At 38.8% G+C, this 144179-nt stretch overlaps 2 protein-coding genes across 2 annotated transcripts in view; one reads left to right on the forward strand and one right to left on the reverse strand.

The window, feature by feature from the left end:
- Positions 1–13231: 13231 nt before the first annotated feature.
- Positions 13232–90114, reverse strand: BBS8 (tetratricopeptide repeat protein 8). The gene is made up of 9 exons (XM_067153534.2): positions 89997–90114; positions 79745–79926; positions 77385–77679; positions 72361–72635; positions 36308–36457; positions 28208–28379; positions 23309–23515; positions 14197–14361; positions 13232–14047 (listed from the first exon to the last, which is right to left on the reverse strand). The coding sequence occupies exons 1-8, from the start codon at positions 90096–90098 to the stop codon at positions 14245–14247; spliced, it is 1500 nt and encodes a 499-aa protein (XP_067009635.1). The 5' UTR covers positions 90099–90114; the 3' UTR covers positions 13232–14047; positions 14197–14244.
- Positions 90115–130464: 40350 nt separating this feature from the next.
- eIF3k (eukaryotic translation initiation factor 3 subunit k) overlaps positions 130465–144179 on the forward strand; it is an 18112-nt gene continuing 4397 nt past the window's right edge. The window contains exons 1-3 of the mRNA XM_067153485.1: positions 130465–130620; positions 130728–130947; positions 137101–137320. Coding sequence (XP_067009586.1) covers positions 130568–130620; positions 130728–130947; positions 137101–137320 — 493 coding nt within the window. The 5' untranslated portion in view covers positions 130465–130567. The remainder of the gene's footprint in view (positions 130621–130727; positions 130948–137100; positions 137321–144179) is intronic.

Below are 144179 nucleotides of genomic sequence, written 5' to 3' on the forward strand. Positions count from 1 at the left end.
TATTCTTGGTTAAACCACGGGAAATTGTTGATAAAACTGAGGTAATTGAAGGAATAGGTGACCATAAGGCTGTAATAATGGATGTAGGACTGGTATCAAAAAGGCTTAATAAGAGGGTCACACAAGACAAGAAATTGTACAGAAAAACTAAAGTTGATGAATTTGGGACTTACCTTAAATCACAATTCAGTTGTTGGATAAGTGAAGGGAGTAATGTGGATACACTTTGGGCTAAATTCAAAGGAATCGTTTGGGAAGGAGAGAAGAGATTTGTACCTGTTAAGAAGGGTAAAATGACCTCAGACCCTGTTTATTATACAAGGGAAATAAGAAAATTAAAAAGAAAATCTAGAATAGTAAACAGGAAAATCAAAGAAGGTAGGGAGAGTAGAGAAAGTAGAAAACAGCTAATGAGGGAACTGAATAGAGTAAAAAAGGAAGCAAAAGAGAATTATATGAATGGGATTCTTCAAGAGCGTAATGACCACAAAGGGAAATGGAAAAAGCTGTATTCATATATCAGGAATCAAAAAGGAAATGGAATCCAAATACCTATAATAGTGGGAGAAGGGGGTGAACACTATTTAACAGATACTGAGAAAGCAAACCTCTTTAGTAGGGAATTTAGAGATTCAGTAGATGATTGTCAGGAGTTGGACACCGAAACAGAAGTTACAGAGGGACAGACACAGAGGGAAACAAGAAGCTTCTCGTTCACAAATGAAGATATTTTCAGAGAAATCCAACTGCTTCAGCAAGGAAAAGCAGCAGGAAGTGATCAAATTACTGGGGAGGTAATAAAGACAATGGGGTGGTACATAGTGCCTTATTTAAAATTTCTCTTTGACTATGTCCTAAATAATAGTGTAATACCAAAGGAATGGAAGGAATCTATAATAATACCAATTTATAAAGGAAAGGGAGATAAAAGGAAACCAGAGAACTACAGACCAATCAGCCTGACCAGTATAGTTTGTAAAATACTGGAGAGTTTAATATCAAAGTACATCAGAGGGATATGTGATGATAAAAATTGGTTCATGAGGAGCCAGTATGGATTTAGAAAGAAATATTCTTGTGAGGCACAACTGGTGGGATTTCAGCAGGACATATCAGATCAATTGGATTCAGGAGGCCAGTTAGATTGCATAGCCATAGATCTTTCCAAAGCCTTTGATAGAGTGGAACATGGAATATTATTAAAGAAATTGGAGGGAATAGGATTGGACGTAAGGGTTACACATTGGGTAAAAACATTTCTAAATTCAAGGGTTCAGAAAGTCAAAGGAGGAATTAACGTATCGCAGGAAGAGAAAGTTTGGAAGGGAATTGCACAGGGTAGTATAATCGGTCCGTTACTTTTCTTAATATACGTAAATGATTTAGGGAACAATATAACATCAAAAATAAGATTGTATGCAGATGACATAATTGTTTACAGGGAAATAAATACCATTGAGGATTGTTCAGAATTACAAAGGGACCTTGAGAGTTTCCAACAATGGATTGAAGAAAATAATATGAAGGTTAATGGAGGCAAATTAACTGTTACAACATTTACATACAGGAGTTTTAAAACTGAATTTGAATATACTTTGGATGGGGTAGTTATCCCAAAAGATGGCAAGTGCAAATACTTAGGTGTAAGATTTGAAAGTAATTTGCATTGGAAGGGTCATGTGGATGACATTGTTGGGAAAGCATACAGATCGTTACATGTCATAATGAGGCTACTTAAAGGATGCAACAAAGAATTAAAAGAGAAAAGTTACCTAAGTATGGTTCTTCCATTACTGGAATATGCAAACAGTGTTTGGGATCCTCACCAAGAATACCTAATAAAAGAAATAGATAGTGTGCAGAGGAAAGCAGCAAGATTTGTAACAGGGGATATCAGGAGAAAGAGTAGTGTATCAGAAATGTTAAAGAAACTAGGGTGGGAAACTTTAAGTAAGAGAAGGGAGAAAACTAGACTTATAGGTTTATATAGAGCCTATACAGGAGAAGCAGCATGGGGAGATATCCGTGAGAGGCTTCAGTTGGAAAATAATTATATCGGCAGGACAGACCACAAATATAAAATTAGAAGGAATTTTAGCAGAAGCAATTGGGGTAAATTTTCATTCATTGGGAAGGATGTGAAGGAGTGGAACAGTTTACCAGGGGTAGTGTTTGATCCTTTTCCAAAATCTGTACAGATATTCAAAAAGAGAATAAACAGCAACAGAGAAAATAAATGAAGTGTTAGAGGGCATTCGACCAGTGCAGGTTATTGTAAATTAAAAATGTGTGTAAATAAATTAATTCCATCCCCTGGTCTAAAGAGTTTGGACAGCCAAAGTAGGGGACTGCCTGTAGGGGTGAAGTACAGTGGGGACTTTGAGGGCCCTGGGACCGCTACGGTAGCTGTGAAGGCCCTTCAGGAACTCTGAAAAGTGGTGGTAAAAGGGGCTCTGGTTAAGACGCAGCAGGTCGTTATGCTACTTAGGTTCCAGAATGGGTAAAGAAAAGAAAAAGTAAATAAATGCAATGTAAATTTTAATCTTATACCAGTTGTACAGTATCATTTGAAGTAATTCCACATACTGTATATCAGATGACTATATTTGTATGTAGTACAGGAGATATTATAATTAGAATTTTGTAAACAATGTAAATTTATTAAGGATGAGCTGTGTGTTTAATAGAAAAAATCGTTAGCATAAATTATATAATATTGTATTATAGGAAAATTTTATTCTCTTGTTAATTTAATATTTAGTGCTTGACAATAATGTATTTTAGTGTACCATTTGCCACCGAGGTAAACACCTCATTTGCAAATAAAGAGATTTTGATTTGATTTGATTTGATTTGAAGTATAACAAGTTTTCTGCTGTAGGCCAGCACATACATGAACTAAAACATAAATTCACAACTATAGAGCAAGACATTGAGATCCTGGAGATTTTAGGTAAGGGAAGTTTGCTTGATGTTACAGAATGTTGCTGTATACACTTAGATCAACAATTCAATCCAAACCTTTACTTAAATGAGATTTCTGAAAAATCAAAAGTTCTATTTGATTTTCATATTGCTTTTTTTTTAAACGTACAAGTTCCAGTCAATAGTTTGGTTTTTTGTGTTATGCGTAATAGGTTCGCTCATTATTCCTTTCTTCCACTACGCCCCCCAGATCCCCCTCACACTGCCGCTCCTCAGTCTCCCCTCCCACTTACCCCTATTCCTCCTCTCCTGTCCCAACCCACTGTGAGCACTTGAACTCAATCATATCACTGCTCATGGTGCTTCATTACGCTTCGCTCAGTCAACGACCTTTTGAGGTGAGTCATCTAAACATTTACGGCATTCGACACAATCTTATATCTTGCCTTCCCTCTGTGACATTATAACTATTACATTTCTTATTATTCACAGTTTCCGCATTTGAACTGGGAAACATAGTTCTTGTTAAGAGCTTAAAGACTTTATGTACGTTCCCACCTCATCAGGCTCGCTTCTCTGAACAATACTGTCAAAAAGGACACTGCATAACTTCATGGAATCTGTTTTTATGATTCCACAATACTCAGAATTACGAAGTGTATTTAATTAAGCACAAATAGTTTTATGAACGGAACTATTTTACTAACTTTGTGTGTGAATTTTAATTTGAATTCACCTTAAAATTACAATAATTATAGCGAACCTGATCGCATGTGGTTTTAATAATTTGGTACAACAGACCTGACTTGTTGAGAAAGGAAGGACAAACACTGTATCTTTTTAAAAAATATATTCATTTTAATTGTAATATTATAAGATTTTAATTTGTGATAATGTTGATGTTGATAATATTTATATGATTACCACTTTTCCAATGCCTCTGTTCAGCTGATGATGACGCAGTATAGCATCGAAACTAGTTCTGAATAAACATAATATGTTGTAATTACATCTACACAACAAATTGTATAGTACTGAATAAAAGCTTTGTAATCTCAGTTCAATACGAATAAAAATGAAATTTATTATTTTAAATAGAAAAATTTGTAATACTTTGAAGGGCTTGTAGCTGCTAACACCACTTGAGGGTAAGCTACATGAGCCGCTATGTGAGGGTGTTGTCTGTGAGTGCAGGTGTAACTGTCCAAGCGAAAGAAAGATACCATCCTGATAATTGCCTGGAGTTGAAATGCAGAAACAAAGGGAAACCATTTCAAGGATGTCAAAAGGGGGATTTGAACTCACCTGTCTCCCAACCTAACTAGCAGCCACAACCGGCCATCCCACAATGCACTGTACTAAATAGTGTGCGATTGGTTCTCTGTCTGGGAGGAATGAGTCAGAGTTGTAAACAAACCAGCTTAACACATTGCTCATTGGTTTGATGTATGCTGCATCCCCTCCCCAGCCCTCAATACTGGTCACACGGACAGTCATTCTCACCACCTATTTCACAAGTTTTGTAACACTTTTACAACCATGTATTTTCTCAAAAGATGACCATCCTGATAAACGTTGTGTTAGATGTAAATAAACAAACAATAAATCTCTCAGATGACTTAAACAGAAGCAGTAAGAAAGAAGCTCAGGAAAAGTAGGTCACAGATGGCTAAGAACATGAGTTATTCAGATCACTTGTCCATACATTTATTAATTTTTCTTGTTGTAACATTTATTTTGCATTACAAAAATCTGAATGAACTGAATCATCACAAAAATGCACTACAGTACAGGCACTTCGTTTAAGATCACTTGCTGGACGGTTTTCAGTTGCGAGCACACAAAATGTTACAAAGTGGTGTATGAATAATTTAAAGTCACATCACAATGACTCCTACAAGATTCACATGAGATGTGCACGCAAGTCATTTAACAAGAAATTTTATTTCACACTAATGTTGAATTTTGTATGTTCTTCAAAATATTGAGGAAAGTAGAACTTTACATTAACGTCTACCACCATCAAAAACAGTTCTACTCCCTGGCACATAAGGGTCTCCCCTGTTAACACTGAAGGTAGTTACTGTCTAACTGTTGGTTTTGATTCAGGGACCCTACTTGCCGATATGATGTCGTACAGTTACTGTTAATCTGGCGCTATACAGTCATGGTTTGTGAGAATTACGTATTGCCACTGCTGTATTGTTAAAATTACTAGTGTTACATTTTCAGGTACCGGTATAATTAAAACACATTTTCTTTATCTGTGGTATTGTAAATCTGTCTGGGTAATACCAGATAAGTAGAATGTTCGAATAATGCATTTAATAATGTAGTTGATGTGAAATGATGATCGCGGCACTTTCTTAATTACGGTCTTATTTTGTCCAATACTTGCGTATAGAATTCAATTACGATGTCTAAGAAGCAAGAAAAATCTGCAGGAACTCCTCCGAAAAAAAAATAAACATTACCTCCTCTATGAAGATCAGTTCAAATGGAAGGAAATTTCGTTATGAAGCTAAACTAATCTAACCTTGTGTTGTCATGACTTTGGTACGGTTTGCACGTTTGGCCTTTGTGTATTCTTATTGACTTACAGCATACGCACATGTAATATATTTGTTTGTGTGTATTATTACAGCGTGGTTTCTGTTCAGTTCGACAAGTAATAGCAAATTTCAAGAAGGGTGATGGGCAAACACAAAAGAATACGGTTATAGTAATGCGGGTATAATATACAACATTAAATTGAGTGAGGCTGAAAGAGTCTGTGTTTGTGTATTCCCGCACTAAGCTTGAAAACTGACTTAATTATGAATATCTTGATGGAGGGAACCTCCATTATTGATGCTTACAATGATGTTATTTTGTTGATGGTTATGTCTTGTGATTTCAGCCAAGTTGGCAGCAGTGAGAACAGGGTGGTGACGAGTACTATAAAATGGCTCGAATGATTCACAGATGGTGTGAACTGTTTGACTAGTGGGCCCTGAACTGAACATCACATCTCAGCTGAAACATAAAACCCTGACTGTCCAAAGAAAAGAAATTTCAATATCAGTTGGAATCACCGGAAGTACCATTTTTTCTGTAACACGTTACAAAAGAAGAGTCTTGCCGAAACAATTTTCTACAATATCTGGGCAGTCCACTCCCAGGTATGCCCCCATTACACCTAATGTAATTACAAGGAGGTAAGTCCCATGTACTGACGAACTGCTGTGTGTCCATTACAATTGAATTATCTACGAAAATTTAAAAAAAAAAAAATAATAATAATAATGGATCAGTTTTTTCGATACCAACTTTTATTCCAGTAAGGCACTGCGGATGTTCACTATCGTCATCATGGGGATCACTGATCAGCTGGAATGTGTCGAGGGTTCTAACAGATGGACAGTCATTGAACGCCGCACTAACACATCTCAGATTTTCACCCTGTGGGTGGGGGTGGTATCCCCTGCCTCTGATAAGAGGCAACTAAAAGGAGCCCCAGAGGCTCTGAATTTGGACCATGAGGCCCTTAGCTGAGTCCTGGAATTGCTTCGACTTAGTTGTGCCAGGCTCCTCACTTTCATCTATCCTATCCAACCTCACTTGGTCAACTCTTGTTGCTTTTGGACCCCAACGGTATTAACTATCGGGGCCTAGGCAGTCTTTCATTTTCATGCCCTTCATGGCCCTTGCCTTCCTTTGGCCGATATCTTTGTTCTTTGAAGCGTTGGATCCCTTCCATTTTTTCTAACTGATTAGTGTCATATAGAGGAAGATTGCCTAGCTGTGCTTTCTCTTAAAACAATAATCACTACCATCACCACCACTGTAAGGTTTTCAACAAAGCAAGGATGGGAAAGAACTGGGATTCGGAACGTAGTGCCCAAGCCTTTAATTAAGGTACAGCCTGAGCATTTGCCAGGTGTGAAAATGGGAAACCAAAGAAAAACACCTTGAGGGCTGCCAACGGTGGGATTGCCAAGCGCAAGCTCACAGCTACTCAACCCTAACGGCACAGCCAACTCGCTTGGTAACATGAACATGTTTTGATTGATAAATTTCATTTTTGTTCTGTATTGATAGTCACCATAAGTCATAAATGAAAGAAAAGTTCCACCTAATCAATACTATTTTATTATCACATGTAGGACCGGTTTCGACCTCTCAGAAGGTCATCTTCAGCTACACTAGAATTGCATTTACATACTATGCCTCATATTGAGAGCTAATGACATACTCTAGAATTGAACAATTTTATAGTGGTTATACCCATGCTAAGGATTCAATGGTTCACATAGTTACAATTACGAAGATTAATTGCTCTTATTACACTCAATGTATATATGTAAGAACTAATATGAGCTCGTCTTTTCTTTAACGTGATGAGTATGTTGGAGTATTTTTAACATAGGCATTTGCCTAGTCAGTTTAATTGATCTCCAATCTCATGAATATTTAGTCCTGTATGAAATGAACTTAGTTAAACAATTGTAAAATAGTCAATATTATAGTTGTTTTAACAATAATTTACACTAAATAGAGAGATACGTGTTGATAGTTCAATAAAACAAATGTCTAGCCAAAATAAAACATTAGTAAACATGGTTTAACGTGCTTGATTGCACTGTTGATTGTCTAAAGCGGTAGGTAACAGTAGTTCTTGTGTTTTTACAGTGCGTATTATGTTAGAATGATGTGAAATAGCTCATAAGCAAAACTCTTAAACACATTAAAACATTAAAATCACTGTAATGTGCGTTGGATGTAAACTACAATAGACAGTCCAAAGTAATAAGTGACAGACATCTTGTTATGTTGTTTGAAAGTTATAGGCTTAAATTATTGTAATCATTGCCAATATGCATTGAATATTACTCAACCACTTTCCAATTTAGTATTTGTAATTTGTGGATAGTCCTATTTGACGTTGACTAATGTTCTAGAAATTGTTCATTTTTTGAATCCAAGGTCATTAATTGTGGCTCTTTCCTTTCTTATGATGGTGAATATCTGCAAGTCGAAATAATTGAATTAGAAATTCTGATTGAAATAGAAGTTGAATACGAGTGTGTGAGTTCTGTGAAAATTTACTTACTGCTGTGGGGTGGTTGAGGTGTTTGCTGCTTGGCTGTCTGTCGCGTATTGTACCTTGTACTTCTGATAATGTTGTCAGCTGTTGTGAACGGGTTGGTAGGGTGTGTGGGGGAAGCCTTGTTGTGTGTATGGGCGGGGCCGGGCATGTCCGCTGTCTGCGCTATGGCTTGCGTATGACGCTGTTTGTTGACTAATCTGATGTAATCATTCTTTACAATTGGGATAATTTTATTAAATAAAATGTTAGTTTTCTCAGTTAGTTCATTGATATTGTAATTGGGATTTGTATATTGATCAAATGTTATGTACAATTCCTCGTATATATTAAGCAAAGGGCCTTTCGGATTTGTATTTAATATTTTCAGATCATTATCTATATCCGTAAAATTATGTTTGTAATCGTGCATGTGCTGTCCTATTGCAGAGAAATGATTATGCTTAATAGCGTTGACATGTTCATTATACCTTATTGCAAAATTTCTTCCAGTACGCCCTATGTAACTTGTTAGGCAGTTGTTACATCTAATTCGATAAACTCCTGATTGAAAATATTTGTTGTTATTGTTGACTGATTTGGTATTATGTATAATATGCTTGCTAGTCATTTGTTTTATTGAACTATCAACACGTATATCTCTATTTAGTGTAAATTATTGTTAAAATAACTATAATATTGACTATTTTACAATTGTTTAACTAAGTTCATTTCATACAGGACTAAATATTCATAAGATTGGAGATCAATTAAACTGACTAGGCAAATGCCTATGTTAAAAATACTCCAACATACTCATCACGTTAAAGAAAAGACAAACTCATATTAGTTCTTACATATGTACATTGAGTGTAATAAGAGCAATTAATCTTCGTAATTGTAACTATGTGAAACATTGAATCCTTAGCATGGGTATAACCACTATAAAATTGTTGAATTCCAGAGTATGTCATTAGCTCTCAATATGAGGCATAGTATGTAAATGCAATTCTAGTGTAGCTGAGGATGACCTTCTGAGAGGTCGAAACCGGTCCTACATGTGATAATAAAATAGTATTGATTAGGTGGAACTTTTCTTTAATTTACGACTTAACATGGACATGTGTTTCTCTGACAACTTTTGAAGCAGGGGGCCAGAGAATGCCCAGGCTAGTGGTAGACAGATTTAAGTGGCTGGTTGGGTTCTGAAATAGCTGATGTTAGGAGTGAGGTAGTTTGCCATTGCTTTCCTCACCGGTTCTTGCAGCACCTTTCAGCTCCTCCCATACCTCAGGAGTTTCCAGAAATCAGTGAGGAAAGAAAGTCGATAACACAAAAACACATTGTAGAATGTCCCAGAAAAAGGAAATGATTGAAACATTTGATCATTAGCATCATGCTACTTCGTTACGGCCCCTGCAGGACCTCGGGCAGCTTTGTCATGGTTTCAGTTTTCTTCTTCTTCTCCCGGAACCTGTTCATCCTCTCTCACGTTCTTCAGCTCATATTTTCACTATCTTCTTCTCTTGTCTCCCCCACTGGTGCTTCTCTGTCCTATTCCTGTGCCTTTGCCTTGCTCAAGTGCACTTTACGTCCATCTTGGCACCTCAGCATGACAGAGAATTTACACAACTAATTTGTTATAACACGAAGTGGCCGCATCAGTTAGAGATGCGTCAGCTGTCTGTTCACTTGCAGGCAAATGCTAGTACAGTTCCTATTCACACAACACAGTCGATTCCTTTCCCAATTTCATTCACCATCATTCATTTCACCTTCAATAGCTCCTCAACTGAGGTTGGCATCCGACCGTAAAAACATGCCGTATAAATTAATCTCGCCTCATCCCCAACCCTCTATCAAGAAACGGTACGAAGGGGTAGACAAACAAACATTACATTATAGACATGATGTTGTATAGGCTTTTGGGCTGAGGACTTAGAGCACAGTTTTCTGTAAAACGTTAAGAATTTCACCTTATTTTCTTGACACGGCACAAGCCCAAAAGCCTATACAATATCATGTCTATAAGTACGGGCCGTGAAAGCATTAATGGCAACAAACATTACGTTACTCAAGACTGTGCAAGCTGGTCAAACTGTGCTTCAGATCTTCAAGCTGGTCCACTGTAGGAGTTCACAACTACACGCAAGTCACCAAGAGACTACACCAGTATATGGCTAGTGCTTCACTGCAAAAGGATCTGGACGAAGTGAACACAGCGAGAACAGCGGTTCCCGCAATACCTCATGTGACACACATCAAATTATTGTCTATAGAATTATTAAACACTGGAGGACATTTAAGCATATCATGGGGCTTTCTGGGAGTAGAACATTGAACAAGTGCATAGCACATAATTACAGTGTCTCACGGTGTTTTGTTTTACCACTTTAACCCTTAGTGCAAGAGTCAATGTGAGCAATCCTCAACAAATGAACGCAACTAGCCAGCGTCGTTCTGAGAGACACTTCGTTTCTTTATTCTTCAAGAGGCTTCTATACTGCAAATGGCACCTAACCCTTGCATTACCATTAAAGAGAGTTCAAGCTGCCATGTTCTAACAACATTCTCTTATTTTCTCGATGATCTTGAGCGATGTTTAAAGTTCCTTGACTTCCTTACACGCGACTCAAAAGTTTGGCATCTAAATGTAAGAAGAGATGTGTACGAAAGAAGCAAATTAAAAGAACTAATGAGTCCAGGAAATGTTGTGGAGCCTGTGCAGAATTTTCCTGGTCAACATTCCTTCCTTCCCAGTCACTGTTAGTATTAACATCATCACCATCACTTGCTTGGTTATGTAAAGTCGGTACTTGATGCGTCACCCAGATCAGATTCACAGTGCATGAACTCCAAGAGGTCACCAATTTACTTGCTAATCATCAGCTATAAGGCTGTTTATTTTGACTGTCGTCATTTAATTGTCTTTACTTGTGTCACTGCCATTGTTGGCGTATTTTTCGATATGCTAGATAGTAGAATTTTGGATTTTTGACACCCCTGCAGGTATTTTTAGAAAAACAAAAACAAAATGTGTTTCTTGTATTATGTATGCGTGCCTTCCAGTGTTCATTTTTACTCCATTTGTAAGTGTGTGGATAACAGGAATTACCAAATTTTACAACTTTTATTTTCCTTAATAAATTATTTTAATTAATGAATTAATTAATGTGAGGAATAAAATTCATAATCTGAAAGTTATCCTGAATTTAGACGACTATGTTTTTCACTCCCTGATTAAGTTTCGCTATCATATCTTGAAAAACAGGGGTTACATTCTTTTCTCCAAAAGCCTACATTTTCCATTAAAGCAGCCTGGCACTTTTAGACCTCACCTTTACATTTTCGTCTGTCATTAAAAGGGTTAACTCTCCAAAATTCCCGATTTAACCCCCATGGACTTTTCATTTGGATACTTGTGACATTAAATGTACCTAACATTGCCTTGAAACAGGTAATGGAAAGCAACAAACAAGTCCAAAACAAGTCATATCCAGAGAGAAAACACGACAGGTCTCTGCAGAAAGAGGGAGAAAAGGAAGAGGACAGTGTCCACACCTTCATACTCTGCTTGGCTCTCTCACAGTTCTCAGCCCCCAGCAAGCTGGTTTCTGCTTTCCAGCTTCATCAACACAAGGGGTCACGTGACTTGTTTGTTCTATTCCATTACTTGTTTTCTCTTTTTGTGTTAGTCACCATCATCATCCGCTGGGTGCACGTCCTGTCCAACCACTGCTACCTGTATTCATCTGTATCTTCTCATCACTCTCTCTTCTTTTACTAATGTTTATGTTGCACCCACACAAACAAGTTCTAGTGATGAGGAAAGCAAGCAACTTTACTTGGTGTGAAAATGGAAAACCATGGAAAACCCTCTTCAGGGTTGCCGAATGCAAGCTGACAGCTGCAGGACCCAGCCACTGACACTTTTGTTTTCTCTGTCTCTTCCTTTTTCTTTGTTTATCTGGCGTTCTTCTTATCCTACACATCACAGAAATAAACTGATCAGGGACTGAGAAGAAATGGAAGTATTAGGTCAGTGCATATGTTTGTAGTGTTTTTGTTTTGAGAGTTGGTACTCCTGTTGAAAAAATGAAATGTCGTATTGTTTTTAGTGCCGGGATATCCCAGGACGGGTTCCGCTCGCCAGGTGCAGGTCTTTCTATTTGACTCCCGTAGGCGACCTGCGCGTCGTGATGAGGATGAAATGATGACGAAGACAACACATACACCCAGCTCCCGTGCCATTGGAATTAACCAATTAAGGTTAAAATCCCCGACCCGGCCGGGAATCGAACCCGGGACCCTCTGAATCGAAGGCCAGTACGCTGACCGTTCAGCCAACGAGTCGGACGGTACTCCTGTTGACACTATGGTATCGACGGTCACTTAGTTCAATGTTTGTATTTCAAGTTTTGTAATTTGCAGCGGAGCTGTGGAGTGTCAAGTGGAGAGATTGGAACATTTCCGACATATTCTTCTCTTGAGTTTAATAGAGGGGCAAAAGCAGCGGAAGCAGCCAGGAACATTTGTGTATGGCAATAATGCCATTGGAGAGAGCACGGCAAGAAAATGGTTTTCTCGCTTTAAGGAGAATCGTTTTGACATTAGCGACATTCAGGAAGACCTTCGGGGGTTCGATGAAGATCATTTAAACGCAATAATCCAAAATGATCCACGTCAGTGTACGTGGGAACTGGCAAATGTGATGAACTATGACCATTCCACAATCGTGGGACATTTGTATTTAATGGGCAAGGTTCAAAAATCCGGTGTATGGGTACGACATGCTCTGAGCCAAAACCACAAAAATCACTGGGTGGACACATGAACAACACCGGCCATTCCTATCCCGTATCGTTACTGCTAACATAAGGAATGGTTGAGCCCAGACAAAGACCTGCGTGCATCCACAAAAGATAATGTTATGCATCTGGTGGAACAGCAACGGTGTGCTGTACTATGAATTGCTTCCCTGAGGTGCAACCATCACTGCTGACAATTATTGCCAACAACTGAGACGTCTTGCAGACACCATCAAAGAAAAACGACCAGCAACACGGGGTGAAGTGATGCTGCTCCAGGATAACGCCCGACAACACTCTGTTAACCTGACAAAAAACAGTATACAGGAGTTGGGTTGGAAAATCATTCCGTATCCATCTTATTCACCTGATCTTGCGCCGTCAGATTTTCACCTTTTCCACTCTCTATCGAACAACCTTCAACAAAGTTCCTTTCCGGATGAAAATGTGCTCCGAACATGGCTTGACGAGTTCTTCGACTGAAGACCACATTATTTCTACAGAGGTGGAATCGAAAAGTTACCCCAGTGTGGTAGACTGTTGTAAATAGTGAAGGAGAGTATATTACTGATGATTAACTTCCCTCTTATGTGTAACTGATATGTTTAATAAACTTATGGGTTACGAACTTATGCACCAACCCAATAGAAGAAATGGGATTGATGAGGAGAGAGCAGTGTATGAAGGTGTGGAAACTATGTTCGTCCTCTCACAGTGACCTGTTACGTGTTCCTGCCTTGTGCCACACAGACACTGTTAATGAAATGTCCAAAAATATTCAAACTTAGTGTGATTTTCTCTTCAGTTTCCTTTGCATACAGATGTGCCAACCACATGCTGTAGAGTAGCAACATCTCTGGCCTTCAATAAAAACTCGCCTGTCTTGCCTCTCAATTGTGCAGCACTCATTTCATAGGCTAATCAAAGTTTTGAACCAGTTCTAAAATACAACAGTTGTTCCTCTCAGCTATAGTCTCAAATGGTTCACCTGTGGAAACAGAAGACAGCACCTTCAAACCCTCGTCACAAATGTGAAGCTGGCTGGGTGTGATACACAGAACTAAATCTAATTCTCTGTGGAAAGGAACAAGGAGAGTGTTCATACAGATAGGCTCTCTCTCCTCGGCCTCTAGAGAGATAGTTTCTGCTTCTCGGCTTCATTGGGGGAGGCTTCGACACTCACTGAGGAGCCATCTTGACAGCCTGACGAGACTCATTACCTTGGATCGAGCAGCAGTGCATCAGTTGCCTGGACAAAGAATACGTATGGTACAACAAGGTTCAAGCCAGAAAAAGAACTTAATAGTTTATATTTCATACCAATACTCATGCATGTTTAGGCATGAGATTTATGTTGTTCATAGACTAAATAATCTGATATTTAATGTTCAGAATTACCTCAAGCAAGTCTGCATCCTTGTGCTATGTGCTTCAACAGTGATTCTACTAAATAAAATCAAAATGTCTTTGTAGACTTTTCAGCAACTCCCTTGAACTAACGTGGGTAGGGTAGGCCTGAAGAGCTTTCTGGATCACGATGTAGCTGGTCTGTAGGTCACCCATCTGAAACACAACATCAGTTTTGAGAAACTTGATAACAAAATGAATTTGAGAAAATCAAAGTTTTAAAAGAAATGTTATTGTCAATATTTCAGTAGTGGAGTGGATACAGCCTCTTTCAGTAACGAGTGAAACATGGCCTTTGTTGGCATTCTGGTTACATTATATTGTAAGATGGTTGGTAATGACAGCACTCAGTCTCTCTAACCTACCTCACAGTACCATGCAGTGAAGAAGAGCCGTTCGTACAGCATATCATTACAGTGGATGAGACACGGGCCAGGTCATACGAGACAAAAATTAAACAAGTGGCATTCTTATTGATTTAAAAAAAAGCAGTAGTTTACCAGAACCGCAGCAATTTGAAGGTGATGTTCATTCTAGTGAACAGAAGTGATGGTGCCCTCCTAGTGCATATTGTACCCCAAGGACAGACCACGGAACAGAATGAGCAACACTTTCTGTGGACTGCTCTCAATCTTTAGCTCGGGTGCAAGTGGCAATGCTCCAAGGGGCTGGAGAGTGCTCTAGACCCCACACTTAAGCCCCTATGATATTGATTTGATTTTGAAGATGAAGGAACCACCTCAAAGCTCCATGTGCACCATCCAGAGAACAGATGATCCACACTCATCTTAAAATGACAAAGCAATATTTAAAATGGCGCTGATGATTCACAAAATAATAGTAAACAAATAGATTATCGCAATTGACAGGAAGAGAAACATCGGTGTTGTTACTGATCCAACAATAAGGTTTGAGAGTAACAGTTCACAGGCCATAGAAGTTGATTCTGAAGAGAGACTATGATCGGGTATTCCTCTTTCGCTTTTAAAATGTATTTGTTTAAATGTTTTATGTAATTCATTGCCAATGGTAAGTCACCATTTATATGATATATGCAATGAAAAATAAAATATTCCACGTTGGGGATAGCTGTTCAAAATTTAAAAATATGTAAGCTCATTTTATCCTAAGATAAATAGTGTGAAAATTGGAATGGCATTAAAGGGACCAGAAAGTGTGAATCAACTGAAAGGCGCTGCTTTCCGTATTACTCAACATATCTCAGAGAGTATCAGAGATATTTAATAGAATTTTTTCTAACTTATTTAGAACAGTTTCATCATTATGTGTGTGGAGTTTGAATGTTCTGTGACAAACATATCTATCAAAACTAAGCTTTTAAAAGAGAGATTATAATTAAAGTTGATCAAGAAATATATACGGTATTCATTTTGTGTACCTTTTCCTGGTAAACTGCTTGTAATACACTAAAGAAGCTTGCTGTGTCTATTTAAGAGATATTCAATGAGCTACATAAGCAAATTAACTATCGTATTTTATTCAGAGGCGAAGAAATTGGGTTTTTCTTCCAAGTCTTATCTTGTTATTTAAATCCTTTTATGAAATTTTCAGAGCCTTCAAAGTTTATTTCCATTAACTAATCAAGATATTTGGATAAATTTACTTCCACGGCTACAAGTGTACATTCTTTAACAGGATGCGAAGTTTCAAGAAGATTGGGTGTACACTTTTTCAGGAAGGTACATTAATTTTCAAAATTTTAACAATAATTTTCTTACAATTTTCATTTTAAAATGTCATTTTTGACAAATACATTTTATATGCAATATTGAGACTGCACACATAATAAGGAAAGTGTTCTAAATATGTTTGAAAAATATTATTACAAGTTGTCTATTTCATGACCGTATCGATGAGTATAATCAAGAAGTAAGTATAAATAACCACCTAATCGATACTTTATTATTGCCTCAGGAAAAATTGAATATAAATTAACACTTACAGAACATGTTTCGACTACTTAGTGGTCCTCTTCAGCTGTATAAAGAAAGAATTGAGAAGAAAAAACATTAGGACAATAAGCACAAATAATAAAAGTTCTTTGGAGACTCTTTTGTTAAAAAATGGAGGTCATCAGCACAGGACATCTTGCCTCTCGTTCTTGTTTGGAAAAGACGTTTATTCTGCGCTGTCTAGAGGGTCTGTCTTTGAGCGCGACCTGGTGAAGTGTGTCAGTCTGACAGTTCATGCAAAGCTCTGGAGAGAAGGGAAGTAGAGTTTTGTCGTCATCTAAAATAACCTGTGAGGGAGGAGGGAGATTGGGCTGTTCTTCTGCGATGTCGTGTTTGATTATATCTCTTGTTCGTCTAGTCTGTTTCATGTCTACCCATTCCAAGTATTTACTAATATTCTCGTATAAGATGTTTTTTTGCTCGTTGTTTTCGTTAAGATTCTCTTCACCGTTTTCTAATTTATCAAGAACGATGTGGATGTTTTCTAGGTTGTTCATTAGATTTCCTTTATTTATCATACAGATAATTTGAAGGTCCTGTCAGATATTGGTGAATTTGTGGTTGGACTCTTTCATATGGGATCCCATGGCAGAGAATCTTTTGTATTTTTCAGCACTGACGTGTTCCAACCACAAATTCACCAATATCAGACAGGACCTTCAAATTACCTGTATGATAAATAAAGGAAATCTAATGAACAACCTAGAAAACATCCACATCGTTCTTGATAAATTAGAAAACGGTGAAGAGAATCTTAACGAAAACAACGAGCAAAAAAACATCTTATACGAGAATATTAGTAAATACTTGGAATGGGTAGACATGAAACAGACTAGACGAACAAGAGATATAATCAAACACGACATCGCAGAAGAACAGCCCAATCTCCCTCCTCCCTCACAGGTTATTTTAGATGACGACAAAACTCTACTTCCCTTCTCTCCAGAGCTTTGCATGAACTGTCAGACTGACACACTTCACCAGGTCGCGCTCAAAGACAGACCCTCTAGACAGCGCAGAATAAACGTCTTTTCCAAACAAGAACGAGAGGCAAGATGTCCTGTGCTGATGACCTCCATTTTTTAACAAAGGAGTCTCCAAAGAACTTTTATTTGTGCTTATTGTCCTAATGTTTTTCATCTCAGTTCTTTCTTTATACAGCTGAAGAGGACCACTAAGTGGTCGAAACATGTCCTGTAAGTGTTAATTTATATTCAATTTTGCTTGAGGCAATAATAAAGTATCGATTAGGTGGTTATTTATACTTACTTCTTGAAAAATATTAGTTAAATATTACCACATTCACAGTCTGTACTTGTCATGATATGGGGTTTTTGGGCTTATGCTGTGTCAAGAAAATAAGGTGAAATTCTTTATGTCTTCCTCGTGAACAGTCGAGAGTTTTTTTCTGAAGAAGTGGAGCAAAGTTCTCTGCGAAACTTGACACGGCATACGCCCAAAAGCCCCATATGATGTCTATCAGTTAAATACTGTGGATACTTTCTGAGATATATTTTGTAATATAGAAACCTGCGTCTTCCAGATGATTCATACTTCCGGACCCCCTTAAGTACATTACTATCTGACACTGTTACCGTATGCTCTAGGGCAACCATCCTTTGTGGATTTTCTCTCAGCACAAATTAAAATTTTATTATAACTGTTTTCAGAAACTAAATTCCATCATCAAAAAATGATTGATATTTACATCTAAAATGTCTGAAACACCCACATGGTGACCAATTCGGTTTAGTCTGTAGAGGAAGAAAGGAAATGTTTCACTGTTACTGTAATCAATGTTGTTGTTGTTCCTTTCAGTTAATTTATGACTGTTAGTCTGTTGAAACTAAATTTGTAAACTATGTGAGAAAGAAAACATATGGTACAAAATAAGAAACAAATAAGTTTTCTTTTTCAGTTTTTAAGTTCTTCTTTATTCAGATGTAATTATGTTATCATCTTTTCTTTTTTCAGGTAATTTATAACTTTATTTAATCATAAATTACCTTTGACAGGCTGAACAACTGAACAGTTATAATGTAATTAATGCTGGCTGATCTTTTCTTCTTCTTCTTTCTTGGCCATATCTGTACCCATAAAACGAACACTCCCTAGCTCACTCAGAGTCGGCTCATCCGATGATGATGATGATGCTTGCTCTTTAAAGGGGCCCCATGGCAAGAGCTTTCTGTACTAAATGGTATTCATTTCTTCTTGTGACATGACCATACCAGCTGAGCTGTTGCTGCTGATGAGCAATCAGTGGTTCTCCAGCAAGGAAGACAGTGTTGTGTGGGTACGTTCGCTTGAGTAACGTATACTCAGTCTTCTTGCGACAATCATAATGCAACATACCTCAAAGTAGTAAGACTGATCGGACATTTGTCAGCGTGAGTCAGCTGTCACACTGGAAGGCGTAGAGCTTTCAGCTCCGTCGCGTGACTCAAATATCACATCAAACGTGTCATTTTCCCAGGGAAGAAATGTTTCCATATTTTTTCAAACATTTACCTTTTTTTCTATGTCTTTTTAATTCCTTTAAAGTTATGTGTTCTGGAAGTATATCTATTTCAAATACTGTCAAGAACAACTTCATTAACAAATGAAGAAATTTTGGTTTGTAAAATGTTGATTTCAAAGAAGACTCAGTAAATTTCAAGCCCTGAAGCGATTCTTGATTTCACAAGCAGTTTCACGGTGAGGACACTGCACTGGTGATACAATTGACTTTCCACTGCCAGCAACTTAAAAATGATGTTCGTCCACCTGGGTTTACTAGTAACTGTGCAGAGACTGGGCAGTACAACTTATATAAAGAAAGAATTGTTGAGTTCTGGGATTGATGAAGCCACACAGCTAAAATCTTCCCCAAATCCACGTGTTTCCCGCAATTTCCTTACCTCCCTTCGCATTCTCCCAATGATGCATTTGTAGCAATTGAACCACGATTCTTTTTTATTTTTCTTAATGTTGACAATATAGATTTCGCTCAGGTGGCACACAGTTATTCACTTAATATTCACCAAGTATTTCCTCTTGAATTCCAACTTTATCTTCATTTTATGATCTTTTACAAACTCCACTCAAACTTTTCTGTCTACTAATGTGATTCCAAGGCATCCCTCCATATTTTGTTAAGTCGACCTGTTCGTCTCCTTCCCAGCCCAGTTTGGATTCATGTAGAGCAGATAATCTTCTTTCAGGGAGCACAAAAGACAGTGGAAGTTCAATGGAGACATATCTGACTGGGACATTTTCTGGAAAATAGTGTAGCCGTCAATGAATGCTTGCGGACTAACTGGAGCTGCATATGACAATTTTCTCAGTTCTTTCTCGACCAGTGAGCTAGAATATAATATAAAGAGTGGCTATAGCAGTTTGATTAGTGCTCCGGGCAGAGGCAAGCAACACTATGGCCCCCACCATATAAATGTACCAGCTAACGACAAGACCTGCATGGAGCTGTCTGAATAATCTCACATATGTATCAAGTTCATCGTTGATAGAAATTATTTATAGTTTGGCTTTATTTATTGTTGCACAATATGTCATTTTGTATTGAACAGGATAATTCATTTAACATTTATATTAGTGTAATTTATTTATTGTAGCATGAATATGCCTACATCCTGTTTTGCATGCTTCTGTTTGAGCAAAACAAACAAATGTATCTCATTTCAGGTAACTTAATTTCTTTTCTATCATAAGAACGCTGCATTTATTTAAAGATCTTAATTTTCATCACTATAAAGCACAAATTCTCATCACAGGTTCTCACTAAAATATGAACAACTGACTAGGCAGTGGGTGAATAACATGAAGAGAGACAAGGTGGTATCCCAAGCAGCTACAGGGTCGGGTGTGACATTGGCTGCCCAAGGCATTACTGACAATTTAGAATTGCTCTTCTCATCCGTACATAATATGGGAGGAAACAGAAATAATCATCACCATACAGGAAGTGTTTATAGGGACAAATTTTCCCATCGACAGGAAGTGATGCCTCTCTTATCTATATACTACCGTTCCTTCTAATGACAGCACCTCTATTGATCATGATTGCTGTGCTACAAATTACGAGTCATTCACCGAGTAATCTGAAAATATTCTTGAGTACATAGCAGGAAACGTCATCCGTGAGGTGGAAAAGAAAATTATTTGCTACGACTGTCTGAAGGTTGTGCTTGCTCAGCATTCTGATGAGAAGAAAAAACTTACTCGCTAGAAAGATATAGTCTCTTTATCCAGCTCATGATGAGTGTGAATTTGTCATGTGGCTGAAAAAGTGTTCACAAAAAAAGTCACTGTCGCAAAGATAACATAAACCTTATATTAAAGATACAGAGTGAAGTTCTCACGTCAGTTGCAGAGCAGTAGTTTTCCAGTAATGATCATTTATTTACAGCTAACGAGTTCAGTAAGGAAACTTCTTGTAAATTAGACTGCATCACAGTTGCGAATTGAGAAGTGTGACTATTAATAGATCAATATAAAATTAAAATTGTTTATTGTAAATTTCACTTCCAGTCTATCTTATAAACATGTTATGTAGAAAGATTGCCTTCGAAATGTGTGATGATTCAGTGTGTTCAATTTTCTTGGCTGTTTCGACACGCATAATCTTGTACCATAGGCCTACACTCTTCCACATGCAGATGTGTGGATATCTTCACTCTTTTTGTTAAAACAATTATTCATTTAATCATTTTCAACCATACATTGCTTCAAGACAAAAACAAACTGTTAGTATTTTGTTTCTATTTCAAGTTACAGTATATTGCGGTTCTGTAGGGGAACCTCTGCTTAAGAAAAACGTATATGCATCGAGTAGTTACGCTTTCCATCCAATATTTTCATCATCAACTCAAATAATCTCAATGTTGTTTCCTAATGAATAAGATCTGTGTGAAAATATCTCGCTTACACAGCACTCTGCCTAGTCAGGTACGTTTAAGACATGGTGATCGCCAGTTCAACTTTCTCAAAGATGGCAGCGTGATAAGCTACTCTATGTATTATGTTCTAGCTCAATGTTCTCCACACCATCTAGAGTTAGGATTTTGTTGCATACATTTCTCAGGGCAAACAGATTTGCAAGGGCTTCAAAAACATCCTTTGAAGGGTCACCTGCCTTCAGTTGACTCCTGTGCTGTTGTCTTTAGCTTTGGCTGAGTGAATGGCTGACAAATCATTGAAGCAAGCATTAACCTTGGGGAAAAACACTTACTTAGTCACCAGATCCAGTATGTTCCAAAATACTTTGAGCTTAGAATGTAGAGTATGAGCTGTAGGGTAGCTATTACCTTCCAACAACATAATTAAATCCACAATCTAGTTACAGTTGTCTGCCACAAACTGAGCCTGAACTCACTGCTACTCATATTATTTAAAAAATGCAACACCATTTTCACTTCACTCACCTTAACCATAAAGTCAACAATGTCATTCAGATGTTCATGAAGGCAGAACGCTCACTCATACCAAGTATTCCACCTTGTCTGCACAGGCTTGGGAAACAATTTGATCCCCCCTGTGTCACCGTCGTATCTCTCGCGACGAAATTCAAGATGCATGTGTTCAGGAAAGCTGCCTTGCTTTTTGCAATAGCCAAGTTAAGTTCATCGAGGTAGAACTACCAGATATGGCCTACAAGATTAACTTTGTGAGCCCAGCATTGCTCATGAACAAGCCTCCTTAAAGTACTCTCACAAGGACCCATATAACAAGATGAATCAGTAACTATGCCCAAAACATTGTCATATTGAACGTCGTACTTGTTCAGGGTCTCAATAACACTTTATGAGAACGTGGCACTCATGACTTTATCAAGCACCATAGTAGAAGCTTAATACACATCCTGGCTGTTCCTTGCTTCCAAAAGGCAAAACAACACATTAAAAACACAGTTCCCCAACTTGTCTGTAGTTTTGTCGTAAAAAACAGAAAGTTGTTTTTTCTTCTTTTAGGAATGCTAATCTTCAGCTCTTGCTGCATTTTATCCCCTACAATAGGAATGTAATGCTCCCGAATACGTTCGTCAGACAGAAAGTCCCCGCTATATTTTATGTACTTGTCTAACTTCTCAACACTAATCCCAGAACTCAAGAATACCTCAGTTGTGTCAATAATAAATTCATTTTTATCTTCTTTTGCCTTCTTCGCCTGTGTAAGTGATTTCCTCACAGGTAACGGCCACTCAATGATCTCTTCTGTTTGCCATGCTTGCGGTTATCACTAGCGATGTGTTTCATCACCGTGTCCCATATTTCAAACTCCAGCCATTTGTTACAAAATTTACACATCAATATTTTTATCATTGACGGAACGAACTGAATTTGCTTGCCCGTAACAATGCACCTTGTTTTCACTTACAATTTAAACACGCCAGTCACTGAACAATGCGGCCGGTGTGGTCTTGGTGATTGTTAGAGAGTGGCATTGCATTGGTATCGGCCAAAACGTCAATTTAGGAGTAAAGCAGTGCGGAGTATAATTGTATTTTTAAGCGACATGTTAGAAATTAGAAAATAAATTACTAGAATCAAATCCATGCATTTTTTATTTATTTGTTAAACTCAAGACCTGCTCACTACCTAAGTGTGAGGGATATAGAGTTTAACAGAAATTGTTTAAAACACATTCAGTCTAGAAACAAAATTCCTCATTGAAAAGCTACAGATCATTTTTAATCAATCCAAATAATATGGATATTGTTGTTATAATTATTATTTCTTACTTCAACAGGAAGTATAAAGTAAGTTGAAAATTAAACTCCAACTCTTTGTGCAATGAGCTTTTAATACTGATACTGAATTATAGAGTGCACCTGTCATCTGCTGGAATGTGATTAAATTTTCAATACATGTTCTGTTTTAACACAAGTGTTTTTATAATACTGTTGTGTGCTTTAGTTTTACTCTCACCATGACAACTAATCAATATGAGACTTCGCTCACAAGGTGCCTGTGAAAAGTTATACCAACAAGTGTTTTAAAAACTAGTTTCACTGTAAACTGAATGATTAAAAATCAGAGAAGAGGCCAGAACCTGGACCTTTATAGGTTGCCAACCCAGCACTTGAGAGGGATGTGGGACCTCGTAGAGCTAAACTAACATTACAATAATGTTACCTTCTCCGACAGTGATGCCTGGTTATAATGAGGCTCGAAGAGATATGGAGCGAGGCTGGCAGCAGCTTGAAAGAAAGCACGAGCTTGTTCTGGTTGCCCTCGTCTCACTTGCAGGACTCCTAGATTGTTGTACGCTGGGGCGTGGTTACTGTCTGCGCTCAATGACAGGCGCAAACACTGTACAGCGAGGTTCAGATCACCCACTCCCTGATGACAGAGAACACATCAGCCATGTAGAGTGTCGGTCGCAGGATCCCAAGATCACATGTACAAACCCAGCAGAGGAGTTGGAGTTTTGAAAGGTGGGAAAAAATGTATTTGATACTGCATGTTGAATGATGTTGCCAAGATGTCTGGTGTTTACCCAACAAAATTAATCAAAATTTACCCACAGATCACCAAGAGAGATCTGGTTAATTCTACCGACTAAAATGGAATGTTACAACTAACATGGCATCACAAGGCAGAATTATTGAGACTTCATGAGTAAAGAACTCGTAAAAATCTCTCGTGAGACCCCAATTAGAGTATGGTTCCAGTGTATGGGACCCACACCAGCACTACAAAGCTGCACGATTTGTTCTGGGTGATTTCCGACAGAAGAGTAGAGTTACAAAACTGTTGGAAATTTTGGGCTCAGAACTCTCATGATACAACATTTTTATCTTCTTAATTAGTGATTTTGGTAGATTCCTTTTCAGTAGGCATTCCTATACATGTTTTCTATTAACTGTAGCATAAGCTTTTTACAAATCCAAAAATACGAAGATGATTTCCTTGTTCCTTTCCAGATGTTTTTCCATTATCGTTCGCACTGTAAATATCAAGTCTATTGCTGATCTATTCGGTCTATAACCATATTGTTCGTCCTCTAACTGTGTTTCTATTATATCCCTCAGTCTTTTGTCTGTGACTTTCTCCATTATTTTTAGCCCATGTGACAATAGGGTTATACCTCTATAGTTTTCACATTTCTTCCTATTTCCTTTTTTGAACTATGTTACAATGCTTCCTTGTTGCCAATCTTCAGGTATTCTTTCATCCTTCCATATGGCATTGAGGGCTCTGTATAGCCACTGTAGTCCAGTGCTTCCTGCTGCCTTAATCATATCAGCATTGAATTCGTCTTTTCCACTTGCTTTATCTTTGGTCATTGCTTTCACTGCTCTTTGAAGTTCCAACCATGTTATCAGGTTCTCTCCTTTTCTCCATCTATTATTTCCATTTTCTTATCTGCTTCTTCCTCCAAGCAGTCATCCTCATTATAAAGTTGCTATTTGCTTTACGTCGCACCTACACAGATAGGTCTAATGGCGACAATAGGACAGGACAGGCCTAGGAATGGGAAGGAAGCGGCCGTGGCCTTAATTAAGGTATAGCCCCAGCATTTGCCTGGTGTGAAAATAAGAAATGACGGAAAACCATCTCCAGGGCTGCCGACACTGGGATTCGAACCCACTATCTCCCGGATGCGAGCTCACAACTGTGCGCCCCTAACCGCATGGTCGACTCGCCCGGTTCGTTATAAAGTCTTTCAAAATATTTTGCCATCACCTTCCGACAATCCTTTTCATCATGTACTATGGATCAAGCTTCTTTCTCTCTAATGCCTTGACTTTTTCTTGATTTATTCTTTTCGATTTTATTACTTTATAGTTCAACAATAATAAAGGTGTTTTAATTTGTTCCACCTATTCAATACTTATATTTTCACTTATAGTGGTTACATAAATAGATTCTTAGTTACGTGGGACATGTTTCGCCCTCAATTAAAGGCATCTTCAGCCTAAATACAATCATCAAAAATACAACTAAATTATAAGTGGAAGTTAAAAGTTTAGTCAGTTATTAATATTCGGAACATAAAAATGTGAAAAGTGATACAATATATAAAGATGCTAATGGAAAACTGTCTTATGATTAAACTATAATCTTGTCGGAGACTAAAACTTCTTCTATTAAAATTCTAATTAAAAACAGTTCATATAAAATATTAGTGGACAACCAAAGTGGTAATAATATAAAGCCAACGACATGAGGGCGTGAACACAAGCATAAACTTGATTGTCATGAATACAATCTTTCCAAGGCCGCTGATGAAATTCGTCAGCAAGTGTTTAATAGTTTAATATTTTCTGATTTCCTCAACTACCTTGCTCAATTTTGTTGGTAAACTCCCCCCAACATTTCTCCTTTTCTTCCTCAATACTCCTCTTTACTTGTAGTTTCAATCTTTTGTATTCCACATGTAAACTTTCTATCTTATTCTCATTCCTCTGATATGTTTTTTTTTTCTTTTCCTTATCCATTTCTTTCTTCACCTTGTTACTTTTTTTATTTTTTAGTTTGTCTGTCCACCACTTTGTCTTCTTTGCCTTAACCTTTGCTTTTGTTTTCCCGCATACCTCAATTGCTGCTTCGACAAATGTCTGTCTTAAATTGTCTTCTTCTCCACTTTGTATTTCCGTGTTAGGCAACTTCCTTTTTATACAATCTTGGAATGCCATTCTTTTATCCTCCTCCTCCTCCTCCGATTCCCAAGTCCTGGTCTTTGGTTTCTTCTTCAATACAATTTTAGGGAATTTTACTTGATTTAATTCTACAATTAGTAATCTATGATGACCTTCCATACTTTCACTGGGGATTATCTTTCGTATTCATGACGTATCTTTCCCATTCTCAGTCTGTTATTATAAAATCGATGAGTGTTCCATACTGTCCATCCCAACTATATCGGCTGATCTTATGGCTATTTATCTTCATAAACCATGTGTTCTTTATTATCAGGTTATTTCTGATACAAAAGTCCAACAGTTTCTCTCCATCTTTATTTCTATCGCCATACCCATGTGGGCCCAGAACATTCACATATCCCATTCTATCAGTTCCCACATGAGCATTCAGGTCTCCCGTTATCATGATTCCATCTCCAACAATGTGTTTCCAGTTCATTGAGGAACTCTTGTTTTTCTTCCACGCTACATCTTGTCTGTGGAGCATACACCTGTACTATCTTCAGTAGTTCCTTGTTTACATGTATGTGCATTATTATAGTTCTTTCATTTACATACTCAACTTCAGCTATTGGTTCAACATTCTGATTCACTACAAATCCCACTCTATTTCTTTTCTCATTACTGTTACCCATCCAGTACAAGGTGTACCCCTTTCTTAGTTTCTTCATTCCTTTCCCTTTCCATTTTACTTCACTTAATCCCAGGATGTCGAGTTTTTGTCTCTCCATTACATCAATCAATTCATTTTCCTTCCCATTCATTGTTAAAATATTTATTGTTCCAAATCGGGTTTTGTTCTCTGATCTAACACTTGCACAAACATCAGCATTGCCATCGTACTGTGCAACTGTAGCCAGAGACTTGTAAATTCCATCCGAAGCTTGTATTATAGTTGAAAGCAGGTACAAATTTACTCATCTGCTGACCTGCTAAGCCTAACCCATCTGAGGATTTTCTTCCAAAGTTTACTCCCTTACCCTTTGAAGATCCCTCTTCTCCACAAGGCAGTGGTTTCCTCTTCAAATCTTCCCCAGAGAGGATGTGTTGCCTCATCCACCATCTTTGCCATTCCGAAGGTCTCCTTCTCTGCCTAAGATACAGGTAAGGTCTTCAACCGTAACCCTGGGCGTGGGTTCCATGTTACACCCCATGAGACTGGATCCCTGCCTGAACTTAGCTCTCCTTCACACCGGGCTACTGATGTGGAGGATATCCACCCCGCAACGTGGATGCGCCACACAAGAATTACTCAAGTGATGGATAGGGAAGGTGACACTATCTCCCTTGAGCCGGGTTAATGGTTGTGTATGATGCCACAGAACTAATGGGAGATAATTCTCAACTGAAGCAGAATGTTAAATGACTGTTGTTTCCGATGCCTTCTCGTTTCCACTTCTTCTTGGCGGAGGTGTACGATTGGCTGTGGGGGCAGGTGTGAAGGCTTGTGCTTTCTCCTAATTATCAGAGTTCTGCACTGCGTTTCTTGGAAAAGACTCGCAAGTGTAAATACTTTCCTTGCCCTTTCTTACTCACCAAGAACTGCTAATCAGTTTGCTTGGTCATGAAAGGTATTTAGCAAACTTAGCCGTAAGAAAATGGATCGATCAAATTAGAAATGTTGTAACTGGGCGAGGTCTGGGTTTGCAGCAGATTATTGAAGAAAACCTCTACATGGACAGAAGTAAATGGAGAGCACTCAATCACTGCACCCAGGAAACTGGAGCTGGTTCAAGATGATGAAGAAGAACCATAAAAAAATACATCATTTTTTATGTTGCCACTTGTAGACCTTTATCAGTCTGACAATAAAGAATACATGCATAACACATTTTAAAATGATCTAAAAATTCTTTAAAATGTTATGTAATGACCTAAAACCTTCTTGAAAGTTGAAATAATGACTGATCATGCAAAATTGGCTGAAAATGCAAAATAAAAACTTATTTGTTATATTGCAGAATTAATTTCTATACCAGTGAGCAATGTCCTAATGCAAAGGGAAAAATGATAACATTTCAACAACATCTGCCGTGTACATCTCACAGACAAGTTATATGGATCATTAAACGTAAGGAACTTCATATTTCTTATCCGTACTGAACTGAGATCACAACTGAATTAAAATTAAAAAAGGTGGAACCTGCTGGATTTTAATTCAATTATATGGATCACTCGCCCAGACAGATGGCAGGGTATAACCGAAGACTTGACTGACTATATCTGATATTTCCTAAAAAAACAAATATATCGGTTATTTCATTCTTTAGTATCAATAGTAGACTAATAGATTTCAAAGTCGCACATATTTTAATAACTTGTCACTGGCAGTATTGAGGGTATCTTAAAAACGCAGGAATATAAACACATCTGTAGAAGTACTTACAATGGCCACATGAGCAATGTTGTACCAGACATCAGCAATGCCTTCATCAGTAGCCAAGCTGAGAGCCTGCTCGAAACAGGTGAGGGTCATATCGTACTGCTGGGCGTAGAAACAACACAGACCAAGATTGTTGAAGAGCTCAGCATTGTAGATACCCATCTGTAGCAAGCGCCTGAAAGGGAGAGAACTTCAATCAGCCTACTTCACTTGGGAAGAGTTAATGTTACACAAGCAGTAAGCAGGCCACAGAGCCATTTCCTGATGGAGGCAATATTTTTAAATCTGTGTCTTCGCTTTCTCTGAAGTTTCAGTCTCATTTCTGATGATGTGAAAGTTACCAAGATATGGGTGCTTTCTTCCCTTTTTTGTATTTACCCAGATTGCTTCTTATCCTTTACTTCGCACATCAAGAGCGAGATGGCTCCTCAATCAGTGCTGATGTGCACCCTCCTGATGAAGCTCAGAAACAGAAACGAGCTCGTCAGACTGAGAAGAGATGAACTGATGAGGGGAGAGCAGTGTATGAACATGAAGATTTACGTCGCACCGACACAGATAGATCTTATGGCTCTCTGACTAAACTGTAATAATAGTACAGCATTAAAAATCCCTCTTTCACCGAATAATCTAAAATATGAATCAGATTTCATAAAAGAAATAACCAGATTCAATGGGTTCAATCCAGATATGATCAACAAATTCAACAAAATCATTAATAAAGTCAGACTAAAATTAACCACAAACCTTTCTCCAATAAAACCCAACAAACCAAAATTCGCAAAATTCGCATTCACCAACCCAAAAATCCATCAAATCACCAATCCTTTAAGAAAACATGAGGTAAAAATCGCTTACACAACGCAGAATCCAAATCGATTTTTTTTTTTAAATGCATAACTCAGTAAATTCAACCAATAATAAATATTCAAGCTCGGGTATATATAGACTCAAATGCTCAGTATCTAATTTTTCTTATGTTGGTCAAACTGGCCGCTGTTTCTCAACTAGATATGCAGAACATTATAACGCCCAAAAACATAATAAGTTCTCTGCGATGAGTAACCACATGAAAGAAACAGGTCACAAATTTACTACAATAGATCAGGACTTACAAATCTTAAAAAGAATTGAAAAGGTAAGCTCATGACAGAATACAAAAACTCATACATCTTCCTAGATCAACAGTTTAACAAAGACAAGAACTTAAATGATGTAGATAACAAAAGTCCTCTTTATGAACAGATTCCAATTCTATTACAAAAACTATTCCTTCTGAATAGTAAGTTTTGTAAAATATTTAGCACCAAATCAGTAAACACGCCCACCAATCCAACAAACACACCCCCCCTCCCCTCGTCAAGCTGCTGACAACTACTCCTCACGCGCAGCGAATGGGCCGTCAGCCACGCCTTCTCAAGCTCAACCCCCTCCACCAAGACTTCACAAATACAACACGCGTAGTAAGAGCTCGGCGACTGCCAATTCCTCTAAAACCCTCAACATAAGCTAACTTCTCAGCAGTCGAAGGGGTAAGTGTCAACACTCTTCATTCAACTTCCACTATTCAGCCCCTTAATTCCAATTATGGTCATTCATTACATTTTCAAATTAACTCTTTAATTACAGAATTTCATCAAACACTTGGCCAACCACCAGATGACAGCAACGTTCCCTTTTAACTAATACGCTCACCGCAACATGCCTAACAGCAAAGAGCCACATCTATCACAAACTCTTACCACATCAAAGAAGATGGCCTAATGACATCGATACAGACTTCAATATAGCCTACGGCACCAACATTTCCAATTAATATTATCTCAGAAAGAACCAGGCCATATGAAAATTCTTCAAAATGTATAAGCATATAAATGAAAATCAATATTTATTACCTTCAAGAACCAACGACCATTACCATTGCTCAATTTTCCACAAGTTTTTAACAACACGCCATCTGACAACTAAATGGAATGTTTTCTGATTTTTATCTTTATTGTAATTTCTTTTAATATGTCATAATCCTCAAATAATTATCATGTTTTAGACTCCAATATTATCACAAATATTGTCAAGTAACAGCATACTACATTTTATATTGTAATAGTTGTTTAACCATCTCTAATACATTTTATACGACATAGTTTTTAACAGCATTCATAAATTATTTCCAATCAGATACTTCATCTATTTCTAAGGTAAAAAAATATGGCTGATGATGCCTACTATTGATAGGTGAAACATGTACCATCTAATATATTAATTTCATGTTAACAATTTTGATAAGGACAATGTCCTAATTTTTAAGATTGTATTGTATTGAATAGGTGGATGAATAATAAAACATACAAGTGTTATTTAATACAAATACTTTCAATATGGACCCAAAAAAAGAATTTTATCACATGTCATCATCATCGGTTTGCCCTTCCAGCGAGCCAGGTAGGGTGTTTGAAAACGAGCATCCTCCAAATTTGCCTATTCAAAAACATTTCGTTGTCCAAGACAGATTCCCAATTCCATCCTCTTCTCTTCACGTCTTCCCTCAGTTGGTCCATCCATCTTCTTCTTGGTCTTCCAGCTGGTCTTCTACCTGTTATTCTCTTTTCCAAATAAGCACATGGTAACCATTTAAGTCTAGATGACCTAAGTCTTTCCTCCATCGATTCATTTAGATCTAGGTTAGATCAGATCTCATCATTTTTCACATGATCAAGTCGGGTCTTTTGGAGGGCAGTTCTCAGAAATTTCATTTCACAGGCTTGAATCCTACTACAATCCTTTGATGTTAATGTGCAGGTTTCCAGAGAATAAGTAAGGATGGGAATGAAATATGACTTGTACAGGGTCATTTTTGTTCTTTGTGGGACTTTCTGATCCCATAGTAGGTGTCTAACGATACTGTAAAAGTTGGAGCCTTTGGTCACTCTGTTTGTTATTTCTATCTCAGCCATTACGCTTCCTAAATAACTGAACTGGTGTACTACTTCAACTTGGTGGTCCTGTATTTTTATGTTGCATTCTGTATTATGTCTGCTGATTTTCAATGTTACTGTTTTTGATGGGTTCAATTTCATTCCATAATCATCAAACTTCTTACACCATGTTCCGAGCTGTCAGCGGAGAAATGCCATGGAATGACATTAGTAGACGAATAAGTTTGAGTGGCATCTTTAAAAGTAGGAAAGTTCACAATATGAAGATAAAGTTGGAGTACAAAAGGACAAATTGGGGAAAATATTCATTTATAGGAAGGGGAGTTAGGGATTGGAATAACTTACCAAGGGAGATGTTCAATAAATTTCCAATGTCATTGAAATCATTTAAGAAAAGGCTAGGAAAACAACAGATAGGGAATCTGCCACCTGGGCGACTGCCCTAAATGCAGATCAGTAGTGACTGACTGAACTGAAATAAAGCACACACAATATAACATTAATAGGCTACAAGACAATACAACCATATTGCACCAAGGCTTTGCAGAATGGAATCTGGCTCAGGAAGTGTATTTACAAAATGATTTTTCAGTCACCGTCCATTAAAATGGCACATCCATATTGTAATCCCTGCCTATGTGTAGCGTCTACTTCCTTATGACTAACAGACGAGTACCCTTTAGAGCCTGCTTAGCAGCTCACATTGCTTCGCACTTATGTTACCTAACAAATTTTACAATTATAGCCACTGTGTCTGCCAATGTCCTATTATAAGCACCAACAATGCTGGCCATCGTCAGTTCTCCCTTATATCCTCATTGGGACACTCACTATGAAGCAGAAGACAATTCCTCCTGCAGTAATGTTCTTCAGCAACCAGTATCTCACACTTATTGTTAGCTCTCAGCTGAAGTGCTGAGAGTTCTTGCTTAATGGATACAAGCTCAGCACTTACAGACATCTGAAAATCACGGAACTCTGAGTACAGAGCGCGGGCCTGCCAGCTTGTTTAATTGTGACCATCACTTTTAATAACTAACCGATAGTTCATGTGTACATATATTTAGTGAAGGAATCAGCGATTTCCCGCAATTATAGGATGTCACAATTGACAAAGTATAGCGTATCAGGATACACAAATGTTTATCTTACAGAAATATAGTGGTGGGCCGATGACCTAGATGTTAGGCCCCTTTAAACAACAAGAAATATAGCTTTATTAAGGTGTTGTTGGGAATGGGATTATTTTGAAGGAAATACTGTGACGCTTCACATGATGAAAATTTTCTTACAAGAGCATTAAAGATCTGAATATTCATGAAAACACACGGCATTCACACCACAAACCGTGGAACAAGGAATACATTAAATACATTTTATTTTATTAGCATCACGGGTCCATACTCAGTCCATCTGATGAGCTCTAACACAGTCATCTGCTTGCACTTCCTTTTCGATTTACACATCTATTTGTTCGTCAGGAGCATTACTCACACTATTACTAATACTACTACTAATTTCACTGAAAAAATTGCATTCCTAAACACCATTACTTTCTAAATGGGATTATATATCAGTAACTTCCAGTCCAGCCGTCTTGTTTCCGAGCGAATCTCAAAGTCTAGAAATAGCCCACTTCAAACTAATATTACCAAGCACATGATATTAGCAAAGGGCATATAACATTGGAGAGGAAGGGTGGGTGGGGGCAGTAGAATAACACCTGTGGTATCTCCTGTCTGTCGTAAGAGGCGACTGAAAGAGGCCCCAGGGGCTCTGTACTTTGACGCGTGGTTTGGCGACCATGGGGCTGAGTCCTGGCATTGCTTCCACTTACGATAACTTCATTTTTCGAAATGTTGGATCCCTTCCATTTTTTCCCTCTGATTAGTGTTATATAGAGGATGGTTGCCTAGTTGTACTTCCTCTTAAAACAATAATCACCACCATCCCTACACAAATCCCATATGCAACTCACTCTGCCATCTCGAGTAAAAGTTGAGTTACATAGTAAACTGAGACAATGGAATAATTCCGTGGTCCGGCATTTGGTCCACCAAGACGAAGCATGGAACTGTTCCGTTGCTCGGGCCTAATGAGTTCATACTGCTGGTGTTATGCGGACCGACTTAGAATATTCATGGCCTCTTCTTTTATCTTATTTGGCCTGAATTGGCTCTTAAGGCCGTACGCTGCTGTGGGCACCAATGGATGTTGGATGTTGTTCACGAGTTGCTTCCATGGCTGTCCTGTTAAAGTTGAGTCTGAAGAACCTCAAGTAATCTATAACTTGTTTGGCTCAGGTTTTCTCTAAATTGTCTACTGAGTGGATCTGTTTTGTAAGGTAGCCTGGTAGTAACCAATCGGCCCAAACCAGCAAAGTCATCGTGTCAGCTCTTCAATGGCTCCTTGCTGTCCACGTCTCCTTCAAATTCCCTTATTTCTGATATGGTCCCAAAGTGAAATTCATATCATTTGGCTCAGATATTGCATTTGGCAGACATCGAATTTCACTAGATCAGATTTAATTATAGTCCAAGTTTCCAAACCTCAGAGTAGATTAGGAAGGATGAGGGGTCACTCTTGATAGAGAAGTTTGCCGTCGTCCACTGACCACTTCAGACCAGCAAATGCAGTGGCAGCTTGACCAATCCGACTAATGATTTCAGCTGAGAATTCCAGTTTGTTTTCTTGAACCAGTGAACCTGCTCTAACTGAATACGTTGAGTCAGTCGATAGATATAGAGATACAGTAGAGTGTCAATAATCTGAACAAACTGATGTTTACAGTATCGACTCGTTCAGAATTTTTAACATAGAGCAAAATCAATGCAGAAACTCATTTTGACTATACAGTATACTGTATTACAAAGAACACAGAGATTTTAAAATGTTTCTGATCTTTTTGAAAAAAATTCTTAATTTTGTTTTTTAGCAGCCAAGTCTCTAATTCATCATAGACTGGCAAGCTGTGTTAATGAATACTCAGGCATTTTATCCAGCCAATTTACAGCCCTCTCTGAAAGCTTTAGCATCACTATCTGTTGGAACAGTGAGAATTTCATCATCATTCAAAATTTGGTAGCCAAAGTCATTTTGGTTAATATTCAACCACTTGTTAGCACCGTCCTCGTCACAATTTTCGAAGCCAGGAATGGCATTAAAAAGAGTTTTAACTTCAGCTTGCACAGATTCCCCATCCTTGTTTTCTCCTGCTCCTATACCTTCAAGCCTCAATTTTTTCAACGATTTTTAACATTTTCACTTGTCAAACTATCGCAAGCATCAGCAACGGCATAAACACAGCCCTTGAAATTAGTTTTATTTTGTACATCTCACAACATTTTCATCACCAGACTCTGCTAGCAACAGACTGTGCAAAAGATTTTTGTAATCATTGTACATTGTTCCACAGGCTGTAGTGGCGGTAAGAACTGAACTCACCAGTGACTTCACCTGTCTTTTGACATTGTGCTTTAACATTTGGTATAAATTTATTTTCGTGCCAATACACTGTCATCCAGGAGCCTTTTTGGGGAGTTGTATGTCACAAGTAACATTTTAGAAACATCTCGGGTGTTTGCTTTCTCCCTCATAATTAACTATGGAAGAGAATGGGTGTCGCTTGCATTACTGCACGGCATTGAGGTCAGTGTGTCCATACTAACTTTGTAGCCTGGGGCTCAATCTCTTAACAGAAAGCTAAGTTTTTTTGTGGTAAAACACGTAAATTTAGGCCTATTTTGTCAGTGTGATAAACATCATCTCATCCATAACCTTGTTCAGACAAAAGCGGCAGACTTAATTTTGTATAACTCTGCAGTGTTCAGACAGCGTTTCTCTTATGCCATGTTGTAATTTATAGCTTTTCAACCACCCTGAACTGGCCTTAAAAACTGGCAATCTACCCAGTATTTCACTGAACTGAAGGGCTTGAGGTCCTGATATTGGTTTGCCCTTGCTTCTTTTTGTATGAACAACACATAAACACCACATTAGAGTTGTTTCCTGTTTGTAATGTTTTACATTTCTTAGACAATTCAGAGGCATATTTTACTAAACTGTGCTTATCTATATATTAAGAGTTTCCTAAAACAGCTTTGGCAAATCCGTCCGTCCGTTCTACTGGACCGATTGGCTTGATTTCTGTTTTATTCTCTCTGGAATTACCTGCCAGTGAATCATGACACATTAATAGGTCTCTAATTTCATTCAAATGATGAAATGATCACTTACCCTAGCCTGCAATACATTCTGTTACTAAGCGACTAACACTTTCATTGTGAGTTTCATCCTTAGTAATATCACTGCATGCAGCCATGGTTCATTACTACCTATCAAGCCACTGCCTCTGCTCATAGAAGAATAGGTCTACTATTCCCTTCTAGATACTCTTTGATTCTCTAACCTCTCCCAGCTTCAACAGATGGCAGAGTGGTCCTAATAACTTACCTGCCGCTAAGAGAAAAATGTCTACTTACAAACAGACCCCATCATGACATACGCTTTAGACATTATCTGGAAACACCTAGCGAAGGATAACCTAGCTACACTAGAAAGAGTGAAGGCCATGTATCTTGTAAAAGTTCTCTGTCCGACAAAAAAACGCTCCTTCGGGTCTTCTAGTTTTTCTTTAAATCACTGACTGTTGCCTTTCCCCCACTGTAAAGTCTTGCTAAAGAACCACCACTTTCATGAATTTACCCAAATTTCTAGTTTTTGTTCCATTGTTAAAAATGTGTGATTCTTTTTAGCCCTTCTAGTTGAAACCATTTCAATAAGATGAACAGAGTAAAAAGCAGTAAACACAACATATTTGACAGCAACAATGTTAATGCAGTAGATAAACTGGAGATGAGTGATGTGTTGTGACAGTCTTGTATTCAGTGATTGGACTGACAGATGGAGAGGTGGAAGGAAATCACGGTCTTTCAACTTTCCTTCGATGCAGATCCAGCCATCCCCACCCCACAAGCAACCAGAGTTGAAAGGGCTGAGAATGAACCATGCCTGAACATCTTCAAATGAACATTTTTTTTAAAACCTGAGGGCTCAGGTTCAGATTTTCAACAGTTCAGCTGATCGATTGCTCTACTGTTGATATTTACCTCATTCCTTGAAGTGTTGATAGAATGAAATACACGACTGAAGTAAGGCTATAACTTACCTGTAGAATCGCAAAGCAACCTCAGGCTGGTCTGTGTAGAAGTGCTGCATTCCAATGCAGGCAATAGCTTCTACGTTAGTAGCGTCTTCCTGGAGAAGGTCCCGGTAATACTTCACAGACAGGGTGATGTTGTTGAGCCCCTCGAACAGCCTGCATACAATAACAAGTCCATTCTGGTTGTAGAATTTCTAGTGTCACGTGGGAATGTACAGAAAGTTCAGCTTTATAATTTTCCAAATATAACCGATATCTAAATGGTCAACATACGGTTAACAAGTTTAAGGTTGAATATATTCTTTGAAATTAGTTCCAATAATCATGGATATCATGGTAAGTGATGAGGGTGTCTGCAAATTGTGTTGAATAGAGATTGTCGTGACACAGTATAGCTTGCGACTTGCTGGAGTGTTGCAAGTGGTATTGTTACGTTTGTCTCATAGAACTCTGCTGATAAACTTAACCATAATAGGCATTTGATTTGATCCTGTATTGACTTGTCTAAATCTATTAAAAAACTATTTAAAATAGTTGGTGTTGGGTCCACCTTCAGTACACTTCTTATAATTGAAAATTATTTACTCGTTCATACATGTTTCAGGAACATTATGCATCCCTTCATCAGTGGACTTCACTGTATGAATAAGTAAATAATTTTCAATTATAAAGTGTACTGAAGGTGGGCCCAACACAAACTACTTTAAATAGTTTTTTAATAGTCATAGAACTCTACCGTATTACTGGTCATCATAACTTCATGACGGGGTCAGTTGAAAATAGTGCTAAATTTGGAAAATGTCTAAATATCTTTGGTTTATACCTTTCCTAGCAAGACCTAGTGTTTATAGTGCACTATGTCTTCTGGTGTGGGCTAGAACAATTTTGTTACTTTCATTGATCTCCTTCCGTCTCATTCTTGGCTTTGACAATATGAAAGTGACTGAGTTTTGAGCAATGCTAGCAATACCATTCCTTATGCAGCCAGTCCCTGCTATGAATGGTCTGAAAACATTGCTCATGGAGTCAGTTGGTACATGTATTTCAGTGGGCTTGGCAGACTGATATATGTAATAGCAACTTGTGGCTCAGTGAGGAAAGCAGTGGGAAACTACCTAACTCCTCATTTTCCTAGTACACATCTTCAATGATTCTTAGGCCATCTATGACAACTAATGGTGGAGCTGTTGAGGATCCAACCAGCCTTCAGGCCAGGAACAGAACAAACATACATCTGCGGTTTAAACGTATCAGAAGCTACCGTGAACATGTACAGGAGGATAGAGGGAAATCCAAAAAGTCAGCATCAGTGTACCAGAGAGTACCAGCAACGCAAGAAAGTGGAATCATCCGCGCAATCCGGCACTACTACTGCGCCTGTCAGCTGCAGACAACAAAACAGCTGCTAAGATCCTCTGGCTGATAAACTTAATCGTAACTTGATCCTGTACTGACTTGTCAAAAGTTATTGAAAATTATTTTAAATATTAAGTGTTTGGTTCACCTTATCAATACACTTTTCTAACTGAAAATTATTGATACACGTTTCAGGAATGTAGTACATTCCCTTCATCAGTGAAGTCCAATCAAAAACAATATAACACTATCTTGTGTTTATCCCACAATTTTAAAGAAGTATTCTATGATAATTCACCATGTCAATGAATAAACAAATATTAGTGAAATGTTATGAAAACTATCATTGATTGTTTAAAGGGGCTTAACATCTAGGTCATCGGCTCCCAATGATACGAAATGAGACAAAATGCAATGACAATTTAAAAGTCCAAAATCATCCACTGACCAGAATTCAGAACATGATGATGAAGAATGAATGGGTGAATATGAATTTAAAACAATCAGTGGATCCGATCCGCAACGTCCAACATTCCCAGAACGCTCAAGGACATACACATGAAATGACCAAATGAGCACAAGACACAAAATACTTACCATTGGAGGGCAGCAGCATTAAATTTTCCTACATGGAGGGCCAGAACATAAAGGATAAGAGGGCAGGATCTTAACTTACTACTTGAGGGGTTGCCAGGTCAATATCGCTAACTACTAAATGAAAGAAAATTAAAATTCAGTAAATCAAACTTTACTTAAAAATTAGGCGGAATTTTTTTTTTATGAATGATACTTAAATAAGATTTATAACTTTCTGCAATATATTGTAAAATGAACAAAATTAAGAACGAATAATTTAATGACAAAATAAATTATTTGAATTATGCATTAAAAATCTATTTTTTTAATAATTAAAATTATGAGTGCACATTCAGGTAACAATGTAAAATAATTCTTACGATGTAATAAAATAAGCAAGTCGAAGAACTTATACTCCAAAAAAAAATTCTTCTTAAATTAATTCATTCAAATAAGAAACAAATTTCTATTTTTAAAATAATTAAAATTGTGAAAACACACTCAGATTACAAACTAAAGTAACTCTTACAGTACCGAGAAATAAACGGAGTCTGCAGTTCTCATCAGAATCAATAAATGACAAATGTTAAAACGGATCCGTACGTTAAGAATTACACCACTGGTCAGTTTTTTTGTAAGTAGGTATACTACAATTGATCTCACTAAACTGAAATTTGTTTCCAGTCCCTCTACATAAACATTTCAATCATCCCAGAAACACGGTAACACACTCAAGTTTAAAAGCAACAATACCAAACAAAATATTCTACGCATTAATAATTAAATGAACAGACAAGAGAATTGCAGGAAACCAAATGAAAATATTTCCCAAATTAGTTACAAATTACGAAGGGAAACAGAATTAAAATTCCACAGATAACTGAACAATCATGAACATGATGAAGCCTACAGCTTCCCAAGCCAAGCCAACATCAATCATAAAACAACAGGCAAGGCCCACACAAAATTAACGTACAGGGAGATAAGATAAATGACACGCAATAATGAGAGAAAAAAAAAAAAAACACGGACGTGAATAGTCTGAGGAGCGTAAACATAAGTATCTTTAATCAATGGGAGAAACAAATTTCAGTTCCCTACAACCACGATTTTACAACAATAATATATAGTATTTGAATTCGTCATTACGTCCAACAAAATATTGATAGAGGACAAAATGCCGGTTAGTAAATTTAAATTTTAGGGCTCCCTGGAAAGCAGTAATGTGCGAATAAGACAGGAAATAACCATCCCATTAAGGAGTTAGAGAATGATCCCATTACGAAAATTATACTAGCACACAGCATCATCCAATACATAGATAACAGTGCAATAGATACCACAAATATGAACCAGGAAAAGTAGAAGGAAATCCACCAGCCAATAATAATAATAATAATAATAATAATAATAATAATAATAATAATAATAATAATAATAATAATAATAATAATAATCACAATAACATTAAGAAACAGAAAAAGGTATCACAACAATAATCTCGATTAAATGAAACGAATGGAATAATTTGCCTCTCATCCACACATATACCGAGTTCCAGAATTACTCCATAATTAACTATAATTTGGATATAGAATTTTACAAAAATCTTGTTAAATTTTAATAGCTTGAAGATTCAAATTATATCATTAAAATGTCCGATGCAGAAGAAATCCCAGTTTAATTTAATGAATAAACGGTAGCCGACATGTCCATTAAATGTAGAATATAACTATTTAAAATAGTTTATTTGGATCCACCTTGATCAATACACTCATTAAAGATGGGCGGAATTTCAATTACGGTTGCGAAGTTGACTTAAAACAATTCTGACAGCGTTGCCGAAATTTCCCACATTACTAATGTCAATGATAGCGTGTTAGGTGGCTCTGCGGATCAGTGGTAGAGTGTCGACCTCCGGATCCCAAGATAGTGGGTTCAAACCTGGCAGAGGTAGTAGGATTTTTGAAGGGCGGAAAAAAGTCCATTCGACACTCCATGTGGTACGATGTCAGCATGTAAAAGATCTCTGGTGATAAATTTGGTGTTTACCCAACAAAATTCATTAAATCTCAGCCATAGACACCCAAAAGAGTTTTGGTTTACTCGGTCTGCCATCTAGTAGGCCTAGAGTAAAACAGAACGTCAAAATTGGCGAGCAGACAGCCATATGGCGTCAAATAGAAATGTCTACACATGGTAGCTGAGGCCATACGATTATTATTATTATTATTATTATTATTATTATTATTATTATTATTATTATTATTATTATTATTATTATAGTGTGTTACTCACATCCTTCTTCTCCAAATAATCCGGCAGTAGAACAGTTTTGAAACGATTAAGAAAATACTTGTACTTACATCTTTGGGTGTCCAATTTAATATAATCCGATAGCTTATATTGTTAGGTCATCTTGCAATGAAGCACACTCACTCGGATATTCTGGTCACACTAATACTAAAGAACGGTACCTAGGAAATACATTAAAACATAATTACACTACAATTAAGGCAAACGCCCTAGTTCACATGGCTATTAGCCTGGAGTATCACAATCTCAATCGCGTCTTGCACAGAACAGCTTTATCAAATGCATCCATCATGGCACTGGGTCCTGCAACTGACTGGCTTGCAGCCAGCAAGAAGCACATCACTCAGTTTGAAGCAGTAGCGCGCCTGCGCGCGCAAATCAACTAGCTTATTGAGCGAATTAGAAAAATCGAAGCTACCGATGCAACAATAGCAGATTACACATTTAAATAGGCATAGTTCAGTCACATAAATTAACGGCAATTCAAACAATGGGCGATAATGGTAGATAAACTCCCCACACACAAATACATATGTCCAATAAATGAGGGTAGCTTTAATTCTTGTCACAGTATTACTGAGCAAAGGACTGCTTCTAAAGCACAATCCTGAATCAATAATGCTTGTTGTCTAAAGGCGTCCAAAATCCTCATAATGGTACTTATCGCCAGTAAAGTTTTTTTTTTGCTTTACGTCGCACCGACACAGATAGGTCTTATGGCGACGATGGGACAGGAAAGGGCTAGGAGTGGGAAGGAAGTGGCCATAGCCATAATTAAGGTACAGCCCCAGCATTTGCCTGGTGTGAAAATGGGAAACCACGGAAAACCATTTTCAGGGCTGCCAACAGTGGGGTTCGAACCTACTATCTCCCGAATACTGGATACTGGCCGCACTTAAGCGACTGCAGCTATCGAGCTCGGTCGCTAGTAAAGTAGAACCATGGTATTTGTCATGTGGCGGTAGTAATCAAAAGTAGTGTAGATTTGCAGTATTCCACACATTATGGCACTACTCACTAGAGATGGGACTTACATATCGTAACATGATACTGTATCCTAATCTATAACAGTAAACTAATAATAATAAATAATGTTATTTGCTTTACGTCCCACTAACTACTTTTACGGTCTTCGGAGACGCCGAGGTGCCGGAATTTAGTCCCGCAGGAGTTCTTTTACGTGCCAGTAAATCTACCGACACGAGGCTGTCGTATTTGAGCACCTTCAAATACCACCGGACTGAGCCAGGATCGAACCTGCCAAGTTGGGGTTAGAAGGCCAGCGTCTTAACCGTCTGAGCCACTCAGCCCGGCATAACAGTAAACTGTTCCATAAATATTATGTTTCTCCGCAGATCCTAATATGAAAGTAACTGTCTCAGCAAAACCAAGGGAAGGGTAGGGAGTTTCTGATTGGCTAATGGGTATTAGGAAGCATAGCAGCTCGCTTTAAGCGTGCACTCCTGCGCAGACGTGAGCGATACTTTTGTAACAGTTTACTGGCAGTACTGATATTCCTATCCTGTTACTTGCTGGTCAGTTACAGATGTTCTTTAGTTGTTCAAAGTGCTTTGTATTAGGCTTACTGGTGGTAATATATACAGTAGTGTAGATCCCCAGAACAGTTACGCGTGGTCTTCCCACCTTGCATCTCGAGTTTCACTCCATGTTCTGGACAATGAATGAGGTGGATGTATTACATACGATACGATTTATGTGAAATAAGTTAACCAATAATAATAATAATAATAATAATAATAATAATAATAATAATAATAATAATAATAATAATAATAATAATAATAATTTTAAAGAAATAAAAAATTCTACCAGTTCATATAGTTCTGGGAGCCTCTATGGCTCAGGTGGAAGTGCGCCGGCCTCTCACCGCTGGGTTCCGTGGTTCAAATCCCGGTCACTCCATGTGAGATTTGTGCTGGACAAAGCGGAGGCAGGGAAGGTTTTTCTCCAAGTACTCCGGTTTTCTCTGTCATCTTTCATTCCAGCAATACCCTTCATTAACATTTCATCTGTCAGCCATTTATCATTGCCCCAGAGGAGTGCGACAGGCTTCGGCAGCCGGCACAATTCATATCCTCGCCACTAGATGGGGGCCTCATTAATTCCATTCCTGACCCGGTCGAATGACTTGAAACAGGCTGTGGATTTTCATTTTCATATAGTTCTGATAACGTTCATGTTACTCAAATATCAGGTCTTGAAAAGCTATCGCAAGTCCCAACAGTGCAGCAAATACTGCTATCATAATTTTTACCAGTACACAAAAAGGAGTGATATACAGAGAAAAGGATGCTGGACAAACTGCTTACACTGTTCTTTACCACATATCCACAACCTTCTGTATATGACGAAAGACAATTTTGGAGCCTTTTATACTGGATTTACAGAGCGAGTTGGCTTCACAGTTTGTGTTACGTAGTTGTTAGCTTGTATTCGGGAGATGGTGGATTCGAACCCCACTGCCCGCAGCCCTCAAGATGGTTTTCGGTGGTTTCCCATTTTCACATCAAGCAAATGCCGGGACTGTTCCTCAGTTAAGGCCACAGTTGCTTCCGTCCTAGTCCTATCCTATCCCATCGTCACTGTAAGATCAGTATGTATCGGTGCAACGTAGAAAAGCAAATAAAAAAAAAAGGACTGGATTAAACTCTGCTTAAGTCTTGCCTGGTAGGGCTATTTCCTCATGATCCATTCCGGTGGCATCTGAAGTGAATATGACACTTGTTCATCAACATATTTATAAAGTCTGGTCTTAATGTCTGTTTAACTACATCTATGAATGCACATAGCAGTCACGGCGCTTTTTATACATGAAGGTTTCGAAGTATTGCTTCTTGTAAACTAAATGGGTCATTGCAAATACTTTTCTAGGAATAATTAAGAATGTGAGTGAGGGGCTGGCGAAAGGGACAGTGGGAGAGAAGAAAGGGAGAAGAAGATATAGTATAGCTATTTATAAGTACCGATACTTACTACGGTGCGGTTAGGGGCTACAAGAGACAAGAGGTATAGGAATGTTCCTTCCAAAAGTTACCTGCGACTTGTATTATGTTACTTTTATATCCTAATACTATAGTGTAATGGATACACAGGAACATGTACTGGAAAGTAACCATTTGTCCTGTCCCTACTACTCACAGGTAATGTAATACGCACGTGTAACGCAGACCTATGGTGTTTCTCACATTGCGGCACCACTTACAGGAAACGCAAACCTATGGTGTTCCTCACATAGGTGTACTGATCACAGGGACTTGTACTATTCCGTCATGTTCCTCACATAGTGGATACTAATCATAGGCAACGCAGACCCACGGTGTCGCTTATATGGTGGTACTAATCACAGGCAATGCACAGACCCGTGGTGTTTCTCACATAATGGTACTAATTACAGGCAACGTAAACCTGTGGTGTTCCGCATATAGTGGTACTAATCACGGGTACTGTAAACCCCATACTGATTCACCCTCTGTTGCTACTAATCATAAACCTATTGTGTACCTAACATTGTGGTACTACTCACAAGTAAAGTCGATCCATGGTGTTCTCCACATGGTGGTACTAAATACAAGTAGTCTCATGGTTCTAATGCGATCATCCCTTGGTTGCCCCTTTTAGTCTCCTCTTACGACAGGCAGGGGATACCGTGGGTGCATTCTCCGTATGCGTCACCCACCCACAGGGGGTAAAACTATCATTACATAAAATTTGAATATTCTGATGAAGTTGAATGAGAATACCTAAATAAATTTAAGATATTCAAGTTTTATCTGTTTCTTCTTTTTTTTTTTCTTCCTTAAATGATTAAATGCTAGTTCTCATCTGTACTTCTTTCATTTAAATTTGATTCAAAGTAAATAAATGAACAAAATAAATTTCTAAACTTTCTAAAACATTCATGAATCTTCCCTTATTGGCTGAACATAATTCCATGTCATTAGAAATGTCTGTAAATTTATGATTTTTTCCAACCATGTACTCTCCCACTGACGAATATCTCGTATTAACATGTTCTTTGTGCCAAATTTCTTCCAGACTGTCCTATGTTTGGCATGTCAATTTGTAAATTCCTGACTTATTCTAATGATCTTGGAAACTAACAGAAATGTTTCATCCCAAAGTATTTGACATATAGCGTGACAGAGTATGGAAGTTTTATGTATTCTGTTGCTAATCTCTTGAGTATTGTCTGAGGACAGAATACAACCTAAGTACAAGACGTTGTCTACAATATCCATCTCCTCATCTCCAATTCCTAGATGAACAGTTAGAGAGTTTCTACTCATCACCAAGCCAACTGTCTAGGTTTTGCTAATTCAAGACCTAAATCAGAAGAAACATTTCCACAGCCAACAAAGGTAAGTCACTCAACACGAACACATAGTCCGAGTTCGAAAATGTGTAGATAATTTTTAAAATTTTAATCATGCTAGTATTTTTAAATACATTATGATTATGATTACTATTAAATTATTACAAATCTCAATAATGGTAGCATTTTGCTATAATATAACTCTTTACAGAATTATTTTAAGGCTGTTTAAATTGTTTAATTGTATATACACCAAGCTCGATAGCTGCAGTCGCTTAAGTGCGGCCAGTATCCAGTAATCAGGAGATAGTGGGTTCGAGCCCCACTGTCGGCAGCCCTGAAGATGGTTTTCCGTGGTTTCCCATTTTCACACCAGGCAAATGCCGGGGCTGTACCTTAATTAAGGCCACGGCCGCTTCCTTCCAATTCCTAGGCTTTTCCTGTCCCATCGTCGCCATAAGACATATCTGTGTCGGTGCGACGTAAAGCAAATAGAAAAAAAAAAAAAATTGTATATACATTATAGGGGCAAACTTCAGTCCCAAAAACACGGGAAGAATATACAGAGTTGCAACTGTAGTAATTGATGATGATTATGTACTTGAATAATAGAACAGGGATGGTGTATTAATGTGTTTAATTAACACTCCAACTATCGTGGGGAACGAAGGTAAAAGCATGAATAATAATCAGAGAGAATAAAGATAATATTAAAAGCACAGAACATCAATATATAAAAGTCTTCGAAACCCTAACAAAGTTCAAGGAGTTTATAACACATATATGAGTTTATACACATATATTGATACTAGAGGCCGCCACACACTCCCTCTGCAGTGACAGCGTCCATGTATTTTGGAGGGAAGGTGACCCTTCGACCTGATCTGGTGATCCGTGGTACGGGTGTATTGGATTGAGTGCTGCCTGTCTTCATCTGAAGGTTGACAATCTTTGGAATGGAACTCGACGGAATGTCCAGAGTAGTTTCTCCAGATGTGTCTTCCTTGTTTTCCGATGATTGGTCTGCCAGAAGGAAGGCAGGTTTCAATCTGTCAATGCTAATAGTTTGTTTCCCTGTTGGCATCTCCACCTCGAAGTGTTTGTCACTGCGAGACAGGACTGGAAATGGCCCGTCATATGGTGATTTAAGAGGTGTTCTGACCGCATCGTGTCGAACGAAAACGAACTTGCTCGTCATCAGCCGTGGGTGTATAAAGATCTTTTTGCGGTCGTGATGTTCTGTTGGGACTGGTCTTAGGTTCCTCAACTGTTCCTTCAATTTGAAAACAAAGGTTGGGATGTCAGTTACTAGTTTCTGTTCGTTGAGAAATACTCCTGGTAGCCTAATTGTTGAGCCGTAAGTCATTTCCACTGGCGAGGTGTTGACTTGCGGAATTATGTAGGAACGAAGTCCTAACAAGACCAAGGGAAGCTTCGAAACCCAATCATCAGACATCTGTGCCTTCAAAGCAGATTTTAATTGACGGTGCCAGCATTCAATTTTCCCATTTGCTGCCGGATGATATGCTGTTGTTTTAATGTGGACGATGCCCAGTGTGCTTGTAAGGCATTTGAAAAGTTGACATTCAAACTGCCTTCCGCGGTCAGTAGTTATGATATGAGGCACGCCAAAACGAGATATCCATGTTGAGACTATGGCAAATGAAACTGCTTCTGCTGTGATGTCAGCTAATGGAACTGCTTCTGGCCATCGGGAGAAACGATCAATAATTGTTAGTAAATAGCGATATCCTTGTGATGGAGGTAAGGGTCCAACTATGTCCACGTTAATGTGACTGAATCTTGCTGCCGTTGGAGGATACTGTCCCACTGCACTGTTGGTGTGTCTCCAGACTTTACTTCGTTGGCAAGGAATACATGCTGATGTCCAGGTCTTTACGTCCTTTTTTAGTGATGGCCAAATGAAGTGCTTTTTTACTAAATTAATGGTTGCTTGAACACCAGGGTGAGCTAGATTGTGTAGCGAGTTGAAAATTGCCTGTCGTAGTTGTCGAGGTACATAGGGGCGAATCATATCTTCAGTCATGTCGCAAACGAGTTCTTTACCATTGGGCAACATTATTGTTCGAAGTGCAAGTGATGTATTCTTAATGTGTGGAAGTTCTTCGTCACATTGTTGGCTTTCTGCTATTTCTTCCATGGTAACAGTTGGAGGTATAGTGATTGAAGCAATTCGTGAACAAGCATCAGCTGCGATGTTCTCCTTTCCAGTAGTGTAACGTATGTCTGTGGTGAACTGTCCGATGAAACTAATGTGTCGGATCTGACGTGGAGAAGCTTTGTCTGAACGTTGCTTGAACATGAAAGTGAGTGGCTTGTGGTCGGTGTAAATGGGAAAATCACGTCCTTCAAGCATGTACTGAAAGTGCTTCACAGCTGAGTAGGCAGCGAGGAGTTCTCTGTCGTAGGTTGAGTAATTCCTCTCTGCATTTGTTAGTTTCTTGGAGAAGAATGCTAATGGTTGCAGATTATTGTCTTTGATTTGTTGCAATGATGCGCCAATAGCATAATCTGAGGCATCTACCATTAAAATTAAGGGTAAATTTGAAGATGGATGAGCTAGAAGTGCTGAATCGGCCAAGCTACGTTTTAGATCATTAAAGGCTTGTCGAAGATGTTCTGTCCAATTAATTTTCCTGTTGTCATTTTTCTTAGTCCCGTGGAGTAGGTTCAAAAGCTCTGCTTGTTTACTGGCTGAATTTGGCAGTGCTCTTCGGTAAAAGTTAATGAGGCCAAGAAACCGGCGCAGTTCTTTTACTGTTGTGGGTAGCGGATAGTCAACAATGGTTTGTACTCGCTCTGGTAGTGGTCTGATTCCTTCTGCAGATATCATATATCCCAGGAAAGGTACTTCTGTTGAACTGAAAATGCACTTGTTCAGATTGATTCTGATGTTGAACTTACTGAGTCGTTCGAAAAGCATTTGAAGATGCTTCTTGTGCTCTTCTTCATCTTGTGATGCCACTAGGATGTCATCTATATAACAGTACACGAAATCGAGGTCTCTGAGTATACTGTCGATATATCTTTGAAAAGTTTGAGCCGCATTACGGAGTCCAAATGGGGTGCGCAAAAATTCGAACAAACCAAATGGAGTTATCACTGCTGTCTTAGGTACATCGTCCGGATGTACAGGGATGTGATGATAAGCTCTGATCAGATCTATTTTTGAAAATATTCGTTTTCCATGTAGTTGGCTGTTAAAATCTTGAAGGTTAGGAATAGGATACCTGTCAGGCTTGGTGATGTTGTTGAGAGCACGGTAGTCTCCGCAAGGTCTCCAGGATCCGTCTTTCTTGGGAACTAAGTGGAGGGGACTTGCCCAGGCGCTCTTTGATGGCTGGCAGATTTTCATATCGATCATTTGTTGGAACTCTGCTTTAGCTGCTTTGAGTTTATCTGGTGGTAGTCGTCGTGCCTTTGCTGCTACAGGATGTCCTTCTGTGACAATGGTATGATAAACAGAGGTATCTGGGATATCGAAATGCACGTTTTCAAGGAGCAAGTTGGGAAATTTCTTTAGAATGTCAGCATGTTTTTGATCTGGTGGCATTAGATAAACTGTTTCTATGCCCGAGACTTTAATCAATGTGCCAGGTGTCTCTGCTGATGTTAATGGGTCAATGAGTCGCCTGTTCTTTAGATCTACGATAAGGTTGTAATGGTGAATGAAGTCGGCTCCAATAATCGGTGATTGCACATCCGCAATTACAAATTTCCATGTGAAATTGCGCCGTAAACCCAAATTGAGTACTAGTAGACGCTCTCCGTAAATGTTAATACCAGTGCCGTTTGCTGCATAAAGTTTACGATCTGTCTTTTTTGGGCGATCACTATCCGAAGGCGGAATCACAGAAATATCAGCTCCGGTATCGACCAGGAAACTACTTCCGCTACTTCTGTCTGTGAGAAATAGGCGGCGTGAAAAATGACTCCGATCACCTGCCGCCGCTAGTGTGGAGCGTTTTAGTTTGACTGCATGTTAGAATTCTGAGCGGAAGGTGGTTGATATGAGCATGGGCTCTGACATTTCTTTGCCCTGCTGCGATATTTAAAGTGATACCAACATAGTGCTCCATTAGGATTAAAAGAGTGGGCTGATCGGGACCTGTCTCGTGACCTTCTTGGTGAGGAACGAGATGATCGTGAGCTACTTCTTGAAGAACGTGACAACGTTTTCAATTCATTGATTTTCAGTGATAATTCAGCGATCTGCATTTCTAGTCTTGAGATACGATCGTTACTGACATCATTTACTTTATCGACTGCAATGGTGGATGGTGCCTGCGCGGTTTGAGCACAAACATTTAATCCCGGTTGTGAAATTTCAACAATTTTGTCAGCCATAGTGGCTATGGTGTCCAGATTACCTTGACTCGTAGCTAATATAGAACGTGCGGTAACAGGAAGCCTCTGCATAAATATGGTTTTCAAGAAATCGTCCTTGACTTGCGTACCGGCTAAAGTTCGCATCTCACGCAAGAGTTGAGTTGGCTTCTTATCACCTAATTCTAATTCTGTTAATAATTTCGTCACTTTCCTATTCTCTGACTCTTCAAATTCCTGAATTAGTCGTGCTTTAAGCTCTGTGAACGGAGTGGTAGATAGTGGTCGAGATAAAAAGTCGGAAATTAATTCTACAATATCCGCTTCTAATGACGCAACAACATGATTAAATTTCGTGGTTTCGTTAGTGATACCCAACAAAGTAAACTGTGTTTCAACTTGAAGAAACCATACCTTTATGTTTTTCTTCCAGATGGGTGGAATCTTCACTGAAATGCGAGCAATACCCGCTTCATTCCATACTGTTGTTGGCGGTGGATTTGTTTCGTTGCTGGCATCGGTCATTTTCACACTTGACTAACCACAAAATGTGTTCCGCGCCGTATTTTAATATCACGTCGGGAGTCACCAATGTAGTAATTGATGATGATTATGTACTTGAATAATAGAACAGGGATGGTGTATTAATGTGTTTAATTAACACTCCAACTATCGTGGGGAACGAAGGTAAAAGCATGAATAATAATCAGAGAGAATAAAGATAATATTAAAAGCACAGAACATCAATATATAAAAGTCTTCGAAACCCTAACAAAGTTCAAGGAGTTTATAACACATATATGAGTTTATACACATATATTGATACTAGAGGCCGCCACACAACAATATTGCAGATATTTCACATTTTTCAGGCAGAAATTGAAATCTACATATTAAGAAACTGCACAGTTAGTTCATATCAGTCAATGGATTGCAGGCCGAAACTAAACGCAGTGACTCTGAAATTGAAAAAAAAAGTGTAAGAACAAAGACGGTAACAAAGTTCTTGGCCCGTATTCTATTGTTGTGACAAAAGTTGAAAACCATTTTATGATTCGGGGTCTGTACAGATTGGAATAACCATGGGTTCTTGAAAGTTTTCCCAATATTAACCCAGCATTACTCGCTAGGTCTTTACGTGCGCTGTTACTCGCTAGTGAGCACAGCGCTCACCTTCATGTTTAAAGGCCATAATATGTCCCTATAAAGACGGAGGTATTTTAAAACTGAATTTGAGGTATTTATTTAGGAACACAGCCGAGCGGTGTGGCTATGGAGCCAAGCTCTACATTCAGGAGACGTGTGAGTTCAATCCCCGCCATTAGCTGTCCTGAGAATGGTTTTCTGTTTACAAATGGCAGGGGAGTTCCTATTCATAGGCCACAGAAGACTCCTTCACCTCTATAGCCAACTTCATTCACCATCATTACAGCTGCCTCTGTCGATCAGTGGTAGAGTGTCGGCCTCCGGATCCCAAGATAGCAGGTTCAAACCCGGCAGAGGTAGTCGGATTTTTGAAGGGCAGAAAAAAGTCCATTCGATACTCCATGTCGTATGATGTCAGCATGTGAAAGATCTCTGGTGACACATTTGGTGTTTACCCGACAAAATTCATTAAAATCTCAGCCATGGACGCCCAAGGGAGTTTCAGTTTACTCGGTCTGCCATCTAGTGGGCCTAGAGTAAAACGGAACGTCGAAATTGACGAGCAGACAGCCAGATGGCGTCAAATTGAAATGTCTGCACACAGTAGCTGAAGCCATACGATTATTATTATTATTATTATTATTATTATTATTATTATTATTATTATTATTATTATTATTATTATTATTATTCACCATCATTCATTTCATCCTCATCAGCTCCTAAACTGAGGTTAGCATCAGGAAGGGCATACGGGCGTAAAATAATCTATGTAAATTCATCTCACAGAATTCAATAAACGAAACTGCCTCTTCTTCCCCAAAACTTGCAGATACTCTGTTTCAGAGTTATGATCACTTCGTTGTTCAAATCCACTTCCTGCACTGTTTCACACAAACACGAAGGTATCTGATCAGTGGGTGCTAGGGATGTGCCATTCGATCGTCTGCTCGAGCAGGCTCGAATGCTGACGTCACGAACTGATGTGTCGAGCTTGGTCAAGCAAGATCGAGCAGCACAGAATTCCCTCGTGACGTAGGCTTGCATGCGCTCTAAGCAGGACGTGTGTGTTGTGACTCGAGCCACACTTCCGTCTTCACTCATTCTCTTTGGTCTTCACATTCCGGCATTACATTGTAGTAGAGTAATTAGCGATCATTCTACAGAAGTACAGACGTACCACAAGTCATAGTGGACCCATCAGTTTATTAAACCGATATATGACCAGAATAATTTTTTGTTATCATGTTTCATGGTTCATGTTTGTGGGTTACTGTAGTCACGTCCTAGTTCGTGAACCATGGGCAACGGCTGAGTGGCCTACAAAGTGGTCCTGACAGTCGGGATACCAGTTGCTATGGAATGGGAGTGGGCATCTCGGACATATTCCGAGTCATGGCCCTCCTTGTGCTCAGGCGGCTAGGACTATACAATTCACCGGTGGTCCATAACACATTAGAGGAGAGATCCTCACTTGGACTATGTGCAAGTAGGTAGCATCCTGCTTCATGAATTTACCGAGCTCAGAACATTTTAAGCAAGCCTCAGACCTATGGGAGTAACAGAGTCCCACTCCCATTTAACAGGCGAGGGACTCCTTGGAAACAACTTGGCGAACGAAACGGAATTCGATGGGGAGCTATCAATATTAATGGCGCTTATGGAAGAAAGAAGGTAGAACTGGCTGAGTCAGCAAAGAGGATGAATCTGGATGTGCTAGGAGTAAGTGATATTCGGGTAAGGGGAGATAACGAGGAAGAGAGAGGAGATTATAAAGTGTACTTGACGGGTGTTAGAAAGGGAAGGACAGAGTCAGGGTAGGGCTCATTATCAGGAATACCATTGCACGCAACATAGTTTCTGTTAGGCACATAAATGAGCGAACGATGTGGGTAGATTTGTCAGTTGGAGGAATTAGGACAAGAATTGTGTCCGTGTATTCACCACGTGAGGGTGCAGATGAGGATGAAGTTGACAAGTTTTATGAAGCATTGAGTGACATCGTGGTCAGGGTCAACAGCACGAATAGAATAGTGTTAATGGGCGATTTCAATGCGAGAGTTGGGAATAGAACTGAAGGATACGAAAGGGTGATTGGTAAATGTAGGGAAGATATGGAAGGTAATGGGAATGGGAAGCGTTTGCTAGACTCCTGTTCTAGTATGGGTTTAGCTGTTACGAATACATTCTTCAAGCATAAGGCTATTCACCGCTACACATGGGAGGCTAGAGGTACCAGATCCATAATAGGCTATATCTTAACAGACTTCGAATTCAGGAAAGCTGTTAGGAATGTACGAGTTTTTCGCAGATTTTTCGATGATACAGACCACTATCTGATCTGTAGTGAACTAAGTATCTCTAGGCCTAGGGTAGAGAAAGTGAAATCTGTCTGCAAACGAATAAGGGTAGAAAATCTCCAGGACGAGGAAATTAGACAGAAGTACATGGATATGATTAGTGAGAAGTTTCAAACAGTAGACAGTAAGCAGGTTCAGGATATAGAAAGTGAATGGGGGCTTACAGGGATGCTGTAGTACAAACAGCAAGGGAATGCCTTGGAACAACTGTGTGTAAAGATGGGAAAAGGCAAATACCTTGGTGGAATGATGAAGTGAGAGCAGCCTGTAAACGTAAAAAGAAGGCTTATCAGAAATGGCTCCAAACAAGGGCCAAGGCAGACAGGGATTTGTACGCAGATGCAAGAAACAGAGCGAAACAAGTAGTTGACCAAAATATGGCTTCCGATTGAGATAGCTAAAAATAAAATTCAGGAAACTCAATCGTCAAAAATTACCAGTGTTTCCCCGTAAGTGCGGCATGGGCTCATCAGTTGGATACCGCACCTTTTCCAAGACACTGGCCGGCTAGTACGCCGGTAGCAACACCACTTTTGAAACAAATAGTTGTTGAATCCATAAAGAAGTCATGGGGAGATTTTGGTAATAACCTGGAAAGGCTAGGTCAAGCAGCAGGGAAACCTTTCTGGACAGTAATAAAGAATCTTAGGAAGGAAGGGAAAAAAGGAAATGAACAATGTTTTGAGTAATTCAGGTGAACTCATAATAGATCCCAGGGAATCACTGGAGAGGTGGAGGGAATATTTTGAACATCTTCTCAATGTAAAAGGAAATCATCCTGGTGGTGTTGCAAACAGCCAAGCTCATGGGGAGGAGGAAAAGGATGTTGGTGAAATTATGCTTGAGGAAGTGGAAAGGATGGCAAATAAACTTCATTGTCATAAAACAGCAGGAATAGATTAAATTAGACCTGAAATGGTGAAGTATAGTGGGAAGGCAGGGATGAAATGGCTTCATAGAGTAGTAAGATTAGCATGGAGTGTTGGTAAGGTACCTTCAGATTGGACAAAGCTGTGATTGCACCTATCTATAAGCAAGGGAACAGGAAGGATTGCAACAACTATCGAGGTATCTCATTGATTAGTATATCAGGCAAAGTATTCACTGGCATCTTGGAAGGGAGGGTGCGATCAGTCGTTGAGAGGAAGTTGGATGAAACCCAGTGTGGTTTCATACCACAGAGAGGCTGTCAGAATCAGATTTTCAGTATGCGCCAGGTAAATGAAATATGCTACGAGAGGAATAGGCAGTTGTGTTTATGTTTCGTAGATCTAGAGAAAGCATATGACAGGGTACCGAGGCAAAAGATGTTCGCCATACTGGGGGACAATGGAATTAAAGGTAGATTATTAAAATCAATCAAAGGCATTTATGTTGACAATTGGGCTTCAGTGAGAATTGATGGTAGAATGAGTTCTTGGTTCAGAATACTTACAGGGGTTAGACAAGGCTGTAATCTTTCACCTTTGCTGTTCATAGTTTACATGGATCATCTGCTGAAAGGTATAAAATGGCAGGGAGGGATTAAGTTAGGTGGAAATGTAGTAAGCAGTCTGGCCTATGCTGACGACTTGGTCTTAATGGCAGATTGTGCCGAAAGCCTGCAGTGTAATATCTTGGAACTTGAAAATAGATGCAATGAGTATGGTACGAAAATTATCCTCTCAAAGACTAAATTGATGTCAGTAGGTAAGAAATTCAACAGAATTGAATGTCAGACTGGTGATACAAAGCTAGAACAGGTCGATAATTTCAAGTATTTAGGTTGTGTGTTCACCCAGGATGGTAATATAGTAAGTGAGATTGAATCAAGGTGTCGTAAAGCTAATGCAGTGAGCTCGCAGTTGCGATCAACAGTATTCTGTAAGAAGGAAGTCAGCTCCCATACGAAACTATCCTTACATCGGTCTGTTTTCAGACCAACTTTGCTTTACGGGAGCGAAAGCTGCGTGGACTCAGGATATCTTATTCATAAGTTAGAAGTAACAGACATGAAAGTAGCAAGAATGATTGCTGGTACAAACAGGTGGGAACAATGGCAGGAGGTACTCGGAATGAGGAGATAAAGGCTAATTTAGGAATGAACTCTATGGATGAAGCTGTATGCATAAACCGGCTTCGGTGGTGGGATCATGCGAGGCGAATGGAGGAGGATAGGTTACCTAGGAGAATAATGGACTCTGCTATGGAGGGTAAGAGTAGAGGTAGACCAAGACGACGATGCTTAGACTCTGTTTCTAATGATTTAAAGATAAGAGGTATAAAACTAAATGAGGCCACAACACTAGTTGCAAATCAAGGATTGTGGCGACGTTTAGTTAAATTCACAGAGGCTTGCAGACTGAATGCTGAAAGGCATAACAGTCTATAATGATAATGTAATGTATGTATGTAATTTAACTGACAGCTCGACATGAAGATGAGCTCTGCATAGTGATAATATTTATGTCATTTTTCTGTCATTATTTGGTCGCTACTTCCATTTCTGGTTCTTCTGATCATTGGATGTATCATTTGAATAACATATTTTTCAGTTGTATTAAAGTGCTATGATACTATTTCTAATGAGCGAAGCCGTGTTTATATACAATAGATCATTGGCATGACGGGACCTTCGGTATTTAATTTGTATCCATTCAATTTATAATTATTTTGCCGCCGTATATGCTAATTAGGAAAAGGGAAAGGAGGGAGAATGGTAATAATAATAAGAATGAAGAGAACTGAAGTCGTGAGTCCGATAGGATATAACTGAACTTTCAGGATTTTTTAAATTACATCTCACAATCCGTAGATATTGCATGTTGCGAAAATGCATCACTGGACACATAGGGCTGGTATTATTTCCTTGTAATTCTAGTGGATTAATAATTCAATATATTTTGATATTAACTTATTTTATTACCACGAACACGTGGTATTTGACATCAAAGAGCAAAGAAGATTGCCACACAACTGATTTAGTGCAAGGAAATCACTCATAGATGACGGGCCATACTCCTGCTTGAGTACCGCTCAACCTACATCGAGCTGTGACATCATAAGCTCAAGCTGCGCTCAAGCCTATCCCTAGTGGGTGCCATTGTAATTGTAACTTGTATAAATTCACAAACAACAGTCACAATATAAACATTTCACATTAAATGTAATTGTAACTTGTATAAATTCACAAAGAGTCACAATATAAACAATTCACATTAAACACAAGCATAAGACAAACCCTGACTTATTACAATGCGCAAAATGTGAGTAGCACCGTTACTCACTACTGAGTGCACGGCTCACCAAACATGTACTGTCGCGCCTAATAATGAATCGAGGGACTTGCTTTTCAAAAGTAATGGAAATGACTGACACATCCCCTTCCTAAAAATCTCTTAGAAAGGTATAGGGAGTTTCAAAGGTAGGGGTCTTGTAACCTCACCTCCCTGCTTGTAACATTCCAACAAGAAGCAATATACTACGAAGTTGAGCGCTGCACTCACCATGCGAGTAACCGCGGATTAATACAGTTCTTTTGTTACAAGATATTAGAATCATTCCATATTGACGGTTTTCACTTTACAAAGGTGAAAAATGAAAGTATCCTCCTAATTCAATACAATAAATATTCCGTCATTAGACGGAGTAAACAAATTCAAACATGTTTCGGCTCGTTTGAGCCATCTTCAGTGAAAAATGAGGGGAGTTGGAAATAATTTACATAATATAAGTTGAAAAAATGCTAAAAAACATAATGAAGGAGCAAATGAAAAAACAAACAAAAGAGAGCCTAGACGGAAACAAAATTAGCACAAATATACAATATTTACATCAATATGCGGAGCAAAAAACAACTCGCTGCAACAAAATTCAGTGAAAAGGTGTTAATTTAAAATAATAATTGAAACTAAAAACTGTGTTAACCTAAGAAAACAAAGGAATGAAAAAACAAATGATGCAGATGGAAATTAATTAATTATTTATTTATTTATTTATTTATTTATTTATTTATTTATTTATTTATTTATTTATTTATTTATTTATTTATTTATTTATTCATTCATTCATTCATTCATTCATTCAGGATCAGCAACAGCATAACGCCGAATTACAATGAACAATAGTAGCACATGGTGAGGTTGTGGACCTCATAGTTTACAAAATATTGTTTAGTAACAATAACAAAACAGGTTGAAATCACTGTCGAAAATCATCCTTGTAGAAACCCATCACATTAAATTGTTCAGGAGGGGAGCGGGAGCAAACATTTTTTAGAAACCAAGCCTGATATGACGTGCAGGCGAAAAGCCTGTGACAAGGACTGTGACTTTGAGAAGGCCAGGCCTTTTGAGAGGACAACCACCTGCTAAATACCATTAGAACTTCATTGACGGTCTCCACTAGATCACTTACACTTACTATGCATCTGTCTTCTACCTAACACAGCTTCTCAATTTTATATCGCGGCCCTTCCGACCCTTTATAATAAGGCAAGACACCAGCCAACATTATGAAACAATAATCAAGAAAGGAACTGCTAGATTGAGAAGATATTGAGAATGCTGCTGTTTCTAAAGCTTTAAATTTCATTGGCGTTTTTTCCTTGTCACAGGCTTTTCGCCTGCACGTCATATCAGGCTTGGTTTCTAAAAATTGTTTGCTCCCGCTCCCCTCCTGAGCAATTTAATGTGATGGGTTTCTACAAGGATGATTTTCGACAGTGACTTCAACCTGTTTTGTTATTGTTACTAAACAATATTTTGTAAACTATGAGGTCAAGAACCTCACCATGTGCTACTATTGTTCATTTCCATCTGCATCATTTGTTTTTTCATTCCTTTGTTTTCTTAGGTTAACACAGTTTTTAGTTTCAATTATTATTTTAAATTAACACCTTTTCACTGAATTTTGTCGCAGTAAGTTGTTTTTTGCTCCGCATATTGATGTAAATATTGTATATTTGTGCTAATTTTGTTTCCGTCTAGGCTCTCTTTTGTTTGTTTTTTTCATTTCCTCCTTCATTATGTTTTTTTAAGCATTTTTTCAACTTATATTATGTAAATTATTTCCAACTCCCCTCATTTTTCACTGAAGATGGCTCAAACGAGCCGAAACATGTTTGAATTTGTTTACTCCGTCTAATGACGGAATATTTATTGTATTGAATTAGGAGGATACTCTCATTTTTCACCTTTGTACAGTTCTTTTGATTATAAATTAGGGGGAAATTCCGACTGAACTTACTGAGCTCAAGACAACTCCAAATGAAACACGATGAACTAATTCTAACACACTATCTCAGCTTGGATTTGTTAACAAGTGTTGACAACAGTACAAACACAAACTTCTGGGGGATACATAGAACTCAGTGTAATAATGTGTCCATAAAACTCAAGAGATCATAAACATTGTGGCCTGTTCTGTGCATATTCTCCACAATACAATTCAGCAGAGGGCAGACAGTTTGAGTGTTGATTTGGAGAGCATAGTTTTGAAACTGTACAATCATTTTCCCAAATAAACTGAAGGAATACTTGTGAATTAGTAGCAAGTGATTATTGTCACAATAAATGTTGTAGGTATTTCCTCCATTTAAATAAGTGCCACACCCTAAAACGAGCTGGCTGTCTGTTTCCAAGCATTTTGAGAATTCTAGATGTGTATGGAGCCTTGCAATCACATTTTTTGTCATTGCAAAGTCCCCCTAAAATTCTTAAGAATTTCTTCTGACACAAGTAACACACATACAGTATGTGGCACTTAAATTCATGAATGTCTATTTTTCATAACAATATCAAAGAAATTCAAGAGAGAAAAATAATATTGTTCATATTATTAGAGTAATAGGAAATATATCTTCTCTGTTACAGAATAGATTGCAATGTTGCTACATTACAAAGAGGATATACTGTAATAGGATAGAGGTGAAACTCAATAATAAATTTTGGTTCCAAGACAGACCGCCCCTTGTAGTTTCAGTCTGCAATCAGAGATTGCGCCGCAATGTGCATTGTGTGCAATACCTTACTATTATTATCAACAGATAGAGCAGAGAAGTGACTTCCGCCATAGTGATGCACATCCGGTTATGCTCACCACAACACCTCTCTCCCTCCCTCCAACTTCTATCCTTTTCCCCCCTCCCTCAGCACACCCCCTCATCTACTATGACGATTATAATGCAGTTCTACTATCTCCATTCCCAATACATTATAATCCATATATTTTTATTTTCAAGTACTTGCTATGTCCTAAATAATGATACGATACCCCTAGTTCATATGGCATACTATGTTATTGAGAGCATAACCTCTCACCACAGAGTAGCTTTACCTTCAAAGGAATGATTGACACATTACCACAAAGACAATATTATAACAAATATCCTTCAAGAGCATGGCAGCAGAGCACAGCATATGCAAGATATGGGTATCACATCAGTATACAAGTACCACATGAAAATAAAAATAACAGAATTAAATGCACTGAGACAGGAAATATATAGAAATACATTAATAGAACCATTCACCACGAACCTGCTATGGTGTCATAGCAGGCGGAGAGGTGATACTCCGATGTGACGCATCCCAGGTAGCGGTTTACCAGCGGACTTGAGTGAAATAAAATAGCTCTCGCGGACCAAACACTCTCCACAAACTAATTTTGGAGATGACAAGGTTTATAAGAAAATCGCATAAATTAATGACTTGCAAATGTTCTAATGTTAAGTTAGGTGAGTCTCAGATAGATCATGTGGCCATGGATCATAAATTTCATAAAGAAATTTACAATGTAAATTTCTTCGTGGTGTCGATGTTGATTCAGATCATTACATCTCAAAGATTAAAATCAAATTAACTCCTAAAAGGAAAAATAAACTGCAAAAATTCATTAGGAAAAGAATGTATGATCCTAATTCAGTCATTAATAATCCAGTATACTTTGAGAAATCCATAACGCTTTTAAGTAACAACTTGGGGACCACTGTTAACAAATTAAAAGCCTTAGCAGAAGTTGCTCTCATTATACAACGAAAAAACATCCATGGTGGAATGAAGAGCGTGATATAGCAATTCTACACCGGCATAAAGCTTGATTGAATAACTAGCAACAAAAAATGAAAGTTCTAGGGAGGAATTAATCAATGTTAGACGATTAACGGCCAAAGAAATCAAGAGGGTTAAAAGGAACCATCAGAAGGAAACATTAAAATCTATTGATGAAGCTTTCAATTGCCATAAAATAAGAGACTATTATAGGACATTACACAATACAAAACAAATTATACTCCCCCTACTCTTCTGATGAAGGATATGAACGGAAAGGTGGCCCATTATGATTATGACAATGTAATAATTTTGGCTGAATACTTCAAAATACTACTTAATAGTGATGAACCTGAAGATTATTTTGAATTTGATCTGTATCCCAGAAATAAAACACCTCTGGAAAAGATCATACCACGAGTTTACGAGGAAGTGCGTGCAGCTAATGATTCACTTAAAAAATTTAAAGCGGCGAGAGGGAATCAACTAGTAGCAGAACTTTGGAAGAATGCAAATGTACAGACTATTCGGAATTTACATAAACATCTCATTCACACATGGAATACCAAAAAATTGCCCAAAGAATGGAATGTTGCATATAAGATTTTTTCTAAGATTTTATATTTCAGAATTCATGACAACTTGACAGTAAATTTGGTGAATATCAGGGTGGTTTTCATCCAGGACAAAGCTGTATAGATCAAATTATCAGTCTCAAATGGATTATAAAACATCAAAGGATTAGAGCAAAAATTTAGTGATCACTTTTGTTGATTTTCAAAAAGCTTATGATAGTGTCCATCGTGAATCATTATTGCATACCTTTACTGAATTTGGTTTACATCAGAAACTTGTTAACCTTGTTGTGGTTACTTTTTTTTTTTTTTTGCTAGATGGGATAGGAAAGGCCTAGGAGCTGGAAGGAAGCGGCCATGGCCATAATTAAGGAACAGCCCCAGCATTTGCCTGGTGTGAAAATGGGAAACCACGGAAAACCATCTGCAGGGCTGCTGACAGTGGGATTTGAACCCACTATCTCCCGTATGCAAGCTCACAGCCGCACGCCCCTAACCGCACGGCCAACTCGCCCAGTACACGGTCACTCTTAAAAATACAAAATCTAGAGTTAGGTTCAGAAATGAAATCTCTGAGCCATTTGAAGGCGTCTGTTTCCATGTTAGGGGCGACCTAATTTTGAACCTGGCAGTAGGTATAAAATGCCTTTGGTTGTGGTAAGCCCATCGTAACAAGAGCCTATACGGATAAAGCAGATATGGTGCCTCAGAAAAGGTGGAGAGGAACCATATTTGCCCCAACCCGGCTACAGCTGGATAAAGGAAAGTGATGATGATAATGACTGGTCTTCGACAGGAGATGGATTATCTCCGTTGTTGTTTAACTGTGTGCTGGAAAAAATTATGCGGGAATGGAATAAGGTATATCCACCAACTGTTAAGATTGGAAAAAATATTTGACTAAATTGCCTCACATTTGCTGATGATCTAGCATTATTAGCAAATAGTACTAACCCCACGCCATTTATCACCCTTGAAAGGGCCTTAGCCTGCCCAGCGACCGCTGCTCAGCCCGAAGGCCTGCAGATTACGAGGAGTCGTGTGGTCAGCACGACGCATCCTCTCGGCCGTTATTCTGGGCTTTCGAGACCGGGTAGCAAATAGTACTGAAGAAGCTAAATTTCAAGTAGAGGAATTGGAACGGTCAGCAGCGAAAGTTGGGTTGAAATTTTTTTTTTGAGAAAACAGAAATGATGCCATCTTTTCAAATCGACACTTCACATATTATGTTAAATAATACTCAGAAAATAAAGTTTGTAGACAAATTTAAATATTTTGGTGAGATTATAACTTGGAACGCTAACGAAAAAGCATCCTTAGATTGTAGAACTAAAAAATTGAGATGAGCACAACAAATTAACTGGCCGAGTTACAAGAAACAGTCTCTTTCGATTAATGCTAAATTTCGACATTATTACTCTGTCGTTAAGCCACAACCAGTGAAACATTATTTAAACTGAATACCCAATCAACAACAGACAAACTGCAGAATGTTGATAGAAGAATTCTTCAGACAATTATTAATAAAAAACACCAGATTGATGGCCAGTGGAGACTTTTACCAAATTCAGTAGGCCACTTTAAAAGGAAAGTGAATCGATCATTAACACGATGCGAAAATGGAGGATTGCATTCTTTGGACACATATACTGCTTACATGTTATAATTCTCATGTTAGGTCCGTATTGAAATGTACGTAAATACAAAGTACGTTACAAGTGTTTATTTATATATCCACCTATTCAATACAAAGAGATCTTTTTAGAAATTAAATATTATTCTAAAATGTTAAGGGACATGTTTCGCCCATATTAAGGGCATCATCAGCCTCAAATTTAAACCTGTATGGTGAAAAATCAGGATCCTGATTGCTCTTACAAGCCATAAAAAGAGGATATCATTATAGGTGTCAGTCTAAACATACAAAATATTAGAATGTCCTTGGCTAAAATTGCAGTATCAAGCTGCATGTCATAAGTTCACATGAATATACTTTCCGGAGCGTTGAAAAACTTGTTGGGGTAGGGCAGTAAACAGCTCAGTCTTTATAATGAAACAGAAATGTGCCTCCTTGAAGATGATAAGAAAAAGCAAAGCTGATACACTGTTACAGATGTCAATATCGTATGTTGTGATAAGACAACAGATCTCTTAAATGGCTGTTCAGCTGCCTATAGTCTATTTAACTGGCTGAAGGAGTGAAAGTCGAATGTGTTATGATAAGATAACAGTCTTCCTTACGTAATTGTGGGAGCAAGGAAAAAGCATTCGGTTGTCTATAGATGTATTTATCTTATTTGAAGGACGAAAGTCGAAGGTTTATCGACGTTGATAGAGCTCTTTGGTGTGAAGTCAGTAACAAGAGGAGAGTGAATGCTTAGGAAGGTATTTTTGAAGAGAATGTGGGTTTAAAGAAAGGTAAAACATGGAAAATGTATAAAAACACTTACCCTTTCATCTGTGAAGATGTAAATCAGTTATGGAAAGGTTAGTTGAAGAAAAATAACGTTATGTGTAGGTTAATTTATTTCTTTGACTGTTAATGCAGTTGCTATGGTAGCGTTGAATGACTGACACTTGTACTTCTGGTATTGTATCGATGTGAGATTGGCGGAGGAGGGTGTGGTTGAGGGGAGGGGGTAGGCGGAGCGTTAAGTTTATGTGTTGTTGGTTGCGAGAGATTTACATGGTCGGACAGGGAGGGAGTTGTGTTGGGTTGCGGGAGAATTGTGGGGGCGGGCATGAAGGGAGTCAAGTTAGTTAAAGTAGTGGAGGTTCTAGAAGATGTTAACTTAAGATTTTTAAGAATGTAGTTATGTTTTGAATTTAGAGTTTGCAATAATTTGGGTAAACTTTCGTATAATGGATTCTTGACTTCAATTAAATCATTGAGGTTTAGATTTTTGTTGTAGTGTTGGTCCAAAAATATATAGATGGTTTCAAGTTCATTCATCAACTTTCCTTTGTCTACTCTTTTAATAATTGTGAGGTCTCTTTCTATTGTTGTGAAGTGATGTCCTGTTTCTTTCATATGGGAGCTCACTGCTGAAAATTTATTGTGCTTAATGGCATTATAGTGTTCTAAGTACCTAGTTTGAAAACTCCGGCCTGTTTGACCAATATAAGAGGTGTTGCATTGCGTGCATGTGAGCCTGTATATGCCTGATCCTGAGTAAATGTTTTTGCTTGAATTGACTGTGTTGTGATTAAAAAATAATTTTTGGTTAGTGTTTGTTGTTCTAAAAGCTATACTGGTATTTTTGTTTTTAATTGGGTTCAAGATCTGGTGAACGTTTGGATTATTGTAGGTGAAGGTAACGAATTTTGATTTTTTGGGTTTGTCAGGGATGAGGTTTGTTGTTAATTTGAATTTGACCTTATTTATTAAACGGTTAATCATTTCAGGTTTATATCCATTGATTTTTGCTAAATCCTTTATATAATTCAGTTCTGTTTGAAGGTTCTTGGGTGTTAGAGGGATTTTTAAAGCTCTGTAAATTAAACTGTGAAATGTGACCAATTTATGGGAGTTAGGATGTAAAGAAGTATTTTTGATTGTTAATGGGGTGTGAGTAGTTTTTCTGTAAATTTTAAAATTGAAGTTGCCGTTAATATGAGTTACTGTAAGATCTAGGAAATTTAAGGATCCACTGACTTCATCTTCCTTGGTGAATTTAATATTTTGGTCTAGGTTGTTTAAATAATTTAAAATATCGGTACTGTTATTGAGATCTTTATTGATTATTACGAATGTGTCGTCTGCATACCTAAGCCATAAGCTAAGGCCTTTTATTTTATTTATTATTTTATGATGTTCTAAAGAATCTAAATAGATGTCAGCTAAGATGCCTGATAAGGAATCACCCATAGCTAGGCCATCTTGGTGGTAAATTTTACCATTAAAGGTGAAATAGTTGTTTTTTAGCACAAAATTTAGGATTTTTATGAATTCTTCTAACTCAAGCTTGCTGAGGTTGTTGTGTTTTGCGAGGTTGTCTTTGATAATATTTACAGTTTCCTTAGTTGGTACATTAGAATACATATTAGTAATGTCAAAAGAGCACATAATGTGATTTGGTAGTAAGGTGAATTTTTATTTAAATTTCGCAGAAGTCTATTGAATTTTTTAAGGGGGATTTATTGTTGAACCTGTAATGTCTTTTTAGAAAATAGTGGATATATTTTGAGGTTTTATATGTCGGACTACTTCTACAGTTGATGATTGGGCAAAACACAGCAACCTCAGCAAGCTTGAGTTAGAAGAATTCATAAAAATCCTAAATTTTGTGCTAAAAAACAACTATTTCACCTTTAATGGTAAAATTTACCACCAAGATGGCCTAGCTATGGGTGATCCCTTATCAGGCATCTTAGCTGACATCTATTTAGATTCTTTAGAACATCATAAAATAATAAATAAAATAAAAGGCCTTAGCTTATGGCTTAGGTATGTAGACTACACATTCGTAATAATCAATAAAGATCTCAATAACAGTACCGATATTTTAAATTAATTAAACAACCTAGACCAAAATATTAAATTCACCAAGGAAGATGAAGTCAGTGGATCCTTAAATTTCCTAGACCTCACAGTAACTCATATTAATGGCAACTTCGATTTTAAAATTTACAGAAAACCTACTCACACCCCATTAACAATCAAAAATACTTCTTTACATCCTAACTCCCATAAATTGGTCACATTTCACAGTTTAATTTACAGAGCTTTAAAAATCCCTCTAACAACCAAGAACCTTCAAACAGAACTAAATTATATAAAGGATTTAGCAAAAATCAATGGATATAAACCTGAAATGATTAACCGTTTAATAAATAAGGTCAAATTCAAATTAACAACAAACCTCATCCCTGACAAACCCAAAAAATCAAAATTCGTTACCTTCACCTACAACAATCCAAACGTTCACCAGATCTTGAACCCAATTAAAAACAAAAATACCAGTATAGCTTTTAGAACAACAAACACTAACCAAAAATTATTTTTTAATCACAACACAGTCAATTCAAGCAAAAACATTTACTCAGGATCAGGCATATACAGGCTCACATGCACGCAATGCAACACCTCTTATATTGGTCAAATAGGCCGGAGTTTTCAAACTAGGTACTTAGAACACTATAATGCCATTAAGTACAATAAATTTTCAGCAATGAGCTCCCATATGAAAGAAACAGGACATCACTTCACAACAATAGAAAGAGACCTCACAATTATTAAAAGAGTAGACAAAGGAAAGTTGATGAATGAACTTGAAACCATCTATATATTTTTGGACCAACACTACAACAAAAATCTAAACCTCAATGATTTAATTGAAGTCAAGAATCCATTATACGAAAGTTTACCCAAATTATTGCAAACTCTAAATTCAAAACATAACTACATTCTTAAAAATCTTAAGTTAACATCTTCTAGAACCTCCACTACTTTAACTAACTTGACTCCCTTCATGCCCGCCCCCACAATTCTCCCGCAACCCAACACAACTCCCTCCCTGTCCGACCATGTAAATCTCTCGCAACCAACAACACATAAACTTAACGCTCCGCCTACCCCCTCCCCTCAACCACACCCTCCTCCGCCAATCTCACATCGATACAATACCAGAAGTACAAGTGTCAGTCATTCAACGCTACCATAGCAACTGCATTAACAGTCAAAGAAATAAATTAACCTACACATAACGTTATTTTTCTTCAACTAACCTTTCCATAACTGATTTACATCTTCACAGATGAAAGGGTAAGTGTTTTTATACATTTTCCATGTTTTACCTTTCTTTAAACCCACATTCTCTTCAAAAATACCTTCCTAAGCATTCACTCTCCTCTTGTTACTGACTTCACACCAAAGAGCTCTATCAACGTCGATAAACCTTCGACTTTCGTCCTTCAAATAAGATAAATACATCTATAGACAACCGAATGCTTTTTCCTTGCTCCCACAATTACGTAAGGAAGACTGTTATCTTATCATAACACATTCGACTTTCACTCCTTCAGCCAGTTAAATAGACTATAGGCAGCTGAACAGCCATTTAAGAGATCTGTTGTCTTATCACAACATACGATATTGACATCTGTAACAGTGTATCAGCTTTGCTTTTTCTTATCATCTTCAAGGAGGCACATTTCTGTTTCATTATAAAGACTGAGCTGTTTACTGCCCTACCCCAACAAGTTTTTCAACGCTCCGGAAAGTATATTCATGTGAACTTATGACATGCAGCTTGATACTGCAATTTTAGCCAAGGACATTCTAATATTTTGTATGTTTAGACTGACACCTATAATGATATCCTCTTTTTATGGCTTGTAAGAGCAATCAGGATCCTGATTTTTCACCATACAGGTTTAAATTTGAGGCTGATGATGCCCTTAATATGGGCGAAACATGTCCCTTAACATTTTAGAATAATATTTAATTTCTAAAAAGATCTCTTTGTATTGAATAGGTGGATATATAAATAAACACTTGTAACATACTTTGTATTTTCATATACTGCTTACCAAATACTAGTCTCCTGAAACAACTTTTTGATTTCTTTTGGAATCAAGAAGTAAGTATAAATAACCACCTAATCGATACTTTATTAATGCCTCAGGCAAAATTGAATAAAATTAAAACTTACAGGACATGTTTCGACCACTTAGTGGTCCTCTTCAGCTGTATAAATAAAGAACTGAAAAGAAAAACATTGACAATAAGCACAAGAACTTTTATTTCTGCTTATTGTCAATGTTTTTCTTTTCAGTTCTTTATTTATACAGCTGAAGAGGACCACTAAGTGGTCGAAACATGTCCTGTAAGTTTTAATTTTATTCAATTTTGCCTGAGGCATTAATAAAGTATCGATTAGGTGGTTATTTATACTTACTTCTTGATTAAACATCGATACGGTCATGAAATGGACAACTTGTAATATTCTTTTGGAATAGTAAAACAAAAAACAGATGGTTTAAAGAAATACAAATGGATTTAGCTGAATTGAAAATTACTAAAGATCAAATTGAAAATAGAGAAGAGAAACGGATTCTATATAACAAGTACACAAGACTATCACTAAAAATAATGCAGTGTAAGCAGTATGTTGTATCTGCAGAACGGGCCGGAAGATCATCCAGAATTAAGAAGTTTTGGGAAAGGACAAAGTTGTCAAGTGTTAAAAGCTGAACTTATTCTTTGAAGACTTTGGTGTATAAGGTTTGATTTTGGTGCTCCAATGTGGGTGTAAACAGTGTAAATAAAATAAATAGGAGCGTTCATCTTCCAGCCCCTGAGGTGTACTCAAACAGGAAATACAGGAGGACTGGCGAAGATATATTTCTAATAAACAAGCGCAAGGAACTAAGATTTACAGCACAGGCACATGGGCACTTGGAATTCGAACAACACAAATAGCATCATGGGAACTATCGCTTAAAATCGATATTAGTTCGAACAAGGTTAATCGATTGGGTAAAGTTGGATTCAGTGCAATCCAGCAATATTATCTCCATAATCTTGACGTTATAAGACTAATTCTTTGTCAGAAGGCCCACTGATTGAGGTTAGACTTGAAATACTTCAAGGAAAAAGGCCTTTAATTATTTAAATTGCTCTTTTCATGCCTACTTGCCTGCCATCTACAGAACTTTCCTACAACTATCTACGCATTGTGAATGATCTCCAGCACCATCTAAAAATAGGGACTGGAACTACCTGAACCAAGTTACAGATTGGAACCAAAAGCCCCATTAGACTTTCACCCGGGTGCTTCATTATTTCTCTTAAGACTAAAGAGGTATTATGTGCAAGAGAGGAGGAATAGATTGTTTTATGGAGAAAGTGCTCTCTTTGTACAAAGAGTACAAAAAGAAATGGAGTGTGTCATTTACTGATTTTGAATGTTTCATGGATATGGATTAACGAAATATGCGGAAGTATGTATAGAGTTTCTGAGGGATAGAGGCATAATAACTGATTGTTTTAAAGGTTGTGACCAGTTAAAATACTTGAACAAATTTCCTGAAAAACATACGGCACATATTGAGTAATGGTAAGTGGGTAAAAAGTGGTGAATGCCACTCAGAAGTATTGCAGAATATCTTTTTGCATTACCAGGACATAATTAGTCTAGTAAAATTGTCTTGAATATAGGGGTTTGCTGTGCAAAAGGCTGAGTAGTTTTTTTTTTTTTTGGTAAGTTATTCATGTTGAGCCTGTAATGTAAAATCCAAGTTTTCAACCTTTGTGCGCTACTGCACGCCCCTTTGCATTGCAAAAACATCAAACTTCTTTACCTCTTCTGTGGTTTTTCAAAATATCTCCAAAATGGTTGGTCTAACAAAAAAATAATTCAATCCAAATTCAAAGTAGAGTAAATTTGTTACAGTTTGAGCCCAAATTCAGCTCTGAAGCTTTCATAGTGATTGAGATACAGGCTTTCAGACAATTGTGTTTTTATCAAAAAGTTGTGATTTTTCATTGAATTTTATTAAATATCTCCTAAACTAAGGTGTTTAGAGCAAACGTATATGGATCAGTTTTAATGGCGAGTAAATTTGCTGTACACAGAGCACAATATGACGTTTCTACGACTAATATTTGAGACCTGTAACCTAACCCCATGGCGCTACAGCCCCGAAGGACCATGGCCTATCAAGTGACCGCTGCTCAGCCCGAATTCCTGCAGATTATGAGATGTCATGTGGTCAGCACGACGAATCCTCTTGGACATTATTCTTGTGTTTCCAGACCGGGGCCGCTATTTCACCGTCAGAGAGCTCCTCAATTCTAATAACGTAGGCTGAGTGGACCTCAAACCAGCCCTCGGATCCAGGCAAAAATCCCTGTCCTGGTCGGTAATCGAACCCGGGGCCTCTGGGTAAGAGACAGGCACGCCACCCCTACACCACGGGGCCGGTTTATTTCAGACCTGTAGTTGTTCAAAATTCAATGTTGTGTATAAGATATTTTATGAATTCGGCGACAAATGCCAAACAAGCAGGTGATGGGTTCCGCTCGGGACAATAATGATGGAGGAGAACATTCACAAATAGACACACAGAAGCTACTAACTACATGTGAGGAGAATTCGTGACAGTTTGTAGGTTCGGCAAGAGCAACAGATATATTATTTACATTACATTTATGATCATATGTATTTCGGAAAACAAAATCAATCACTGCTGAGCAACATATGGACATGCACCCTTCTTGCAGTGCTCAAGATAATGATGTTAAAAATTCTATGCAGTGGTTTTCTCAGCACACACCATTCCCCACAAATGATGTGCTGATATCAATATGTAGCGGCATGGTAGGAACAGTGGATGTTAACTGCCGCTTGTCTTACAAAATTGGTTTGGAAGAAATCTCCAGAATTGATGATGGTAACTTCAAAAATGTTGAATTCAAATGTAAAGATAAAGTGAACACACTTGCTGCAGTTACCAACATTGCACCCACTAACACTCTTCCACAGAATTTGTATAACCAAACAGTCACATTTCAACTGACACCTTCTGCTTTGTCACTGTTTAGGGAAGGGGGCATGAGAAATGGGAATAAATCGTCAGCATTCACACCAACCACAGATGCTGTCGAAGGAGAAGATAATTTTGTAGTAGTGGATGGAGGTCATCTCCTTCATAAAGTTGTTTGGCAGTGGAAGTTGAATTTCTGGGGCAGTACTAAGAGTTATCTTACATACTTACAAGAACACTATGGTTTGAACATTGCTGTAGTGTTTGGTGGATATTCTTCAGATGTGACAGGGAGGGGCACAAAAAGTGCAGAACGTATTTGACGGAAAAATGTATACTCATCACGAGATCCTATTCAATGACGCCACATGTCCAGAAATTTTTCAATAAATATTTTCACATGAATGCAATAAAGTAAGTTTAATCAACCTCCTGAAAAAGGTAGTGCAAGAAGGAAAAGTAACAGTAAAACAAATGTACTAACTGTTAAAACTGCTGTTTCTACTTGATCTCAGAATGACAACATGTTTGTCGATGAAAACGTTGACCTTTTAGTTCCTCCAACAGCAATAGCTAAGATACTTCAGAAAATGTGGAAAAGGGAGGATACCTGATGTGTTTTACACCAAAAAGTCATTTAAATACAAGTATAGCTGAATGATTTTGTTCATTCATGCTTTTAATGAGTTTAACGTGACAAGAGCACTCTTCGGTCTGGGGAAGACTAAATTCTGCACTCTTATAGAAAAATAACCGACACATGGAACAAAATTTCCAAGCATTCTTCAACCCTGAAGCAACCATTGACCAAGTGGCTAAGGCAGAAGCTTTTCTGATTCAACTATATGAGGGTAACCTCAGAACCTCTGTCTAGTAAGTTTATCCCCAACTGTGGATGCAGCTCAATTTCATGCCTTGAGATGTTACCATCAGATACAGAAGTGGTTAGGACATGAGAAAAATCCTCTTTAGTGGGGCTGGGTACCTACCTGATTTGGCTTCTCCTACCGAAAAATGTAAAGAAATGTGGCTCCTGAATCCCTCCTTAACTTGCAACTGCAAGAAATGGTGCAAGAACGCTTGTGATTGCCAGAAAGCAGGTTTCGCATGCTCGTCTCTGGGAGAAGCTTGCGAAAATGTGCCTGAAATCTCTTTATCTGAAGACGGTAATGAAGATGATGACGACCCTGTAACGTCCATAAATTAATGTATACCTTGAAATATTGGTCATAGAAATGTCCATTTCTGTTCTATGTACAGCAAATTTACTCACCTTTAAAACTGATCCATATAATGTTTGCTTAAACTCCTTAATTTAGGAGATAATTAACAAAATTTGTCACAACTTAAGCAACTTTTTGATAAAAACAGGATTGTTTGAAAGCTTGTATCTCATTCATTATGTTAGCTGCAAGGCTGAATTTGGGTTCAAACTGCAGCAAATTTACTCCATTTTAAATTTGGAGTAAATGTACTTTTTCTTTGTCAGACCAGCCATTTAAGAGATATTTTGGGAAAAAACCTCAGTGAAAAGGTAAAAAAATATTGAAGTTTTTCCACTGCCAAGTGGGGTGTGGTGGCATGCCAAGGTCGAAAACTTGGATTTCACATTACAGGCCTGACACTAACAACATATCAAAAAATAAAAACTACCTGACCGTTTGCATACTAAAATGTATAATTTAACTGGACTATAATGTAAATGTTGAAAGAATTTTCTCCTTAATCTGGGCCCAATGGACAAATGAAAGGAATTGCTTAACAACTGAATCTATTAAGAGGGTTACTGTTGGTAAAATACAACTTTCAAGACATGTCTTGCACAGAATTTTACAAATATGTTTTGGAAAAAATTGGTTCATCAGAAAAATACCTGTAAATTAATATTTCTGCATTTTGAAATGTATGACTTGTTTTGGTTTTTCTAACACTAAGTGCAAAATCAGGATAATCAATTTTTATAAATTTATATTTAAGTGTCCTAAATGTTTCTTTGATGTCGGACATTTTGATGCTCTTTGTCCTCGTTTCTCAAGATACCATCTGGTCACCACTACAATGTTAAAAATTGTATGTTCATTTTGAATATTATATTGATTTTTTTTTTCTGTAAATGCTATTTGTTCGGGGTGTCGACCATGTCAATCTTTTGCCCCTATTATATTGATTAATTTGAAGTAAAATAGCATATTAGAACTATCATATTTTCAAAAAATTATGTTTCAGGATGATAGACACTGCCTGGTTGGAAGAGAACAGTAGTGTAGAATTGTGTGGGTACTGGAAACAGAATTGTAGTAGTTGCAAAGCTAAGAAAAGGAGCAAGACCTTGGCCACCTGTTTCCTCAATAGCCTTCCAGGCAGCAAACTGAACTGGCATTGTGTCTATCCTTCTCATGTTCCTCTCTTTCTACATATGACTTGGTTTATCACTTGTTTGCTGCTTTCTTCTTCAATAACACATTGTTTTAAAAATATTTTTACAAAAAATGTAATATTCTTAGTCATTCTGTAAGCCTTGTAAGTTTCATACCTTGCAATCTCGGTGGTGAGTGTAACCTCTTTCGGGAAGTATTCAAGTCCGGTCTTGCAGACGTCGAGGGCTGATAGTGGCTGATCGAGTCTAATGTATACCCTCGCGAGACGTAGGAACGTCTCCACGGTCTGATGTTGCTTGAGAGAAGAACGGAATTGGGTCTCTGCATCTCGCATCAGGCCCAGCAGAAAGTAACACTTGCCCAGCTGAACCTTCCACCACCAGTCCTTGAATTGGCAGGCTTGTGTGGCCTGGACAGCCAACTCCATAGCCTAAGACACACACGCATCATCTTAGCAGTCCAGTGAGAGTAAAAATCTTCACACAGGGTAAATTTATTAAACATTTTCAAAAATTCTTGGAATCAAAGATAACACCTAGAAACAATGGCATGCGCAAAAACATATTAACCAATACATTTTTTTTAAATAGTACACATGAAAATTTTCTTGCATTGTAATGAAAAGTGAATTATTTAAATTCATTAGCATCCTATATTTAAACCTACAGTTCTCTACAGATACATAATTTAAGAACACATAATAAAACTTCCACACATATGCGTGGTCATCTCACAGAATCCAAAGATTCGGAGATTTCTGGGACGAACAATACATGATATGGTCAGGTATTCTTTCCATGGGGTATTCCTATTCACTTCCCTTTTAACCCTTCTGTGAGACTTGCCTGTACACACGTCTTCCTGAGGCACGTCGGAAGTACGCAGCTCAGACTTCATGACTTGTCAAGAAGCTGCTAAAGCTCACCTTTTATATTTATGATTGCAAACTTTGGATATCTGATATATATAGTATTTGAATTTTAAGGATGGATGAGGAAACGTAAGGTGATCTTTTCGGAGGGTAAAACCAAATATCGTGAATAAAAACAATAATGATTAACCCCATGATCACCTTCCTACTACATTAAGCTTTCTCACTACAGGCCGAAATTAGGAAGATCTCAAATTCTCCATCACCATACTTGCAATCTTCACAGATAAATGGATGACAAGAACTGTGCAATGAAGTGCACAAGGAATTTATGAGAATAATTGCTCAACCCAACAGAACAAGTTGCTCTACCATCGCATTTTGGTCAGAATATGTGAAAATAAGCAAATTAAATGGAGTCCCTAGACCAGTGACGGTGCTGCCTGAAAGGGACTGAATACCATTACTTGCAGTTATGCTTTCGTCTCCGTCAAAATTCCAGCAGAGATAGAACTTTGGAGACTTGTCTGTGGACTTAATGGCCATACACAAAGAGGCTTGTCTAAAGAGATTGGTTTGCGCAGACTTACCTTGGACTAACGATACGTTTCTTCAGTTAGTATTTCTGGTCCTAGTGTAATGGTCCACAAATAATCCTACTTCAATACTTCCTTCGCATACATTGTAATGGAGATGGAGCCCACAATGCAGTAAGTTAAAGTATTCATATAAATAAGCCACCGAGCATGGTAGAGAGTGCTCAACCATAAGACTAGACTATCAGTCATCATTAATCTGCATTTAGAACTGTCACCTAGATGGCAGGTTCCCTACCAAATGTTTACCTAGTCTATCAAATGGTTTCGAAGAACTAGGAAATTTATTGAATGTTTTCCATGATATATTTTTCCAATCTCTAATTCTTCTTCCTTTAAATGAATATTTGCCCCAAACTGTCCTCTCGAATTCCACCTTTATCTTCATATTATTATCTTTCATACCTTAAAAACACGCACTCCAGCTTATTTGTCTACTAATATCATTCCACGCCGTCTTTCCACTAACAGTTCGGAACGTACCACTTAAATGCAAAGTATGTTACAAGTGTTATTTTAATATCCACCTATTAAATACAAAGAGATCTAGTAAATTAAGAATTAAATCTTATCATAAAAAGTTGCAAGGGACCTTGTAACCTTTTATGTGGATATTAAATGATAACACAAACATGTTCCCAAACATCTCTACTAAAGAAACGGTCAAAATTATCCAAGATAACATCAATAAACAAAGCAGCCTTAGTAAGATGGAAAAAGAAGAATTCATGAAGATATTAAATTTCTTTCTAAATAATAATTACTTCTCTTTTAATGGGAAATATTATCAGCAAAAAGGCTTAGCAATGGGGGACCTGCTTTCTGGAATTTTACACGATATTTATGTGGATTTGATAGAACATACAAAAATCATTTCACAAATAAAGGGCATTTGTTCATGGCTTAGATTTGTTGACGACACTTTTGTGGTTATAAACAAAATTTTTTACATCTAACAATTAGGCGTTTGTGTAACATCTTTGAATTTCGTATTTATAGGAAACCTACTCATTCAGCCTTAACTATTAAAGATTCATTCCTGTACCCTAGACTCAAAAACAAGCCGCTTTTCATAGTTTCATATATAGGGCTCTAAATCTTCCACTTTCTCCAGATAATTTAAAAGCAGAACTAAAATATATAAGACAATTAGCTCATTTCAATGGTTTTAAAATAAGTATGGTCAATCAATTAATTAAAAAAATAAAAATTAAACTATCCTTCAATTTAGTACCAGATAAATCTAAGAAAAATTACACCATATTTACATAAAACAACCCGGCTATTCACCAGATCACGAATGTTCTAAAAGAACATAACGTCAATATAGCTTTCAGGACAGTAAATAATAACCAAAACATATTTTTAAACCATAATAAAGTCAATAATAGTAATGTTTACTCAAAATCTGGAGGTTATAGACAAACGTGCACAAATGTGGGTTCACATATCTGGATCATACTGAGAGAATCTTTTATACAAGGAATTTAGAACACTACAATGCCTCCAAACATAACAAGTATTCAGCCATGAGCCAGCATATGAAAGAAACGGGACAAAAATTCACTTCAATCGAGAAAGATCTAACCATCGTTAGATACTTAGACAAGGGGAAATTATTGAGTGAAATGGAGAACTTACACATTTTTTTGCACCAAACCTATAACAAAGAAATTAATCTTAACGAAGCCATTGACAACAAAAATCTGTTATATGAGATAACTCCAAGGTTGATCCACATTGTAAATCATGATAAGGCCCCTATTATTTTTCAACCACAACACTCAAATGTTCCAATTACCAAGCCTAATCTTAGACCCGCCCACTCCAGTTTGGGCAACACCTCATTAGCAATAACACATGCGCACAAAGCACAACCACTCCCCTTCCCCCTCTATTCTCCACCCATCCGCTCCCGCATCAGTATTTCATAGTCATATAACAAGTGCTTGCTACTCTCAGGTGCCATGCCTTCATCTGTGACACACTAAAACAGTTCATCGAACAGCCATGTACACTTGCGATATACACCAAACCCAACAGTAGGTCACCAACGCATGCTTACTTGAATGCTTGTCAGCATGATAACAATGCCATTTTCACTCTATTAAGGATCCAGGAAACAGTGGGTTCAAACCGTACTGTTGGCAGCCCTCAAGATGATTTTCTATGGTTTCCCATTTTGACACCAGGCAAATGCTGGGGCTGTACCTTAATTAAGGCCACGCATGGTTCCCTTCCAGTCCTAGGCCTTTCCTATCCGATCGTCGCTGTAACCTATCTGTGTCGGTGCAAAGTAAAGTCAACTGGAAAAAAAAAATGAAAGTCTATTAAGACCTGTTAAATCTGAAAACCAACAAGTCACCCAGAGAGAGATTTGTGAATATTTTTGGTCACGGTGATTCTGGCACTAAGAGGGTTAAAATAGGTATAACAACGCAGGCATCACAATAATACAGAACATGTAAAGATGATGAAGAAAAATTTTACAGCCTAAGTTCCCCTGTGACTTGATGACATTTAGGCTGCTTGCATGCCAATTTTAACATTCCATTCTACTCTCTGCTATGGCAGTACGGTAATCTATGCTCATGGTGTATCAATTTATTAATTTTGTTTTCTTTTGTGTCATGAGGATCTTTAACGAGCCAACATTGCACTACGTGGAGGATTGAATGGACTTCTTTCAACCCTTCAAAAGTCTTGCTACCTCAGTCAGATTTGGCCCTCTCAGGCCGGCACTCTACCAGAGTGAAATGATGATGATTTGATGTGATAACATCTTATAGTTTGATCTGAAGGAGTTTCAACCCTTCCTACAATAGGAAGTTCGTCTCCCACTAGATGACTAGGTGTATCAGGTGAGAGAACTGTCTGAGTGGATAACTTCGACAAGGTGCAGGGATTACACGTGTTGTCCCATTAGGTTGCTGAATTAGCCTATTTTCTCAGAAGAATAGCAATATTTCAGTGTGGATGTTGTGAGTATACAAACAAATTATAGTGGAAAATCAGTGTGACATTGCGTTAACATACAGTAGTCGAAACTGGAGAAACAGCAGATCATGAAACTCACGGAAAGTCTGGAATGAGTGGGACGTAGTAGAATAAAACATACAGGGAACGCCAGAAAACTGAGCCCGCAGAGCTGTTCACAGGCGGGTACAAGTACTGTCAGCACAAGTCCTAATGGAGCAACAACAGGTGCCGCTCACTAATGCTGAGAGACAAAAGAGCTACGACGAACATCAGAAAGAGTGTTCGGAGAAGAGACTACCTCTGTTAAATCTAATCTATGAAGACACTTTCTGCCTTGTTAATACTTTGCATTTTATTATGTTACCTCCTGTACTTGTTTCGAGAACCCAACTGCTCCCTTCCTCAGCAGTAGAAAACATCGACAAAAATCCTTGGACTTGCTGTTATAGTCTACGTCTTCATTCTACCCTATACTTCAGTACTACTAGGGATGTTCAAATTGTACAATGCAGAGTATAGGCCTGCTGCCATGTAAGCAACACAGCCTACTAAATTTTATCATCATCTTGACATGTAGCTCATGACAACTTAGTTTCTTGCCTAGAAGTAAACAGTCCAACAACATTCCATTTGCAAGCTTTTTGAACCATTTCCTATTTCTATTCTGAATACCGCAACACACAAGGGTTTTCTACACATAAATTTCTTTTTTTTTAAATCTTCAATTACTTACATGTCGAATATCATTTTCATGATAAAATATGTATTCAAACAGAGCCTTTGAAACATTTGGTTGTGTAGCATATTTGCCGAGATTGAGGCGTGACATCTGGATAAATGGGCCTCCTGGTTCAGTCAGCATGGATGCAGTCCCTAAACGAACGGTCCGAGCGGACTGGGAGGTGATGGGTCGAGCGGTTCTCGCAGTACGAGGAGTCTTCAGAGCTTGCTCCATCGTTCCAGGTCGTCCCGACTGCGTTCCAGGACGCACGACTCCACTCAAGGGACGTCCAGTTTGAGTACGAGGCCTGCAGACATTACGATATATTGTACCATGTATGAGCAAGTTCTCATTACACCAAGCAAATAAAATAATAATAAGAAGAATATGACTACCATGTGCAGGCATTTTGAACTGATACCACCTAGGCTGCATGTGTGTCAATTTAAATGTTCTGTTTTACTCCACCAGATGGCAGGGTGGAGTGGATCTCTCTTGGGTGATCTATAGCTGAGATTTTATTGGGTAAAATGTGGTGACACCAGAAATGACGACATGTTGGTGTTTATAATACCAATATAGTGGGTCCGTTATTGGACATTATAAATTTTCCAGCTAACTCATTCCTGGTTGCCAGCGTTTCGCCCCAGTGTGCTAAGTCGGGTTCATCAGTTGGTAAATAGCACACCCCCGACAAACTTATTCAACCATAGATCAGCCAACAGAGGTCTGATCTATTGCGCCATCTGGTAGAGTAAAATGGCACCGTTATTTTACGTTTACTTGTTTTCAATAGAAATGTGATAAGTAAGCGGTGGGGGCGGATGTTGTTGAAATGTCATCTTTTTTTCCCTTGCATTAGGACGTTGCACAGTAGTATAGGAATTCATTCTGTGATATAATGAACGATAAAAACACATTTTATTTTGCATTCATTTGCATTTTCTGCTGATTTAGGATGATCAGTCATTATTTCACTTTCAACAAGGTTTTTGGTCAATATATAGTATTTTGAAGAATTTTTAGATCATTTAAAAATATTTTATTAATGTGTGCATGGATTCTTTATTGTCAGACTGATAAAAGTCCACAAATGACAACTTAAACATTAATTTTTTCACATGGTGCCAAACATCTTTCTTGAGTATGCAAGACTTCTGTGGCACACCGTACAACGCCTGTGGGTGGGGGTGGTAAAATAATGCCCATGGTACCTCCTGGCCTGAGGCTTCAGGGCCTCTCAACTTAGGAACTGGGTTGGTAACCATTAGCTGAGTCCTGACACTGCTTCCACTTACTTGTGCTAAGCTCCTCACCGACCTCCCTTGGTCTTGTTCTTTTCCGACCCCGATGCTATTAGAGCACTCGAGGCCTAGCGAGTCCTTCATTTTCACACTCTTTGTGGCCCTTCTCTTTCTTTGGCCGATACTTTCATTTTTTCTCTCTGATTGCTGTTATTTAGAGGATGGTTGCCCACTTGTACTTTCCCTTAAAACAATAAAGCCCACCATCTTTAATAAAGAAGTATGTCGCAATTAATTATATGGCCATATTTTTTTCAAATTTTATTAGCTTAAAGCAAAAATATATCTTATTCTTAAAATTCTGCCTGTCTTTTGAAATGTAATTTTCAGTGGTGTCATGAAACATTCAGCTGAATGGATTTACAGTATATGAGGGGGTTTGCCATCCCTGACCAACAAGCAACATCAAACTGACTGCAGCTCTTTGTCACTAATAGGACACATGTGAGTCTTATGTTTCCAAGATATAAGCAAGACACAACACAGAAAATCTGATTTAAGAGAAAGTATTTCCTAACGTGCCTCAAGCTCAAGGAATGCACCAGCCTTCGCACTCGCCAGTCATTCACCCCTGTGTACCTCAATGCCAAGAACAAACGGAAACGAGAAGGAATCGGAAACAACAGTTATATAACTTTCCACTTCAGTACAGAATATCCTTCCAAGTAGTTCCATGTAATAAAAATGCCAGAAATGAAACCACAACAAAGTGTATTTTTAATGATTATGAAAAAGACGTGTTTACAACAGATAGGTATGTTAAAGTGCGTGAAGAAAGGAAGTTTGTTGTACAACAGAAAGGAGAAAGTGTTGGCAGGTTCTTCAGGAGCCAAAGTACTACCACTATATCCAGCAAGTCATTATGTCTGTATTTATATACATTTTCACGTAAATTAGGAGATTATTATTTCTATAAAAACAAGAGCTGTGCAGTGAAATATTTCTTGTAAAACCATCGTTACGCAGTCACCAGAATGCAGTTTGGCCAAATATTTTACTTCGTTTATAATATTTTAATTATTATATCAACATCTGCCACCTAGTGATAAGTGTCATGCACAGGTATACCTCATTCCTTGAGACGGTCCCCCAACAGCAGAAGCTGGAGTTCGCAAGGATGTTCCAGGTCTGGGAACCTGTGCTATCATATCATCATCCATGATAGCCTCCGCCAATCCCTCTTCCTCCGCCTCAATGTCGTCAACGTACACCTGTTCCGTCAGAGCTCTCATTTTTAGAGTCCAGATAGCCTGCAAAGAAAATGTTACCATCACACCATAGAAGATAACGAGGCATGTTAGATTATATCTTGCCCTATCACAACTTCCTACAGTCATTTATTTGTCTATTACCATTCTTGAATCATTATTTAAAGTCTGTGAAGTATGGTCGCGTGTGAATTTACTTGGCAAAGCGCGGAGCAGACAGCGCCGTCGCAGATAGTCTCAAGAAAGAATCAGGTGAGTTAAGATCACTCTGGTGGTTCCACCTGACTTCTCTTAGGCTACCGGTATTTAAAAATACAGGGTGTAACTGAAAGTTCTACTGAACACATGAGGGTGTACACGAAGTGTATTTGATACACAACTGTCTGTTTTGCTTTACATCACACATGCAGCGAGTGCTTTTAAAACAAATTTGTACTGACAGCCCATGCATGTCCATCAAACTACTGTACCTTGGCAGTACTGTCTGTATCTATGTCACACGGTAAGTCACATACTACGGGCGTTGGCGTCACAAACAATATATCGTGCAATGGTGGAAATATTGTGCTTACATAAAGAAATAAATGAACTGGATTAAAGCCACTATATATATATATATTTATTTATTTATTTATTTATTTATTAATAATAAAGACAAGCTTTCAGCCAAATTGCATTGGCCTTCATCAGGGCATGTGAAGTTTTGCCTCCGACAGTGAGCAAAGAAATTATCTGAAGGAACATGGAAGTCATGCCCGTACTATCCACAGCCTACCCCACTAATTGGACTCAAGGATCGTGGCGCTGTGCTGTGGTGGTTGGGAGGGAAGTTACTGATGCACCGCCCTCTGTCGACAGTTTGAGTGCGTCCCACTGTGCCATGGTGGTGTTATGCATGTATTTCTACAGTACAGGTCTCCATGTATTTGATAACTTGAAGCCGTCTTCCTGTTGATGTTATTTGGGCGCAGCTCTATCTCTATGGCTTCCCTCACAAGACAAGCATAGAAGTCTTTTACAGGCGCGATGACTTGGTCAAAGAGGATTTCATGGTCTGTACTGTAGAAATGTTCTGCTATGACAGACTGGCTTACAGCGTTCTCCGTGGAGGATGAAAGAGCGACATTCTTTACCGATTTGATGTGCTCTTTCACCCTGGTGCTAACAAGCCTTTTTGTCATGCCAATATATGAACAACCACAACCACATGGAATTTCATATATGCCCGGTGTTTCAAGACGTGGCTTCTCTTTGACTGGTCGAAACAGGGATTTGAGCTTCCAGTCTGCGGTGAAAACTGGAATTATATTGTACTTCTTAAGAATGCGCCCTATTCTGTCAGTTATACCTGCCACGTAAGGAAGGAATACTTTTTTCTTTTTGCTGTAGTCCTGGTTGGTACTATCCAAGTTAGGCTCCTTGATCTTCACAGCTCGTGTTATGTCTCCTTATGTATAGCCGTTTTTCTTCATGGATGTTGTCAGTTCTCTCATTGCACTCGAGCGGTTATCATCGTCTGCAACATTATTCACCCTAGTATATAACGTTTGAAGGAGAACTACTTTTTGGGAGGGGTGGTGATGTGAAGACAATTTGGCTGAAAGCTTGGCTTTATTATTAATATATATATATAGTGGCTTTAATCCAGTTCATTTATTTCTTTATGTTAATACAATGAGCCACGAAAACTTAAGTTCATTAATATTGTGCTTACATCTAATTAGCCATTGAGGACAACCAACCTACTAGAACAGGTGTTCAATATGTCCATCATTTGCTCGCAGATATGCTTCACAGAGACAAACTCATGCTACCCAAACATGTACAAACACTTTGTTAACAAGGAAGCCATTCTTTCCAGTTTCAACTTAGTAAAATGTAACATAAAAACTTTCTAGTCTATCAAACACACAAAAATGTCAATATAAATTATAGCACTATAAACATATCTGTAAAAAAAATACACAGTATTATACAAAGATGACATCTGGATATAGAGCAGTTACACTCGTTTCTATTTTGGGTAAAGTAATTGAGGCAGTTGTGAAAAACCAGATGTATTTGTACTTTGATAAAAATGTCTTTTTCAGTTCCTCACAATTTGGTTTTATGTCAGGCAAATCTACTATTCAAGCAGTAGAGAACCTAGTAAATGAAATATTAGTTGCTTCTGAAAAAAAAAAATATAGTATGTTCTGCCCTGCATTCGATAGTATTCCACATAATATTATAATTGATAAACTGAAATTATATGGTCTGGATGGTGTAGAACTTGCTTTCTTTGAATCATATATGAAGAATGGAATGCAAATGGTAGATGTCAGCGACAGAAAGTCACAACTTAAAGAAACGAAGGTTAGAATCCCTCAGGGTTCGATCTTAACTCCACTCTTCTTTGTGATATTTAATAATGATTTACCACATTATAATGGGCAATAACACTATTCTTTTCGCAGATGATACAACTTTTTTTTTGGAATCGACTCTGATAAAACTCTGCTCAGTCGATTGTAGATGATATGTTAAATACGTGCAATGTGTGGTTTCAGGCCAATTGTTTAACTGTAAATGAAGAAAAACTGGAAAATATTGAAATTAGCCTTAAAAATTCCACTGTTGAATGTAAATCTGTGAGAATTTTAGGAGTATATTTAGACAGTAAAATTTCTTGGGAAGCATATGTAAATAATTTAACTATTAAGATACGGTATCTAAGAGTTCTTTTTCTCTTATGTAAATTAAAAACATGTGTCAGTCATCATATGATTGTTACAGCATACTTTGCCTTTTTCCATTCCTACCTTCAGTATGGCATTACGCTTTGGGGCAATAGTCCCGGTGTTAATTTTCTTTTTAAATGTCAAAAGAAAGCAATTTGAATTTTAATGGGATTAAATAAGAGAGATAGCTGTGTAAATGCATTTTGCAAATTACATAAATGACTATAGCCTACCTAGCCTGTATATAGAGTATATATATATATATAGTAATCTGTTATATGTCAAAGAAAATTTGCAACATTACCAGTATAAACGTTTGGAAATACACAAAATGTAAAACCGGAAGTTGCTCCATGTTAGATTTACCTTAATTTAGATTATGCAAATGTATAAATAGCCACTTATATTTGCAATATAAGTTTTTTAATAAACTTCCAAATATTCCTGTGGAAGCATCAATAAGTACATTTAAAACTACTCTGAAAACATGGATAACATCAAAGGTTTTGTTAAGATATAAATTATTTCTTTAATTAAGATTTTGGTGATCTTAAAATAAAGTGATTATCTGAAATGGTTATTTTGTACATGTGAATTTAATGATGAAGTCTACTGTAACTATGTTACTTAATGACTAATAAAGAATCTAGAATCTTGAAAAAAGATGGATAGATCAAATCACAAATGAAGAGATACTGAATCGAATTGGTGACAGGATATTGATTTGTCTAAATTTGATGAGAAGAAGGGAGAGAATGATAGGGCACATCTTAAGACACCCAGGACTTGTTCAGTTGGTTTTTGAGGGAAGCGTTGGCGGTAAGAACAGTTAGGATAGGCCAAGGTATGAATATGACAAGCAGATTAGAGCAGATGTAGGACATAGTAGTAATGTAGAAACCAGTCTGTGGACTGACGACTCAAACAACAAACATCCATCAACATCTTGCCTTAGCAATATTAAAGACTGGACTAGTATAAAAAGCACTGAACAACTGTACTGTGTTGCAGAAGACAAAAAATCATTATGTGTAGTCATCACCAATGTCCAGAAGACTCCATCAACTCATTTGAAGGAAACTCAATTTTTACAGCAAGAACAAAATACAGTGTAGGGGTAGCATGCCTGCCTCTTACTCCGAGGACCCGGGTTCCATTCCCCACCAAGTCAGAGATTTTTACCTGATTCTGAGGGCTGGTTCGAGGTCCAGTAAGCCTACGTGATTAAACTGAGGAGCTATCTGATGGTGAGATAGCGGCCTCGGTCTAGAAAGCCAAGAATAATAGCCAAGAGGACTCGTCATGCTGACCACAAGACACCCTGGTAATCTGCAGGCCTTCGGAGTGAGCAGGTGTCATTTGGTAGGCTCCGGGGCTGTCGCGCCATGGAGTTTGGTTTGGTTTATGAACAGAATGCAGTTTTACTGAGCTTGTAGTCCATTATCAGTCTGGCAATAACCAATTCGTTTGCTTGTTGTGATTCACTCTACTATTACCCTGACCTTCGTACAGGTGTGTTGTGTTTGTAACAACAGGTCACTTAACCTTGTAGCTGGAATGACTCTCGACTTTCAGAAGTAAGTCACTATTCTCCTGCGTATGATCTTACATGATCTATTACCTTACATAAAAGTATTGTGTTTTACGTAATGCCTGTACCATCACCCTAAGTACAAAAGTCTGAAAAATAAAAATATTTTGCACATATTCCTTTGCTATCCTGTATGATCACAGTCCCACATTCTTTTTTTTTCTCCATATCAGTAGGTATGCAGCTTTTAGTATGAAACAGGTTCCATTTCCTCATTTTGACATATTTTCTGCTACAAGACCAACGGTCAAATATGTAGCGCCAATATGTTAAATTCTCTCTCCCAATATTCCTTTCGCACTGACTACTCATCGGAGCAGCCACCTATTACACAGCCTTCTACGCAGGCTTGTTTTCTCTCGATCCCCCCAGAGATTCTGTGTACAGGCTTTATTTATATATATATGTATATCGTTAGAAAATGATCCTGAACAGGCTTGTCATAAGACATCAAAGAGTTGTGGTGATCGTTGAGAACCAATAATACAACAGAGGGACAGCAGGGGGATATCTGTTATTTAAATGTTTCTGAGTTCCTGTAGGCCTATATCCAAAAGCACGGCAACCCTGGATTCAAAGCACCTCAGGAAATCATGTTGATTTTTCTTCATGATATCGCACAAATGGGCATATCCAAGGTATGAAGATCCGAAGACCACCATTTAAGTACCATCAAGGTGTGTAGGGCTGCGAGGGAGCAGGCAGTGTGGTGATTGGAGCTGCCACTATCTCCACTTCTCATTACTCCCAAAGTGGGTATCACCATTTGTTAGAAGCCCACTGAACTTTTCCACAAAGTTAGCATAGAAAATAGTTTCAACCATTTCTTAAGCATTTCAGTGTAAGAAACTGATGTCACTGAACAGTATTTGACCGGTTTGCATTCATCTCAATATTATAATTTTGCAAGAAACCAAGTTAACTTGCTGTTTTTCATAATTGGTTCTAATCTCACATATTTATTAACATGTAGATAGCAAACTAAAGTAAGCTTGACTAATATTACTAGATTCTTAGAATTTCTGATGTAATTATCTTCATGAACATAAGTAGCATTCTGAGAAGTGAGAGAAAAAGAATTAGGCTAATAAACTTGTTCGTTTGTATTTTGTGTGATAAATAGTGTCTAAACAATGCTTATTAGTGGGAATGACTGTTGTCAGTTCCTGAGTGTACTTTAATTCACCATAATATACTCGTTGCCAGAACACATATATTAAGGGAAGCCGTATCTTAAAGCACATGGAATCAAGAGTAAGGAATTAAGTACTTCTGTACAATTTATAACGGGACATAGAAGATGTATGAGTATGCTGAGTGCAGTCCGCCCCCTCGGTGTAGGGGGCAACGCGTCCGCCTGTCACCCGGCGGCCCCGGGTTCGATTCCCGGCTGGGTCAGGGGGTTTTTAATTGTAAATGATTAATATCCCTGGCCTGGGGACTGGGTGTTTGTGCTGTCCTTAACGTTCCTTTCCTCGCATTCAACACTCTACACTTCCTCCATTCCAATTACACACAGGTTCATATCACATGGTGCAAGTAGGGGCAAAAGATCTCCCCAACAAAAAACCTTTTTTTTTTTTTTTTTTTAATGCTGAGAGCAAAGAAAGGGAATGGCTCCTTCCAAGGTTACGCTTGCGCATACAGAAGTGAAACCTCACAACCTGTGTGAAACCACCTGTCCAGACCACATTTTCAAATAGGAGATACCCTACGTGGCTAGAGTACGGTGTAGACTGGTTGGCGTACAGCAATGTGTCGCAGCTCATCCTGCATGCCAATTTATACTGAAAATTGGCGTGACGTCATTATCTAGCACTACACTATCCCGTATTGATTGTAGATGTAGGTGCGTGGCGCACCACAACAGGCCTAATCACTATTTTACAAAACTGCTGACAAATTAAGAGAAAGTGGTAGAAAACCAATAGAATAGTCTCATATGGACTGAACTGGTTCTGACAGATATTCTATTGTGTGAGTCTTTTTATTTCAATCAAACACATTTTTTTGAAATATTTATTTGATCAAAATGGAGGTTTAACAGATAAATAAGTACTGTTGTTGTTTGAGTCATCAGTCCATAGACTGGTTTGATGCAGCTCTCCATGCACTCTATCCTGTGCTAAACTTTTCATTTCTACGTAACTATTGCATCCTACATCTGCTCTAATCTGCTTGTCATATTCATACCTTGGTCTACCCCTACCGTTCTTACCACCTATACTTCCTTCAAAAACCAACTGCACAAGTCCTGGGTGTCTTAAGATGTGTCCTATCATTCTATCTCTTCTTTTCGTCAAATTTAGCCAAATCGATCTCCTCTCACCAATTCAATTCAGTATCTCTTCATTCGTGATTCGATCTATCCATTTCACCTTCAGCATTCTTCTGTAACACCACATTTCAAAAGCTTCTATTTTCTTTCTTTCTGAGCTAGTTATCGTCCATGTTTCACTTCCATACAATGCCACGCTCCACACGAAAGTCTTCAAAAACATCTTTCTAATTCCGATATCAATGTTTGAAGTGAGCAAATTTCTTTTCTTAAGAAAGCTCTTCCTTGCTTGTGCTAGTCTGCATTTTATGTCCTCCTTACTTCTGCCATCATTAGTTATTTTACTACCCAAGTAACAATATTCATCTACTTCCTTTAAGACTTCATTTCCTAATCTAATATTTCCTACATCACCTGCCTTCGTTCGGCTGCACTCCATTACTTTTGTTTTAGACTTATTTATTTTCATCTTGTACTCCTTACCCAAGACTTCACCCATACCATTCAGCAACTTCTTGAGATCTCCTGCAGTCTCAGATAAAATAACAATATCATCGGCAAATCTCAAGGTTTTAATTTCCTCTCCTTGGACTGTGATTCCCTTTCCAAATTTCTCTTTGATTTCCTTTACTGCCTGTTCTATGTAAACATTGAAAGGGAGAGGGGACAAACTGCAGCCTTGCCTCACTCCTTTCTGGATTGCTGCTTCTTTTTCAAAGCCCTCGATTCTTATCACTGCAGACTGATTTTTATACAGATTGTAGATAATTCTTCGTTCTCGGTATCTGATCCCTATCATCTTCAGAATCATAAATAGCTTGGTCCAATCAACATTATCGAATGCCTTTTCTAGATCTACGAATGCCATGTACGTGGGCTTGTCCTTCTTGATTCGATCCTCTAAGATCAGACGTAAAGTCAGTATTGCTTCACGTGTGCCTACATTTCTTCTGAAGCCAAACTGATCTTCTCCCAACTCAGCTTCAACTTGTTTTTCCATTCTTCTGTAAATAATAAGTGTTAAAATTTTGCAGGCATGAGATACTAAACTAATGGTGCGGTAGTTTTCACACCTGTCAGCACCGGCTTTCTTGGGAATAGGTATAACAACATTCTTCCGAAAATCGGATGGGACTTCTCCTGTCTCATACATCTTGCACACTAAATGAAATAACCTTGCCATGCTGGTTTCTCCTAAGGCAGTCAGTAATTCAGAGGGAATGTCATCAAATCCAGGTGCCTTGTTCCTATTTAGGTCACTCGCAGCTCTGTCAAACTCTGACCTCAAAATTGGGTCTCCCATTTCATCAGCATCAACAGCCTCTTCATGTTCCAGAACCAAATTATTTACATCTTTACCTTGATACAACTGTTGGATATGCTCCTGCCATCTTTCTGCTTTGTCTTCTTTCCCTAGAAGTGGCTTTCCATCTGAGCTCTTAATATTCATACACCTAGATTTCCTTTCTCCAAAGGTTTCCTTGATTTTCCTGTATGCAGCATCTACCTTACCCAGGACCATACAGCCTTCGACATCCTTGCACTTCTCCTTCACCCATTCTTACTTAGCTACCTTGCACTTTTTATCCACTTCATTCTTTAATCGCCTGTATTCTTTTCTGCCCTCTTCATTTCTAGCATTCTTGTATTTTCGTCGTTCATCAATCAGGTCTAGTATCTCCTGAGTTATCCACTGATTCTTAGTTGATCTTTTCTTCCTTCCTAACATTTCTTCAGCAGCCCTACTGACTTCATTTTTCATGACCCTCCACTCTTCCTCTATAGTGTTTCCTTCAGCCTTTTCATTTAGTCCTTGTGCAACATGTTCCTTGAAACAATCCCTCACACTCTTTTCTTTCAACTTGTCTAGATCCCATCTTTTTGCATTCTTTCCTTTCTTCAATTTCTTCAACTTCAGATGGCATTTCATGACCAACAAGTTGTGGTCAGAGTCCACGTCTGCTCCTGGGAAAGTTTTGCAATCCAACACCTGGTTTCTGAATCTATGCCTAATCATAATGAAGTCTATTTGATACCTTCCAGTGTCTCCGGGTCTCGTCCACGTATACAGCCGTCGTTTGTGGTGTTTGAACCAAGTATTGGCAAGGACTAAATTATGTTCAGTGCAGAATTCAACCAGCCGACTTCCTCTTTCGTTCCTTTGTCCCAATCCAAATTCTCCTACTGTATTACCTTCTCTTCCTTGGCTTACCACTGCATTCCAGTCTCCCATCACAATTAGATTCTCGTCACCTTTTACATACTGTATTAAATCTTCTATCTCTTCATATATTCTTTCGATTTCTTCATCATCCGCTGAACTAGTAGGCATATAGACCTGCACTATTGTGGTGGGCATTGGTTTGGTGTCTATCTTGACAACAATAATTCTTTCACTATGCTGGTCGTAGTAGCTTACCCGCTGCCCTATTTTCTTATTCATTATTAAACCAACTCCTGCATTTCCCCTGTTTGATTTTGTGTTGATAATTCGGTAGTCGCCTGACCAAAAATCTTGTTCTTCCTGCCAACGTACTTCACTTATACCAACTACATCTAACTTTAGCCTATCCATCTCCCTTTTCAGGTTCTCTAACCTACCACAACGATTCAAACTTCTAACATTCCACGCTCCGACTCGCAGAATGTCAGTATCCATCTTCCTGATGATCGCCCCCTCTCGTGTAGTCCCCATCCGGAGATCCGAATGGGGGACTAGTTTACCTCCGGAATATTTTACCCGGGAGGAAGCCATCATCAGTACATCATTCATACAGAGAGAGCTGCATGTCCTCGGAAGGTAGTTACGGCTGTAGTTTCCCGTTGCTTTCAGCCGTGTAGCAGTATCAACACAGCTAAGCCATGTTGAGTATTATTACAAGGCCGTATCAGTCATTCAACTAGACTTCCGCCCTTGCAACTATCGAAAGGCTGCTACCCCCCTTTCGATGAACCATTCGTTAGTCTGGTCTCTCAACAGATACCCATCCGATATGGTTGCACCTGCGGCTCGGCTATCTGCATCATTGGGACACGCAAGCAAGGTCACATGGTTCGCAGAGCTATTATTATTTGTATTCAGGTAGCCAACATATGTGTGTCATTTCAAATGAAAAACAGCATGCAGCCTTGCCTGTAGTGTATTATTGTTCCTGAAAATGTTTGAAAATAGACTGAGAGAGTTTTGGAACTCTTTGACTGCATGGACATAAAATGCTTAGCATTATTATTACTATTTCCTTCAACCACTGGCTGAATGAAACAGTACGTCGGGAAATTATCACAATGCAAGAACAAAACAGAGAGTCTCATTGGCAGTATTCATTCCGTACCCCGAGCAGTCAAATCGCCCGCTGCACGTTTTGGTGGTGTTTACTTGTTCAATCCCACTATCTAGTGGCAAATATGAGAAGTAGCCTACATAGGCTACCGAACCTGTCACATGTGAGCGTCAAACAATAATAATTAAATGTACAAATATAATGCTGGCCCCATAACCCACACTACAATATTAGTTACTAACCTGGTCATATGGGTTCTTTTGTAGTAACTCGGTACAAATAGACACGCAGTCCTCATATTTTCGCCTGCGGTACAAACTTATTGACAAGTAAAATGGATCCATATTTGCAGCGTTAAAAACAGTAGAAGTACACCGCGCGTTATGGCAATATTTCTTTGATCCACCGCTCACGTAGTGATGGGTCGTTCATGAACGAACTGACTATTTTGAACGACTCATTGAAGAGAGCTAGCTCTCTCAATGAGAGTCGACTCTTGTAAGAGCTAGCTCCCTCCTTGCTCCTTGAGAGCTAGTCGTTCAATACGAGTCGACTCTTGTATGAGCTAGCTCCCTCCTTGCTCCCTGAGAGCTAGCACGAGCCGACTCTTAAAGAGCTAGCTCGTCACATCGACTCCCGTTCATTTCTAGCCAATGCCATGCCTCAGATAATCACGTGACGTACAGAGGCCGCTTTCTTTTTTATAGACTGCCCAGTCTAGCCTCTTCTCGCATTCAGTCAGTGCTAGTGATGGGTCGAACTAGCTCTTTTGAGGGAGCTAGCTCATTCGCTCCCGCTTCTAACTGAGAGTCGTTCAAAAGAGTCGACTCTTGGGAGCGGGAAGGTAGGAGCGAGCCAGGAAGTCAGAGGCCGCTCTCCGCTCGAGGTTCGTTCGTTCATTCGTTCATCCGGTTTAGGGCAGACGGCTCTTTATGACTTCCGGTCGCTCTTCATGACTTCCGGTCGCTCTGTATGACTTCCGGGAACGAACGATATAGCGCAAATAGTTTAAATTTTCCGCAACAGATGGCAGCACAACGTCTAGTTCAGAAAGCTTCTCTTGAAATAAAACAAATAAACAAATGCACTCCTGGCAACATTGGCAAATAATCTAACGATAAAGCTTTATATACAGTAACGAAGAAATGTTTAACAAATATGCAGTATTAATGGATAACATCTAATATTACTTTGCCCATGTTCCTTTCTTCTTAAAATGATGCCTTTCAAGACTGAATGCACCGTGACGAGACGTATGTTCATGATATTGGCAATACTTACACGTTAATAAATAATTGTTTAAGAATGTAATGGGATGTAAGTTACTATAGTATAGACTAAGCCATGAGTTTTTTATTCATAAGCGCCCAAAATAGCGTGATTTTACATCTTCTAGATTAATCATGACTCCCGTCTTTATTTGAAGGAGCGAGATGGTGCGAGATAGTTCACCTTTTACACAACAGGTGGCAACACAATGTACAGTTTGGTACGCTACTCTTGGAATAAAACAAATGTACATTGCTGCCAAGATTCGCAATTAATCCGATGATAAAGTTTCATACACAGTAACGAAGAAACGTGTCACAAATATACAGTGTTGATTGATGACGTCTAATATTACTTTGCCTAAGTTCCATTCTCCTTAAAATGATGTCTTTCAAGATTGAATGCACCGTACGGGACGTATGTTCGAAATATTGGCAATACTTCCGTTCGACCCCGGCAATCCAGATAAGCATAAGAAGAATCTCTATTCCTGTGCACGTAGTTTACATTTCACTCAAAAGATGTCATCAGAATATCCTCTTTCGACTGGAGTTGCAGAAAGTTCTCACTTGACACTCCGCGTCATGCTATCATCGAGCCTTCGCAAGCGAAGCGAGTCCGAGCCTGGACTCGAAAGAATCGAGTACCGCGATTCCAGGCATCACTCGCGCACATCACTAGATTTGAAACATTGAAACTTTACACAGTTGCCTGTGGTGCGCGTTGGAGAGTGGACGTGTGACTATCGGTGCTAGTATATTACTCCGTGTGGTGCGAGTAGGTTCGTGTGTTCAGGGTTTCGTCTTCCTTAGCTTCCTTGGGAGCGGTACGAGGTTTTGTCTATATGTCTTAAATTCTAACTCACTCCCCACATTATGGCGGAGTCGAGTGGGGGTCAGCGTATGGAGGAGGAGTCTGTAGAAGTTGATACTCGTGAGTACTCTATGGACAATACACTTGTGTTAAATGACCCACCCCCATCGGATCATAACCGTGCTTCCTCTACTAAGGTTGATGTGTATGCTCTTAAACCTGAAACGCAGACATACGATGATACCCATAAAGGCCCCTATCTAGTATTTGTGGAGGCCATTGATGTCAGTAAGAAATTGGGCAGTATACATCCCATGGCTTTGGGAAAAAAATTTTATGACCGTAAATTTTCAGGTGTTACTCAAATTGCTCGCCGAGGTCGACATAGGATTTAAATTGAGTTTCAGACAAGCACAAAAGCCAATAACTTTCTCACCAATCCTATCTTAAAGGAAAAAAATCTTAAAGTTTTTATTCCTTCCGCGTCACTATATAAGATCGGAGTTATTCGAGGGGTTGATAAAGATTTGTCCGTAGAGGAAATTTGTCAGGTTGCTGAATCGACCGCCCCTATCGTTGGAGCTCAGAGAATGAACCGCCGCTCCGTTCAGGATGGCCGGGTCAGTTATATTCCAACTGGCACCATTAAACTCACATTTCGTAGCCAGACTTTACCTGCCTTCGTCTCCATTTATCGGGTTCGAACCCAGGTCGACCCGTTTGTCTTTCAACCGACTATCTGTCGGCGATGCCAGCGATATGGCCATACCAGAAAAAACTGTAGGGCTCAACTTCCTCGATGTGCCAATTGCGCACAAGATCATGAAACTACAGTATGTACGAATCCTACCAGACTTTGTCTAAATTGTTCCGGGGAGCATTCCGTGGGATCTCTACAATGCCCCGAACATAAACGACAACAGGCTATGAAAAAACAACAGGCTTTGGAAGTTTCTCCTTTATCCTCCGAGTCCTTTTTTACCCCAGTGTCCAATAGATTCAGCCCCCTTTTGACCCTACAACAATTTCCTCCACTCCAGAAATCTGCGCCGGTTCTACAGAATCAGCAGCCCAGAAAACGTAAATTTACGGCGGTTGTCTCATCCCCCACTCCGAGTCAGGATAGGTCACCAGGGTATGATGTCCAGGGATACCGTGAACTCCTCAACATACCTCCCTCGGCTACGCCTGTCGTATCTTCCACTGCCTCTGTATCCGGGACGAGCACTCCCTTTCCTTCCCAGCAGGCTGTGTCGCCTGCGACCGTAAAGCCAGAAACATCCCGGGCTTCGAACCCGGTTTCGAAATTAATTCCAGCTATTTCCGATAAACTTGGGGCGTATGCTAAGGCAGCTGAGCACGATGCCACATGGTCAAAAAGGCTTCTTACTCTACAGGAGGAAGTTGTGGCTCATTTACGCAACCTCGAATCTTCTGTTGCTTCACAGAATAGGTCTACCAGGAATGCCGGTAGTAATGTAACCAAATAACACGTATTCCCTCTGATAATGGTTGTCTATCTACCTCTTACAATATTCATTCCCAATTTCGCGGTACCACAATATAGACGTGTTCGATTTTCGATATCTAACCGTAGTTACCTTATACATTTCTTTTCTCTCTCCCAACCGGTCTAGTAGTTTCGATACCGTACCTTTCTTTCTCCCCTTGGTGTTGACCCGGTCTGTTTGTGATCAGTAGAAAGTCGCCAAGTATCGGTCGCTTTGGCGTGAAGATTAGTCCCTTTGTGTCCTTGTGTTTTCCTGTGTAGTCGTGTTGTTTCATTCCTTAATTTCCCACTTTTTTTTTTACACTTTTGACTTTATTTGTTCACCTCCTCCATACTTTGGTTTCTCTTGTTCGGTTACGTGGCTGGGTATACCGCTCTCAAGCGAAGCCCATTAAATAAAGTAGACAAGACAAGACAAGACAAGACACTCCGCGTTGGGACAACAGATTCTTTCATTCATTAATGCAGCGTAGGAAACATAGCTGATTAAACGCGATCTTTAACGAAAATAATGGAAACTACTATCAGCACAAATGTACATATAACCAAGTATACAACAGTACGCATAGCATTTTGCCTATTTTTCGTGTACAGTATGGTCACACTCTCTTCTATTTTTTTTTTCAAGAACGATTAAAACGTATGAGTCGTATATGTTCAATATATTGGCATTCCTTACACTGTCTAAACTTACTCCTTCTTCTTCTTCTTCTTCTTCTTCTTCTTCTTCTTCTGCTTCGACCACTTTTCCCACACTTGTGGGTTCGCGGGTGCGAACTGTTCCGCAAATGTGGATTTGGCCCTGTTTTATAATAAGTAATAATGTTACTGGCTTTACGTCCCACCAACTACATTTACGGTTTTCGGAGACGCCGAGGTGCCAGAATTTAGCCCCGCAGGGGTTCTTTTACGTGACAGTAAATCTACTGACACAAGGCTGACGTATTTGAGCACCTTCAAATACCACCGAACTGAGCCAGGATCGAACCTGCCAAGTTGGTGTCAGTAGGCCAGCGCCTCAACCGTTTGAGTCACTCGGCCCGGCTGGCCCTGTTTTATGACCGGATGTCCTTCCTGACGCTAACCTTATGCGGAGGGATGTAATCAATATTGCGTGTTTCTATGGTGGTTGGTATTGTGGTGTGTTGTCTGAATATGAAGAGGAAAGTGTTGGGACAAACACAAACACCCAGTTCCCGAGCCAGAAGAATTACATTCCCGACTTGGCCGAGAATCGAATCCGGGACCCTCTGCAGCGAGGGCCTCAATGCTGACCATCCAGCTAAGGAGTCGAACTTCTTACACGTCAATAAATAATTATTTGAAAATGTACTGCAGTATACACGTTGGTATGAGTTATTTAGCCTATATTTTAAAGCCAAAACTAGTGTTATTTTCTATTTGCCTTAATTCGATTTAAAACTACGGTATATTATTTTATCCACTGTACCGTAAAACCGAAAGATTTTGGCAATATGTTAATTCATAACTACGAACTCATTTAAGAAACAGATGAGGATTTATCAGAGTATTTCTTAATTATTTCAGACAGAATAAAACTACGCAGTTTCTACTTGCCGAGTGGTATATTCAGTATTCTGGATTGCGACTGTTTGTTCGTGCTTAGTTGAGGTTAGTTAACCCGAACTTCGTGTCGTTTATTTGCTCCTAACCTACTGGATCTATACTAGGCCCTAAATCCTTCATAGATTATGAGTGCATACAGGAAGTGAACAGGTAAGTATTGCTCAATAACATGTTGTTTATTTCATTTCATTGTTTCGTTACGTTGCAAGTTGCCAGAACTATGGCACAAAAACGTACCTAACAAACAGCCCACAACCACTGCACTCAGAGCACTGACTGAATGCGGGAAGAGACTACACTGGGCAGCCTATAAAAAAGAAGGCTGCTTCAGTGCGTCACGTGATTATCTGAGGCATGGCATTGGCTAGAAATGAACGAGAGTCGATGTGACGAGCTAGCTCTTTCTTGGAGTCGCTGCTGATAAAAGAGTCGGCTCGTGCTAGCTCTCAGGGAGCAAGGAGGGAGCTAGCTCATACAAGAGTCGACTCGTAATTGAACGACTAGCTGTTGATAAAAGAGTCGGCTCGTGCTAGCTCTCAAGGAGCAAGGAGGGAGCTAGCTCTTACAAGAGTCGACTCTCATTGAGAGAGATAGCTCTGAGCTAGCTCTCTCCAATGAGTCGTTCAAAAGAGTCAGTTCGTTTATGAACGACCCATCACTAGTCAGTGCTCTGAGTCAGCTCTGAGTGCAGTGGTTGTGGTCTGTTTGTTAGGTACGTTTCTGTGCCATAGTTCTGGCAACTTGCAACGTAACGAAACAATGAAATGAAATAAACAACATGTTATTGAGCAATACTTACCTGTTCACTTCCTGTATACACTCATAATCTATGAAGGATATAGGGCCTAGTATAGATCCAGTAGGTTAGGAGCAAATAAACGACTCGAAGTTCGGGTTAACTAACCTCAACTAAGCTCGAACAAACAGTCACTATCCAGAATACTGAATATACCACTCGGCAAGTAGGAACGGCGTAGTTTTATTCTGTATGAAATAATTAAGAAATACTCTGACAAATCCTCACCTGTTTCTTAAATGCGTTCGTAGTTATGAATTAACATATTGCCAAAATCTTTCGGTTTGACGGTACAGTGGATAAAATAATATACCGTAGTTTTAAATCGAATTAAGGCAAATAGAAAATAACACTAGTTTTGGCTTTAAAATATAGGCTAAATAACTCATACCAAAGTGTATACCGCAGTACATTTTCAAATAATTATTTATTGACGTGTAAGAAGTCCGACTCCTTAGCTGGATGGTCAGCACTGGGCCCTTCGCTGCAGAGGGTCCCGGATTCGATTCTCGGCCAAGTCGGGAATTTAATTCTTCTGGCTCGAGAACTGGGTGTTTGTGTTTGTCCCAACACTTTCCTCTTCATATTCAGACAACACACCACAATACCAACCACCATAGAAACACGCAATATTGATTACATCCCTCCGCATAAGATTAGCATCAGGAAGGACATCCGGTCATAAAACAGGGCCAGCCGGGCTGAGTGATTCAAACGGTTGAGGCGCTGGCCTACTGACACCAACTTGGCAGGTTCGATCCTGGCTCAGTTCGGTGGTATTTGAAGTGCTCAAATACGTCAGCCTTGTGTCAGTAGATTTACTGTCACGTAAAAGAACCCCTGCGGGGCTAAATTCTGGCACCTCGGCGTCTACGAAAACCGTAAATGTAGTTGGTGGGACGTAAAACCAGTAACATTATTACTTATTATAAAACAGGGCCAAATCCACATTTGCGGAACAGTTCGCACCCGCGAACCCACAAGTGTGGGAAAAGTGGTCGAAGCGGAAGAAGAAGTAAGTTTAGATAGTGTAAGGAATGCCAATATATCGAACATATACGACTCATACGGTTTAATCGTTCTTGAAAAAAAAATAGAAGAGACTGTGACCATACTGTACAAGAAAAATAGGCAAAATGCTATGCGTACTGTAGTATACTTGGTTATATGTACATTTGTGCTGATAGCAGTTTCCATTATTTTCGTTAAAGATCGCGTTTAATCAGCTATGTTTCCTACGCTGCATTAATGAATGAAAGAATCTGTTGTTCCAACGCGGAGTGTCGAAAGAGGATATTCTGATGACATCTTTTGAGTGAAATGTAAACTACGTGCACAAGAATAGAAATTCTTCTTATGCTTATCTGGATTGCCGGGGTCGAACGGAAGTATTGCCAATATCTCGAACATACGTCCCGTACGGTGCATTCAATCTTGAAAGACATCATTTTAAGGAGAATGGAAGTTAGGCAAAGTAATATTAGATGCCATCAATCAACACTGTATATTATGACACGTTTCTTCGTTACTGTGTATAAAACTTTATCATTGAATTAATTGCGAATGTTGCCAGCAGTGTACATTTGTTTTATCAAATACAGTAGAAACAATACACGACACTTACGGATTTCGCCTTGCTAAAATGGGAGACAATTCGACGGTGGCGCTCCTAGTGACTTGACCTGAACAAATCGCGCTAAATTCAAATATCAATGGAAATGTATATACGGAAATGGATAAATAAATTACGTCTAGAAAGAAAGTGTTATTGAGATATTAACTTCGAAGTTTGCTAAAGCAATTCTGGATAAATGAATGAAGAATTATTTAAAAGGTTATTATTCAAAGACTGAAATTAGACATATAAACAAGAAGTGAAATGCACTGGTGTGAAATGGCTTGATCTTTCATTTATGCATTACTTTTTTAGCTTTAGCATTCCTGCCTGAACTCTTACGGTTGGATTTTTCTTTTTTCTCATTTAAAAACATTGTATCATCACATTAAAACACTTCTCAATAAAAATATCGGCACATTCCTTACACATATGATGCAAGGAATTAACATTTAATAGCTGGACAATTTTCCTCTTAACATGAAGCCTACTAACAGAAAGATATTCCTTACACATATGATGCAATGAATTAACATTTAATAATAATAATAATAATAATAATAATAATAATAATAATAATAATAATAATAATACTAATAATAATGTTTTTTGTCCCACTGACTACACTTTTACGGATTTCGGAGACTCCGAGGTGCCGTAATTTAGTCCCGCAGGAGTTCTTTTACGTGCCAATAAATCTATCGACACGAGGCTGATGTATTTGAGCACCTTCAAATACCACCGGACTGAGCCAGGATCGAACCTGCCAAGTTGGGGTCAGAAGGCCAGCGCCTTAGCCGTCTGAGCCACTCAGCCCGGCGAATTAACATTTAATAGCTGGACAATTTTCCTCCTAACATGAAGCCTACTAACAGAAAGATAATCTATAAAATCCCGGCTTTAATCTGAGAAGAGGGATAGAGAAAGAAAAGTATGAAAATGTTGTCGATGGTGATGCTTTAAGGAATATTTACGTACAATTAGAGCAAAAATGTAACATACCCTTGGCTGTATTGTCGAGGATTTCTAAAGTCACTGGCCTGGAAATGATCTGAACAGATCTTATAAATCTTATACAAGCGTAACGTCCCTTCTTTCTTGTACACTTTATCCAAATCGCTTCTGTGACATTTCAAAACCCACAGATCACACCTACAACATCGGTATTGAAGGTTAACTGCTGCACTATACAATAAAATATGCGTATTATATTTTAAGCCCGTTAAAACATGGGTCGAGCAGGTCAGAAGATTATGAAGTAGTATAAAAATCTCTGTTCATCATCATCATCATCATCTGTTTACCCTCCAGGTTCGGCTCTTCCCTCGGACTGAGCGAGGGATCCCACCTCTACCGCCTCAAGGGCAGTGTCCTGGAGCTTCAGACTCTTGGTCGGGGGATACAACTGGGGAGTATGACCAGTACCTCGCCCAGGCGGCCTCACCTGCTATAGTGAACAGGGGCCTAGTAGGGGGATGGGAAGATTGGAAGGGATAGGCAAGGATGAGGGAAGGAAGCGGCCGTGGCCTTAAGATAGGTGCCATCCCGGCATTTGCCTGGAGGTGAAGTGGGAAACCACGGAAAACCACTTCGAGGATGGCTGAGGTGGGAATCGAACCCGCCTCTACTCAGTTGACCTCCCGAGGCTGAGTGGACCCCGTTCCAGCCCTCGTACCACTTTTCAAATTTCGTGGCAGAGCCGGGAATCGAACCCGGACCTCCGGGGGTGGCAGCTAATCACGCTAACCACTACACCACAGAGGCGGCAAAAATCTCTGTTACTGGAAGAATATACATCATCATCATCATCATCATCTGTTTACCCTCCAGGTTCGGTTTTTCCCTCGGACTGAGCGAGGGATCCCACCTCTACCGCCTCAAGGGCAGTGTCCTGGAGCTTCAGACTCTTGGTCGGGGGATACAACTGGGGAGTATGACCAGTACCTCGCCCAGGCGGCCTCACCTGCTATGCTGAACAGGGGCCTTGTGGAGGGATGGGAAGACTGAAAGGGATAGACAAGGAAGAGGGAAGGAAGCGGCCGTGGCCTGAAGTTAGGTACCATCCCGGCATTCGCCTGGAGGAGAAGTGGGAATCGAACCCACCTCTACTCAGTTGACCTCCCGAGGCTGAGTGGACCCCGTTGCAGCCCTCGTACCACTTTTCAAATTTAGTGGCAGAGCCGGGAATCGAACCCGGGCCTCCGGGGGTGGCAGCTAATCACGCTAACCACTACACCACAGAGGCGGACAAGAATATACATGCAAACACAATATTACTTACATGTTCTTGTCACGAGGGAACCTGAAGAACGACCGCGCATTTTTCTCTACTTCGTAATTACTACAGCCAAACACAGCACATACCTTTCCCCTCATGTTGAGAGGAGATATCAAGGAATGACACATGCTACTATTTAATTATGTCAACTCACTGAAAACGCATAAATAACACCAAAAACTTCACACAAAAATACACGTGCTCTTATGACAGAATCAGTACCGTTCAGGTCTATCCGCTAGAGTGAGCTCCAATAGCTGTCCCTCGATATCTCGCTCAGTGTCGTGTATTGTCTCTACTGTATTTGGTTTTATTCCAAGAGTAGCGTACCAAACTGTACATTGTGTTGCCATCTGTAGAGGAAAAGGTGAACTATCTCACGCTCTCTTGCTCCTTCAAATAAAAATGGGAGTCATGATTAATCTAGAAAATGGAAAATCACGCTATTTTGGGCGTTTATGAATAAATAACTCATGGCTTAGTGTATACTATAGTAACTTACATCCCATTACATTCTTAAACAATTATTTATTAACGTGTAAGTATTGCCAGTATCATGAACATACGTCTCGTCACGGTGCATTCAGTTTTGAAAAGCATCATTTTAAGAAGAAAGGAAAATTGGCAAAGTAATATTAGATGTTATCCATTAATACTGCATTTTTGTTAAACATTTCTTCGTTACTGTATATAAAGCTTTATCGTTAGATTATTTGCCAATGTTGCCAGGAATGGCATATATTAGTTGTTTATTTGTTTTATTTCAAGAGTAGCTTTATGAACTGGACGTTGTGCTGCTATCTGTTGTGGAAAATATAAACTATTTGCGCTATATCGTTCGTTCACGGAAGTCATACAGAGCTACCGGAAGTCATGAAGAGCGACCGGAAGTCATAAAGAGCCGTCTGCCCTAAACCGGATGAACGAATGAACGAACGAACCTCGAGCGGAGAGCGGCCTCTGACTTCCTGACTCGCTCCTACCTTCCCGCTCCCAAGAGTCGACTCTAATGAACGACTCTCAGTTAGGAGCGGGAGCGAATGAGCTAGCTCCCTCAAAAGAGCTAGTTCGACCCATCACTAGTTCCTACGCTTCCAGGTTTGCACTCAATGTCGCATGCGAGGAATGGGTTGCCGATGACCGCACCAGAGTGTGCTGAGCGTATTGACTAGAGTGAGTCTTCCGTATATACGTCGAGCAAATTCGAACGTGCAATATTTGCTATTTCATTTGTATACAGTGGGAAGTCTTATTGGTTGTCATAAATGAATTATGCCATATAGTAATGAAATAACAATTTATCCTGGTTGTCTGGAAATCACATTTGGTCGCTTAAGTGCGGCCAGTATCCAGTAATCGGGAGATAGTGGGTTCGAACCCCACTGCCGGCAGCCCTGAAGATGCTTTTCCGTGGTTTCCCATTTTCACACCAGGCAAATGCTGGGGCTGTACCTTAATTAAGGCCACGGCCGCTTCCTTCCCATTTCTAGGCCTTTCCTATCCCACCGTCGTCATAAGACATTTCTGTGTCGGTGCGACGTAAAGTAAATAGCAAAATAAAACACAAAATCACATTTCACAGTTCGATACTGGGTGTAGCAATCGATATTGTTATTTATGCTTAGGCCTTTACTGTATTTTCGAATGTGGTTTTAAAAAATAGCGAGTATAAACACATGAAGTCTGTGGAATTAAGTCACATTTTTCAAGTGCACAACTTGTTTCGTAGCATACCTGTCGTCCGTTACATTTAATTTGCAATTAACATTTCCTGCTACTATCCGACCATAGCCGATTAAGTTACAAGCCGGAGGAATGTAAGTTTGGCAACGTCCAGTGGAGGCCAAGGCAAGTTGCTATGGCTTTCAGAAGCAAAGGTTCTATACCAGCTATAATTATTAAAAGTAGTAAAGATCACAATATGAAGATGAAATGAAATGTCGTATGGCTTTTGGTGCCGGGATATCCCAGAACGGGTTCGGCTTACCAGGTGCAGGTCTTTCTATTTGACTCCCGTAGGTGACCTGCACGTCATGATGATGAGGATGAAATGATGATGAAACAACACATACACCCAGCCCCCGTATCATTGCAATTAACCAATTAAGGTTAAAATCCCCGACCCGGCCGGGAATCGAACCCGGGACCCTTTGAACCGAAGGCCAGTAACGCTGACCGTTCAGCCAACGAGTCGGACAATATGAAGATCAAGTTGGAATTCAAGAGGACAAATTGGGGCAAATATTCGTTTATAGGAAGGGGAGTTAGGGATTGGAATAACTTACCAAGGGTGATGTTCAATAAATTTCCAATTTATTTGCAATCATTTAAGAAAAGGCCAGGAAAACAACAGATAGGGAATCTGCCACCTGGGCGACTGCCGTAAATGCAGATCGGTAGTGATTGAAATTGAACATGAAATTGAAGAGCCTCGTTTTGTCAGGAAAGAAATATGTCCTTGACTGAACTAAGTAAGGAATAATTCATGTGTATATCCTGTAATTACTTTTGGCCATTCGCCGCATTAAACATTATTATTATATATATATATTGCGAATGAGCCCATTAGGACTACGCAAAGTACTTAGAGACAGGCATTTGCCTTTCTTTGTGCCCACACTTCCTTCATTCGTTTGCTGTGTGCTTCTTTTCTCTCTTGAGACCATGTTGTTCCGGTCTTCTTCTTTGGTTTTTCCTCTTGGTCAACTTGCCACTTATGAACTTTGGTTCTGAAGATAACCCGGCTTTGGATGTGTAATTCCTGCCAGTTTGAGATCTGTTTTAATTTCGCCAATCCATTTTATTGTGTCCGTTTTAGCTTTTCTTCGGTTTTCATAAAATTCAACTATTTGCTTGGCAAGTCTATCTGGGTTCATCCTTTTTATATGTCCAAAGAATCTTAATCTGCGTTTTCTGATGTCGCTGTGAATGTTAGAAAATTGTTTGATTTCCTGTTTCCCTCTAAGGCGGTACTGTTCATCTACGAGTTTTGGGCCTAAAATTTTTCTAATGATCTTGCGTTCCTTTTTCTGAATATTTTCTAGATCAGTTTTCCTGTTCAATATTAGTGTCTCTGATCCATAGAGGCATTCTGGTTTAATAACTGTATTATAGTGTCTTAGTTTAGCATGCTTGGAGAGACACTTTTTGTTATAGATATTTTGGGTGAGTCTATACGCAGTTTCCATTTTTTGGCATCTAACTTCATTGGCTTTTGTTTCCATTCCATTCTCCTGAATTATTTCACCGAGATATTTGAATTGCTGGACCCGTTTTATTTTGCCATATTTTGTCTCCATGAATTTAGGGGCTTCTTTGCTGCAGGTCATGTATTCAGTTTTTTCAAACGATATTTGGAGGCCGACTTTTTCCGCTGTTTCTTTCAGGAGTTCGATCTGGTTTATGGCTGTTGAAACGTCACGAGTTAAGATTGCCAGGTCGTCCGCAAATGCCAGGCAGTCTACTGCTAATTTGCCCCTACCAAGAGTGATTGGTTGGTCAATCTTGAGGGCAGACTTCTGTTTGCGCCATTCCTGTATTACCTTTTCAAGGACGCAGTTGAAGAGTAGTGGAGAGAGCCCATCTCCCTGTCTTACTCCTGTTTTGATCGGAAAAGGGTCTGAGATTTCCCCCATGAATTTAACCTTAGATTTTGTGTCTGTCAATGTCTCTTTTACAATTGCGAGTGTTTTCCGGTCTAGACCCTGTTCTTTTAATATCTGAAACAGTGATTGACGATCAACTGAATCATAGGCCTTTTTGAAATCAACAAAAGTACAAACTACATTTTTGCTACAAATTCTCTGATGCCTTAGGATTAACTTTAGGTTCAAAATTTGCTCTGGACATGAACGGCCTGGTCTGAAACCTGCTTGATATTCTCCAATTTTTGGTTCTAGTTGCTGTTGGGCTCTATCGAGAAGGCACTGAGATAAAATTTTGTAGGCAACAGATACCAATGAGATTCCTCTGTAGTTATTTACATCCGTTCTGTCTCCTCTCTTATGTAAAGGATGAATTAGTGCACTTTTCCAATCTTCTGGAATTTGTTCTGTTTCCCAAGTCTCTTGGATGATACCGGTGAATTCTTTTATAGTATTTGGGCCTGCTGATTTGAGAATTTCTGCTATGATCCCATCCTCACCTGCAGCTTTATTCATTTTAAGTCGTTTTATCTGTCTGGTAATTTCTTCTTCATCCGGTGGTACTGAATTTGGGTTTGTGAAGTCAGGTTCCTGCGGTGGAAATCTTTGTGTTGGCTCTGGGCAGTTAAGCAGTTCTTCAAAATACCTTGCAAGTTCAGTGCAGTTTTCTTGATTGTTCAGTGCAAATTGCCCATTTACTTTCTTAAAGCAAAGGTTTTGTGGCTGATACCCTGTTAGCTTTGTTTTGAAGTTCTTGTAGAAATTTCGTGTGTGGTTTTTTTCGAAGTCCTTTTCAATTTCCAGTAGTTGATCTTTCTCGAATTTCCTTTTGGTCTGTCGGATTAATTTCGCTGCCTCTTTCCTGACTGCCAAAAACATTTTGTGATTCTTATCGGTCTTTTTGCTGTTCCACTTATTGTATGCATTCTGCCGGGATTGGATGGCTTGTTCACAGTCTGCGTTCCACCAAGGGTGTTTTTTCTTTTCTGCAGAGGAATCAGTGTTTGTGCTGTTTCAATTAGTTTGGTCTTGAGTTGCTGCCAATTGTTGGACTGCTTTTTCTCTAATTCTTCGGTGAGAGATGGCTGGATCCGACTGGTATCAAATTTCGGAATTATTTGCTTCCTTCTTCTGAACCTTTGGGGTATCAACTGTAGTTTGACTCTTGTCAGATAGTGGTCTGAGTCTATGTTTGCACCCTTCCTTACTTGGACATTCATAATTTCTCTGTAGTTTGGGTACGAAATTGCCACGTGGTCAATTTGAAACTCGCCCAAGAGGGAGTTGGGTGATCTCCATGTCATTTGTTTAGAAGGTTTCTTCCTGAAGTGAGTCGACATGACTTTAAGGTTGAATGTCCTGCAGAATTCGACTAATCTCCGTCCATTTTGGTTCGTCCATTTATGTGCTGGGAATTTTCCAACTGTTTTCCTGTATTTTCTTTCCTTGCCTAGCTGAGCGTTGAAATCTCCTAACAGAATTTTGACGTGGTTTTGAGGAATTTTTGATGCTGTTTATTCTAGTATTTCCCAGGATTTGTCTACCTTCTCGCGATCTGTTTTATTGTCTTCATTGACTGGCATATGTGCATTGATCAGTGTGTATGATTTGTTTGCACACTTTAGGGTGATTGTCATTAGCCTATTGTTTACACATTTCACACCTATTACTGAGTTAAGTATGCTCTTCTTGACTGCAAATGCAACTCCTAAATGGGGTGTGTTTTTGAGAATCCGTTTGTCTGTTTTACTTTTGAAGAGTCTGTAGTTCCCGAAATCCATTGTGTGTTCGTCAGTCAGCCTCGTTTCTTGGAGTGCCAGTATTTCTGTTTTTTGATCATTTAGGGTTTGCTCTAGTTCGTACAACTTCCCTGCCCGCAAGAGAGAATTTATGTTCAGTGTTCCGAAAAATGTTTTGCTGTTTGGGCGAAGTTGGCCAGAGGTCTCCGACTCCCTCTGTTTGCGTGTCCAGCCAGACTCCCCAGAATCCGATAGTCTGGTTGTGCTGCTAATGTCAGCAGTGGATTGGTTACCACCTGGGGTACAAATTTGTTTTCTGCCACGCCTCATGGTACTTGATTATCCAAGTATTGGACCGTAGTCCAGTTTCATAGGACTGGAGTGGATAGTTCCAGAACATACATTTCCAGCCGCACCTCTGGTGAACAGACGCTGACCACTTTGCCGCTTGCTGCAAGTCAGACGCGAAGTGGATTTCAGTCAGTTCTTCCGCCCTCTCCGCCATCGGGATGAATCCTCTTATGCCGTCGAGGCCGTTGTCCATTTTCCTTGTTCCCTCAGTTGATCCGCGGGTGCTTATTTGGCTATGCCTTATTCGCACCTGTCCTGCATATCTACAGGAACTTTCCCTATCAGCCATTGGGACGCGCCGTGTCGGGGTTGAGGGCCCCCACCCCAGTGTCTTACATAGAGCAGCACCTGTGGATAGTGTTCTATAACCTCGTATTATTCTGCGTATAAATCCTCTCTGAATTGGTGCAAATTTACATTGAGCCAAATACTTTAATATGACAATACCGGACAGCTTGCTGTCTTCAGCGAGAAGGTCGATGGTGCTGTTACCTACATGACTTGGTGTGACCAACTCTTCAATAGCAAATTCATATTGCCACCTGTATGATTATTGGCGCACTGGCGTGTTGTTCATAATTTGTCACTAAATAATCTTACATTGCAGTTATATTCCAAGAAAAGTGTTATGCGATTAACAAATTACCCAGCAAGACAATGGCATGGGAACTGATAAGGACCGCAAGTATTAAAAGAAGTAATGACCTCGCATCTGTGTTGAAGTTACATGCTATGCCCCTTATATTAAGAAAACCAATCAAATATTCTACTGAAATGTTAGTGGGACGTAAAACCAATAATATTAACAAATGTGAAACTCTAGCATACTCAAACTTGAGGGTCCACATTCTTAAACAGTACCATAAATTTCACAATCGAAAAATTGTGGGCCTGTAGCGTAATGGTTTTTGCGGTAGTCTTGAAACTGAAACTTGAAGGTCATGAGTTTCGAAACCTCTCAGCTTTTTCTTACTGTAAGAAAATAATAAAACATAATTATCTTTACGTCCCACTAAGTACTTTTACGGTTTTCGGAGACGCCGAGGCGCCGGAATATAGTCGCCCAGGAATTCTTTTACGTGTCGGTAATTCTACCTACACGAGGCTGACGTATCTGAGCACTTTCGAATACCAGCGGACTGAGACAGGATCGAACCTGCCAAATTTGGATCAGAAGGCCAGCGCATCAACCGTCTGAGCCACTCAGCCCTGCGTAAGAAAATTATTTCAGTGTATTAATGGCATAGGCTTGAGAACCAGTCCAACTAATTTAATACGTGTGTAGTCTATGGTAATTCTTCTTCCTTGTCAGGAACATCGTAGTTCATTCACCTAACCGCAATATGTGTTGTATATATTATGCACTAGCAAGATACCCGTGCTTCGCTACGGTATTATACTGAAATTCATAATTGAATGCTTAAGGTGTTATATATAATCCGTCGAAATTTGCTATCTGACTCTTTTTTCTGAAAGAATCCGCCATAATTCCCGACCCGACTCGTTTTCTGAGAGATTACGGCAATGTTCCTCCCATTTTTCAATCTTTCTTTCCAGTAATATATTTCGTACTTCCCGGGCTAGATCCAGGTACTCCGCCCGGTCAGGTGGTGGTGGTGTTTATTGTTGTTTTTTTTTGCTAGTTGCTTTACGTCGCACCGACACAGATAGGTCTTATGCCGACGATGGGACAGGAGGGGGCTAGGATTGGGAAGGAAGCGGCCGTGGCCTTAATTAAGGTACAGCCCCAGCATTTGCCTGGTGTGAAAATGGGAAACCACGGAAAACCATTTTCAGTTCTGCCGACAGTGGGGTTCGAACCTACTATCTCCCGAATACTGGATACTTGCCGCACTTAAGCGACTGCAGCTATCGAGCTCGGTGTTTATTGTTTTAAGAGGAAGTACAACTAGGCAACCATCCTATATATAACACGAATCAGAGGGAAAGTATGGAAGGGGTCCGACACTTCGAAAGTGAAGATATCGGCCAAAGGAAGACAAGGGCCACGAAGGGCGTGAAAATGAAAGACTCCCTAGCCCTCGCAAACCTAATAGCGTCTGGGTCGGAAAAGAACAATAGTTGACAAAGAAAGGTCGGATAGGATAGATGAAAGTGAGGAACCTGGCACAAGTAAGTGGAAGCAATGCCAGGACTCAGCTAAGGGCCCCGTGGTCGCCAACCCACGCTGCAAACTTCGGAGCCCCTGGGACCACATTTAGTCGCCTCTTACGGCAGGCAGTGGATACCGAAGCACAGTGGGTCAAAATCGAAATCTAGGGGGACAAAATTACTTTTACGTTTTAATCATGAATTTAGGGTGAAAGCAACGTATATAATTTGTTTACTTCATAACAAACATCAGTTAAGACCTTTTTTAAGCTACATCTACGTCTACACATGCAAGAAATTGTCTATGACTAGGAGTTGGATAGAGCCTAAACTACAATAAACTACAATAGATTGTACTCAGTTTACCTTTAATTTGGAAGACTGCAATTGTGGATATTTTCAGACAGCACTTCAGTCACTATCACTAATCACTCGATGACCCTGACCTTGATGACTCATCACATGTGTCATCTGAAGCATCATCGTCATTCACTGCGTCATGCTGTTCATGATGAGCCGGTGCATCTGGTTCTTTCAGGAGTAGTAATACGTCACTGGATAATGCTCTTCTCGTTTTATGTTGAATTTTGATTTTGTGAGATATTACTGGGTCCGAAGATATCAGCAGTATATATAATATGTCCTCATTTGTATGTTTTCGTGAGGATTTCCTAGAATGTCCGAATCTGTATTTTCTCAAATCTTTGTTACGTGTTTCTTGGGCTTCTTCTGACAATTGCCCGATAGGTATAATACAAAAATCAATTATATCTGCACCATGAATTAATACTTTATGCACAGTGACTGGCATATAATACCATAGATACAGATTTAGATACAATTTTGCTGTATCCTGGGTGTAGGTTTTGAAAGCAGGTGTATTTATAGGGAACTGACACGAAAGAGCACACAAAATTGTAGAAAAACGTCTGATTAGTTCTTCATTTATACCCGTAATTTTGGATGACAAGACTGGATCCTCAAAAAAACGGCGAGCAGTGTTGCCATCATTCGAATTTCCGACGCCTCCAAATCTTGGTTTGTCAACATGCAGACCCATTTCTGATCGAAATTTATTTTGTATTACTTTCTTTCTGTTTTCTATTTTTGTCTTACCTTCATCCCCTTTTGCTTGTCATTTCTTAATTTCTATTTTGTACGATATATGTAGCAGGCATTCAAAAAAACGGATCCAACAATGGAGGGTAGATAATCCAAATTTATAGCTCTCTTCAGGACAAACTGTTTTTGTAAGTGCGTTATTCATTTCTCTGGGACCAGCACCACACACATAACACCTCTGTGCTGATGAACCTGTAATAGAATTGCAGACTTTTCCATCCACCATGGTAAGCAATAGAGTTTGATTAATATATATGTATTGATCATCAATTTCTATTTTACTTGGTTGGAGGGACGTTATTTCAGTTTCAACTGATTGAACCTCTCGCCTAGTCAATTCGACAGTCTCCTTTTCAAACAATATTTTAAGAGGTCTGCAAAATCGTGTCGAAGAAGGTCGTGGGTTCTGCCATAAAATTTTCTTTTCATTGTTGCTTTCTACATTTAAAGAATACATTTGTAATGGAACAACTGAAACTACAAAAATATCAGTGTCACTGCCGTCATCATCTGTAAATTTCTGCTTATACTGACTATGTCCGCTTGAACCATCACACCCCCATTTTAATATAATATGAACTGTATCATTACTAGAAATAGACTGTCTCAAAACATCTTCTTGAACTACTGCAAGGCGTTCAATTGTATGGTCAACTAGTGATTGCAATGTTATTGTGGCTGATGTTTCTGTTATTGTTATTGATTCACTTGGTGGATAGCATTTCTGTTTTGTTTCTCTAATGATGTGGTAAGGTGGGAAAATATTACAGTTCCTATTTTTGCATTCAAGTCGCATATTCATATATTGGCTTTTGCTGTAATTGTTATCTACAAGGATTGATAGAGCCTCTTCACCGGTAAGTGGTACAGGTTTTACAGCTGGTGATATATAGGATTTTTTAATTTTAGTAGCTCTATGTGGAGACTTAAGAGCTTCTTTAACCATTTTTGCAGCATCTCGTTTTCCAGACATGTGCAATGATACTTGTGTGGCATGAATAAGTTCTTGTTCGGAATGTGCAGAGAGTAGCGGTTGAATTTTTCGTCTCTTTGATTTTTCACTACTTTCATGAAAAAGCTTTCTAGGCCTTCCGACTTTCGATGCGGATGGAGTAGGAGGATATAAATTTTCTTTTAATTTACAATCATACACATTTTTCGAAAATGTTATCTTCTCTTTTAACCCATCAGTATATTTTGAAATGAATTTTGCTTTACTTCTACGAACCTGCTTCCACCGCCTGGTAAAATTATCAACAAAATCCTTTAAATCTCCTTGTAAGCATTCAGTTATCTCTTCAGAACAATTGTCTATCCCTAATTTACTTTTGACAAAGTCACAAAGTTCCACTTTTGACACAATCTTCGAACCCAGTGCTTCAAACAGTTGTAAACGTGTGAGAACTGGTTGCGCGGCATCTTCTAAAACGTAAAATAACTAAGTAAGTTGCAAAAAGATGCAAAAATTCTTAAAACAGGCGTAAACTACAAGACTTTATCGACATTTTAACATTAAGTAGACAGTGACGCAGAGGGACGTGACATACTAAAACTCTAAGTGAAAATATAATTTTAAAAATAAGAGTTAAATATTTCATGATGCAAATATAGCTAAAATTACGTAACAATTAAGCCCATTAATAACCGAAACCCATTACAAATGTAAAGATCATACCTTCAACTGCATGTTCCATCTTAAAGCATCACACTAACCTCAAAGACAACCAAACCATAGCCACTTACATTCACTCTCCAATTCAGACTGTGAGATACTCACGCACAGCGCAGGAGATAAGGTAAGATTCCAGCTCGAACAGTGGTGACAGATTTACACTAAGATGCGTTTATATCCCAGAATAGTGCGCGGCAATTATATGAGAATGCTGTAGAAGTCATAAATTTTGATTTTTTAATTATGAAAAAAATAATTTTGTCCTCCTAGATTTCGATTTTGACCCACTGTGCGTAGGTGTTATTCTACTGCCCCCACCGACAGGGGGATCCACCCGGTCAGTAGGATCCCTAAGTCTTTGCCGTCTCATCCTAAGCATTTTTAATATAGATCAAATCCTTGAGGAGATCCGGCGTGGTGTCGTCTTGGGTGCCTTGGTGGTACTGAACCCGCGGCCGGACTGCATTCGTAGTCATTACCCGCCCAGGACCCGTCTCCAGCGCAGTCCGCTCATTTTGACGACGGTCCAAAATATTATTATTGTTATTATTAGGGTGTGTGATATTAGTTGAATTTAGGTTATTATTATTTTTGTTCTGGACGCCGCAGCAAGATGCAAGACCGCTACTTGGCGGTAAATTACATCTGCTGCCATTGTCATTGCTGACAATGTGACCATCACCATTGTCGCGCGTAGGCAAGTGCGCAGGATTTCTAGCGATACTTCCGTGCATTATTGACCTTGTTATAGAGATGAACAATTTCACGGTCATTTTTTATTCCTATCGTTTATTTCAAATTGAGATTCCAAATACCAATGTTCACGTCTGTTACCTTCAGTTTTGAGATATAAGTATTCCCATAAAAAGAATTAACTTATTTTTACTTCCTTTCACACTCCCCCCCACCCGTTAAGTGAATTTTCCGGAAAAAATACTTTTTTTCTTATTAGTAAAGGATCTTCTCAATACCAATTATCACGACTGTAACATCTTCAGTTTCTGAGATATGTGTCCTCATAAAAGGACTTCAACTGCTTTACAGCCCCGCCCACCAAAATAATTTTCCCCCAGAATGCGTTTTCCTTTGTTTTTAAGGGAGATCCAAACACCAATTTTCAAGTCTGTAACAACTTTGGTTTTTATTAGATGTAAGTATCCTCATACAATTAATTCAATTAATTTTTCAGTTCTTCCACCCCAACCCCCTTCATTGGATTTTCCGAAATCAAAGGAATACGTGTTTCTTTACTTTTAAAGCAGATTCCAAATACCAATTTTCACATCTGCAATATCTTTCGTTTTTGATATGAGAGTATCTTCATGCAAATAATTCAACTCATTTTTCAATTCTCCCCCCCCCCCCCCCCCCCCGTTAAGTGGATTTCCGGAAACAAAAAACAGGTATTTCTTTATTTTTAAAAGAGATTCCAAATACCAAATTTTACGTCTGTAACATCTTCAGCTTTTGAGATGTCTGTATCCTAATAAAAAAATCAACCCCACTTTCAGTCATTTTACCCCCACCCCCATCCCCACCCAAGTGGTTTTTCCGAAAACAAAAAATACATATTTATTTATTTTTAATAGAAATTAAAAATACCATTTTTCACTTTTGTAACATGTTAGGTTTTTGAGATATACTGTAGACATACTCATTTTAAAAATTCGCCACTTTTTAGTTCCCCTTAAGTGGAGTTTGGGACAACAAATCACCAATGTTTCTTTACTTTTACACGAGATTCCAAATACCAGTTTTTAAGTCTGTAATATCTTACGTTTCTGAGATATACTGTAGATATAGTCTTTCTAAAAACTCATCCCATTTTTCACTCCTGTTTAACCCCCATTAATTGGATTTTCCAAAAACAAAAAAATCGTGTTCCTTTATTTCTAAAGGAGATTCAAAATACCAATTTTCATGTCTGTAATATCTTCAGTTTCTGAGATATAAGTATCCTCATTAAAGGTATTCAACCCTTTTTCATCCCTCCTAGCGGGATTTTCCGAAAACAAAAAAATACGTGTTTATTTTTAAAGGAGATCCTAAATACCAGTTTATATATCTGTAAACTTTTAAAGTTTTGATATATAGATACATTCATTTTTAAAATTCACCCCCTTTTCACCCCCTTAGCGACGGAATATCCAAAAATCCTCCCTTGACGAGCTCCTACATTGTTATATAAATGTATCCTCAGCATTTCATTTCTTTATGTAAAGTAGTTTTGGCTCGGCGATGATGAATCAGTCAGTCAGTCAGTCAGTCAGTCAGTCAGTCAGTCAGTCAGTCAGTCATGACATGTTCTTATATATATATATATAAGAGAGAGAGAGATTTCTGTCTTCGGATGTAAAACAGAAAATTCAAAATACAGCAAATGCGAGATAGCAGCGTGAGGTGAGTTCTCTTGTAGATTTCGGGAAGATCGGCCGTACCGAAGAAGAAGAAGAAGTCCAAATAATGGACCAAAACTCGTGTTCCTTAATTACAGCCTCTCTTTCCCAAAATCTTAATAAATCATGGGTGTTGTTAAGTTATCCGCCCCCTCTGGAGCTTTGGCTGAATGGTTAGCGCGCTTCGTGCCCCCCCCTTTTTATGATATCTTCATTCGTCGTGTTGGACGTCTTCCATTTCCTTTCTGATTAGTGTTAATAGAGGATGGTTGACCAGTTGTACTTCCTCTTAAAACAATAATCACCACCACGGAATGGCAGCGTACTGGCCTTCGGTTCAGAGGGCCCTGGTACGATTCCCGGCTGAGTCGAGGATTTTAATCGCGTCTGTTAAGTCCTGTAGATCGGGGGCTACGGGTTTGTATTCGTATTCATACTCATCTTTAAGTATATACAACATATCATACGAAAAAAACAACAACCACAGAAACAAACAATAGTGAGTACGGCATATATCACTCCACATATGATTGCTGTTAGGAAAGGCATCCGGCCGGAAAGCTGGGCTAAGTCCATACGAAGTGCTGCGCTAGGTAATTGAGAAAAGGCTAGAAAGATGAGGAGAGAGTAGTTGTTAAATATTCCTCCCAGGGGCTGGGTGGATCCTCAAACGAATTCTCCTTTATAATTTTTAAGACATAGCGAAAGCATGGCTAACATAATGCTCGTTTGGAGGTTTATGAAGGAGGCATTTCATATTTTAAAATTTCATTCTTAATAATTATGATTATTCAATTATTTTAACAAACATATTTCCAATAAGTGTAGTGCATTCCTCCAACACCTCCTAGATATAAGGCCTCACAACCGTTCTGGGAATATACTGTGAGTCAGCATCGGCAGGCAAGCTTAACCCTCTTCAGTAATAAGACAGCAATGTGTTTGGCCATGTAACGGTGAAATTAGAAGAGTTTTAATTCGTTTCATGGTGCCAATTGCTAATGACGTTGTATGTAATGGTACTGATGTGTCGCATACTCAACTCTAAGGAGAATTGCGACAGTGATAACGAAGTGCATGCATTAAGTTTCCGAAAGACGAGGTTATACGGCAGAGATGTATACGTGCAATGCCAAGACAAGACTACAGATTTACTAATTACTCAATGGTGAGTAACTATTATTATTACATTCTCACATCGTCATAATGAGCATAGCCTATGACGTATTTAACTACACCCAACAGCTGGTGATATGTAGGCATATTTATTTTTCAAATATATAAGGTTATGTTAGCTCACAATCATGGGATACATTATTTCAACGGGATTGTTGTTATCATACGCAAAAAACACACCACATAGGCCTACAAGAGCTGCTGGTGTTGGCCGATTCACTCTGTAAATGCACGAATTTCACTCACGGTGATACAGGTATGCCACAGACATTTCAAAATCAGTGATATTTTATGAGAAGTAACTGGTACTGATCCTCAGGAAAAACTTTTAACTACTCCTATTCCAAGACCATGATTGTCAGAGAATGCAGTGCCGTATATCTTTCCCAACTGACCATCATATCTATCGTCACATTCTGGCAGGTGAAGAGAAGATCCAGGCAAAAAAGTAGAATAGAGAAAGAAGCAATAAACAGAGCCACTGAAGATAGTATTAGCAACCATACCTCATAGACAGACAGAATTGCAATCATCATCATCTGTTTACCCTCCAGGTTCGGTTTTTCCCTCGGACTTAGCGAGGGATCCCACCTCTACCGCCTCAAGGGCAGTGTCCTGGAGCTTCAGACGCATGGTCGGGGGACACAACTGGGGAGTATGACCAGTACCTCGCCCAGGCGGCCTCACCTACTATGCTGAACAGGGGCCTTGTGGAGGGATGGGAAGATTGGAAGGGATAGGCAAGGAAGAGGGAAGGAAGCGGCCGTGGCCTTAAGTGAGGTACCATCCCGGCATTCGCCTGGAGGAGAAGTGGGAAACCACGGAAAACCACTTCCAGGATGGCTGAGGTGGGAATCGAACCCACCTCTACTCAGTTGACCTCCCGAGGCTGAGTGGACCCCGTTCCAGCCCTCGTACCACTTTTCAAATTTCGTGGCAGAGCCGGGAATCGAACCCGGGCCTCCGGGGGTGGCAGCTAATCACGCTAACCACTACACCACAGAGGCGGACAATCAACAATCATACACAGCTGAAAAGTACAATACACATGTTGTTACCTATGGTTGTACTGTGATGAAGGGAACGTAAGTCATTTTTCTGTACATGGATACATCAAGGCAACCATACTGCATACCATATTGGAATAGGACATGGCCTATTCTAATGTATATGTGGACAAAATTACTACCGGTACTACAAATGCGATACCGGTATATTATTTAGTTACAAAACTTCATAGCTGCATTATTAGGAATGAGTTAACAATGTGCAGAATGATACAAGAAGCAAGTTAATTCTAGTCCGAGTTGGTAAATTGAACACCGAGGATGATGACCCACACAGTTAATTTAATAGTCACAGTTAAAACTTTGCTTAGTTCATAAAGGAGTATGTTAATGATTTTATTGTTGTTTGTTCAACCTTCTGTCTGATATCTCCTCATGCTTACAAATTTATGGCCGGCCCTGTGGTGAAATTATATCGTGCCTGCCTCTTACCCGTAGGACCCAGTTCGATTCCCGGCCAAGTCAGTGATTTTTAACTAGATCTGAGGACTGGTTCGGGGCCCACTCAGCCTACGTGATTACATTTGACGAGCTGTCTGACCGTCATATAGCGGCCCCGGTCTAGAAAGCTAAGAATAACGGCCGGAAGAATTCGACGTGCCGAACACAAGACACCTCGTAATCTGCAGACCTTTGGGCTCAGCAGCGGTTGCTTGGTGGCCCAAGACTATTCAGGGCTGCTGCACCGTGCGTTTTTTTTTTTGCAAATTTATGAGACAGTAACAATTTAATTTGGCAACATATCCATACTTTTAAAAGAGTAGGCACCAGTCTGAATGGTAGTCCGATATTACATACTTCCTGGAAACATATAGTTGAAGGTTATGAACAGAATGACAAATTTACAACATAGATAGTAGATGAAATTCTCATTAAACCATACATGAACTTCAAGGGAGGAAACATTGTAGGTTCATGTGCAAATACTGCCAGTGACGCTACATCAGCTTAGATGTTAGGCCTAAGCTAATATTATACGTACCGAGCGAGTTAGCCGTGCGGTTAGGGGCGCGCGGCTGTGAGCTTGCATCCGGGAGATAGTGGGTTCGAATCCCACTGCCGGCAGCCCTGAAGATGGTTTTCCGTGGTTTCCATTTTCACACCACGAAAATGCTGGGGCTGTACCTTAATTAAGGCCACGATCGCTTCCTTCCAACTAGTAGGCCTTTCTTATCAAATCGTCACCATAAGACCTATCTGTGTCAGTGCGACGTAAAGCCAGTAGAAATTTATTTACATATATAATACGTGCTAGTTTTCTTTTGAGATCATGTAATGTTTATTTAGTGCGTATTTAAATTGAAATATGTTTGTAACTTCCTGTTGTGCTGTTAGCAATTCGACCTATGTTAAAATTGTAAAATGCTGTCGTGTTTTACGACTGTGTGTTGTTAAAATACGGTAATAACGACAGTATAATTCAATATCCTTTAAAAGTAAAACGCTCTTTGTTAATACATAAATTCTTCCATTGCAAAAACAATATTAAAACCATGTCTGTGTTTGATCATGCTCCGCGTTTCTCCGCATTGTCATCGCCTCCTTAGCGTGACGTCACTCCGCTGTTGTTAGGCCTTATTATCTAGGAGGTGTTGATTCCTCTCAACTGTAGCAGAGACAAGTATGCAGTTCACACGAACACGCTAGATATCACCACCGTTGTTATTCGCACTCCACTCAATGCTGTCGAGATAGAGCTGGCCGGTATTGATGTATTAATGTATTTGATTGAGCCCATTTCTTCTCCAGGACATTTTGATATGCTGAAGCACAATATAATATCATTGGCTCAAACGATCCATGATACATTATGCGTAAGATATCTGAATTCAGACCCTAAGGTGGTTTACAAGCAATAGATAATCCTTGCAAGAATTTACCAGCCTTTTCAGCTAAGCACTGAAAATGAGCTCGAAATGTTAATTTACTATCTATTTACTATATTTTGTCTGCAAATGTTAATTTATTTGAATTCAATCTGATCTTTTGTTTTTTCACTTTTCTTTTTCTTGTTATTATCATTGCAGTAGTTTTGTTAGGATTAAATTATAATTTGTTATCACATCCCCAATTATGATTTCTAAAGCAGAATTTGTTGAAATATTTAATTCTTTCACAGTATTTTCCTTAATCAATAGAAGAGCATCATTAGCATAAGGTATAATATTACAATTTTCTGGAAGAGTTTTTGTTGCTAGTTGCTTTACGTCGCACCGACACAGATAGGTCTTATGGCGACGATAGGACAGGGAAGGGCTGAGAGTGGGAAGGAAGCGGCCGTGGCCTTAATTAAGGTACAGCCCCAGCATTTGCCTGGTGTGAAAATGGGAAACCACGGAAAACCATCTTCAGGGCTGCCGACAGTGGGGTTCGAACCTACTATCTCCTGAATACTGGATACTGGCCGCACTTAAGCGACTGCAGCTATCGAGCTCGGTATGGAAGAGTTTGTTGCGGTAAATCATCATATAGTATAGTCCAGAAACCTGGACTGCGTAGTGAACCTTGAGGACATCAGTGCAGTAGCGTAGCCAGAATTTCAGTTTGCGGGGTGGGGCAGTAAGGTAGTTCTTCATCTAGAATTTCATTTCGATAGGTGTCCAAACGTCCAGAGTTTAGGTGGTATAGAATACCTAAAAAGGAAATGAGTGTCCTTGGATCCAAGTAAGTGTGTTGGATTTGTGCGGATTCCGAAAGCTAATAATAATATACATTATATATAAAAGGCTTAATAAAAGTACATTAGTTAAAACTCCTGGGTTGTCTGGACTTCTTGGACAACAACCCCCTCCCCCCCCCCCGCCAACCACCGTTATTCCCACCCCAACATAACTGCAGCATTTGATATATTCCGAGTACAAGAGAAATTAATGCAAGAATAAACAGTTTGAGTAAAGATGCAATATTCTGGTTTCGAATAAATATGATAATAGTAATTTCGTGTGGCTATTTCTAGCCGAGTGCAGCCCTTGTTAGGAAGACCTTCCGAGGAGAGCGGGCGGTATCTGCCATATGTAGGTAACTGCGTGTTATTGTGGTGGAGAATAGTGTTATATGTGGTGTGTGAGTTGCAGCCCCCGGGCTACTGGAATTAACCAATGAAAGTTAAAATCACCGACCCGACCGGGAATCAAACCCGGAACCCTCTGAATCGAAGGCTAATACGCTGACCATTCGGCCAACTAGTTGGACAATAAATACGGCAATTTTATTAGAATAATGCTCATGTGATAAGCAATAAAGAAGTAACATTTTATACAAGACTAGCAAGATACCCGTGCTTCGCTACGGTATTATACTGAAATTTATAATTGAATGCTTATTGTTTTAGATATATAATCCACCGAAATTCGCGGTCTGACTCGTTTTCTATTAGATTACGGCATGTTTCCTCCCATTTTTCAATCTTCTTTTCCAGCAATCGATTTCGTACTTCCCGGGCTAGGCTCAGGTATTCCTCCCGGTCAGTTGGGTCCGTAAATCTTTGCCATCTTTTCCTATAATCATTTTTAATATGGATAAAATCCTTCAGGAGATCCGGCGTGGTGTCATATTGGGTGCCTAGAAGGCACTGAACCCGCGGCCGGCCTGCATTCTTAGTCATTACCCGTCCAGGAGCCGTTTCCAGCGCGGTCCGCACATTTGACGACGGTCCGGAATATTATTATTATTATTATTATTATTATTATTATGTGTTGCTGGAATGGATGATGACAGGAAAACCGGAGTATCCGGAGAAAAACCTGTCCCGCCTCCGTTTTGTCCAGCACGAATGTCACATGGAGTGAACGGGATTTGAACCACGGAACCCAGCTGTGAGAGGCCGGCGCGCTGCCGAGGATCCTTATAAGTACATTAAGAACAGTAAAATCAATTGGTCTCACCTCCTTCTACACCCCACCGTCCTTCTACACCCCACCGCCGTTAAGTTTATTTACCGGCACCCCCCCCCCCAAAAAAATTAAAAGAAGGCTTGTTTCTTATGTTTAAAGAAGATTTCAAACACCAATGTTCACGTCTATTACCTTCAGTTTTGAGATATAAGTATCCCCATAAAAATAATTTACTTTTTTCACTTCATTTCACACTACTCCCCCCCCCCCCTCCGTGAATTTTCCCGCAAAAAATACTTGTTTCTTTAATAGTAAAGGATCTTCTAAATACCAATTATCACGACTCTAACTTCTTCAGTTTTTGATTTGTGTGTCCTCATGAAAGGAATTCAACTCCTTTACACTCCCGCCCTCCAAGATGGTTTCCCCCCAAAACGCGTTTTTCTTTGTTTTTAAAGGAGATCCAAATACGAATTTTCACGTCTGTAACAACTTTAGTTTTTATTAGATGTATGTATTCTCATTCAATTAATTCAATTAATTTTTCAATTCTTTCACCTCCCCCCCCCCTTCATTGGATTTTCCGAGAATACGTGTTTCTTTATTTTTAAAGCAGATTGCAAATATCAAATTTCACGTCTGTAACATCTTCATTTTTGAGATATCAGTAGCCTAATTAAAAGAATTCAACACCATTTTCAGTCACTTTTACCCCCCCCCTCCACCCCAAGTGGTATTTCCGAAAGCTAATAATACACGTTTCTTTATGTTTTATAGAGATAAAAAATACCATTGTTCACTTCTGTAACATGTTAAGTTTTTGAGATATACTGTAAAAATTCTCATTTTAAAATTTCACCCCTTTTGAGTTCCCCTTAAGTGGAGTTTCCAAACACAAATCACCTATGTTTCTTTAGATTTACAGGAGATTACAAACACCCACTTTTTACGTCTGTAACATTTTACGTTTCCAAGATATTCTGTAGATATAGTCTTTCAAAAATTCACCCAATTTGTCACTCCTGTTTAACCGCCATTAATTGGATTTTCCAAAACTAAAAAAATGCGTGTTTCTTTATTTTTAAAGGAGATCCCATATACAAATTTTCAGTTCTGTAATATCTTTCGTTTCTGAGATATGTATCCTCATTAAAGGCATTCAACCCATTTTTCACCCTTTTACACCCCTCCGATTGGGATTTACAGGAAACAAAAAAATACGTTTTCCTTTATTTTTAGAGGAGATTCTACCTACCAATTTTTACATGTGTAAATTTTAAAGTTTTAAGACATTTTAAAAAATTTACCTCCCCCCTTTTTACCCCCCAATATTTGGATTTTTCAAAAACGAAAAAATACGTGTGTTTATTTATTCTTAAAGGAGATTCTAAATACCAATTTTCACATATATAACCTTTAAAATTTTTGAGATAGATACACTCATTTTAAAATATTACTCCCTTTTCACCCCCCCCCCTAAATTGGATTTTCGAGAAACAAAAAAATACGTGTTTCTTTATTTTTAACGGAGATCCCAAACACCAATTTTCAGGTCTGTAATATCTTCAGTTTCTGATATATAAGTAGCCTCATTAAAGGCATTCAACCACTTTTTAGCCCCTTTTCACTCCTCCTATTGCGATTTTCCGAAAACAAAAAAATACGTGTTCCTTTATTTTTAATGAAGGTTCTAAATACCAATTTTTACAGCTGCAAACTTTAAAAGTTTGGAGATATAGATTCACTCATTTTCAAAATTCACCCCCTTTTCACCCTCCCATTAATTGGATTTTCCAAAAACAAAAAATTACGTGTTTCTTTATTTTTAAAAGAGATCAAAAGTACCAATTTTCAGGTCTGTAATATCTTCAGTTTCTGAGATATAGGTACCGGTATCCTGATTAAAGGCATTCAACCCATTTTTCCCCATTTTCACCCTTTTTCACCCCTCCTATTGGGATTTTCTGAAAACAAAAAAATACGTGTTTCCTTATTTTTAAAGAAGATTCTAAATACCAATTTTTACATCTCTAAACGTTTAAAGTTTTGAGATATAGAGCAACTCATTTTAAAATTTCACCCCCGTTTTCACCCCCTTAGCGAAGGAATATCCAAAAATCCTCTCTTAGCGAGCACCTACGTCTTAATATGAATATATCCCCAAAATTTCATCTCTTTATGTCCAGTAGTTTTGGCTCGGCGATGATGAATCAGTCAGTCAGTCAGTCAGTCAGTCAGGACAAGTTATTTTATATATATAGATGTGTGTGTGCGCGGGCGCGCACACACACACACAATATATATAGAAGGCAAGGGGTATGGGTATAGATATGTTGTTAGTGGTAAAGAAAAATACACGTCACAACATATGCTAGGTAGTGTTTACCTAGTCCTATTAGTTTCCCTCTTAAGCCTGGGATACAGAAAATAGTGGTGTAAAGTTACATTTTGGTGACGCTGATATTCGTATGTATACTTTTTATTAACGTGCCAGAAACCAACGACATGGAGCTGTTGCCATTTCAACACCGTTTTAAGAACCACCGAGCCAAGCCGTGATTTGAACCTGCGAACTCGGACTCAGGACAGCGACTCAATCAACTGAACGGAGGCGTTTGTGATTATTGTTATAAATATATGCAGTTAGTATTTTTACAAAGGTTTTATGGGGAGAATTTATTAAGGCGTACATTTTCCAACTGCCCTAAATGCATGAGACCGGACGGAAGAACTAGCTGGAAGCTAAAGAGCCTTGCAGGGATTTCGCTTCCTTCTCCGTTTACTTTTCCAAACCAAACTCCATGGCGTAACAGCCCCGAAGGGCCATCGCCTACCAAGCAACCGCTGTTCAGCCCCAGGATTCCTAGGACATTGTTGTTTTCTGGAACCGATGTGCAAAAGATGATGCGATGTTGTAAGCTTGCTACTGTTTCTGGCCGTGGCCCCCTATATCTCGGTGGTTACATTCCTTCGCCCTACGGAGTAATCCCTTTTTAATTGCCCTTTTTCCTCATCTCTTGATATTTGTCAATACACGGTTATATTCCCAATACTGAGACCTCTACAGGGAAATATCCCCGAGCATCACAATCCCAAATGTTTTCCATTCATTCAAGCAGTAAATAATAATAATAATAATAATAATAATAATAATAATAATAATAATAATAATAATAATAATAATAATAATAATAATAATAATAATAATAATAATCGATGTCCCACCCCAGTCACCCAGGTGTGGTTTCAAGCAGTACAAATATGGAAAGTTATGTATGGCCGTACTGAGCTTTGCTAGTAGATTCTTTGTCGCAACGTTAATTTAACATTTTGGCGTAAGTTTTTAAGTTGTTTTGGCTGATCTTCGCTCTAGTGTCAGATTCGTTGGCTGAACGGTCAGCGTACTGGCCTTCGGTTCAGAGGGTCCCGGGTTCGATTCCCGGCCGGGTCGGGGATTTTAACCTTAATTGGTTAATTCCAATGGCACGGGGGCTGGGTGTATGTGTTATTATTATTATTATTATTATTTCATCTCGCAGGTCGCCTACGGGAGTCAAATAGAAAGACCTGCACCTGGCGAGCCGAACCCGTCCTGGGATATTCCGGCACTAAAAACCATACGACATTTCATTTCGCTCTAGTTTCAGGAAACATTGGCCGGTGGGGCGGATCTCTGCCCCCCCCCCCCCCCTTGGATACGCCAGTGGTACAATGGTCCTATATAAATGGAACAACAAGAAGCCGGGGAATAACTAATGATGACACCGTCTGCACTACAGATTAAGTGTAATGTAACAAAGGTAATAATTGCCGTGGGAAATTCAAAGAGGTATCCAAAAATGTGATGCATCTAATGGGCCAAGGTACTCAATAGCGTCATATCATTAAAGCATTCCACGTCGAAGTTATAAGCTAAATAAATAAATAAATAAATAAATAAATAAATAAATAAATAAATAAATAAATAAATAAATAAATAAATAAATAAATAAATAAATAAATAAAATGAGCATGCTCAAGTAGAACTGTCGGAGTATATTAAATAAGAAACATGACCTAATACAATTATAAGAAACATGACCTAATACAATTCAGCAATTCGATGTACAAATTTAAATTAATTATCTATACGACCATGGTTTGCAAAAGGTAAATACACTTGCTGCCATGTTATGACAATAGTAAGCATACGAACTAGGAAAGGTTTTCATTCCCCTCCCGGAAGGAGCCAACTAGAAGGTAACGCCTTCTCTCTGGCCAGGAGATTCGGCGCGTTTGGTGATTTGAAGGAGTTAGGAAATGGGAGTTTTTTTGAATCGGTGAAGGAGCTTGGTGGGTTTTCCGACCACTTTGCTAAGTGCTTTATTGATTTTTTCAGGTTATACAATTTTAGATTTACATTATCATATTCGAAATTACATTTTTCTATTTACAGTTTGTGTTCCTTTTACATTCGGTTTTACAATATTAATTTACAATTTTTTATAATCTTTTTTGCTAGTTGCTTTACGTCGCACCGACACAGATAGGTCTTATGGCGACGATGGGACAAGGAAGGGCTAGGAGTGGGAAGGAAGCGGCCGTGACCTTAATTAAGGTACAGCCCCAGCATTTGCCTGGTGTGAAAATAGGAAACCACGAAAAACCATTTTCAGGGCTGCCGACAGTGGGGTTCGAACCTACTATCTCCCGAATACTGGATACTGGCCGCACTTAAGCGACTGCAGCTATCGAGCTCGGTTTTATAATTTTTATTGGTGTTACAAATTGGGGTGTAGTTTTTTACAATCATGATGGATGGATATAAATTTTCTGCAGTTCAGCGCTTTGCCGCTCTTATCGATTTCTCTATGCCAAGATTTTACGAAGCCTACGCTACCCAATTATATCTATGGAAAAGCGAAGCATTTCGAACAGGGAATGAAAGATATTCACGTATATTTTCGTATAAAATTAATGGAAAATGTCTACACTCCTTCAAGTTTTCTATTGCTGATCTTCCTGTTAAATCTCCGATTTGATCAAAGCATTGTCTGCTCGATCTGCTTCCGATGGCTGAGCAGTAGTGATGGGTCGAACTAGCTCTTTTGAGGGAGCTAGCTCATTCGCTCCCGCTCCTAACTGAGAGTAGTTCAAAAGAGTCGACTCTTGGGAGCGGGAAGGTAGGAGCGAGCCAGGAAGTCAGAGGCCGCTCTCCGCTCGAGGTTCGTTCGTTCATTCGTTCATCCGGTTTAGGGCAGACGGCTCTTTATGACTTCCGGTCGCTCTTCATGACTTCCGGTAGCTCTGTATGACTTCCGTGAACGAACGATATAGCGCAAATAGTTTATATTTTCCACAACAGATGGCAGCACAACGTCCAGTTCATAAAGCTACTCTTGAAATAAAACAAATAAACAACTAATATATGCCATTCCTGGCAACATTGGCAAATAATCTAACGATAAAGCTTTATATACAGTAACGAAGAAATGTTTAACAAAAATGCAGTATTAATGGATAACATCCAATATTACTTTGCCAATTTTCCTTTCTTCTTAAAATGATGCTTTTCAAAACTGAATGCACCGTGACGAGACGTATGTTCATGATCAGGACGAATAGAAGTACATAGTGTGACGACTTCTGCTGTTTGATATGTTCCTACGCTACGCGGCGCTGTTGTAGGTAAACAGGGATCAGCTGTCCCTGATCATGTGATTTTAAATGAGATCTGATGTGACTTAATTCGGAATTTATCGTTTAAATAAATCATTTAAAACCGTGTGTTTATTATTGTTATGTTTCAGGAATGTGCATTCTCTTTACTGACCGTTGACTGTGTTTGTGTGCGATCTGTGTTTCGTGCAAATTAAGATTATAGTGTTCCTTGTTTTGAAAGTAATATGTGACAAAATCATAGGAAATAGTTTACATTTAGTAATGATTTAATGACATTACTTGTGAAATTGGTTCGTCAGTGTCTTAACGAATATGTCAAACGGGTATGTGTGTATAGAGCTATTTCATTAATTCACCACAAAATCAAACTCAGTTGCAATTATCAGCTATAACCTTTAAAAAACACATGTTCGACTGTTAGTGTACCGGTACATGCTACGTAATATAAACACATTAAAACTCTGCAGGCACCCACATGATGTTACGTACCGGTATGTCATACATATGTAATTCCTACATAACATGCTCAAATTAATGAATCTTATCAGCACTTCACCCCATCAGTCAGTTAACTGGACACCTTGGACATTTTCCGGGTATGTTTTGCAGTCGTACAAGCTTGCATTTCTTTCCGTACTTCTTTTGTTCGGAAATAAAATCGGCATCGTATGTAATGAAAAATTAATTTTGGTACCAAGTCCTGAGCATGTTCAGTACAGCATCCAAGTCTATAAAAAACAGTAATTGAAGGTAAACTATCCAGGCATTCTTGAAATATTTCACCCCATATGCTTCTTATACACGAATATTTCTCACAACAACTTCCTCTACATGAGAAAACGTCAATAATAATTCACTCGATGGATAAATAAGATAGTTGGATGCGTTAAAGTATTCTTCTAGACTTGTTAGGTCCTCCTCTGTATTGTTTTGCATAGAACCAATACATGTTGTACAGCCTATCACTTCGCTTGCATGTTTAACAATATACCTACAGAACTGATGAATGACATTAATTTTTGAACTGGTGAAAGGAGCTATTTGTTCATCTTCCCAACTTGATAATGGTGGACCGAGCTAGTTGGCTGTGCGGTTAGGGGCACGCGGCTGTGAGCTTGCATCCGGGAGATAGTGGGTTCGAATCCCACTGTCGGCAGTCCTGAAGATGGTTTTCCGTGGTTTCCCATTTTCACACCAGGCAAATTCTGGGGCTGTACCTTAATTAAGGCCACGGCTGCTTCCTTCCAACTCCTAGGCCTTTCCTATCCTATCGTTGCTATAAGACCTATCTGTGTCGGTGCGACGTAGAGCAACTAGCAAAAAAAAAAAAAAAAAAAAAAGATAATTGTGGCTGATCAAAGGTAAGCGTGCTGTAATTTTTTCCTGAGATGTACTTGTGATTTTGGCATTCTCTTTGACAACCAGCTTTTGCCATGGCTCTAATCTGACTGAAAAATTATGTTAAGGGTACTATCACTTTAAGGCAGATGTTGACGTGGGATAGCCTTTGACCACTTTGAGAACAGGGTGGGATCTTTTGGGGGTGAAACAAAAATGACTCTTATCATTCGAATGTTTATTGTAACCCGAATTACAACCCGGGACATTGCAAGTTGTACGCATATTTACATGCGGTATTAAATTGAAGCATATGTCAAAGTATACATCCTACTTCTCACTTTTCAGTTCATGAAAAGTTAATGCCAGCTATTTTGCACTTATACAACTGGAGAATGTATAAAACTACTGAAAAAGACCACAAACTGTTTGCACACTTCCACAGTAAGCCGACGAAAAGCGCGCGTACTTGGCCCTTTTACCGACAGCAGCGCTGCAGGTGGCGGAGAACATGTACACCGTGTCTGTTAACATGTGATTCAGAGGGAGTCGTCACACTATTCATTTCTATTCGTCCTGTTCATGATACTGGCAATACTTACACGTTAATAAATAATTGTTTAAGAATGTAATGGGATGTAAGTTACTATAGTATACACTAAGCCATGAGTTATTTATTCATAAACGCCCAAAATAACGTGATTTTCCATTTTCTAGATTAATCATGACTCCCATTTATAGTTGAAGGAGCGAGATAGCGCGAGATAGTTCAACTTTTCCTCTACAGATGGCAACACAATGTACAGTTTGGTACGCTACTCTTGGAATAAAACCAAATACAGTAGAGACAATACACGACACTGAGCGAGATATCGAGGGACAGCTATTGGAGCTCACTCTAGCGGATAGACCTGAACGGTACTGATTCTGTCATAAGAGCACATGTATTTTTGTGTGAAGTTTTTGGTGTTATTTATGCGTTTTCAGTGAGTTGACATAATTAAATAGTAGCATGTGTCATTCCTTGATATCTCCTCTCAACATGAGGGGAAAGGTATGTGCTGTGTTTGGCTGTAGTAATTACGAAGTAGAGAAAAATGCGCGGTCGTTCTTCAGGTTCCCTCGTGACAAGAACATGTAAGTAATATTGTGTTTGCATGTATATTCTTCCAGTAACAGCGATTTTTATACTACTTCATAATCTTCTGACCTGCTCGACCCATGTTTTAACGGGCTTAAAATATAATACGCATATTTTATTGTATAGTGCAGCAGTTAACCTTCAATACCGATGTGTTGTTGTAGGTGTGATCTGTGGGTTTTGAAATGTCACAGAAGCGATTTGGATAAAGTGTACAAGAAAGAAGGGACGTTACGCTTGTATAAGATTTATAAGATCTGTTCAGATCATTTCCAGGCCAGTGACTTTAGAAATCCTCGACAATACAGCCAAGGGTATGTTACATTTTTGCTCTAATTGTACGTAAATATTCCTTAAAGCATCACCATCGACAACATTTTCATACTTATCTTTCTCTATCCCTCTTCTCAGATTAAAGCCGGGATTTTATAGATTATCTTTCTGTTAGTAGGCTTCATGTTAGGAGGAAAATTGTCCAGCTATTAAATGTTAATTCGCCGGGCTGAGTGGCTCAGACGGCTAAGGCGCTGGCCTTCTGACCCCAACTTGGCAGGTTCGATCCTGGCTCAGTCCGGTGGTATTTGAAGGTGCTCAAATACATCAGCCTCGTGTCGATAGATTTATTGGCACGTAAAAGAACTCCTGCGGGACTAAATTACGGCACCTCGGAGTCTCCGAAATCCGTAAAAGTGTAGTCAGTGGGACAAAAAACATTATTATTAGTATTGTTATTATTATTATTATTATTATTATTATTATTATTATTATTATTATTATTATTATTATTATTATTATTATTATTATTATTATTATTATTATTATTATTATTATTATTATTATTATTATTAAATGTTAATTCATTGCATCATATGTGTAAGGAATATCTTTCTGTTAGTAGGCTTCATTTTAAGAGGAAAATTGTTCAGCTATTAAATGTTAATTCCTTGCATCATATGTGTAAGGAATGTGCCGATATTTTTATTGAGAAGTGTTTTAATGTGATGATACAATGTTTTTAAATGAGAAAAAAGAAAAATCCAACCGTAAGAGTTCAGGCAGGAATGCTAAAGCTAAAAAAGTAATGCATAAATGAATGATCAAGCCATTTCACACCAGTCCATTTCACTTCTTGTTTATATGTCTAATTTCAGTCTTTGAATAATAACCTTTTAAATAATTCTTCATTCATTTATCCAGAATTGCTTTAGCAAACTTCGAAGTTAATATCTCAATAACACTTTCTTTCTAGACGTAATTTATTTATCCATTTCCGTATATACATTTCCATTGATATTTGAATTTAGCGCGATTTGTTCAGGTCAAGTCACTAGGAGCGCCACCGTCGAATTGTCTCCCATTTTAGCAAGGCGAAATCCGTAAGTGTCGTGTATTGTTTCTACTGTATTTGATAAAACAAATGTACACTGCTGGCAACATTCGCAATTAATTCAATGATAAAGTTTTATACACAGTAACGAAGAAACGTGTCATAATATACAGTGTTGATTGATGGCATCTAATATTACTTTGCCTAACTTCCATTCTCCTTAAAATGATGTCTTTCAAGATTGAATGCACCGTACGGGACGTATGTTCGAGATATTGGCAATACTTCCGTTCGACCCCGGCAATCCAGATAAGCATAAGAAGAATTTCTATTCTTGTGCACGTAGTTTACATTTCACTCAAAAGATGTCATCAGAATATCCTCTTTCGACACTCCGCGTTGGAACAACAGATTCTTTCATTCATTAATGCAGCGTAGGAAACATAGCTGATTAAACGCGATCTTTAACGAAAATAATGGAAACTGCTATCAGCACAAATGTACATATAACCAAGTATACTACAGTACGCATAGCATTTTGCCTATTTTTCTTGTACAGTATGGTCACAGTCTCTTCTATTTTTTTTTCAAGAACGATTAAACCGTATGAGTCGTATATGTTCGATATATTGGCATTCCTTACACTATCTAAACTTACTTCTTCTTCCGCTTCGACCACTTTTCCCACACTTGTGGGTTCGCGGGTGCGAACTGTTCCGCAAATGTGGATTTGGCCCTGTTTTATAATAAGTAATAATGTTACTGGCTTTACGTCCCACCAACTACATTTACGGTTTTCGTAGACGCCGAGGTGCCAGAATTTAGCCCCGCAGGGGTTCTTTTACGTGACAGTAAATCTACCGACACAAGGCTGACGTATTTGAGCACTTCAAATACCACCGAACTGAGCCAGGATCGAACCTGCCAAGTTGGTGTCAGTAGGCCAGCGCCTCAACCGTTTGAATCACTCAGCCCGGCTGGCCCTGTTTTATGACCGGATATCCTTCCTGACGCTAATCTGATGCGGAGGGATGTAATCAATATTGCGTGTTTCTATGGTGGTTGGTATTGTGGTGTGTTGTCTGAATATGAAGAGGAAAGTGTTGGGACAAACACAAACACCCAGTTCTCGAGCCAGAAGAATTAAATTCCCGACTTGGCCGAGAATCGAATCCGGGACCCTCTGCAGCGAAGGCCTCAGTGCTGACCATCCAGCTAAGGAGTCGGACTTCTTACACGGCAATAAATAATTATTTGAAAATGTACTGCGGTATACACTTTGGTATGAGTTATTTAGCCTATATTTTAAAGCCAAAACTAGTGTTATTTTCTATTTGCCTTAATTCGATTTAAAACTACGGTATATTATTTTATCCACTGTACCGTCAAACCGAAAGATTTTGGCAATATGTTAATTCATAACTACGAACGCATTTAAGAAACAGGTGAGGATTTGTCAGAGTATTTCTTAATTATTTCGGACAGAATAAAACTACGCCGTTCCTACTTGCCGAGTGGTATATTCAGTATTCTGGATAGTGACTGTTTGTTCGAGCTTAGTTGAGGTTAGTTAACCCGAACTTCGTGTCGTTTATTTGCTCCTCACCTACTGGATCTATACTAGGCCCTATATCCTTCATAGATTATGAGTGTATACAGGAAGTGAACAGGTAAGTATTGCTCAGTAACATGTTGTTTATTTCATTTCATTGTTTCGTTACGTTGCAGGTTGCCAGAACTATGGCACAGAAACGTACCTAACAAACAGACCACAACCACTGCACTCAGAGCTGACTCAGAGCACTGACTGAATGCGGGAAGAGGCTAGACTGGGCAGCCTATAAAAAAGAAAGCGGCCTCTGTACGTCACGTGATTATCTGAGGCATGGCATTGGCTAGAAATGAACGGGAGTCGATGTGACGAGCTAGCTCTGTAAGAGTCGGCTCGTGCTAGCTCTCAGGGAGCAAGGAGGGAGCTAGCTCATACAAGAGTCGACTCGTATTGAACGACTAGCTCTCAAGGAGCAAGGAGGGAGCCTAGCTCTTACAAGAGTCGACTCTCATTGAGCTAGCTCTTCAATGAGTCGTTCAAAAGAGTCAGTTCGTTCATGAACGACCCATCACTAGTAGGAACCGATTCTCGCGATTCCAGGCAAAGAGGATAGAATTCGCGCACATCACTACTTTTATATATTGGTGTTCTGTGTTCTGATCAAGACCAACTAGAACAAGACGAATTGGTTCTGATCCTTGCTGTGGAGCACTGCATTCTCTTTGGAGCACTGTGGAGCGTAATTGCACGCTGTTTCGTTCATTTTTGCACCATATTGCTTAGGTTAGAAAAGAGTAGCGTGCAAACATTTACGATGGAAGACGGAATGAGGCAAACAGTTGCATCTATGCTTAAGGGAATAGAAAGGCAAGTTTTAATAAACGTTACCCTTAATCATTTAGTTAGAACTTGTGTCCAGGCAGCATAGCGATGTGTGTCAAACTATTTACATGTCTTGCACTTTCTTGTTCTAGGTATAATCCAGATAATTTGGCCACCTTTGAACGCTACGTTGAAGTGCAGTCGCGAGAAAACTCCTATGATCTGGAGGCAAATTTAGCTGTATTGAAACTTTACCAACTGAATCCACTTAGCACAAATTTGGATATTATCTGTCAGATATTGTTGAAGGCCCTGACAAATTTTCCACACACCGATTTTGTACTGTGTAAATGTCTTCTCAGTGCGAAACTCGTAAGTATGTTTTTAAATACTTTTATGAGATTCCTTTGTGCAAAACAGTTCGGTATTAACAATCCATCTTGGCCAGTCAGTATTGCAGTTGCTTGCTGTGTCGGTTGAACGTAATGTTTTCGAGTTTTATTTCACACCATTGATTGAAAATAAACAGTAACAAGTTTTGGTAAAACTTCCGTACCCGGTGGGCGAAAGTTAGGTTAGAGGTCTGACTTGGTGCAGCTTGTCTTGTAACGTTCGGCAGGCTTGTCAACTTACGCGTTTTTAGTGACATGACCGTAGGACTGCATTGGCTAGGTCTGAGGAATGACAAGACCGTTGGGCTGGATGAGTTAGGTCCGGGGAGTAATAAAAGCAAGCATCCCGGCATTGGCCTCTATAGGTTAGGTTAGTGACAAAACGATTGGTCTGGATAGGTTAGACAAAAATTACGAGAAGTGGTGAACACTTGAATTAATGAACACTCGGTGTCTCTTCTCAAGAGAAGGAGTATTTGAATAGATGTTCTGATAAATACCTGAGGAAATTATTTTTTCGTCCTGACGCAGGTAGGGATTCCATAGCGTTTCTCCACTTTCAGTTGTTTGCTCAGCGAGTTCTTCATTTAGTTTGTGGACGTGTTCACTCTTCACGATGGCCAAATATTCCACTGAATGATCAACTTTTAAGTGAAGAAATCGCTTGTCCTGGAGGCAGTTGTAGGCCTTCCAGCAGTTGGAGATTATTGTAGTACCGAGCAAAATGTACTGTTTAGTAATGGGCAGTAACGTAGCACTCCTGAGATTCCGTGGGTGTAACAAATAATCTATTATCCTCACGTTCAACCCCACCAGAAACTCTGACCTTCCACGTGAAGATTGCGGTTATGTTTTCCCTTCCCAAACTTTGCCCAGTCTATTTAGACTATTACACCTACATTACACGTTATAATTCTCATGTTTGGTTTGTATTGAAATGTACGTAAAGACAAAGAATGTTATAAGTGTTTAATTTCCACCTATTCCACCTATTGAATACGAAGAGAGGTCTAGTAATTCAGAATTAAATATCATATTAATTACAGGGACATGTTTCGCCCATTATAAAGGCATCTTCAGCCTTAATCTCAAACCTCCTGCGCCAATCTCACATCGATACAACACTAGAAACGCAAGCGTCAGTCATTTCAGCGCTACCATAGCAACTGATTAACACCATAACAGTCAAAGAGATAAATGAACATACATTGTTTTTCTTTAACTAACCTCTTCTTTAACTTATTTACATCATTACAAAACAAAGGGGTATGTACACTCACAGTTTTTTCTTTTAAAAGTTTTCCTAAGTATTTACTCTCCTCTTGTTACAAACATTACACCACAGGCTCTAATCAACATCAAAATACCTTTGATTTTCGCTCCTTCAAGCTAAGATAAATACGTACTTAAAGAAGACTGTTTTATTAACATACGAAATTTAACAACTAGGAGTGATCAATATAACACATTTCTACTTCATTATAAAGATTAAGCTGTTTATGGTCCAAATCATTTTTCTTACACCCTCAACAAGTATGGTATAAGTCCAGGATCCGCCAGCACGGGCTCCGCGGCTGCTGTTTGTGCGTCTATATGACGTGATTAGCGAGTTGATGTTTGTAAACCAGGCGGATAATTTGAAGGGACGTGTAACGGCTGCTGAATGTATGAATTACTGGTCTGGTATATTTAGCTGTTTGAGACTGTGTAACACAATTCACAGGTACTAGATTGGGTTACAACTTGACTAGTTGGTTTGTAATATATAAGTAATAATAATAATAATAGATATTAATGGTGTGATAAGATGGGGCTGACTTGATCTCGCGAAAACTTTACGAGTGTTAAGTGCGTCCGGCAAGTATGAAAAACATTGGTCTGGTTTGGTTAAGTCCGGCTAGTGGCAAAACCATTGGTCTGGGGACAAGCAGAGGGGGTCTGGGGGCGTAAGTCCCCAGGTTAGGGCCGCGAAGTGGCCAACAGGCCTCTAGCATCCCTTACAAAAGCAATTGTGATTCACCGAAAACCACTGATAGTGACAGGTTAGGTTGTGATCCACCAAAAACCACTAATAGTGACAGGTTAGGTTGTAATCCACCAAAAACCACTGGTAGTGACAGGTTACAATCACAAAGAATGGATACCGTCCACCTAATCAATACTTTATTATGTCTTATTACTATGCAGTACCACTTTCGACCCTCACAGGGGTCATCCTCAGCTGGTCATGAGATCCAAAGTTATTAACATATAAAAACATTACTAAATCTAACGAAGAAAGTCGCATATATGAGTGATATTAAAGTATACAATGATATTATGTGCCCTCTGGTTTAAAAAACAAGCGTCGATATTTTATGACATGCATATGTTACTAAAATTCTGGAGTACTGTTCGTGAGTAACAGATAATTTGTTAAAATACAATTTTTACACTTAAAATGTTTATAGTATTCTTGAGGTACACTTTGGAGTTTAATTCATGTTGGTAAATCGTTGCATACATTCATGGATGTTTGTACCAAGCATTCTAGAATATTCCAAGATATGTATGACCAAGCTCGATAGCTGCAGCCGCTTAAGTGCGGCCAGTATCCAGTATTCGGGAGATAGTAGGTTCGAACCCCACTATCGGCAGCCCTGAAAATGGTTTTCCGTGGTTTCCCATTTTCACACCAGGCAAATGCTGGGGCTGTACCTTAAGGCCACGGCCGCTTCCTTCCCACTGCTAGCCATTTCCTGTCCCATCGTCGCCATAAGACCTATCTGTGTCGGTGCAACATAAAGCCACTAGCAAAAAAAAAAAAAATATGTATGTGATAACAGCTGGTAACATACAGTATAGTACATTAAAATACAATGTTCTATAACATAAAATGTTCACAGTATTCTTGCGGTACACTTTGGAGTTATATTAATGTTGGTAAAGTATTGTGTACATTCACAGATGTGTTTGTACCAAGCTTTCTAGAATGTCAATGATGTGAATTGTTTATCTTGTGCGTTCATACAGTTGAGAATGTTGGATGATTTACATTGAAATATTGTGGTGTGTTATTAGTTTCCTCGATACTAATCTCGTTATAAGATATTGAATAGGTGCAGATGCTCCCTCCTTGTAGTGTATTACACATTGACCAGTCAACAGTACTATGTAAGTAAGCACTTATTCCACACGTTCAATAGACATTCTATTGACTAAACTCTTATACTTCATTTTCTTCTCTGTTCTAGCAGATTACTAACATTCCAACAACACAACTAGCACATGGGGCGAAACGCTGGCAACCAGGAATGAGTTAGCTGGAAAATTTATAATGTCCAATAACGGACCATTTATATTGGTATTATAAATTTACTCATTCGGGACAAATATTTCAGATTCCCTATGGGAATCAACATCTGTATCATCTAATGGCCAAGCAGGCATCAATTTTTGATAGCAAGACAAAAGAGTGTCGTAGTGCATTGGCACTGCCAATGGCTTCAAGTAGCCTATGCAGTGGCCTCCACGGTATGCACTAGCCATGCGTCTTGGTAGGTGTGCTAAGTACCAACTGATGAGCCCAACCTAGCACACGGGGGCGAAACGCTGGCAAGCAGGAATGAGTTAGCTGGAAAATTTATAATGTCCAATAACAGACCATTTGTATTGGTATTATAAGTAGTATGTTCTGAGCTGTCAGTGGAGGGATGGCGTGGAATGATATCAGTGGACGAATATGTTTGAGTGATGTCTTTAAAAGTAGGAAAGATCGCAATATGAAGAGATAGCTGGAATTCAAGAGGACAAATTGGTGCAAATATTCGTTTATACTGTAGGTAGGGGAGTTAGGGATTGGAATAACTTACCAAAGGGAGATGTTCAATAAATTTCCAATTTCTTGCGATCGTTTAAGAAAAGGCTAGGAAAACAACAGATAGGGAATTTGTCACCTGGGCGACTGCCCTAAATGCAGATCGGTAGTGATTGACTGATTCTTATGTACTGGTACATTGTGTTCCACCCCAGTAGTCAACATAAATGTGACAACAGCTTTTAACAACTGTCCACAAACAGGTGCTTATTATGCCACGTTGTAGATGATACATTACTGATTGTTGTCTTCGTACCTAGTGATTTAATATGGATTTCTAATGTTGCAAATGGGCTGGAAGCTAATATAGAAATAACAGAAGCCTTTGCCTCGGAGGGACTCTGCATTAGACGACCTGAGGTGTGGTGGGATGGGTGTCTAAGAGTTTCACAAAGGGTCTGAAACCGAACATGGGAGCTAAGGTTTCACTCTCATCGCATCTTCTGCAGTGGGTATCGTGATGGGATCTTCCTGGTATGGGTCTTCGAGGTGCCATGTTAAGAGGGAAGAATTGGATCAAAGTAACAACAGAGAAATGCAGGAAAGACTTATGTTCTTACTGGACAAGTGGCCGTGCGGTTAGGGGCACCGAGCTGTGATCTTGCATCCGGGAGTTACTGGGTTCGAACCCCACTGTCGGCAGCTCTGAAGATGGTTATGTGTGGTTTCCCTTTTTCACACCAGGCAAATGCTGGGTTTGTACCTAAATTAAGGCCACAGCCACTTCCTTACCAGTCCTAGCCCTTTCCTCTCCCATCATCACCTTAAGACCTTTCTGTGTCCGTGCGATGTAAAGGAAGTTCTAAAAAGAAACAAAATTGTGTTCTCAGACCGGCAGTGACTGGATGATGTTGCCAAATTGTACTTGGGTGAAATTAGAGCATTAATTATGGTGTAATGTAATATTATTGTATGTTTTTGTTATAAAAATTGTTTTGGTAATCCGCACAGATTCAGTATGCTAAAATGTCTTAAAACAATCAAGTGCATTAAACTTAGGGGCCCTATTTTATTGTAACAATTGTAAATTTTGGTATAAAAATGGAATTAATTTCACTTCTATGAATTTGACATTATTTAGCGAAAACAAAAATCTGTACAGCCCTCATGGTGCAGTATATTGCATATTTCTACAAACACAACAGATCTGAACTATGAAGAGAACTGTGAGGCTTCCATTTTGTAGTTTTTAACAGTAGTTACCTGCTGTATAAAGAAACAGGTGTTTCTGCATTTAAACTTCTATGTATTTCATTCATTTCTTCATTAAAATGAAATATATTCTGCATAAAAACTATGACACAGAACATAATTTAGAGAGATATACATTTGTTATAATTATCATCTCTACTCGAAAAGATAAAAATATGCTTTATACATCACGTGGTACACTGGGAGCTCTAGGATTACTCACTGACATCCTGGGTAACCTTACTTGTCAAGAGTCAGTTTGGTTTGCCTCCATACTACTAAACTTTATTTGAATGTTCTTCATTAAATTTATGCAGAAATTTGTAACATTATGCAGGAAAGGCAAAATTTTCATGGAAAGAAATCTGGATTTTGTATTAAAAAGTAAATTTAGTATGAAACCTAAATTCACTTTTTTTTTTAAGAGCATAAAATGACAATTTTTTTTTAGAATGAAGCCATACTTTCCAGTGTCGACTTAGTTAAATGTTACATAAAACTGTTGTGAGGCTGGAAAGTTTTTGTTGCAATAAAATGACAATGTTTTGACCTAGAAGGGCTTCAAACAGATTGTACATGCTTTATGTAAAATATAATCCTGTTTCATGATTTTGTCACTTGCATAAACAAAGTATCCTGTCTGTAACTGACTGTGGTCCAACGTTTTATCCTTACTCTTGGTGCTCGGAAAACTTTTGTCATGGAACGTAGAAATAAACTATGCTTCCATGTCCACTATACCTGGGGAAAATGCTGTTTCGTACTTTGACTTGCAGTTCACCTTTTTGGCCTGCAGGAACACAGCTGTACGAGTCTTCAGCGAGGGATAATTGTTTATCATCATCCTGTGGTACTGAGAGGACATAATCTTTTGAAATGATCTGTGTCCAATATTTTGTCCTAGTATACCTGTACAGACACTACAGATAAACTTATCAGGGATACTTAATGTACATTAAGTTCATAGAGCTATTGACTACAATGTTCTAAGCACTTTTTATGAAGCAACAAATGTAATTTTTGTACTTTTAAGCTCTTGTACGTAGTAACATTAGTGTAATTTGTATCTTATATCTATGCTTTCAGCTTGCGGAACCTCCCATAGATCAAATCATGTACCTGGCTGACATCCTGGAACGATGCGATTTCCAAGAATTTTGGGCCAGAGTCCATTCTAGGCCAGAATTGTGTTCAAACATTGTAGGTTTCAATGATTCCATTCGCAAGTTTGTATGCCACGTTGTCGGCATCACATTCCAGACCATTGACAGAGGAGTTCTTGCTCAGCTTCTTGGAGGAGTGGACGGTAAGACTACCCTTCTTATCACTTCTAATGTGAATGTATCATATTATTTTAATGTAGATATACCTTTTAAAATTTATTTCTTTTAAGTAGTTCAATTTTTTTCTTATCGTTTTTAAACTATTCCCTTAATTTCTCAACCTTCTTACTGTGTTATTTTGTAGGTGAATATATTAAATTCAATACTCTATTAATTTTTACTACATTTTAAACACGGTTTAGATCTTTTCTTGTGAAAAATATGGCATTGGGAGTGGGATTAACAGAATATTTCATGTTACGTACAGTCGAGAACACAGAATCTTTGTGGTTTTTATAATGTTGGCAGAACCTCCTTATCTGCTGAGTGTCCACGCCAGCTCATTATTGCTTTGAAGTAATTTCCAGCACGCAAACACTAGATGAGAAGTGGTTGAACTCTCCACTCCAGTAGTGGCTGCTATAGTTGTATAAGCTTCTTTGGTTGCTGTAGAGCCGCCCAGGCTGATTTAGGTTTTGGCCAGCGAGTTGTTATATAGGCTAAGTTCTATTATAATTTCTTGGTCATTAAACTGCTACAATAATTGTAATGCAACTAAATTCAATGAAAATGTATTCATATTTTCAGCCATACAAAGAAATAAAACAACGTATTGTACATGATACGTTTACTTTTGTAGCCTAATGTTGCATCAGTTCATCTCGATGAAAAGCAGACAGTATTTTGCACTCTATGGAAGGGATTGAAATGTTTGCTTTCAACTCATTTTCTAGCAAACTACTGACATATAATTGAATGATTAATTAAATAAGCCTATCAGTTGTTATAACTTCCTTGATCTGCGAACTAAAGATAAGGTTAGGCTGCAATAACACAAGGGAACTGCTAGAAGCAGATATCGGGCTTATTTATTATTTATCATATGATGAATATATGTACATATGTATAGTTTCAGGATAAATGTCACAAGTCCGTAGAATACTACAACTCTAGATCTAGTATTTTGACCCAATCAACTGCTTCATCGGATGTGCGGTGAATGTCCATTACTGTTCCTTTGAAGGCTCGAATTGGGCAGTCGGAACAATGTGGAGGTTTGACTGAGAAGAGGCACCACAATCACAATCTGCAGAGCTAGTCCAACCTCGTTTGCACAATAGATAACCACATCTGCCTTGTCCAGTTCTTATCCAATTGAAGTCACCTTAGAAGATCAAATTCTTGTACGCATTTAGAAGGATTCTCAACTAGATGTTGGTTGACCATTGAAGACTGATCCCACTGGGTTTTCCATGAACTGTTAACATGAAAAGAGGTTCTTTCAAGATCTGTTGCTGTACGTCAGGGTGGTTTCCTTGATTTTAGTCGTTGATGTTCAGTGTTTGTAATATCTTGTTGGATGGGTAGTTGGGGGTTCTGCTGAATGTTTTTCCAAACCTGATCGTCGTAGGGCTGGAGGTGGAATATTGCTGAGAACAGGATGCCATAGCGTGTTCGTGCTCCGAATGCATCTCGTGATTATGCACATTGCCTGATTGAGTTGTACATCAATCTTCTTAGTGTGAACACTATTGATCCAAGAGGGGCAGCAGTATTCAGTAACAGAATATGATAAGGCTAATGCTGTTGATTTTAGAACATGAGTATTGGCTCCCCGTGATGTACCAGCAAGTTTCTGAGGAATATTATTTCTAGTTTTAACTTTAGCAGCTACATTTGAGAGATGTTGCTTGAAACTCAAAGTTGTATCAAGTGTATTTTGGTGTACTGCAGAACGGCAACACTTGACCTCGGAATTTTATTGTTGGTTTGAATAAGAGTTCGAGCACTGAGTCACCAAACAAATGTCATCAGCATAAATGAATTTTCTTGATGTGTCTGGGAAGTCGTATATGTACAGACTGAAAAGAAGGGGGTGAGGACTGATCCTTGAGGTAAACCATTGTATTATTTAAACACTCTAATTCTGTCATTATCAGCGTAGATCTGGAAGTACCTATTACTAAACATATTGCTAAGTAAGGCCGTAAGTTTATGACATGGGATAACACTAACACTAAACAAATTTAGGAGTCCTTCTCGCCAGACGGTATCGTAGGTAGCTGATAGATCCAAAAAGGCAGCCACACTTGCTGATTTCCTCTCATGTCCATTCTCGATATACGTGGTGAGAGGCAGTACTTGATCATTACAACTTCTTCCAGGTCTAAATCCTGCTTGCTCTATAGGAATGTAGCTGTTGTTTCATAAATTCTATTGTAGATCAGTCGCTCAAGGAGTTTATATGTGACACTTAAGGCGGCTACACACGTTACTGTATAACTGTGCAGTTTAACTGCACCAACTGAACTGCGGAGATTTATCTCACGTGTGGATGGTAAATCGTTGCAGTAATTTCTGCTTGCACAGTTCATCGGAGCAAGTTCATTTTTCTAACCAATAAAACTGTGTCGATTGCGTTTACACAGTTTTATCGCAACGTGTGGACCGTGGCAGCTGCCGATTGCTCAGTTCAAGTGAGTCACTCGTTAAGATATCACAACATGTCTCAGGAAGACCAAAGCGGATATCGTGAGCATTTAGAAGCTTTCATTGAATGCTATAGAAATGAATCTTGTCTCTGGCAGACGAAGTCTAAAGATTATGACAGTCGGAACAGAAAAGACGCCGCCTACAGTAAATTGATTGCAAAATATAAATTAATTGACTGCAAAGCCAACAGAGACGTAGTTGTAAAAAAGATTAATAATCTTAGGAGTTCTTACAAAAAGGAGTTAAACAAAGTTAAACAATCTAAAATAACGGGGTCAGGCACTGACAAGATATACACTCCACGTTTGTGGTATTTTCATCAGTTGGACTTCTTATATGAACAACACATACTACATGTAACGCTAAGAATAATTTTCTCGTAAAATCAACGTTAAGGCGGCTACACACATTACTGTATACAGTAGAACCTCGATAATTCGAAATCGGTTAATTCAAAATCCCGCCTAATTCGAAGAAGCTCTCGTTCCCGGAAACATGAGATACAGTTTTGCATGTTATTTCAATTGTTTAATTCGAAGTACAATGTCGGCCCCATTACCGAAATTCAGACTTTTAATTCGAAACTGCCTTTACATTTTAAAACAATAGTACGTTACAGAGTAATTTCAACTCGAAATTTATCCGCGTCATAATAGAACGCGTGTTCCGGAACGTGGAGGGGTAGCTTTCCGCATTTACACTCACTTCGGTGGGTCTACAGTGCGCTTCATAATTGCCAAGTTGAATGAAATCGGAATTCTTTTGTATTCAACCTTTTAAGGAACGCCATAATATCACGCAACAGGCAGTGTGCGGGAAAACAGAATCCGCGAACACTGGCGATACCAACAGTTGACGAAAAAACGTGGCTCATATAATAAATTCGTACGCACCGAACAATATTGTCATTGCCGGTGAAACTGCATTGCTTTATTTCAATGCGATCCCAAATGGTCTTATGGTTTTAAAGGAGAAATTGCCAGCCGGGAAATCATACAAGGGTGAGGGATGGGGCTCATAGTAGTGCACATGGACGCGAGATACTTTATCGCCTCGCCATAGGAGAATTCAATAAGCTACAATGTTTTAAGGGCGTCGGGCACTTTCCATGCCAGTACAAAGCATCTAAAGATGCAAACAGTACAGAAATCCAAAAAATAATGCATTTGCATAGGGGAACCGGCATAATTTATCCTCGTCTTTGAATTGTGCGATTTTTTTCTTTCGTTGCGTGAGGTTATGTTTGTCAGTGATTTATCCAAGTGCATTATTTGAACATTGTAAATGCACCTTGTTGGATACATTTCGGAAATAGTTTTTTCCATGGCATTTGAAAGGTTTAAACTGTGAATCGAGGTGATTGCATTTATTAATGGGTCTTAGAATACTTTGTGACGCTGCAAGTGTTTATATATCTGAAGTGCGAGAAAAGTGCCATGGCGGGAAATTGTCCGAGGATAGTCATAGGAAAGTTCGATTTTAAGAGCATCGGTTACTTTCTGTGTAAATACAAGGCATCTAAAATGCATACTGTATAGTATACACTGTGAATCAAGGTTAACTGCATGCTACAACGGGCCTTAGAATATTTTGTAACGCGGCAAGGGTTGGTACTTCTGAATTGCGAATTGGCGGTTAATTCGAAATCACGTAATTCGAAGTCCGATTTTTGAGTCCCGACGACTTCGAATTAACGAGGTTTTACTGTAACTGTGCGAAACCGATAACTGGAATATATTATCTGCAGCTGTCTTGGAGTCTTTTCCCCGAAATATAAGATGCTTAAAGGAAATTCTGCAATATACTGTAAATTTCCATGTGACAGTTGTACTTCCAATATTACGCCCTGCCAGGAATTGAACCCGGTACCCCTCTGACCAAAGGCCAGCACGCTAACCATTTAGCCATGGAACCTGACCGAACAGGACTAACGTGCTGTTATTCTGTGGTACGAAGCGTAACTCATTTAATAAATTTACGTGTGAATATTGCTTTCTCTGTAGTAGCCAATCTTTACACCACACGCTTTTTGCTTTTTCATTATACACACGCATAGGCCCAACACCGCTAGTACGTCATCGTCCGTCAATGACATGTTGCTTTGATAAATGTCTGATGAGGTGATGAGTACTGTCGATCGACGCAGTTATCTGTACCGTGTGGAGGCTATAGGGCTTTCAGTTTTACTACGCAGTTCATCGTTGCAGTTAAATCGCACACATGTACCGTAATGTGTGTAGCCGCCTTAAGAAGTGCTATTGGACGGTAGCTTTCCACTTTAGATGGATCTTTATTTGGTTTCAGTATGGCTATAATATTTGTTTTCTTCATCATAGGTTGGATGTTTCCAGTTTGCAAAATATTAGTGACGAAGTTGGTTAACCATTTTATTGTGGCTGGTCCGCATTGAGCCAAAAATTCAGGGTAAATTCCATCAAATCCTGCAGCTTTTCCAAGTTTCATACTTTTTATTACGGCTTTAGTTTCCCTTTCTTTGAATGGGGTAGAGAATTCACAAGTCTGCGGTGCTGTTCTTTTCTTGATGTTCAACTTTAATTTGATATCCTTTTTGGTTTGCTTGTCTTTTGTGTTTTTGGAAACTGATATTGATGATTAGCAAAATCATTCAGATTGATGGCTGTTTCTGATCTATTAGTTGCAAGGTTTGAAGAGTCCAATTTCCTAATTATAGAACAGACCTTCCTGCTAGAATGGGTGTAGGGATTCCAGTGTTTCATGCCAGATCCTTCTTCGACTCTCATCCAAGGATTGGAGGAGACCAGCTGCATTGTCAGAATTAGGATGTTCTTCATATTCTCTTAGTAATTCCTCACTCTCTGAACTCCAGCCAGGGATATCCTCTAGGGATGCATCGTCTGGCTGCACCTTTTATAACCCCTACAGATCTGCTGTAGTTGTATGTTGGTTTGATCCATCTCATATTGGAGTCTGTTTGCTTTGCAAATTCAGTTCAGTTGGCTTTCTTGAAGTTCCACCTCAGTTTAGGATGTGATCGAACAACAGGTATAGACATCCCAATCTCCAAGAGAACGGGTCTATGTTGACTATGTGGGAAATCATTGAGCGCTGTACGTCGAACTTGATTGTGTGAATTATGAAGCCGATTTGTGAAACAAAGATCTGGGGTGTATCCTTGAGACCAGCAAGCTGATTGAAAGGTAGGCAGGTCCTTAGCATCAAAAATCAGATTCAAATTTTCAGTTTCCATCCAGTCCACAAGAACTTCACCATTAGAGTCATCCTTGTTATATCCTCAAAGATGATGATGATGATGATGATGATGATGATGATGATGATGATGATGATAATGACTGTTTAAATCACAGAGATATATAGTAGGATACTGAAGAGAAGTTATAGGATTAGACCAAGTAATATCTGGTGGCTTATACACATTAACTATTGTCAAGTTTTCAATGTTAACTGTAGTAGTAAAAATGTCATTTTCAGAGTTTACTGATAGTAATTGGTAATTTGTTATATAATTCCTGACATAAGTTGCAAGGCCGTAATTTTGTTGATCGACGATATCAATTTAAAGCCTGGAATTTTCCCCCTACTCTGTAACTGTAGTTTGTCTGCTGTGTGTGTTTCTTGAAGCACGATGACATCAACTGCATATTTCAGTGCAATCCTGGAAACATACATTTTGCTTGACTAATCCCTTCGATATTCAATTGACAAATGCTCAGTGATTGTCCAATTCTACGAACTTGAGGGTCCTGAAAAGGAACACACATCTCCTTCTTGTTCGCTCTTTGACCGAGAGGTCATTTCCGACAGTTCGGTCTCATCTTATCATTGTTGCTTTTTTAGCACCACCTGGGGGACACGTGTAGGGCAGTGTAGTGGTTAAACCTACGGACGTGAAGCAACGTAGACCCCCGATGTGGGGCTGACCCTGGGCAGGTCAAAGGTGTTGTAACATTCCATTACCAACATTTATTATTTACTTACTGTATGGCTTTTCCTGGTGCAAGTCTTTCTATTTGATGCTCATGGGCGACCTGCATGTCTGGATGTGGGATGATTAGGCAGATAGAGGCTGAAACCTGGCGTCGGCTCATAACCTACTCAGTTGATTAACACCAAGTGATCTGCTTCAAGCTTAACATCCCCATCCAGGAGACAAATCCCATGAACCGTATCAGAGCCGCTGACCAAGATGTTAGGTCCCTTTAAACAATCATCATCATCATCATACGAACTCTGCAGAGAGGTTTGTAATTGAATCCAGGCTTTTGGCACGGAATTTATTGTTTATAAATGGTAAATCAATATCTCTCCTATGCTGCTGGCCAACATAAAGTTTGACATTACCATTTCAAT

Source organism: Anabrus simplex, chromosome 9 (genome assembly GCF_040414725.1).
Source record: "Anabrus simplex isolate iqAnaSimp1 chromosome 9, ASM4041472v1, whole genome shotgun sequence".
In the NCBI taxonomy this organism is placed as follows: Eukaryota; Metazoa; Arthropoda; class Insecta; order Orthoptera; family Tettigoniidae; genus Anabrus; species Anabrus simplex.

What these genes read in the sequence shown, in the direction of transcription:
- BBS8 (XM_067153534.2), bottom strand. Translation starts at nt 90,098, where the DNA reads ATGGATCCATTTTACTTGTCAATAAGTTTGTACCGCAGGCGAAAATAT. An exon ending in AAAAGAACCCATATGACCAG is followed by an intron (nt 79,927 to 89,996) that starts GTTAGTAACTAA and finishes TTTTCTTTGCAG; the next exon opens with GCTATCTGGACTCTAAAAAT. An exon ending in AGGCATCACTGTCGGAGAAG is followed by an intron (nt 14,362 to 23,308) that starts GTAACATTATTG and finishes GTTGTGTTTCAG; the next exon opens with ATGGGTGACCTACAGACCAG.